The sequence below is a fragment of the Aphis gossypii genome, chromosome 3, assembly GCF_020184175.1.
Source record: "Aphis gossypii isolate Hap1 chromosome 3, ASM2018417v2, whole genome shotgun sequence".
NCBI lineage: Eukaryota > Metazoa > Arthropoda > Insecta > Hemiptera > Aphididae > Aphis > Aphis gossypii.
This window is the reverse complement of record NC_065532.1, coordinates 50,201,154-50,343,636: the sequence shown is the minus strand read 5'-3', so window position 1 is coordinate 50,343,636 and position 142,483 is coordinate 50,201,154. Positions and strand designations below refer to the sequence as shown.

The 142,483-nt window shown below is 24.5% G+C and overlaps 2 protein-coding genes across 5 annotated transcripts; one reads left to right on the top strand and one right to left on the bottom strand.

Annotated features, from left to right (window-relative positions):
- The first annotated feature begins 8,677 nt into the window (after positions 1 to 8,677).
- LOC114130393 (translation machinery-associated protein 16) lies at positions 8,678 to 12,221 on the top strand. The gene is made up of 5 exons (XM_027995371.2): positions 8,678 to 8,833; positions 8,970 to 9,049; positions 9,329 to 9,469; positions 10,639 to 10,781; positions 12,051 to 12,221. The coding sequence occupies exons 1-5, from the start codon at positions 8,831 to 8,833 to the stop codon at positions 12,164 to 12,166; spliced, it is 483 nt and encodes a 160-aa protein (XP_027851172.2). The 5' UTR covers positions 8,678 to 8,830; the 3' UTR covers positions 12,167 to 12,221.
- A 39,815-nt stretch (positions 12,222 to 52,036) lies between these two features.
- On the bottom strand, positions 52,037 to 137,103 carry LOC114130405 (uncharacterized). 4 transcript variants are annotated; one of them, XM_027995382.2, is made up of 6 exons: positions 136,793 to 137,103; positions 66,053 to 66,261; positions 65,739 to 65,874; positions 64,318 to 64,451; positions 60,381 to 60,600; positions 52,037 to 52,762 (listed from the first exon to the last, which is right to left on the bottom strand). In XM_027995382.2, the coding sequence occupies exons 1-6, from the start codon at positions 136,881 to 136,883 to the stop codon at positions 52,701 to 52,703; spliced, it is 852 nt and encodes a 283-aa protein (XP_027851183.1). In that variant the 5' UTR covers positions 136,884 to 137,103; the 3' UTR covers positions 52,037 to 52,700. The 4 variants fall into 4 exon arrangements, with proteins under 4 accessions (XP_027851183.1, XP_027851185.1, XP_027851184.1 ...); XM_027995384.2 differs by lacking the exon at positions 136,793 to 137,103 and adding an exon at positions 92,700 to 92,832; XM_027995383.2 differs by lacking the exon at positions 136,793 to 137,103 and adding an exon at positions 92,345 to 92,693.
- Positions 137,104 to 142,483: the final 5,380 nt, after the last annotated feature.

Below are 142,483 nucleotides of genomic sequence, written 5' to 3'. Positions count from 1 at the left end.
TAATATTTATGAAGTATGAATTGTTTATTGGAACTGTGACATAAAAAAGCCATAATTAGGTACTAAATTGTCGATTTTAAGAGAAATATTAAATAAACAATATACATCAATATTATGGTGCAGTTAGAGGGTCACTGGGTCCACACTTAATCCCTCTAGGTTGGTTAGTAGTTATATTAGTCGTTTCAATTTTATAAGTGTTAAGTTTAATTACAAACACATAACGTTATTTAAAACGGTATTTGTTTTAAAATTATGAAGTTGGTCCTTTTAATTTTTTCATTCAGAATGTAATTAAAAATTTTATTGGAAATCAAATATTTGTACTAAAGGTAGATGGTGTAAATATATATCTTCTAGTATAAAAAAGTAAAAGCAATGTAATATTTACAAAGATAATAGTTTAAAACACTACAACATCTTAATTATTATAAGTACAACGAATTTTAATTTTATCAGTTAATTGTTTACTAAATAAATAAATTTATTAAACATGTCGTACAAAGCTTGTTATGGAAGCTTTATATGATTGGATTCACCGTAAACTTAAAATTATGTAGATCATAATAGCTTCCTCCAATCCTTGGAGTTTAGAGAAACTGAATTTTTTAGTTGTTATTAGATTATCACTGATGTAGTTCGCAGATTTGACAATAAATACTTTAAGTAAAATTTACTAGAATTAAATACATTCAGTTAACATATTGATGTTTACATGTATTGAATGTTATAACTTATAAGATTATTACACTATTTGCCCCCTTTGCCCCCCCCTTAACTCGGCTCTGAAAATTTATCAAGTTACACACATTTTACGGACTATAGAATTTATTAATTATATATTAATTGTAAGTTGATTTTACATTTTACTGAATACATTCTTCATTTAATCATGATGGAAAATAAAATAACTTTATAATATTATTATTTGTTATTTTATTATTAACCATTGCCCTTTTTGTATATATTAGTATATTACTATTAGCTTTATTTAATTTATTAAATTATAATAATAGTAAATAACATTGAAGAATATTTGTAATATGCAATTAAACTTTATAGGATAAACATTAAACTAATATAAAAGTATTTTTATAGTTTAATCACAGTCATTTTTAAAGTTTTTTTTATCCCGAAAAACATTCTCTAAATTGTCGATGGCTATAATAAAATTGTTAATTACTTATTTTACGCGATCAAATTGCATTCTAAACTATTTTACTTATACAGCGATAAATAATAATATGAGTTTAATGTTTAATGTTAAGTCATCATCGAGACATCGACAACTAAATACATTAATAATGTGTATGGGTACCAGCTACTAACTGCCTACTATTCGAATTACTATGCTATACCTGCATCTTACAGAATTTTCGTTAGTGTTATACTTAATAATAATTATATTTATTATATGTATTTTTTTTATTGCTCGGGATTTAATTTTAATATGTCCGATTGATATAATTTGAATTTTTAAGAATAATTTTTATTATTTCTGTAATATTGATAAGTTTTAGTTAATTTAAACATTGCTATATTTTTCTGATTTTTGTAAGAGGAGTTATGCATTCATGCACTTCCTGTGGAGTGGGTGATAGTACTTATACGAAATTTGACCTGTCTGCTTCGGGGAATGATGGCTGCGTGTCATATAATAGGAATGACGACCTTGACGGATCACATCTCAGCGAATCCACTATGTCATATGCCATTTCGGTCCCAAGTCCCAATTACCTATATCTAATATGATAGGTTTTCGTTAACATTTTCCTTATAAATAAGTTGAAGTTGTTGAACTCTGAATATTATATTTAATTTAGACTCACCTAAATAATATAAACATTAAAAGTTATAAACACGTTTTAGTTATCGAATTTATTAAATTCATTATTTTTCTTTAATAAAGTAAAAAAAAAATGTATTACTAGTATGATATTGTAAATTATGTTAACGTGACAAAATGTATTGTACACGTATATAAATTATATAAGTATATAAATACACATACACGCACACACACACATATTTATATATTTAAGAGAATTTTATAAATACATATGTTTCATATATAATTCAAAGAAATTGTTGTAAAATATAATATCAAAGGAACAAGATTATTATAGTCATTACTTTGAGGTTCAGTAAAAAAATATGATGCACCAAACAATTTAAATTATAAAAACTAAAGTTATAAGAATATTTTATTTAATAATTTTAAATAGAGATTTCAGAATAGGTAAGTTGTAAATAGTATATATACCAAGAATATTCATACTAAATAGTAAATAATGTATTTAAAATTTTTATCTAGTTTATAACTGGATATAAAAATATAAATGACATGTTATTTGTTGAATATGTTATATGTAGGAATCTATTCATCAATAAATATATAACTATTATTAATAGTTTTTTTTAAATGAAACATAAATTACGATCAAAGGATTTAAAAATAAAAAATGTATTTTACATATATGTTTATTCCTAATGGGCTAAAGGAGACCTTTGACCTTTCCTTGCTACTTGGATCTTTATTTATTGTTTATAATAATTACAAATACTATATTCTGTTCCGGGAATATTTTAATCATGTCCCACACAGCATTTGCAAATCAAAACCATTGAATAAATATTAAATTTCAATTGGTTTTAAAATATTTAGAATTAAAAGTTAATACAATGTTGATTATATGTTTTATTTTTTTACGTTGTAGCCAATATATTATATATTTATAAATAAATATTTGTTTAACAATATTTCATTTTTAAAGACAATAAAAAGTTGAATAAATCTTAAAATTTAACATTTAATCAACAAAATATTAAAATGTTTATTTTTTGTTTATAATTTCTCATTTATTCAATATTTATAACTAATATTTTATTTTTATTTTCTATTTATTTTATAAAATATATTTTATTTTTAATAGCAATTTTACATTTAATGAATCTTAATATGTAATATTAAATGAATAAACTATCTTTATATATTAATTATTTAATGTTTAAAACTAATAGTTTAGTCAATAATTATATAATATATAATATAAATATAGTACATATAGTAATATAGTCATACTTATAATAAAATGTCTATATAAAAAAAAAAAAATTAATTTATTAGTACTCGAGTCCTGAGATGTTATTTTTAAAATGTATATATCTTTTTATACATTAAAATACAATGGTACTTATTCGGTAACAATATAGGTTATATTAAAAATTTAAATTACTGTTACCAAAATATATTTGAGAAGGTTACAATATTTATTATCTATTGTTCGATTATCTAATATTTAGGTAAAATGTATTTAAAACATTTGATGATTCCATCTAATAAGAAGTCAATGTTATTACTATACTATAGTCTATAATGATTTTTTTAGGTGCATGATTCTTTAAGTGAATTAATTTAACTAGTTATATGCCATCATAATTCATAATTATGTTTTATGCTAATTAGATAACGTCATTGTCTTGTTTAATGTAGATGAATATTATTTTAAAGTTGGCGGTGGAGCGCTAGCCACTAAGGGTATTAAAAATTTTGTTATAATTGCCGTTCTGCCCACTCACATGTTTTGTTCGATACTCTTATATCAAAACTACCTCATAACAATTATCCAATCATTTGTCTAATGCACACTGCTAAATACGTCCTTTTTATTCACTTTAATTTATATGTATATATGTACCTTGTTTGTACGAGTACATTAATTAACTGTTCAAAATTACTTAATTGTTTTTTTTATGCTTATTCCGTATTTAAGTTCATAATAAAATAGGACCGAATAAGTTAATTATTTTATTTTAACTTGTTAAGTTACAATAGTTAAATTAATATAGATACATTTAAGTTATATTTAAAATCCAAAGTTATTTTGCTTTTTTTAACTAGTAGGAGTTACAAGTTTAATAGAAAAAAAGGTGGGCAAGTGAGTAACGCTCTTCCGACAGTAAGTATTGAGTAGACTTAGACTATAAAGACTGTGTAAAATTTGAATACAATGATAGGTATAATTGTGTACGAAAAACGCTTCTGAACGGAGATGATTTGTCAGCCTAGGATAGTAGGATATATTTTTCACTAGGTGGTGAAAAAGGTGGTTTATGTTTTAATGACCTGAACACCCTAACAATATAAAAAAATCGATTTTTTGAAACTGATGGAAACTTACTTTTGACCTCTATAATGCACTGAGGATATTCAATTTGCCACCGGAAACCACCACCCCTGAAGTTTAAAATTGAAGCAATATTTCGACAAGTTATGGTGTATACAGACATAAAAAAAAACACACACAATATATCATTGTAGAATTAATACATTTGTCAGTTCGTTCAGCAATGGTGTAACTGAGAGTCCGCAAACAGATTTAGGTTCGTTTTTAATCATAGTTAATTATGTATAAAACACCACGGCTCTAACGTTTCTTTAAAATTGTAAACGTCAAACTAGGTTATTTGTAACTTTGCAAGTAGTTTTATTGTTGTTGAGGAATATGAAATTAATATATTTGGACAAGAATGTAATTTTCTACATAAATGTATACATTATTGTATTTATATGTTGTATTTCTATTAATTACTTTCTGCAGTTATTAAAGTTACTTAACACATCGCTTTAGGACAATGCATTCCAAATACATTATTTGTTTCATGTAACATTGTAAGAGATAGACCTACTTCAAAGATGAAACTTTTATTTTTACTTTTTAGTCATTTTTTTTAGCATTTTAAGATAATTTTATTAGTTTTTATGTAAATATATACGTATGTATACAATAGTACTCATACAAGCTTTTAGTATAAATTATAACTAAAAATATTATATCAAGAAATATTGCTTTCAGAATAGTTGCTTTAATAGTTTTTAGGTATTTTTATCCGTACCAAATTTCAATCGTTCTACACTTATAAACCAGTGCGAAAATTTCTTTGTCTATTTTCTAACTCAGAACTCAAACAATAACAACTAATTGATTAGTTAGAGATACTTTGCGATTGAATGTATTTCCAGTATAGGTTTTGTTTATTTATTATGTATGTCTAAGTATAGTATTTTGTTGTTATATTATTTTTAATTTAGTTTAGATAATTTAGAGAATTGTTAAAAACGCTAAAAGTTTAATCCATTTCAGTTTAACTTGCATTTGATTGCCTTATAAATAATTTTTTTAAATGTCATTATTACGTTTGAAACTTTGAAAGGCAATTTTGGTTATTTTTTAGAACATTTTTTGATAGTTTTTAGGACATTTATATCAAGAGTCAGAACCCAAGATATTAGCATGTTATTTAAACGGCCATAGCTTTTAGCGAGCTATTCCATTAGGCCCATTCGGACAGATTGTTTTATGTACCTACGTACCAACCGCGTGATTACGTGTCTCGCTAAATTTTTTATGGAAACTTGTTGGTACCACAACGATTTGTGTGACACGTGAAAAAATACATGCCGATATGAAATATATACGACAATGTTGGCGTGTTCATGAACCATACATTCGCGCAACGTTCCTGTTCGCTGGCCAAAATATTCGTTGATGTCGTCGTTCAAAGTTATAAAGACACATCGCATAATAATATTAATATTTATTACAAATAAATAATTATAAAATCAATGTTTTTAGTTCTTGTGAATATCAACATCATAACCCGTGTTTCTGCAGTGTCTATAACTTATTATTAATATTATTATTTATTATTATAGGCGCGGATTCAGAACATATTTACGTCAAATTTCGCTAAAAACGCTACCGGCAAAACAAAGCATTTTATCAGCTGACGAAAATAAATATTTTTTTCAATTCACCAGAGTCTACGGGGGAATGTCCCCTTGCCTCTCCCCCCTTGGATCCGTGCCTCATAGGTACTAAGTAAATAATATAATATTGTTATTTATGTTTCAATTCAATTTGTCATCGCCATTTTTACTAATACCTACATATTATTATAACCTTTCCTTAAGTTTCATATAGAATTTAATGTATTTATATAATAATTTCAGTAGGTAATCATTTTATTATAATTTTTACATCGTTATATCATAATTTTTTATGTCACCTATTTATAGTTTATTAATTATTCATATCAATATTCAATATCATATTATGACCAAATTTTACGGCTTATGAGGATATTTAAATTAAAATAAAATAAAATATTGGTTTGTAGTGTGCAAGTGTAGTGTATGTATGTATAAATGCATTAATGCCAATAGGTACTTACTTACTTATACGTATATCTACCTAATTTAAATAATTTATCTCTAGCAAACGTAACTATTACAATAATATTGCTGAGTGTTGAATCTGACGAGCAGTGGTTTATATATATTCTAGCAGCATATTCAATACAATATTACAAGCAACCGTCGATTTAAGAGCAATATTGCGATTTACTTTCTGCCAGCAAACAATATTTCAAATAACAATGAAGCAGTAGTTCAACAGTTATGTGCATAATGTGATAAGGATAACTAAACTAGTAATCTATATTCTATAATAACTATAGACTAAAGTGTACGTTAATTAATTTTCAACTCAAATTGTAGTGACTCAATTATCATAGAATGATTGACTTATGTAATCAATGTAATGTATAAGATGATGACGCTCATATTGTTAAGTGAACGTTAAAATAAAGGAATGCATTGGTTATCATAATATGACACCGGCAATGGTAGGTATGCTAAATTAATTTTACACTCTACTACTATGTTTACTGAAAATAATGTGTTGTATTGTTGCTATTCGGGGAATTGGCATTTTCAAAATTCTCTATTGGTTAGGTGATAATATCACAAATAATTTAAATAGATACTAGAAAAGTAAAAAAAATGTTAATGTGTAGTACCTATACTACAACTACAGTACTACTTACATATTATTTTGTGCAATTTTAATATTAACTTTTATTTGCTGATATTATAATAATACACCTGCAAATTCTTAAATACCTATAGTTTTATTTTTTTACTTAAATTTTTATATTTACTATCATATACATATATAATTATATTAATAATTATCTGTGATATACAAATGCGTTATAGTAGGTACCTACTTACTATAATTTGTATACACACACACTAGAACACGAATTTTTAGTAGTTTTATAACTTCGGAACTATATTTTGTAATATTTCATTATTAAAATATATTTGCTTTTCCATGGGTCGAAATTAAACAAATAAGTTTATTGTTTTTTTTTTATTATTATTATTTAATTTGTATTCATTGGTGATGTCCAGTCTGTTAAAGTGAAAAAATGCTTGCGTAAAAATAAATTATATTTGAAAAATATGTTAAAAGGCCACCGACGTTTATTAAAAAACTTTTATGAAAATTTATAATATAATATATAATTTATTAGTATAAAATCGTTTATTATTATTATTATTCAGAATAAAGCTAAACGTATTGATTTAACAATAATTAAAAAATTATTTAAAAAAAATATATATTTTTCCGTGAACATACATTTATACAACATTATTGTTCAAAATGTTTTATGTCCCACGTAGGTACCTATACAAGAAAATCGAAACTATACCATTTAAAGCGTTGATTTTTTTCTCCGAGCATTAGAAAAAATGATCGAAAACTAAGTCCAAATAGTTTGTAAAAATTGTCATAATTTGATGTATTTTTATACTAAGCACTATAGTATTAGATTATTTAGATTTTAGTAAGTATTTAAATTTGATCTATTCTTTTTGTATTTAGGTAGAAATTTTTATTAATTAATTGATGACTGCATAGTGAATACCTATATATTAGGTAGGTATATTATATATTTATAAATAATAATTTTTGAATTCATGATTTAATTTCTAATAGGTTTGTAGAAATTTCATCACTCCAACTTTTTATGAAATGTGTGTGTTTGGTCTCGTTAACTGCAAAATAAGTTGTGGTCTTAATTCTTAGGAACACGGACATTGGATGTCCGATCGGATTTTGGATGATTGAATCTATTTTGAATAACTATAAATCACATCCATGTCCATTTATTCAGCGCATAGCAGAAAAAAAGTAGGTACTGAGGTACTCACATTTGACCGAACTTATTAGTAATATTAAGGATATAATATGTAGAAGTTTATATAAATATTTGGGTAGACATTTACGGCATTTTTAGTTTTCAAGCTCCCTAAAGAGATCATATTTTTCAGCTGTTATTTGTTAATGTAAAATAGTTTTTAACAACAGCTATTTCAGATTTTTAATTATAGGTACCTACCTAACTACCTATCTAACAAACTAACAACTAATAATATTGGCACTTAATAAAGTAATAAATTCTAAAAAATAGGTAGGTATATATAATTCATAATGTATTTATACCTACTATTATTATTTATCAATATTTCAATTTTGATTTAGTCAACCATTAAAATTGTGCACAGTTATATAGTATGATGGAATTAGTTGGTGTTATGTAATCAAATTTTCCAATTTGTACAATATAATGTTGATACATACAATTAAGTCATTCATAGAATAAAATTAATTTAAATGTGTTGTATTAAAAAACAATTGGTTTGGGAGGCTAAGACCGTTACTTTAAACTTTTAGTCACTACAGTCAGTCAAATCAGTGTACTTATAGCATCTGCATTTTATTATTTTTCTGTGGTCATATTGGTTTAGTTGTTGAAAATGATACCTGTTATCATATTATAACAATTTAAGGTCGTTATCAGATACAAGTAAAATCTTAAATCACGTGTGATGTACAAAACAAACAATTAAACAACATTTATTGTGAAACTGCGAACTGATAGATCATTTCAATTTTATATTTCTACATTGCAATTAATCATGGTATATTGATTTCTACATAGACTTTTTGATATATATATATATTATTTTAACTGTGCTGTACTTTGTAATTCATACTATCAGTTTTGATTATAATTGTAAATTTAGTTAATTTAATTTAATTTTTTGTATTTTTTAGGGTAAACCAAAAACCACAATATTAAATGCCAACCATCCAAATAGTAGAAAAACAAAGCAACTGATTAAAACTAAACATAAGTAAGATACAGACATTTTAATTCATAGTTAATTGAATTGTATATATATTAATAATTTTATATTATTTTGAAATGTTTCTAATCTTTGTTTACGAGAAAAAACTATTTAAAAACATTATATTATGTGTATCACATCAAGTTTAAAATTTATAAATGTGTTTTTTATACTATACTCGTATGTTTAAAGAATAACTTTATTTACTAGATAGGTTAATATGTATTTTAAGCAAAATTATTTTTCACTTATATATTTAATTTTTAATATATTTTATGGTTTTAGGATAGCATTTCGGGACAAAAAGAAGTATGTCAACTTAGCAAAACCAAGCTTATTATGTGAAAAATTAATTTGGTTCAGAGATAATATTGATAACACAATTGAGCAATACACTCAGGATACTCTCTCATCATTAATTGAAAAGTATGTAATTATCATACATATTGTATTTATATTTAATTTGATTGTATTCTTTGTAATGAAATTAGAAACTTAAGTATACAATATTTTTTAAAATGGCATAATTATGTTAGTAGTTAATATACAATTAGAAATGAATAATTTTTACACATTTGTATCAGTAATAATTTAACTATGGTTAACTTTTAACTAATAATGTTTCCTCATTTTACAACCAAAATAGTGTGTACCTACTTAAAAATATTTGAATATTAGTTGGTACACATACCATGTTTTGAATGTAGTTTCATTAAACAAAAAATAGCTAGGTAGGCACCAAAAATTGTCTAATTAATGTAAAATTGAAGAAATTTAATTTTCATAATTTTTATTAGGTATTTAAATTTAAAAACAATTGTTTCATGGATAGGAAATCACTGTTGTATTTAAAGTTTAAATCAAATATAATTATATTTTACTTATTAGTGGTAGAATAGAGTGAACCACTTTATTCAATTTGATGTAGGTAGTGAAATACTACCCTGCTCTATTTACTAACATTCTATTCCTCCATTATTTCTGTTTATTTTTACTTCTATTTTATACATTTTTAATAATGATATGTTAGTTTTATTAATAATCAAGGAAAATATTACAGGATAATAATTAACATTGGTTATAAATTTATAATATTTAAAATTATTCATTAATAGTTAGAAAATAGTTATTAAATTAAAAAATGTGGTGTTTAATATAATATTTTTTACATCTGTATGTATTATTACATAGGTAGTATATATTTTTATTAATAGTAGTGGCACAAATATAAATAATGTATATTGCCAAAAAATGGACAATTGATTTTTGGATAAAATACTCGAATAAACACTAAACATTTATTAAAAAAAATATGTTATAGTCGTTGATAATAATTGTTCTCTCCTCAAAATAAATGTACAATACAATTTGAATCCCTAACTTATACGCATTTTGTGCTAAAATGGTTTATTTTAATCTGTTAGTGAAAAAAAAGTATTCAATTTTTATAAACTGCAATACTGCTAATTAACATATTGATTATTATTAAATAGTAATTTTAAGAAGTAAACAATTTACATCATTTTTATATATATAAAAAATTATTATTATTGAATAGTATTATTCAATATTGATAGCATAATTCATTTTTTTAGATATCTTAGTCGTTTTGACCATGAAGCCAGTATAATTAAAGCAAGACATAAAGATAAGGGCAATCGACGATTTGCTAGTCGAGAAGATGTTATTAGACATACAATAGAACGAGAAAGAGAAGAGTATAATACAGCTGGCATTGGTGAGTTGTAAAGAATATTATAATCTTTTTCCTGAATGGAGTATGTATTGGTGTCAAAAATTGTACTAAATATTTTAATGTGAACCACCCATATAATAAAAAATATTTCTTGGAAATTTTATTATTGAAAATGTAAATTTGCAAATTTATACATATTTATGTGAACAAAAATATCATACTTATATTATCATTATCAGGTCTATGTTGCAAATAAATATCTCTTTGTACTTCTATAGATATCTGCTATCTGACAAGGCTATGAGTTTTTTGTATCATATTTTAGGTTACTGTATCCCTTATATTTAGTAAATTATGTATAAAAAGGTATAATGGCATAAAAATAATTGTTTTAAATCACCAATATTTTCAGAATTTTTATTTATTCATTACATACATTGCTGATGTGCATCATTAATTTTGGATCGATTTAATAGTTATCTATTTTTTTTTAAATTAAAAATAAAAGTAAAGATATACTTATTTTTAAAATATATATTTTGAAGTACATAAGTCATTTATATTTTTAATAACTTTGTATATGTTTCAATTTATTTCATTAACTAATCAAACTTTTTTTAAGGTCTGGTTGAGATTATATTTATTTTACTTTTTAAAAATATTTAGTTATTAAATAATAATAATTTTGTCCAGAGATTAATAATAAGGTTGAACATAAAATTATACTTAAATTTCTAAGTCTTGATTTAATCTTTAAAATTCCTTGAAAAATATAATAAGTTATTTTAATATTTATATAGATAATGTATTATTTTGAAGTATGCATACATACATACATAATGCATTATATTATTACCCAAGCTAAAAATTGCTGTTTAATAAATAGTTGGCTCTAACAACCTTAATATGAACATATAAACCACTAGCTGACCCCGTGCACTTCGTTAATATAAATAATCAGGTATTTATTTACTAAATATATTTATCGAACAGTAATTTGTTTAGGTATATCAATAATAATTGTTAAAGTTAATTATTAATTTACTTTTAACTTAAATTTCAAGATATTATACCTGTTAAATAGTTTTTTTAATATAATGAATATTTAAAATATTGTTTATGTTGTATAACACTTGTATGAATATAATAATGTAAAAACTGCTGAACTCATATTTTTTAAAATGGTTTAGTTTTTGAAAATTTTATTTAGGTATATCAAACATAGGTGAAGTCATAATTTTAATAATAATAATAGTTATGATAATAATATATTACATCTAATTAATTTGATTTGTTTAAATTATTTCTTAGAAGTACCAAATATACTTGAAGCCAGTCAATTACTGTATTTGCGCACCTGGGACGGCGACATAAAATATCTACCAAATATCAAAATAATTCGTTTTCGTTGTTTAAATAGAATTTAATTAAACCATTATGAAAAATATTAAATTATAAATATAATTACCATGTTTAATTTTATTGTTGTTCATTATTATTATTCCTAAAATATTTTTCTCATTTAGTAAAATTTGTTTGACATTATGTAATAATTAGTTAAATACTATAGACATTTATTTCTGTCACCCACTCAGATTGTTTCTTACATTGAATACAGTTTAGTTTCATTTGTTTTTATTTTGTTTTATATTATACATTGAAACGACATATTAATTTGGTATCAAAAAACTAGTAACAATAACTAATTGATTTTTGTAATCTTCGAAATATTTAATCAGTACTACAATGTTGCCAAACTATAATATCATATATCTCCAAAAAATTCAAAAATGAGTTATAAAATCATATCAAATTTTTCATAAAAAAATACACATGATTTAGTGTAAATAAGTATAATACACAAAATTCAAAGAAAATATAAATGTTGAAACATAAAACCAATGTATACCCATTATCATTATTTCATTAGATTTTTGTGTTTCCTGAAAAAATTACATTTTGGAGATACATAATATTGGTTTGGCAACGATGACAAGCACCTAACTATGTAACAAGCTAGACAAGTAAGTATCTAATATTTTAAAATATAGAAACTAAGAAGAAAAATAAAAAAACTTTTCAGGGAAAACCTAATTTTTTTATTTTTTGTGAGGAGAGTGGTCTAACTTTTTTGATTACTTTTTTAATGCTTTTTAAACACATATTTGGTTGATTTTTGTTGTTTTAATTTGTGTACTCTGGAAATGAATAATGAATATTGAACTAATTCTCATACTATAGCAGATAGCTTATAAGGGTGGTTGTACTAGTTGAGGGTTTGTATTTAAAAACATTATAGAAATAGAGTAAATTGTAATTATTCCTTGTATAAACTTGAGTTGTTAAAACAAAAGCATTATTAAAGAAATAAAAAATGTTCCTTACTTTCTTTTCATTGTAAGAAACTATTTTATTATTTTAATTAAATAAGAATAAAAGCTGTCATTTACTTAAAGGAAGATGGTAGATTGGTTGAGACAAAAGAAAAGTTTTCCTGAAAAACACATATTGTTCAGTCATAACATAATATTCAAAACATCTCTGAATTAAGTCCCTATAAATAATCGTTCTTACGAATATTGTTCGTATATTATTTAAATTCCTCGAGTTATACATTTTATTTCCTTGTTATTCTTAATATAGGTACATAATATTTATATTTTTCTAATGTAGTTTTGATTTAATAATTTTGAAATCGATTAAAACTACAATTTTGTAAATCATATTTTTTTGGTAGTGTTAAAAAAATATTTAATTATCCTCATCAAAAAAATACGAGGTTGCTTAATATTTATTTTTTCACGTTAATAGCGTCCGTGAATCCACAATTAAAAATAATTCAAGTGTAATTGTTTTGAACTCGTGAATTTTTTAGGTGATGGACATTGAATGTAAATCAACTTTTCGCTCGTAAAAAAAATGTTAACAAACAAGTACTTATTGCTATGGCTTTAATTAAAAAAAAAAAACCTATGTGAAATATGTATCACATATCGCGTATGAACTATGTACTATAATAATATAGAATAACTTAATAGTTTATTTAATACTATGTTTGCTATTAAACCATTTCGACCGGAAGTTTTGTAAATACATTTAACTCATCGGGTTCCTAACGCATGTAATAAGTGACACGCAGTATATTTTGGTATAAAATAGGTACTCATGTAATATACGTATATTGATGTCATATTATGTCATTCAAAAAATTTATACATTTTTTGCCCAGCAGGATGCAAAACAATATCCCCCGATTCCGGATGCGTGAATCTATTTTCGTTTCGTTCCCCGTATATCCGATTTTTGTTCGATCGTGATTCAGATTAAACTTTTGTCGCAGAAATAATAGTAATCACCATAATCATTTTGTATAATATACATGTAGGCACCTACCTATATTTTTTAAAATATCATGTCGCACAGTCTGTGCCCCGCGAGTCGTACACCCGTGGAGTAAATCGTTTTTGTTTTAGTCCGTTGCGCTCGTGTCGGATTACAAAAATATATATACGCACACCATTATTATTATTATAGAATTCGGTAAACGTACGCGATTTCCCTTCTCGTTTTTTCCCCCTCATAACCCGGTTGAAATCCCTCCGACCTCTTTCCGTTCACCTACGCTGACACTCTTTACCAACCCAGTCCTCACCTCCCCTACAAACCCATACTAGTCGACACGTACCATTCGTGAGCGTGTAGGTACGTGACACAAAATTTAACTACCCATCCACCCCTATATATATGCACTTACTCCTCTACCCGCAACGACGACGACGATGATGATGATGACGACGGCATATATATCAGTATTGTACACACACACTCGAAATCAACCGATTCCTACGACGGCTTGCGGCGGCGGGATTGTCGAGTTGGAGACGCCTGCCGGATATACAATATATGCGTATAAATAAATATATGTAGATTTTTATAACAAACCTACTTGGCAAGAGTTTGGCCAAGACATGACGACGGTGGCACGGAGCGTCTTCACTTGCACCACCGCGCGGTGGTATCCACGCCGCTCTCCTACATAGATATAGACCGCCGTAAGTAGCTCGTGTGCTATATACGTATGGTACCTACACGTCATGCCTACCTACCCGAACCCCGTGGTGTGTGTGTGCACAGGATTTAGACGTCGCGTGTTCCTACTATGTATAGGTACACTGCAGCCCCGAGTCTAGACTACACTCTGATCGTCACCGACTTAATGGCCGAAAGTATCCGATCACGTATATACACGTATACATATATATATATATTACACACACGTAAAATGTATATAGGTATAATATATTTTGTAAAGTGGTCGCGGACGGTACGCGCGACGGTCGTCGCCGTAATAATATTAAACGAGAGTTCATAAATCACACCGCGGTTTTTGAGCGATAGCGCGGGTTACCGCGGATATATAATAGCAACTATATATAGCGCAGGACGTGCAGCCTTATTATATATCACGTATGTACTAGAGAATATTATACCTATGAATATATTATTATGATAATACGTCGCGGCCAGTCTGTATTATTGTTATAATAATATGTCGTGTCTCGTCAGTTGTCTGTCGCGGTGTAGGCATTTTATTCGTTCGCGGGGCGCGGTGTGCGGTGATTTACGATCGGCGTTTAACGAACGCATTAAATTTATTATTACAATAGGTATGTGAGACGACGGCGATGGTGACCAAAGAAACGGGGAACCGGCATTTGTCAAACGGCAGCGGTGGCAGATAGTTGAAAAAGAAATTAATAAATAGGCGCCCACCCCTATAACCGACCCCAGCGTGGTTCTCTCTGCCCCGCTACACTGCCTGAAACGTGATTTGTTATGCGCTTGTTAACCGCGTAAATCTGCAATAGTAGCATTATGTCGCAGGTGTCGCGAGCACTTTTCTACTTTGCAGTTAGACTGAGTTAATTTTCGCTATGTACGACCGATTCGCCACCCTGCGGTACCTACTTCCATACATATACGACCAATACCTAGTCGCGCAACCACTCTTGCAGTCGGTCGTTTTCGTTTTGTAAATGCTTAACCTACTACCACCACCACCACCACCACTACCACCATAAACTACCGTTTATTCACGTCATTATTATTACAATAAGGGAAATATTTTATACTGTTTTCATTTCCGGCACTAGTACAGGGTCGCGACTCAGAGGAAGGGCGACGAGGATGTGAGGTACTCGCGTGATCGTTTATTAAAAAACAATATAGCGCGCTAGACCCCGCAATATATATATTTATATACTGCATATACTTTAAACAGTTTGAACCTATATATAGGTAGGTACCACACTCTAACCTCTGGGTGCAGTATCGCGGGGAGGGGGCGCGAGGCTATTGTCACCAACTGCCGTCGAAATGAACGGTAAACGATAAATTATTAATTAAATTTTCACCTCCTGAGGGAACACCAGTGTGGCATAGCGAGTTAGGTGGCGGTGATTCAGCGAGAAAATAAAAAATTAAATAAAAACGGAATTTCTGGCGGACATTTAAAATTTATTTGGTTACGAAAATCTTACCACATTTTGGTCGTGGTGAGGGTGACGCCGTCGCGGTGTTTCCGTTTGGGGGACGCATTTACTACACAAAAACTAAAAGTTATGATTTTTTTTATTATTAATTTTCCTTCTTATATATAAAACTAACCGTCGCTTACGGCAGAGAAAGTTTTATTTGGCACTTACTCCTTATACATATATTAGATGAATTGTAGTTATTTTAGATTTTTGAAAATACGACGTGACCTCTTATATACATAATTTTTTTACAATGATTTATTGCTATCAGGTAGGACCCATTTCGACTAATTAAAAAAAAAAAAATTATTTGAATAAATGTTACTCGTTTAGACCAAATAATACTACGTAACAGTGTAACATTTCCCTTGTTATAACAGAACTCCCGAGCATAACAATAAATTATAATATTTCATACTACCAGTGGATTGCCTATATCATATTGCTTGGGTTGTACACTATAATTTTGAAATTTTTTTAATTCGACGTTATGATTCTAAATCATATTATTTCAGATTACCTATATATTTAGTTTGTGATACAAATATAGATAGGTAATAATGTAATATGCATCATGTATGTACAATAATACGCCGTGTAGGTATGTTAAAGTATTGATAGAAACACTCATGATTTAATTAATACAAAATATTTGTTATTAATCATTATTGACGTTATTCATTGTGGGGTTATTTGGGGTCCATGTCGGTGAGACAGTGAAAAATATTTTAATACCCAACTTTAATATTTTATCGTCAATCTTCAGAATACCTACCTATAATATATTTGGATCGGATGCTCCGCTAACCTTAATGATATTGTAACATATTAAGCATAGTTATACTTATACTACTTATAGCCTATAAGACAATATGTTCTTGTTTAGTTAAATTATAGCACTGTAGAAAATCTAACAGACGTGTCACCACTGACACCATTATATAAATATATGACTCGACAATGTACTTTATAATATAGTGTTTTACTAAAAATAGTCAAACAGCATGTTATACGATTATTATATCAATGTTTTCCTTAGATTTTCCAAACCAACTCTGCATACTGATTAAAATATATAACGTTATGTAAATGTAAGAAAAAACCCTTATCGTCAAAGAGTAGAAATTTGTCTTTTTCCATAAGGTTTGTGTGAATAATATACGAGATTTTGTGCATCCTACCTTGTCGTTTTCATCAGGCGAGTTGGTATTCCTCAGGGTGCATAGTAGTAGATACGTGTTGTCGGGCTGGTGGTGATTAAAAAACTCCATTTACCACTGCACAAAACTTGACGATAGGCGATGGTTGAAATAGGTGCCAGGTGGATATTTGCAGTTGCAAATCCAACACACGGAATAACACACACGCGTATACAAATATGTACTTACAAGCGACGCGAAAAACTGAAAAAGTGGTAAAGTATAGCCAAACGATCGGATTTAGTCGCAGTCCAGTGTACCCGTCATCAAAGAAGTCACAATAGAAATGAAAGTGTTAAATATGAATTTTCAATGATAAATCATTGCGTATCAAAAAAAGATTCTGCGACGATCGTCATATTATTACTAGATATTATTAAAAAAAAATAAAAACATACTTTTATCATTATAAAGTCGCTTCGCACAGAATTTAAAATACAAAGCGACGATCGAAAATCGAACGGTGGAGACGGCTGACGGATGTAAATTAATTAATTATTGTTACAATCGCGCGTCTAAATTGAGACAGGTCATGGATAGTAATATATTATTATGACCATTACCAGTTACCACTATTACCTACAAGATAGTATAATATAACAAGGTATAATTATAGTCAATTACCGCTTCTGCCGTTTTTATACCGCTGTCAATAATTATGTTTTTTTCATAGCGAATTCGCGAGTGTGTAAAGTGGTAATACTGTTGATTATCAATAAATTGTCGTTGTTTATTTTTAACAAATTATGTTAAAAACCATGTAATTTTTTTTTTATAATAAACTTTCAGTACCTATTAGAACATTTAGATTAAATGTAGTTCATAAATTCAATAGCAGTTCAACCACTTCTTTTATTCTGAACTTAGGCGTTTTGACCATTTTAATTTAGGCAAGGAGTGTAATTCGACTGTCTATTCTCCGAGATTTGGACCATAGTACCATGGTTCATGACTCAATGCAGTTAGGACGCCTGTCACTTAACCGCGTACGACTCACTGTCATAATTTTCGTTGTTTTATTGATACAATTTAGTTTTTCCTATTTGTAATAGCATACCTGCACTTTTAACATTTTACTATACCTATATAGTACTTAGCAGCTCATCACTTATAGTCACAAGTTAGAAACACGAAGACCTAGCTATTTAGAGGTAGGTACATATCTAAAACTTAAATGACGTGTCATTATATTTTTTCGAAATTAATTTATTGAATATTTAGTAATATTTACCTACCAATATTTTATTCTGGTTAATTTAGGTGTAAATTCACTCAAAACCATTCGGTTATTTGAGTTTTAAGAGGTTTTATAAAGAATAAAAGGGTTCGGATAATTTGGGTACAAAACCTTGCTTTTAGTATAACTAAATAAATTTAATTTAATACCTTGTACTAACCTTGTATTTACAATATTATGTACTTAACAAATTTATCTTTCGTTTCTATTCAGTTTCACATTTGTATAATTACAAAAATATATTTTTACATTTTATACTTTACATTTTTAACACACGACTTTGCTCACCGTTAGTGTGTTAATATTATAATGACCATTATTTATAATTGTTGATTTTAATTGTTACTTACCAAAAATAATTTAATAAAATAAAGGCAAAAAAAAAATTATATTTTTTCTTTTGCCATGACTGAGAACATAGTTTTATTATAATTCCTTCACCTATACAGCAATGTGGGTAGCAAATATAAATCGAGATTAAATAGAGATGGGTCTATACTCTATATTAAATGGAATATAAATTATTAGGTACCTAAAATATTATGATATATTAAAATTATATAATACTTTTGTATCTTTTTATTGAAATATTATAAATTATTAATAGCTCTGTATTCTATAAATTGCTGAAATTGACGTTCTAAGTCAAAGCATAATTTTAATTGTTTGCTCAGTAATAAATATTTTTATTTAAGATTTTCAATTATTCGTCTAACGTCTTAGTTAATAAATAAATTAATTAATCTCCATTAAAATATAAAAAAATTCTTCAATTTACACATTTTTTTTTTTCAATAATTTTTCTTTTGAATTATAATAGATCTTATGGGTCTTAAATTTACATTTTTTTGTGAGGACATTTATAGGATGTTTATAAGATATGTTTATAGGATGGATTCACTGATTATGAATCAGTTATTATTTCTAAATATATAATTTTCAATAATTTACATAAATCAAATATTATAATAATTATTTTAAATTTGTATAAAGCGAGTAGAGTTGGTTGAAGAATATATTGTAGGTAGTTTAGTTTGAAAAATAATTGTTTAAAATGTTTTTTATATGTTACAATTCTGTTCGGTTAGAATTTAAATGGATAACAAAAGTTACTACTTATGAATTTATTATGAATCAAGAAAGTTTAAGCTAGACAATTATTTTAAATTTATTGTTAGTGAATGATTTTTTATATTTTTGATAAACCGAAAAAATAGTTCACTAATAATAATATATTATTATCGCTCATTACACTAAGTAGGTATATAGATATTAAAGTACATAATATTAATAAATAATTATAAACGTGGCTTAGGTAGATATGTATAATGTAGGTGGTACCCATTATTAATTAATTACACTATAATATAATATAATAACAAATATATAATAACAAAATATAATAATATAATAACTATATAATGACACTTTTAGACTGCAATTTGTTATTTTGTTTATTATAGTGTTTTAAACTGACTAGAGGTTAGCTTAATATATTGATATGATATGATTCGAGTTAAGTGTTATTATTTAAGGCCTTAAGGGATGTTTTTTAGTCAAAGTCAAGAAGATATGAATTTAGGAATTACGTTCGATAATAAGTTTTCTATAACTACTATAGTTAGCGAGAAAATCATTACAAAAGAATTTATGAATTTATTAATATAATAATTGTTTTCATATTTTAATAGAAATATACTAGTATATAATACATATCAATTATTTAATTATACAATATACATCTTATACATAATTTAATTAATTTTTATAGTAGGTACATATTTATTATAGTGATGATTAGGTATTTATTTTCTATTTACAATGTTTGTGAAATAATTGTGCACTATATTTTTTATTGGATACTTTAATTACTAGCTGTAAATCAAAAATTTTCTCACGAGTAATGGATTAGTGGATACTTTAATATTATATACATAAAATAAAATAATATTTATATAGGTAATTATAATTATAGGTATTCATATTTACATAAAATGTATTTTTTTTTATTAATCTACTGTTTTCTTTTTTTAAATTTATGCTAAGGCAATAATATTGTCATCAACAATACCTAATGTTTTTGTTGACGTTTTGATGGTCCATAATCACTGCATGAAAAATTATTGTTCTAAAATGAAGTTTCATAACTAAACTTTTACAAGTTTATGCAATTTTTAATTCGCACTAATTTATAATTTAAAATTAAATTAACTATCTTACAGTTTACTACGCAAGTTAATTACACTAAATTAAATTAAACATGTTTGATAAATAATACTGTAGTTAATTAAATTTTAGACTCAAAAATCAGTAGTTCAAAAATTTGGGATTATAGGCGCTAGTGTAATATCTGTAGTGATCGATGTGCAGGATACTGCGACCGTTACAATGTAATTATTTAAACGACATGACACGTTTCTAGTTGAGCTTGAGTTGGTGATGAGAAAGATAGGTAATAGTAAATTAAAAAACTTGATGTTTTAATTATAATACAGACAGTTACCTACTGTATTGCGTTAAACAACAAAATACAAATTAAAATAGCTTAATGTTATCCAATAGTTACTAAACTGGGAATGACTATGTGTTTGTGACGATGTGACTGTGACGAAGTCCACGACGAGGAATAGTCTTACAAACGGGGATTTAGCCAGTCTAGAATTGTGACTACCTTCTGATTAATATTAGGTCCTTTACTCGTATTTATACGACTTCTCACAATGATGTATTGGACCCAGTATTATTAATAAATATGCACACCTATCGAAAGGTGGCTTGATCTCATTAATAATATACTTACTTATTTATGGAAATTGTACATAGTGTTTCCTCTGAGTGCGACAAAATGTCCCATTTGGCGGAAATAACATGTTTTTCTGGCCTTTACCCTTTTATTTAAAGCATGAGCGTAAAAGTATATTGAATAAATTTATTCCATGTATTAAATTATAATATAACACAGTATAGGCTATATTGGGTAATGGGTTTACTAAATATCTTTTAACTCCTTAGATATAGCAGTTTTATGTATTTTACTTTAGGTTCTTATAGTAATTTATATTTTTTAATAAATAATAGATACAATTCTATAATAATAATAAATCTATTTTTACATGTCTTTAATAATAGGATATTAATAATATAACAAATTTATTTTTAAATATATAAAATACTAGTTGACTCTACAAACGTTATGGTTGCAGTCTAAAAATAATTTTCTTTTTCTTAATTTAAGCACCAATTGAACCTATATTAGGTATCTATTTGAATATGACTTCGATAGCTTTTGTGGTTTTCAATACTACCGAATACTGAGTACTAAAAAATGGACACTAATTTTTATATATAGAAAGAAGATAAACTATAAACGTATTGTCATTATTTTTATTTTTTCATGGGGTAAAGATCGTAGAGCATCGCTGTACTCCATGATTAGTTTCATAATATTATGCTCATTGCTCATGATATAAACCACTAAAAAACCACTAGTTTAGTACCTTTTTTACTTATTCAAGATTTTGAGAATAAAATATTTGTTGTAGTTTACATGTATTCGTGCATCGTGCATGCATTGTTTGTATAGGCGCTGATGTATACACTATACAGTATACAATGTATATATTATACTATGCGGGGAACTGCATTGATTCAAATAAATTGTATGAAACAAACTTGTTATAAAAACTTAAATTTGTTTTCATTGTTCGTTCCTGAAACTCGGTTTGTCAAATTACTTTTGAAAAATTGTTTATTCGTAGTCGTGTTAAAAGTATTTAACTTTTTTAGTTTAATTAAAATGGTAGATGGGCGGATAGTATATTATAATAATGTTGTCCGTTGTTGTTGTTGTTCATTCTAAACTAATTTACATTAGGTATTAGAAAGTCAAAAAGTCAAATGATTTTATTAGATACTGAGATGAAACGCGATATCGGCAATTCTTATAATATAAGAGACATTAATAATATCCGCTGCAGTTTGTCGTTTGAATTATCTTTGATATTTACGATAGAAATAACGACAACGCACGGCATAACCTTTTTGATAGTGTAAAACAGTAATAAAACATTCGATTTCTCGGTTCTCCACTATAACAATACGTTTTTCTATGTGCAGAAAATAAGAAAAACGAGAGGAGAGAGAAAGAATGAGAGAGAAAAACGATTTATGCGGGCGTTCTCTCGAACTTCGCATTTCTCATTGTCTCGCAGCAGGCCGTATGTGCAGTATATCGGTAGCGTAGGTCGTGTGCGCACAAAACTACTATTTTTCTCACCCTATCGTGAGTTCCCTTCATCCCAGGCACAAGTCTTCAGCTCAACAGCATTATAGCGCTCTCCCCTCCCATATACCGTTCTTATAAATCGTCTTATCGGACTACACAAAAACGCAACAAGAAAACAATTTCTTTCGTATACTATAGCTATGGTGAGAACGAAAAAAATATATTTTAGTACACACATAAGTGTAAATTTACTATATATAATATATATTGTCCACACCTCCGCATATATACTTGTGACTATTCCATAAACGTTTATATATTTCAATGATACTACGAATTTCTGCATGAAATAATAAGAAGAAATGAAGAATTCATATGTATAAGAAATAGATGAACTTAATTCGACAACTCTGTAGTAGTGTAGTATGCTAATATAATAATATATAAGATATGTATTTACGCATGTGTTATAAGTTTGACTAGTCATTATAGTCAGTTCAAATAGTTCGGTTAAAATATTTATAAGTTATAATACTGTTATTCAAAACAATATTAAGACGATACATTTTTAGATAAATTATTTTCGAATAAAATACTCTTAGGATACCTACTGCATGTTAGTATTATTAAAGTATTTTTGGATTATTCATAAAAAAATCATGTACTTATGTACAAAATATAATATTACATATAATAGTTAATAAGGTATATTTTTGATGTAAATAAATTCATATATTAAGAGGATACCATACCCGCATATTGTATTGTCTCCGTCTTAATGTTTATGTTTAATATATCTAGTTGAAAACTGTTTTGCGCGGGATGACCTTACTCCCTCGATATTTATTTGAGAATTATCAAAATTATAAATCGTATTGGAAAGAATTTTATCTATTTCGTAGCGTTTTAATTTTTTTATAGTATAGTAACCAATCATTTTTAATAATTAAATAAAAAATACCTTAAGTTAGGTTTTAACCTTAACTGAAAACTTAAATTGTTTCATACTATCAAAAAAATTAAAACTCTATAACACAGATAAAGTTCTCCCCAATACAATTTATAATTTTATTAATTCTGATATAAATATCGAGGGAGTAAATTCATCCAGCGAAAAACAGTTTTTAACTATATTATGCGTGTATAAGACACAGAGACAACATATTATGCTGGTGTGGCGTCCTTTTAAGAGGACGCCATCCCGCATGTGTTGTCTCTGGCTTACAAATATGTAACATACCAAATTTATGCTCAGCAGATCATGTGTAGCTCCGTTAATTTAAAAATTAGAGTGAATCGACCTATTATGAAACTTGATGGTAAGAACATTATCTGTGTTTGTATATTGGTTTTTTATGATTATTCAGTTAATGAGTATTTTTAATTTACTCTGTATTATATACGCATAACTTGTTAAAAAATTGAACGATTGTAAAAAGTTAACATACGAACACAGAAAGTGTTCATATCATCAAAAGTGATAAATAATCAATTTAATTTAAAAATTAATTTATTATTGTTCACTAATTTTGAGAAGTTTTAACTTTTTTGAAATTTTTTTTTACACTATTCAATACAATTTCAAAACAATATTTTAGATTCTGAACGAAGTGATGAATGTATTAATTAAAAAAAAAAAAATTACAACCTAATCTTACCTAACCTATTCCAACCTGTTAGTTACGTCACTAATTTTTTTCTCGTACCCTTAGTAAAGTCGTTTCACTTCATACGCGCGTATTTGCAATACGCCAATACGCATCAGTTATTTTGTGTGTGTGTGTGTGTGTGTGTGTACAGCATAACTTGTCGAAATAACACTTCAATTTTAAACTTAGGGGTTGGTGTCCGATGGCAAAGTGAATACCCTTGGTACATTATAGAAGTCAAAAGTTAAAGGTTACAGTTTTCAAAAAAATGGAGAAAAACAAAAAAAAGTGACGGAATAACGCGAATTTTTACGCAAAACCAGTTTTCGTCAAAATCTCTTTTTTATGTAGGTATGGTTGTATCTCAAAAACTAATCACGTAAATACTTGAAATTTATATCAAATGTTTATACTACCTTTATCAGCTTTACATAGTTAATTTTTCAAAGTATTTTGATTTTTTGAGCTATTTATAAGACAACTGAAGATTTTCCTGAGTATTATTTTTGAAGTGTCGATAAAAAAATGTTGAATGCCCAAAAAAACTTGAAAATTTAATACAAGGTTTCTTATAAGTCATTATTATTGTAGTTGAAAAAAATCAAAAATCTTTAGTCACAATTTTTTTTATAAACGTTTAAAGTTTAATTTTTTAGCGTAACCTAACTTAACCTATGAAATATGTTAAAATTGCAAACATTTAGAAGTAATTTCGTAGTTCGAAATTCATAAAATGTTTAGTATTTATAACTAAGGTTAAACAATTCTATATAATAGCTATAGAGAACACTCGAAGCGTCATTATAGGAAAAATGTTATGAGCGTTTGAATTTTAATTTTTACGAAATTGCGTAACGATAACCATTTATTCTCAAACGATTTTAAGTATTTACCTTATTGTTCAAAAAGTATAAGTCACAGATACTTGAAAATCTTACTAGTTATTTAGATTGTTATTTCATTTAAATGATTTCATTTTTAAAGTATTTCGCTTATTTTTAAGTCTATTTATAGACATTTGAAATATTCGTTTTTATTTAGTTTTTTTTGGCTAAGTTAAAATAGTTGAAAATTTAACACAAAGTTTCTCATAAGTTAGTCTTATTATAGTGATTCAAAAATTATAAGAATACATAGGCACATTTTTTTTTTTTAGCGTTTGAAGCTCAAATATTGACAAAAATTCGTCAAAGTTATAAATAATTGCAAGTTATTTTGTAGTTAAAATTTATAAACATTTTGTATAAGTAGCTAAGAGTTAAAAATTTAATACAAGATTCTCCATAAATTTGGCTTACAATAATTATAAAAGAACTCGAACTTCGGTCAAAATTAAAAACATTTTATCCTAAGTTTAAATTTTTTACAAAATCCAAAATTCACTCGTAAAATAACGATTTACTATCAAGTAATTTTAGATTTTTGTTATGTAAAAAATTACTTGTCGTAGAAATTTGAAACATAAATCATCTTTTTCACCACCCTATTTAAAATATAATATATTCTAGATTGACAAATTATCTCCGTTTAGAATCGTTTTTATTATAAATACCATTGGATACAAATTTAACACAGTCTTTATAGTGACTTACTCTATGTCTAAGTCTACTTGATACTACTGTACGGAAAAGCGTTACTCACTTGCTCACGATTTTTTTTTTTTGAATGATTGCATAGTGCATACAAATTTCATATTCCGATGTAAAATATTTTCTCTAATATTTTACTAATAATTGTATTATATAAATATAAAAAAATATTTTACTCACATCTTAAAACAATATTTTTTTTTAAATATATAGATACCTAGTTCGTATTTTTATCATATTGATAAAATATTTTATATATAATGATAATATAATAAAATTGTTTTGTTAAGTTCGTGGTGTATTAGTACTGGATTATTTATAATATTCAATTTAATTTTAATAACAAGCAAAAATGTAAGATTTTAATAAAATAAAAACCGGAGAATACACAATGCTTTATAGTTGGTATTTATATATTATTCCTTGTCATTGTGTAGGTCACTGTAATGGATGTGTTCAATTTGAATTCAATGATAAATAATTACAAACAAAAACAATTTTGAATGGTAACGTTTTGTTAGCGTCAATTGAAAAAAAAATAATTGATTAATATTACTATTAGTACCTACTAAATTAATGGTAGAGTTTTTATTTTCAAAATATATTATATTATACCTACTTATTATAAATTATATGTATACTAATGTATAAGTATTAGGTAATAGACATTTGCAAATAGGTTATGAAGAATATTGTATTATATTTTAAAATTTTAATTATTAAAATTGAATATTTTATGAAGTTTTAACTATAAAATAATTTTCAAATTTTAACTTAATATAGTTATAAAAAATAATTCTGCGTGCCTTTGTATTTTTGATACTTTTAAATGTCTATAAAAAACCTTGTCTATAGAACAAATTTGAAACCTTGTTTTAAATGTTCATGCTTTTTTACTTATTATAAATCAGCCTATCAGCATTAAGCAGCTAGCACTTAATAGAAAATTTCGTTGAGTATAAAAATTGTTTACACTAATATTTTTTGAAATATACCAAAATAATAAGTTTGAATTTTACACTTGAATATTAAATTTTTTTCAAAGTTCAAATGCTATTAAGAAACTTTATTAGATATTATCAAATTTTTAAGATATGGTTAAATAAAAAAAAACCTTGTGCCTATGTATTCTTATAATTTTTTAATCACTATAAGATTAACTTATGAGAAACTTTAAATAACTGGTGTGTGTTGCAAGTACGTGCATATAAAGTGCAACTACTTTACTAAGGGTACGAGAAAAAAATTTGTGACGTGATTAACAGGTTGGAATAACAATTCGGGTCCATCTCAGCTGACGACATATTTAAATCAGGCTTATTGCTCGTAGACTTTTTTCGATATATTGTTAGAATTATCTGGGATGCACCACGTGGAGGTCATATATCTAGTATTCCATATATTTATAAGAATGTTCGTTAATATTTTGAAAATAAATATGACAATCTGAATCATTTATATACGTATAAAAAGAATTATAATAAACTTATTCTAATTCATCAATTAATAATAATAATAATTTTGTTCGTATTGTAACAATAACAAACGTGTCGTTCTGATCAGTCTGTCGCGTGACTAAATATTTTTGTCATACCCTCAGTAAAAAAGTTTCACTTCAAAAAGTTATAAATATTATACATATTTAAATACAAAATAATTTTCAATAGTTTGTTATAATTTGAATTTTAAATACCCAAAAATCATTGTAATTTTTATATTTTTAATTTCTGAAAGAATAGCTTATGATGAACATTTAGGTATATTTATAGTTTCTACCTATATATTTAGAGATTGAAGTATTTTGTAATATTTAACAGCTTCAAATTGGGTAAAAAAAAATTATTATCAATAATAATATACACATTTATACATTATTATTTTAATAAAACTTATACATTTAAATACTGGCACTTTTTTCCGCTCAGGATTTAAAATAGTTTAAAATGTATAATACTCTGCTGATTGTTGTACTATTTTGTTTGTGGTAATGTGGTTGATAGATATTAAAAAAATTTTTTGTAATGACTTATTGCTAGTTATATCTATGTGTATGTATAGAGTGTTTTTTTTATATTAAATAACACTCATTATTTCAAAAATTTTTAACTTTTTTCAATTTTTTTTTTCTTCAAAATTTAAGATCCATACTGTTTTAGAATTGTAGAACTTTTCCATATTTTCACCCTTATATTTATTAGGTAAACCACTATCAATTTTTGATTTTCAAATGACAGCCTATACTTAAAATTTCATAAATTAATAAAGCTATTTTTTTTTTTATTAATTATTACATTAAAATTTTCATTTTTAGTTAATCCGTTGATGAGATATAGCTCTTAAAAATTGAGTAGTATTGGATAGTTATTGTTGGTAAATGTGTTATAGCTCATTAGTATTTATAATAGTATAATATAAGTTCAATCAATTAAAATTATATGATAATTGACAATAAAATATGGTAGGTAGTAACAGGTACACAATACACATATTATCACCATTCTCCGCTACACAAATGGGGTTGACAATATCGAATTCATTACTACTGTATTCTGTATAATATGTTATACGTATGTAATATTGACCATAGTTAATTTAAATTTAGGTAATTGAAAAATAATACGAACAGAACAGTATTTAAACTCATTTTAAAATAATTGTCATTATTTTGATTATGAACGAATCATGTAGGTATTGTTCCAAATTCCAAAACAATGATCCATTGAATTTAAAATTGTTTTAAGTTGGAATTGTTTACACTAAGATTTATATTTTTTCTATAAATTAATACGAAATAGTATATCGATGCCTTGAAAATAAATTATAACAATATTTTTATATAAAATAGATACTGATAATAAAACTATTATTTTCTAAACACAAAACTTATTTATACCGTCGTAGTTAGTTTAGACATACAATAGAGTACCTCGTAAATTTCATCTATGGTACCTACTATACTGGATAAATTGAAGATATAGATATGGATAAACTGTACATTTTCTGGTAACGTCTGCCTCTTAATCATTCAGTATGTAAAATATTTTTTTTATTGACCATAACAATATTAAATCTTTATAAAAAAAAATCTATAGTAGAATTACAACACATATCATTGAATATAACTCTAACAACCTAAAATAATATTTACGTTATAAATCTAATTTATTTATTTATTTTAATTTTATTTATGCATTATTTAGGTATCTAAGTAATTTATAATATGATAAATTGTTCCTATTCCTAATTATTGTCTTAAATTATATTTAAGCTATTTCAATAATTGACTACTCAAATAAGAAGTTATAATAAACACTTTTCTTTCAATTTTTAAGCAAGATAATCATACAAATTATTGTATTTAACACAATAAAATAAATAATGATAACATATTATAATGAACTTATAATGTAAACGGTTCAGTTCCCATAGTAAGTAATTCATACTACTTATTTAGATGAATCCGTTCCAACATACGAAAATACATGAAAATTCGATGATCATATTTTTAAACCATTATCATTTATTTGTAATTAAATTGTAAACGCTCAAATTATTATTATATAGAATGAGCATTGAATGACCATTATGTGTATTAATTTAAGATTCTGAACGGAGTAATGCGAATGTGTTGATTTTACATTGATGTATGTTTTTTTTTTTTGTGTCTGTGTACAGCATAACTAGTCGAAATAATGCTTCAATTTCAAACTTCGGAGGTGGTTTCCGATGGAAAAGTGAATATCCTTGGTGCATTTTAAAAGTAAAAAGTAAACATTTTCCAACAGTTTTCAAAAAAATCGAGAAAAACAAAAAAAAAAATGACGGAAAATGGGAATTTTTACGCAAAACCAGTTTTCGACCGAATCGATTTTTTTATATGGTTGTAATTCAAAAACTTATAATTACTGTAAATACTTGAAATTTTCACCAAATGTTTTTGTTATTGTTATCTATGTAGGTACAGTTAAATTTTAAAAAAATTTTGATTTTTTTTGAGTTATTTATAGACCACTGAAATTTTCGATTTTTATGCGAATTTTTTTTTGAAGTGTCGGTAAAAAAATTTTGGATGACCAAAAAAACTTGAAATTTTAATACAATATTCCTTATGAGTTGTTCTTATTGAAGCAAAAAAAAATTAAAAATCGTTAATCACAATTTTTTTTTAAAAGCGTTTATAGTTTAAATTTTTACGAAATCTGTTTCGTAAAAAAAAAATATTTTGAGTTTTTTTGAGCTATTTATAGACAACTGAAATTTTTTACAAAGTTCCTCATTTGTTATTCTTATAGTGATTAAAAAATTATAAGAATAAATAGGCACAATTTTTTTTTATTAACATTTGTAGTTCAAATTTCGACAAAAATTCGTCAAAATCATGAATATTTGCAAATTATTTTGTAGTTCAAAATTCATAAAATTGTTTGTATCTAACGTTAAATATTCTAGACAGACAAATCATCTCCGTTCAGAATCGTTTTTCGTATACAATGATACCTATCATTGCATTCAAATTTAACCTACCCTAGTCCGAGGTCCACTCCACCCCCTAATGTACAGCAAAGCGGTACTCACTTTCCGACGTTTTTATATTAGATACATAGTTTTTTTAAAATTAAAAAATGTGTTACTTATTTATTTGTTATATATACTTATAATTTTTAGCAATTACTGGAGTTCAATTACTGGACAGTTCGCTCTATATTGACACTTAAGAGTAGAGTTAAATATTATGATAAAATGGTCTTCTATACTTTCCTATTCCAGTTTAATTATTATATATTATATAAGAATCAGTTCCTAGCTTTATTCCTAAGAAACATATCATTTCAGGAACTCCTTATTTTTGGATATTGTGTTCACCGTAAATATAAAAACCAAAATGTTTGAAGTGAAGTAAAAATACACTCGTTTGGAGAAGATTGAAATTCGAATTCAACACTAAACCCTCTGAAGGTAGGATGACGATGGCATAAATACAAATAGTTCTGCAATCTGCATTCAGATTGAGGTTTAAGATAATGTTTTTAAAATTAGTTTATGCTTTTAGAATTGCTTTATGCTTGTTTTTATTTTTTTTGTTTGTTTTGTTAAACATTTTGTTTTTGATGACTGTAAATGATTATATAAAGATCACGAAAAATTTGAGAATAAGTCACGTATAAATTTAGTTATTACGTATATTCCTATTTATACAATATACATTAGTTATGTTTATATATTCAGGCCCGTGTTTACAAAAATTTCCGAGAGGGCAACATAAAATTGATAAATATTTAAAAAAAATGTTGGTGTAAAAGTATTCAATGATATGTTATACTTTCAAAATCAGATTTTTATCCTTCGCGTTCTTCAATATATTATATAATACAACATTTTATACTTTTACATATAAAGACGAAGCATAATAATTTAGGATTTTATTTTTACTTTACTTATTATATTAACAGATGGTATGGCGAATGACTGAAACTAGGTTCTACATAGGTACTACTTATTACCTATTAATTAATATTAAGTAAGTCAAACACGATTAACTCGTAGTTGAATGGACCGGTAAAAAATTTGAGTCATCTAAGAAAGTAAGAAGTTAAAAAAACAAAATATAAAATTCTAATAATGAAATATATACTTGTTTAGCAAAATATGTTTAATATTAATAATGAGGACTAATATATTGTTTTTTCAACTTAATATACAATTCACATGTATTACTTTTACATACATTGCAACTTAGTTATTTATTTTATTTAAATAAATGTTTGAATTAGTTTTTCCAAAATACTAATTTATTATGTACAATATTTATTAGATTTACAATGTTTAATATACACAATAATCATTTATATTATAATATGATATTTTAATGAAAAGGTAAACAAAATAATGTGAGTAAAAAGATTTTTATTCATATACCTACCTATAAACTTTACTTTATCATTCAAATTGTTTTGTAGAGTTGATCTACTTTACATCATCAAAGATTGTTTCATAGAGTGTTATTTATAATTTATATTGATGTGATGTTATATTTTAAAGTTTGTGAGTGACGTTATTTACGAGATGACAATAATTTAATCAAAATTATATATACACTCATAAACTATACTCTATAATTTATTCTACAAATTATACATCTATGACGAATTAACGTCAAAGGTAACATAAGTTATGTACTTCAGCAATATCTTAAGTAATTTTGAATCTTCTTATTACTATAATAATATATTTATATTTTATATTATGTTTATCACATTTTTAAGAACGTGGTTATTATCTTGAACATCACACTTTTTCAAAGTTTTGTAAAGTTACAACATAATTTACTCAGACCTAAGTAATATAATGTTACACGTTTATATAATGTATATATGATTTTGGTTATATAAATTTGTAGTATAGACTTGTATTTGAAAGTTTTAAAATCTTAACTTAGTTTCAATAACTTCGGATGTAGGTTTTTAGATTATTACATTTCTATTTTAATTGATTAGTCAATAATTGCAGTATCTTGTTATACAAAATACATTAAATAATTATAACGTATAAAATTGAAACTTAGAAAAGTGTTTTAAAATATTCACCTGCGTATTCTATATCTATTTTATGTATTTTGTAATAATTATAATGAAATAGGTATTAAATAGGTAATTAATTTTAAAATAATGTAAAATACTAAGATGAATATTATTAAAATAATTTGTACACACCAAACCAATAAATAATGATAAATTTATTTGACTTATTTAATTCATGCGATTTTAGTAGAAATACTGACTACAAAGTAGTGTAGTGTAATGTAATATTGTAATGAAGTAGTGTGTCTATATAAGTACCTTTATACGTTGAATTTCAAAAATGAGAATAGAAAAATAAAGTACAACAAATACTTGATTATAGTTTGTATTTCCTTTGAAAGTAGTACAATATAATAAATTATATGCTATTTTATTAAATATACTTTTTATTAGATAACTTTTATAATTTATAAAATTGTATAGGTACCTAAATGAATTATACAATGAAATTTATTTTTATAATCATTTCAATTAGTAGCCACTGGTCATTGAATGTCATTGATAATTATTTAAAAGGAGTAAGTAAAATCATGGCTAACCAAAATGTATGTTTAATTAACTTAATAAGTGTATGACTTTAGTGGCTGGTATATTATTTTTTATCTGTTTACTATTCAACAATAGAAGTAAAACACTAATATTAAGCGATATACACATTTTAAATAAAAATGTATAGTTAGGAGATATTAATATAAATATATAACACACGGTGAAAATAAAATACAGCAATTGGTTCATAGATTTTAGTTAAATACCGCTGGTATAGTTTAAGAAATTAGAAACCTTTATCCTACGAACATATTTAAAGCAGATATAAAAAATAATATTCTTATCAAGACATAGTTAGTTTCAATAAAAGTATGATCGTAGATTCAGATAAAATAATTATTTGTTAATACCGTAGATTTAAATTAATAATAAATAATATATTAAACTATAATATGTTCACTAATATAAATGGGTCACTTCATTACTTCTATATAATATGGAACCCAACTAAATACGACATACGGAATTCAATTATGGGGCTCTACAAAAATTTCAAACATCAACCAAAGGACTAACGTCAGTAAATATACCCGGTAATCCCAAAAAAGACCAAAAAATGTGGTTGTTCCAGGACTTACGTTAGTAGGTAGTTAATGCTCAAATTATATTTATAATATATTGTAAATATATATACATGTATTAATAACTAAAAAATTGCCTTTACTGAACGTTTTCTTAAACTCATTATTCAAGTCATAAATCTTTCATCACTTAACTTATTGTTCTATTTGTAATAGATTGAAGATTATATTATTAAAAAAATAATAATATATCTATAATATGCTATAAATATTACATTAAAATTTGTGTTATTATTAAGTTATTTAATGATAGTTGTACTTTAGACAGTAAATCATTTTTAAATCAAACACATGTTAATTATAAATTTATAATTTTAATAATAGATTTAAACAGATTTATGTCATGTATTAGTATCTGATTGATGGTTCAACAGCTCGTGTTTTACTCTAGAAGACATTAAAATACTTAAAGTGAATTACTAGAAATTGACATGTGAAGTTATAAACAAGGTATGTAATATAATAAATATTAAAATATTTTTTTCGAATTTTTTAAATTAGTAGAATTCATGATTGAAATTAGATTAAGTTGCATACATTTAATAATTTGTGGGTAAAAGGACTTTTTAAATAGTAATAATAATAAAAAAAAATTAAAGGTAAAATAATACACTTTTAGCATGATTTTCCCTATACATACCTAAGATAACGTCTCTTGTTATAATTATTAGTGTTTTTTTTATCGCAATAGAACATTTATTTTCTAAAATTAAAAATTCGAAATGTTTTTACTTTTTATCGAATAAATTTATAAATTATATAATAATACTATACCTACTTCTAAGGTTTTAGTTTAAATAAATATATATTGTAGAGAACATCTTATTTATGCTAACAATTGGGTAATTGATCTATTTGAATAACCTGCAATTTAGTTTTCACTAAATGTTTGTGGTCTTATATTTAAGATTATTAATACATTTATAAACGGCATGGGTATACGCAGTGGGTAAATACTTTTTAGAAATAAATAATTTTTAAAGCTTCTAGTTGCACTTTTACCACTTAAACAGACTTTTCGTTTCTCGTACGTGACATTTCTCTCATAAATGGTGAGTGAAAGAATAAATGTATTTGTTTTACGAAATAGTTCACTGTAAGATTTTCCTTCGTAAAATCAGTTATTAGGTGTAAATTGGTGTAGATTCTTTTAATGAAGAGATTGGAATTATAATAGCAATATTACTTTACAAAATTAGTGTATGGTGAAAATATTAATAAAAAAAATATATAGTAAAATATTATTTTTTTAACTATTGGAAAACCATTCATTGTCAATTTTCATTGTATTTTTGGTTTTATTTTTAACAAAATAAAGAAGCTTTGAAAATAATGTATAAATACTATAAATAGACTGTCCTGTTAATCGTTGATTAATTAAATATTTTCGTTGTAAATTACAAAAAAATCACATACAAACGATAAAGTAAATGGATTTCCATCTTCAAATATTAATTCAAATATTTGTAATCAATATTCTTTGAATTAATTAATAGAAATATTTTATTATTATAATATGATGTGAATCTTATTAGTTATTTAATAGTCTGGGAAAATATTTATGTATTGAATAAAAATTTCAACATAAGATACAATAATAAAATGTCATACTTGTCTCCCTAATCATTAAAAAAATATTACTAAAATAATTTAATATAAATTCATTAATATACTATAAGTATTATAGTGTACCTTTACGCTGTATTATTTTCAATATATATTATAACAGTAGTCAGTTGCTTTTAAAAATAATTGTTATACCTATATAGGTACCTACATTAAAAATATTATGATAAATATTATATTATAAAATATTTCAACTACAAGAGTACGGCTGTAAAATCTCACGACGGTAACAATCGTAAAATAGTTTGTTTTGTATTGTTTTGTTTGTTTCTTTGCTTTTCTTTCATTGCTTTTGTGTGGATCGTTTATTCTTTTGCGAGCGGATTTCGCAGGTTAGACTTTAGAATAGGAAAAGTTTGCGCTGACCGACGACATAAAATGTATAGAAGTCGTATAACAATGATACTCGTCTGTTCTGTTGAGACATTCGAGTATGAAAAGCTGTGAAAAAAGACAAAGCCACAATATCAGCGACGTATTTTAGGTATGAAGCCACCCAGGGCTAATGGGTTTCGATGTCTCTTCGATAAAATATTCTATCAATTTGTAATTTTTACATTTTCCTTACAAGTACGTGAGTATTTAAATAAACTTATTTAATAAAAAAATAAAATAAAATTAGTTAAGTTTGTTTTACTTGCTGTACATAAAGTATCGAGTGGTTTGCTATTATAGTTCTGTTAAATTTGAATTCAATGATAGATCATTGTATACGAAAAACGATTTTGAGCGTAAATATAACAATATATATTTATACTATATTATACCATATTAAACCTTTTTATATCAACTTAACTTAACACATACAACTCAAAGTTTAATAACATAATTTTGTTAGTACTGTAAAAAAATATAAATTGATTCACATTATCTATAAATAGATAGTATTTTAAAATAAATCAAAAATATTATACAGTAGGTATATCAAAATTCGTAATAATATAAAATACATACAATCTTGAGTTTTCAAAAATAATGTTCTTAAATTATAACAAAATAATTAACTTATCGTTTTAATTATCGTTGAAATAAGTAATTACACTCAAATTTGAACCTTAAAAAATCTATAAAAAAATGATTATTTTTATATATTTTTTAAATTTCAAGATTTCAGTATGAACTACTTATAAAGAATTTTGTATTAAAATTTTAAAATTTAGTTATAGAAAAAAAATGTATGCATTTTTAATGCTAAATAGTTTGATATATTTTTTTTTCAATTGTAACAAACTTTAAATGCATAATTATAATATAAAAACTGTGCTTATATATTTTTATTATTATTATATAAGTATAAAAATACATACCTATGTGATAATGTGATATCTTGTATTTATAAATTTTCAACAATTTTGACCAAGCAAATAATTTTTAAAAATTGAAAATTTTATTGTAAATAGAAAATGATAAAATAAACATAATATGGTGGAAATTTTAAGACTTTAAATAGCTACGGGTATTTTTTTTAATTGCATAAAAATCGATTTTGTCTAAAATTTAATTTGTGTAAAAAATTCTGTTTTCCTTAATTTTTTATTTGTTTTTCCCGATTATAAAAATAATTACTAAGTTTTAAGTTTGTTCCCTTTAAAGAACTAACTAGATTCAATTTAATATCCAACACCGCCCCAATTTATAAAAACCGAAGAATATTATCGACAATTTATTGTGTACTTGTTCATAAGAAAAAGTCGAATTATTTTCATCACATCACTTCGCTGAGAATTTAAAACTAGTCCATAAAAATATTTAATGTACTTATATTAAATCATTACGATACTAATCTAACGTTGTGAAAGTCTTAGATACATAGTTTTTAGTTTTATTTAACATTTACAAAAATATTTTATGCATAATCATTATATAAAAGGAAAATAACTATGTACCTATTATAAAAAGTAAAATGTTAGGATAAGCTAAAAATAAAATTGTATGACTTATGTTATGGATTTTCCACTAAATTTATTGCTTTGAGCTTTACTGCACTTAATTATAGGCTATTTATAATAGGTAAGTCAATATGTCTTTAGCTTAATATATATAATCTTTTGTAATAATTAATTATTGGTTTATTTTTTATTAATATTTAATTTTGTAATTTTGTAATTTCAAGTTATGATTTAATTATTAAATTAAGGTATATATTTTACAATTATGTGTTTTTTCTGTCTATCGACACCTTTTAGGACAAAAAAAATACTCCAATTTTCAACTTTGGGGATAGTTTTTGGTAGAAAATTGAATTTAGTGGTAATATGATCTTTGGGTGGTCAACGGTAAAAATGCTGAGTAGTATTTTTATGATCGACAATAAATACTAGGGAAAACTGGAATTTTATGCTAAATCGGTTTTTGAAAAAATTGATTTAATTATTTTTTATAATTCCAAAATGAATAACCGTAGAAAATTTAAAATTTCACTTAATATCTATATAATTATTTTCTTTACATGGTATAACTTAAAAATATTTTGACATTTTTTGAGCTATTTATAGACGAGAATTTTTGGATTCGCTTTTAGTTTTTTTATTCCATAAATGTTAATAAAAAAATTATTAGATCTGTCAGTGGTTGAAAATTTAATACAAAACTGTACATAAATTGTTTTTATATCTGTATAAAACTATTAAAAATATAAAGACACGGCTTTTTTTTATGAATTTGAAATTAATTTTTTTTTTACAAAATTAGAGTATTTTGTATTTTTGTAGTAAAATAAAATAAAATTTTTAATTTTTATTGCGAAGGTTTAAAATACATAATACAATATTCCTTGTAAGAATTTTATACTGGAACTAAAATATTTAAAAAATATACAAACACAATTATTTTTTATAGACTTTGATGAAGTTTAAATTTAAATACAATTACGTATTTTAATTAGAAATAATGATGTTAATTATTTTGTTAAAAATCAAAAAAATAATTCTTGGAGACTTATGTATATTATATTATTAGTTTGAATTTTACTACACGCAGTGGCATTTTCGATTTCTTTTAAGATATTATCTATTTTTATACTATGAATCTACTTTTACTGTATAACAGTAATTATAGTAAGAAGACGTCACGTATGTGTAGTACGATATGGAAATTTTTCGTTCATTAGTTTAAAATTTAAATAGTGTGTATTAGTTTTGGTATAAGAGTGAATATTGACGTATTTTATAATTTAAAGGTAAGATTATTTTCTAGTGCCCCACGTAGGCTTTTATTGATATTATTATTTTTAACTAAGTTATGACCTTTTTGAAACTGTTAATTTTAAAATAATCATAACTTACTTAAGAATAATAATATCAATAAAAGGCTACGTAAGACCCTAGATAATAATTTTATCTTTAAATTGTATAATAGGTCAATTCACTATAATATCAAAACTAACCTAACCTTTAATGATACTTCGAGTTTCTCTATAGCTACTTGAAGGAAAACTTAGTGTTGTATTTTTAATCCTTAGTTATAAACACAATACATTTTATGATTTTTCGGTTTCAAAATTACTTGCAAATTTTCGCGATTTCGACAGATTTTGTAAAAATTTGAATTATAAACGCTTATAAAAAAAAATTTTGACTAACGATTTTTAATTTTTTTATAGCTACAAAAAGAACAACTCATAAGGAACTTAGTATTAAATTTTCAAGTTTTTTTGGTCATCCAAAATTTTTTTAGACACTTCAAAACAAAATTCTCATAAAAATCGAAAATTTCAATGGTCTATAAATAACTCCAAAAAAGTCAAAATTTAACTGTATATAGATAACAATAACAAAAACATTTAGTGAAAATTTCAAGTATTTACAGTGATTAGTTTTTGAATTGAAACCATATAAATAAAATGATTTCGTCGAAAACTGGTTTTGCGTTAAAATTCCTGTTTTTCTGTTACTTTTTTAGGGTTTTTCCTGACGCTTTTGAAAACTATTGGAATTTTTTTACTTTTGCCCCCCCCCTCCCAAAGTACCAAACTAGATTCACACTTTCCTATCAGAAATGGGGCAAAGTCTAAAAATCGAAGCACTTTTACTGGTCTAAAACGTGACGACAGACACACACAAAAAAAAACACACTTCATTGTAAAATCAATGCATTCATCACTACATTCAGAATCTAAAACAATTGAATAAATTTAGTGATATAACTATATAAGATGACAAATTATTTTCATTACGAAATATATAATTGAATTCAAATTTAACATACCAATAAAAGTGACACACGCGACACTAATGTATAGCATTAGCAAAAAGTTGATATCAAGTGGATATCACTTGTCTAATTTTTTAAAATATTTATGGTGTATCATTGGCTAGCTATTTTTTTATCATAAATATAATTTTAATTAAGTACGTTTGTATTTTAAATAAGAATTATTCATTATTTATTATTGTAAAGAATAATTTTTTTGTTAATTTAGATTTTAGACTAAAATTTTTACAATATATTATTACTATTTATAATAATTGTAAGTACGTTATTGAAATTATTTTAATATCTTTAAAATATTTTTGTAATATATTATAATATCTACATGCCGTGGTGGTGCAAACTTAATCATTAGTAAGACAACTAAATTTCAGTAGTACAGTACACATATTTTATTAACTAAGTACCACTGTGAGTGGAGGGGTCGTCTTTACATAAAATAACATGATTTTATGGAAAATTTAGTTACTTAAAATTTTTGTTATACATAAATAAGAATATTATTTTATTTAAATACTGTTATTATTAAAGTTTTATTCATTGTTAATAAATAAATTAAAATAATGGATATTTGAGTAGCTTTTAACTATTGAAATTAATTATTTATAATATTATATAAATATAAATAATATAATTATTTTAATAATAAAGCTAGAGTATATAGACATAGTATCCTTGCTTACTCGTGGGTAGTAAACTAATACTTAATACTGTACTCTGACTCTTACATCAATATTTACTTTGGAACAAACTGAGTTTAGAATTTGTCTATATTTTCTATTAAAAATCGTATTTTAAAATATCTATAGCTATTAGTGATTTAATTTATTTAATTTAAAAATGTTTAAAATAATTTTCACCGTTTTAAATTTTGAGTAGAGTGACGAATAAAATGATGGTTTTGAAATGTGGTGTCTATTATTTTTTTGTGCATGTCTGTCTTCACCTTTTGGCAATAAAAATGTTTCAATATTCAACTTCGAAGGTTTTTTTTTTTATAGTAAAGACTTGAATTTTTCACTAAATATTTATATTAGCATTTTCTAGACATGATATTTTGTGCTATTTATAGACATTTAAATTGTTTTTTTTTCAATTTACGTAGGATAAAATTTCGTGAAAAAAAATATAAAAATTGAATATGAAGTTTCTTAAAAGTTTTTCTTACAGCAACCTATAAAAATATCAAGGTATGGACACCTTATATATTCACTCATTAACTATTTAAGTTTAAATATTAACAAAATTAAATATTTTAATAACAAATAATAATTTGAATTTTTTTGTTATTGGATTTTCAAAAAAATACAATTCGTAGGATTTGGAATCGTCATCATTTTGTTTATTATTCATTATACACGTTAACATTTTCAAAATATTTAGATTCACTTTGAGTTATTTATACGATGATCCTGTTAAAACTGATCTACTAATATAATAAATTTATGATACGAAAGCGTTAGAGCGTTAAAAAGTTAAAGCAACTACCTAGTAGTACTAGTAATAGCATACAAAATAATATTATATACTATGATCGAATCGAAATCATATCATTTTCGAATTGTTGGCCGACTAACCCTGCTAAATAATATATTTTCGTTTTTTTTTTTTTTTGTAAATAAGTTTAATTTAAAGTAAAACCACTAGAAAACTTATTTATTATCATAATATATATAAATAGTATTTAAAAATACTACTGCTTGTCATTTATTAATTACCTTTGATCATTATTTAATATTATTTAATCATTAAAAATAGTCTCCAACTACCGATAAATTTATAATTAATTAAATTGTTATGCTTTTTAAAACACATTTGTCTACGAATACCACAAAGAGTTGATACTCTTTCCTTTTATATTTTTGTTTAATATTTTTATAAAATTCATTAATTTTTTATGTCTTTTTTATATGTTAATTTATTTTTTTAAATTATTAAAATGTATTTGACTGTCGGTGTCCTAGGCCCTTTTTTATATTGTATTAAGGTTCTTTAATGTATAGGTATGCTCTTTTTATATTTTTGTCTTTAACCTCCAACTGACCTCCAATCATATTTTATTTATATTTCCGTTTGTATATTTAATCTTTTTGTTTTGTCTTTTAATTTATCATGATTTACGGTTTAAGAGATTGCATATATTTTCAAAAAAACGTAAAAAACCATGAATAATTCTTCTTATATATTACGTGAGCTAAAGTAGCAGCTGATGCGACCGTAGCGCAATCGTTAATCGTGTGAATCTTTTCTGGACATTTTTAGGGGCGGCATTTATCTCTTTAATCTAAATTTCCTATAACGTCTTTCTGGATCTAACAGTTAGTTTTGAGAACAACCAACATCAATAGGTATCTACAATATTATTATTTGTAATACAAATTGTTTTGATTAAATGTTTTTATCTGTGGTAATATATTAATATTATTTAAATAAAAATCTTAGTTACAATTTATTTATCCATTATATTAAAATACATATCATATACCTAGTTTAATAAAAAAGTATTACTTATTCTAAAAAAATACACTTAAATACTTATTATTTTTACAATGTTCACTAGATTGTACTTACCACCATGATTTAGCTATATTAATTTATTGTCTCACAATAATAGGCTCGCCTTGTCACTGCATATATAACTAAATTTCTAACCATTAATCGCATTTAGTCAATAAATAATATTAGAAATAAAACGGCAAAATCATTATTTTATTTTGAACAATTAGGTACTTTGGATGATCTAGTAGTTGTTACCAATACCCTACTGTATCTAAATTAAATGTTCATATATTTACCTGTCTTTTGCTCCCAATCATATGGGGTCAACTACCTTTATCCTATATTTTTATAGTGATTTGTTCGGGTCCTCAACACTTTTTTACTCTTATCTGTTATTTTTGTGTCGTTTTTTCTTTTGTTAATCCATCTTTTCTTCGGAATTTCTCTCCTTCTCTTTCCTTCTACATTTATTTCCATAGCCACTCACATTGCTTTTAAGTCATCTTTCAAATAACATGATCAATCACCAATCACGATCATTTTGTCTACAATTATAAATTTATTTCTTTTTATGTCTTCCTTAGTAGTTTCACACATCCACCTTAGTATTCTCATAAACGGAAGACATAAAAATGTAAATTTTTAATGTCAAATTTATATTAATTTTAAATATAACTTATATCCAAAATGATTTTAAGTTATATTAGTTTCCTGTTCTCTCTATTTTTATGTATGCATAATATTGTATACATATAATAATTGGCTATTTTCTTTTTAATTTCAAATTAAATGTAATAATAAGTAGGTACTCGTAAATATTGTAGTGCAAATGTATATATTAACCACTTATAAGTTATGATCCATAAATTACTAAAATTACATACATTTTGAATATTATTTCGTCAATTCTAATAAACCTGCAGAACTTTAACATCAACTAATATTTGTTGAAGCACTACTTACTATCTGGAACTTTACACGCTCGCACTAAATCGATGTTTTATTTATATTCAATATTCATAAATTGTTTTTTTTTTTTTTGGAATTAAAATTGTTTATTATATCAAACCATATTATACACCGTTTAAACGTTCTCAAATAAGTTTTAACTGAAAAGTATACGATTTCGTTGTTTGACAGACCGAGTGTACAATTATTTATGTTATTCATCGGCTATAAATTGTCGAATAGGCGTTTTCGAAACGGCTGCCCGTTAATGTAATTTGCCTATACAATCCAATCTCGGCGCAAACAAACGGAAATTAATTAATTGCTTGATATCGACGCCACTGCCGCTGTGGGTTTGCGCATAAATTGCATACCCGCGTGGTTCATATAGTCGTCAGCGTTGCCACAACGAAGAATCATCAATTGCTTTTCCGCATGATATATTAGTCTAGTAATTTTAACGTACATTGTGACAAACTAGTTCACAGACAAAAATCGCATAGTTACAAATTATAAGTTATTAATTCTTAATAATTAGTCGAAAATTATGTTACGGGTGTGTCTGAAATAAACACAAGTCAGCATTGTAATAAAATTATCATCGTGGTAAATAATTATACGACTTCTAAATGTAGAAATAATTATTAATTATACGCTGCGGAAGAATTTACAATATATCGTTAAGTATTATGACGATTGTCGTACTTAAAATTCGATAACGAGCAGAACTCATAGTTAAAACCTAACCTCCTGTTTGAGGTTTCTTTAATATATTTATAGACAGTTCTAGTTCGATTTCATTTTGTTTAAAGAAATTTGGAACATTATCTCTTCAAAAAACCAACTAATAGAATAGATTTCGAATCAACTGTCAGAAAATCGCACAAGCCACTCTAAATCGAATATCTTTTTCGGTTACTTTGAATCTGAAAAAATAATTTATTTAGTTCATTCTATTAATTACGCACATGTGTGTGCCTAATTGCGTATACGTCCATTACAATATTAGACGCAGAATTACAGTGTGTCTATTACATACGACGACGACAGACTATGTACAGTTCATGGCAGTAGATTTTCGCGGTATTACGTACGCGTGTGTATAAAATGGTAACTGTGGTAGATCAGTTGGCGGTAATGTAATGGGCGTAAAGTTGCACACCCATCATCATTATATATATTATATTGCACGCATTAAAATATAAAGGTGGTCGTGAGGTGATATTATATTTGGCGCGGCGTATACAGGCATAAGTGAGCGTTTAAAGAATATATGATATACATACTCTCTTGTCGTTGTGGGTATAGGTACCTATAGTAGCCATGAGCGTGGGTGTGTGGCCAAGGGCGGGGGTTCCTAATTTAGTCGTGACCGGGGGAGCACATAAATCGACGATTAAACTTTGTCTTCCGCTGGAGACATGCAAATTATATGCAAAACGGAAACAACTCCGCCGACTGGCATTTGGCATTTATGCGAGGTGAATGTTAATAATAATGCTCGCGCCGTGTACACATTCTGAAGTCAAATTATATCTAAAGTGCGCGTTTGCATCATGTGCGTATGTGTGTGCTCGTGTTACTGGCGTTAATTGTAACCCACCGTATATATAACTGCAGTATAGCGTTCGGTCGCCGTCGTGCGGTTCCGGAACTATATATATTTATATAATATATAGAAACACACAAACACGCCGTCACCATTGCCATTCGCTGGCCAGCTAAGCGATTAACACATAGTTTACCCTCTCGACAACCCCTGTACACCAAAGCCGCCCTCTACCGATATTATACGACAAAATTTCACGTGTGCATTTTATGGTTTTTGCGGTTCATGCCACCGCCGCAACCACCGCCGCACTGTTCTATAAAGCGTATATATAATATAATATATATATAAATATATATATATATATATGTGTGTGTGTGTGTGATTATTACCGTCATCAGTGATACACCCACCACTATATACTTTCACTGCTACAACTTCGTATCATTATCGTTGTCATAATCGGGTTTTCCACTCACACACACGCACTGTGCTAAATGAAACCAAATAACGACATGTCCTCGTTTCTTGACATCTTATTTGCTAAGTTTAAATAAATTTAAACATACTAGGGGAGATTTTCAAACACGTCAAAATAAATTCGATAATCGAAAAATATAATTACATCCGTATCATGACGTATACGTAATACCCGTTATACATTATTAGCCATCGTGTAGCTAATTAATTGCCCTGAAAGCCGTCAACAAATGTCAATATTTTGTTTTACTATACCGTGTCACATGTTTTTAACAGAGCATCATATTACATTTCAAATATACAACAGTAAACACGATTATATTTTGTAAACAATAAAACACGATAAATACCATTGAAAAACAATAGCACAGATAATATATAATATCGATCAAACAATACAAATTATTGGTTGAACAAAGTGCAAAGTAAGTATTTTATTTTCCCAAACATTTGCACAAGGTGTACCGTTAATGAAGACGTTATTGAAGAATGCGGATAATATAAACAACCATCCAAACTATATCATTATCGAGTTAGTATTAAATATTTTTTCGCAGGCCTTTAATGCAAGACGTGTGCGTTTATTATTATCCGTATATAAATACGATATTGAATGATCAAATAATTGTTATAATTTAATAAAATTATATTTAAGTCAATATTTGTTTTGAAATTCTAGATTTGAGAGGATTTTTTTTTTGCGAAGAAAATTTTAATGGGCAGAAAAAAATCAATAAAGAAACTTTGTTTGTACAGAAAGTATTGGAGTCTGTTACAACTACAGAATGGAGATTTATTAAAAAAAAAAAAAAACAAGTAAATAAATACATTTAATTTAAAAAATTTATTTTATATTGTTTATTGAATTTATTTAGATAAATACAGATTAAATTGATACTCACAGAACAAAATTATTTAATTTAAATGCGTTGTATAATAATATTATGCCATATATAATACAATAAACATAAAAGAAAAAATGTACGAAGTACCTACCAATGAATTATATACTGTAGATTAAACTTATACATTGATTAATTTTTACAAATTGACAACATTTATACTATTGTGACACACAATAGCTTAAAAGAAAAAGTTTAATTAATATATATATAAAATTATGATACGTGGATACTTGGTGACCAATTATTAATGTACATACTTACGAATAATAAGTTTATTTATGACTATTATGTTAAAAGTTATGATAGGATTAAGGATTGTAATTCTACATAAAACGTTAAAATGTTTCAGTTGAAAATGTTCACATTGTTCGTAAAATCGCTCACTTATTAAAAATAATTAAACCCTATACTGACTATGGAATATATTATCGTCCATAAAAGCGGTCGATTGTGGGTTCACACATTGATTAGTCCATTAAAATTTTCTTAATTTATCATATGGTCTATCTGCTTTTGAAGTTTAAATCCACGAATAAGTAATAAAAAAATTATTCATTCGATTATAATAAATTATTGATATCCATTAAACAGTGATAAGTTAATCATACATCACTATCCCAAACAGCCAAATTTCTAAGATATTTTAACAAATTAAAAATAGTATATAATATAATATACTATTAAACAGAAGGTATTTTTTTAAAAAATTAAAATTAATTAGGTTAACGATAACGCTCTATGAACATAGATTACTGAAGAAAACATTAAGCTTAATAAAGTGTTAAGTTTTTTAATTGTAAAAAATATATTTTAGAGCTTTATAATATTTTTCTTATTTTTTATCCTTTACTATAAAATCGTATTCATAATTTTTAAAAAGTAACCTCAAACCATAATTTATAGTATATTGTAAAAACTATATCAATATAAATATTATTTATTTATTTTATATAAATTCTAGAAATTTAAAAATGAATGATATAAATTTACATAGTATTATATTATGATTTATGGTCATTTTTTAATTGTTAGACAAACTATAATACATAAAAATAATAAATTTCTTTTTATACATTGGTAATTGGTAAGTAGTTAGCTCGGTGTTTAATGGTTAAGTAAATATTATTATATTTTAAACGGTCAAAATCGTAATTTAAAATTTGGATCCACAAAAATAATCGAATATAAAAGTGGGAAACAAATTACGAAATGACAATATATTTGCATTTATATTATGACATAATGCTGATTGGAAGTATAAAAAACATGTTCACTAACTACTCGTTCGAAACTATTGGTAGGCTCGATTTATCTCAATTAACATCAATGACATTGTGATGAATTATTTATAATTCAAATGCGTTTAAACAAATACATAAATATAAAATCAAAATTATAATTTGTTTCCGGTAGAACTATAATTTGCATTTAAAAAAATTAACATTTATCATCTTTAGTTAAACATAATATTATGTATATAGCATCATCAAATTATGGAAATGTCGATTTGACGAAATCATAGTGTTGTATATAAGTGTATTCATTCTAAAAATAATCAAATATTTTTGCCTTTGTCATATATATATATTTTTTTAATTTGATATAATAATTTGTATTATTATTGTTTTAAATGTTCATTGTTCATACAATTATCACACATAATACATTTTAGTAAAATGAAAACTACCAGAAATAATATGTCTAAAAACAATTTAATATTAAAAAACTCGTAATATTATTTACGGAAATACATTTTGTGAAAGTCGATTAATTAATCGAAATTTATTTCGTATTATTAATGGAAGGATTAATAATTAATGAAACATACTATCGGAAAATAAGGACTGGAGTACTCGTGAAATAAAAGAAAATACATTTTGTGTTTACGTATAAATTGTACCATCAGTTAAGTCCATCGTTTTTTCATATCCACTGCGGATAGTAAAAATATAATAATATTATATAACGATACATATAATTATCGGTAAAAATAAATAAATAAATACAAAGCGCATAATTTTATCGTTCTCACAAAATCGTTCACGTCGATTCTTCGAAAAATTGAAACGAAAACGGACCTCGGATACGATTTTATTATGTAGATTTTAGGTGCCGTGTCCGTTTTCCATCACGCCGACAATTTTCACGAATTTATTACGTATAAATAATATTATTATAATTCTCTCGTCCTCGACCCGCGCTGGCTGCAGTTATCGTACCTTAGCCCTATTATACATACGTTACACACACGCGCACACACTTTCAGTTGTCGAAAATAAACGCAATACCTCTTTCCGGCGTTAATGTAATATTTAGTCGTGTTGTGTATAGTTGTGTACGTATGTCGGCGCGGCCGTATACAGTAATTAATTGAAGACGCGCCAGCCAGCCGCTGCCCGGGGAGTGTAATAGTGTTTTGGGTTCTGTTGCTGAGGGGAAATTGATTAAGCTTGACGGAACGGACCAAAACCCTTTTTATCATATTAATGGGTTTTCTTAAAAGCCCCCTTCTTTCCTCCGTATCACCATATACTTTCAGATGCCACTTATCGCCACTCACGTTTATCTGTTGACTGCGATCACGCGCGTTGCCTCCGAACAAGTTTTGATTATAACGACACCGCTGTTACACTTGATGTTATTAATAAACTGCGCGTGTAACCAATTAGGTAATAATGTATAGCGTTTTAGTGCATAAGTCGGGTCCATTTCCCATTATACCATTAATATAGTCGTTACGATATTGCATTATACGATGTGCCTACGTTTGAAATGTCTTCACACGACATTTCTGTGATTTTCGAGTACTTGTGTTTTAATTTGAATCCACTAGTACGTATGATTGGTAGGTAAGTTAGGAATTAAGTATTTACTTACTTAGTGATTTACGATTATTCCATTTCGAGTCGACCTAATTTTACCACACACCTAGATACGTATTTGATCAAACCATTATTATTGTAGCATCAATTGTATCTAACATTCATTTATTGTAATTAATATTTAAAAATTGTAAGTACTTACTTGCAAAAAAAAAAAAAAATAACAAGTTTGATACATTGATGTATTGTTTATTTTTGATCCCGGTCAGACAATGGGAGTTATTGATTTTCCACGGGTGGAAAAAAATCTTAAACAATTCATATAATTTCTATGAAATATAAATAATTAATGGTTTTATCTAATTATATTATACACTATAACTTAATTTTTATTTTTTTTTTGAAATATTGATACATATTATATTATTATACATTATGCATTTAATAAATAAAGGAGAAGTAAAAACATATTCTACTTTAGAGTTCCTGAGAAATCAAACATATTTATAGAATGTAAAGCTGCTCAAGATTCAAGTCGAAAGTTTAATATACTAAAACGTTAATTAGACATTAATACTTTTAAATAAATAAATAATTTTGTATGTTTTGAAAAAAAAACAGAAAACACCAATATAAATTTTCTTTTAATTATTTTAATTCGTTATATTTATAAATAGGTATTTTCCGTAATTATCTGTTATATGGATTCTTAATTCCAATTGGCTTATCGCATAATGATTCGATAATGACATTCAGTTCATCGAAAATTATTTTAGTTTATTCAGTACACGCGACGTGTCGAGAAAAAATTTATCCGCGTGGAGAATATTTACCTAGCACGACTGAAAACTAATTTTTTATTTTTCATTATATTTCAATTTCATTTTCTCATTTTATTCATAAAACTATAGGTCTACATGGTAATTATGTAATTTAAATTATATTTTGTGTGTATTAATTATAACTATAGTTAGTTACAAAGTACCAGCTAAAAGTAATATTTTTATTTTTACGTATATTTCATAATATTATGGACAATTTTTATTCCACGCGATTAAAAAAAAAAATTACACTACCAGTATCGAGTTAGGATTTCCTTAAATTTGTTGTTGTCGGATGTATACCGTGAAAATATATACAAAACATTAAAAGAGTAAAGTAAATAATACTGAAGAGATATGACCTATGGGACTTAAAATTTTAAAACTATGAATATTTTACATAATATGTGCATTGTGCAATGTAATATTTAAAAGTTAAAAGACAAGTATATTTTTAAAAAGAAGACTAATTAAAATGCAATTTAAAGGTTTTTTTTATTTAAATTGTATTCATCGAGTATGCGACTTAAATAAAACTGAATTCAAAATTAATCATTTTTAATTTAAATCACTTCACAATTGTTTAGTGTATCAATTATTGATTATTTAGAGTACATTCTTTTGATATAATATTTCTTTTAATAAAAAAGTACTCATGTTTTAATATTTTTTTTTAATCCACAATAATTGCTTATTGTTTTTACATAAAAACATACGTTTTGGCTTAAATAATTATAATATTTAGTCTTATGATGATTTTTTTTTATTGATTTGTTGATTTTTATCGAGTACTTGAATAAATTAGATTTGATTTCGTTTATAAAAATATAAATTTTTAATAGCTAATATGATTACGCAATATTTTTGTGTTCCAATTATTTTGTTTAGACAATCTAAATGTATAATTCAAATATTAACCATATTTGTCAAATTTGCAAAATATCCATTGTTATTGTACCTATCTTATATGATAAAAAGTATTTTTTATAAAACCTTGAAATTTTAAAATTTTAAAGGTAATATAAAATTGTTCAAAATATATCTTACTTCTTGGATAATGCTATGTATTAACAGTACTATAATATAATTAGATATCTTAAAATTATAATAACTAATCATAGCTATGTTAAATTTTCTAAAGACATTTAACTTAAATTGTAAAAATATACCTAATATTTTTATTTTTTATTATATGTACGTAAAGTTAAATATATATTGGTTTAACAAGTGTTAACCGTACTTAGAGTTTTCTAAATTTTGTTATTCTAATAACTATTTAAATTCAAGAAGAAATTTCAGGAAACGTTTACACTAAACTACAATTGATTTTTGTTTTGTACATAATAAGTACTATTTAAATTTTATTTTTTAAGGTGTCTATACGAGTGTGAACTGATTGAAATTGTACAATAAACAGGTCATAAAAGGAAGTTACCAATTGTTTAGTCTTCTAATTTATTTTTTCTATTAATTAAAAACAAGTATAAACTTAAGAAAATTCTTAAAATAATAATTCAGTATTTTTAATTCATTTCTAAAGAGCGGAGTTGATATATTATTTTATTTTAGCTTTTAAAAATATTTGTAGATTTATTTTTTTTAGTATTTAAGTTATTGTTTCATTAATTAATTGACAAATCAATATTAGCCATACTTGGTACTATTATTGAATTTATATTAAATAAAAATACAATATATCGTTTATAATTTATGACAGTAGGTTATAGGACACAAGGTAACCATAATAAATATGACTTTCAAAATTATTTTTATTATCTTATAAATGATTTATTTTAACTCATGTTGTTATAAAATATATTATTTTAATGAAAACATTTTCTAACGATAAATTTAAGTAAGCTGTGTGGTTCATGTAATCATGTAGCATGCTGTAGAACAAGGATTTTCAATCTGGGGGACGCGCCAATGAACATGGGCGTTTTGTTACTATGCTGATTAATATAATAATAATAATAATAATATCGTAAGCTATTAATATAATAGGAAGGGGGAGTGATATCGCCCAAGTCTACATGAGTATAAAAGGGAGCACGGACCTCTAAAGTTTGAGAACAAATACCGTACAAAGTACAATAATTTAACATTTTACTTATAATACAACTTTATTTTCTAAATTTTGATACATTTACAGAAAATAAATGTTATAATAAATACACATCAGACATCGTTGACATCACAAATACATACAAAGACATCTTAAACAAATAATTTAACATATTTTGTTAAAACAATATAATAATAATAATAATAGTATTTTATTATATTATAATAACTGAATAGTAATACAATGTCGGTTTTAAATTATTTTAAATATTATGTACATTATAAAGATAGAGTACAACTATGTTTAGGTAGGTATGTATAGTGTTTGTTTTAACATTTAAAGATATTTTTAGAAGATAAAATATCAGCAGATATATGTTATAAAACATTTATTTTGGTACACAATGAACACAAATCTTATATAGGTATACCTATTTCAAATCTAATATAATAAAATGGTCACAATTTTGAAAAAAAATTGTCAATAATCGTTGTTACCTAATAAACATTATGTATACTGCACAAACAGTTGAAAATATTGCTTGTATATTTTTATTTTATTTTGTGGCTAAACCAACTAATAGTTAAAACCATTTCAAGTTGAAATATTCATATACACATTTTAGATATTTTACATTAAATATGCAATTTAATCGATAAGATTTTAATAATAATGAATTTTTTTTTTTGTATAAAGGTAGTTAAACAAATTGAGTTATACATGGCAGAAATTTTGTTTCACTGTTTATCAAACATTTTTAGTGAAATAACCCATTAAAATATTAGAGAATTTTTATGACCGACATTTTATACTTTATCGATGTGTTATAATAATTTACACTATATTTTTACATGGAACGAATGGAACATTTTCCCCATTTTACGTTGGACTCGTTACCTTATAACCGCAAATATAATCAATACGATTATACGGAACGAAGGAGATAATGTTAATCCTGAAAAAAAAAATCAAAGATAAATTAATATTTAATATAATAAATTGTATGCATTTTTACAACATAGATTTTTATAGCACTATTATTTTATTATTTGCCATTGATTATCCAATAATACTCAAAGTTATCAAGTAATTATACAATCATTTAGTTTTGTGTACTTTTAGCTATTTTGGAATAATTGAAAATTACTATTTGTATTTGAACACAACTTTATTTTGTCAAAATTATTTTCATAATGCTATAATTGAAATCGAAATAGGTATTTAATATTTATTAATCAACATTTTTTGAAAAGTATTTTGTTTCAGGTTTTAAAATTGAAAATACATAGTTATTTTAATAACAAAAAACTATAGTGGATTCATCTACATGGATAAAGTTTAAGAAAAAACATTTTTCTAGAAATTTTAACTTTTTAAAACAGTGAGTTTGTTAATAAAAGAATAATATTTTACCTATTCAATACAAATTGTTTGGTAGAAGTAAATATTTTGTTCATAATATAGAGTGTTCAATTTAAACGAGATTTTTAATAGATATTAACATTTTATTAATGGCTTTGACAACCTGATGATTGTCACGATTGTAATCGATATTTGTGAGGGTAACTAAATATTTATAATGATGACCAAAGATTGAACAGCACCAACAAAACCATCACTAACACAGGAGTAATGATTATAAATTAGAATAATAATTAATCAAAACATTCAATTTCAAAGAATTTGCTCATAGTATAGAAAAATAAATACCTCGTTAATATTTAATTAAGTATTTTGTTTATACTAATAAATACAATATCACAAAGAAATACAATTTACCATTAAAATAATTAATAAAAACAAATATTTTTATTTTACAAAGAAACGTATTTTGAATTCAAATAATATGATAATAAAAGACAATTGATATCTTAATTTATTACGAGAATATAATATATCTATGAGAAATGTAGGGTTTAGTAGTAGGTTAATCCTCTGATAGATATATTTAAATACAAACTAATAATCATGTCTAAAAATATAATATGAAAACGCTATTTATCATAATGAATATTGATATATATTTTTGGGGGGAAGGGATATAAATAATTTAAATTAAAACAATACCTATATACTCGTTTAAATATCTAGTTATTTGTGAAATGTAACAGGGGTGAATACAATACAGAGATGGTATTTTACTTAAAATAATCATTGAAAAAATATATTATAACACCAAATTATACATATCATGTTGTTCTGTATTTAAATTTTAATATTAAATTAATATGATTTAAGGATTTAATTGCGTTATATAATTAATACGTGTAGATAACTATGAAAATAAGTAAATGATATTAAATTTTAGTATTAAATAAATATCTAGGTAATTTTTTTTTATTATTTAAGGGTTGAGATAACATTTTATTTAAAAACAATAAGATAATAACTATGTTATTAAATCAAGTACATAAATAAATATAATAATATTTCTTCATTCGTTATTTATCATAAGTTATGTTTTGAATAATTTTTAAAAAACGGATGGTTAAATTATTACATTTTTTTCTATTTGGAAATAGCACGACTTAAATAAATTTTCATATAGGTACATTCAAGTTGGAAGGGAAAAAGGATTTCAAAGGACCCATGAGGTTTTATACGAAAAAGAGATCTATTAGACTTTACGACTAAGCAATGACCAACCCACTGCCATCATTCCCTAAGGGTAAATATGGTTTACTCAGCTCTTGCTTTATTTTTTACACCAGGCACAGCCCTTCCTATCCTTTTTTGTGACCAATAATGCACTAATTATAACACTCGTCCACCTTTGTTCAGTATAAATTATATTTTATTATGTGCCTTTTATGTATGTTGAATTTTTATATATTTATATAAATGTGACTGTTAGTATTATAATACTATTCATTATCTATGTATATATATTTTAAATTAAAAACAAATTAGTGAAAAAATAATAATTTTTTCATTATATTATATTATAATACTAACGTTATATATATGTCACTGAAATAAATAAGTTTCATAATTGAAAAAAAATCAGATGAGTTCAACAATTGTTTCTAGTTTGTCTAATTAGTGAGTAGGTTTAGACGGTCTAGTGAATGGATGTATTTAATTTTAATTTAATCATAAATCATTATATATAAAAAATTATTCACTCAAGACAGTGAACCGGCTTCCATATTTCTAAAATCGTTTTCGAATTTATTTATTTTATTTATATTACTATAAGTAAAAAAACAATTTTATTTTAGTACAATAGTTAAAAAGTATATAATATTATAGTATTTTCAGACGTAAATAATAAGAAGTTAACACTTGACACATCATACTACTATCGTGTTAAGTTACTCTTTTTCCGCTTTTCTTATAATCACTAAGTGAAAGTGAAAGATGATTTTTAATTTTAATGAGAGTTGGTAGTGATTAATTTTTGAGAAAAATAAGTTGTTATTAGGGTTAGGATTTATATGTTGGATTTGTATGTTTTTTATAAACAGTCCAAGAAATAGCTATGTAAACTACAAGTTTGAATTATAGTCAATAGATTTGAAATATAGTTTTATTTTCGATATTTTGACATGTATTGCATATAAACGCTTTTTAAATGCATAATATGTAATATTTGCTTATATTAATTAAAATAAAGTATTTATAGCCCATATAATCTGACGAAGTCGTTTTCTTAACTTATCTGAGACCTATCGGGACAAATAGTAATCTGTTATTGAGTAGGTTTTCGTTAATCATCCAAGGGTGCGTAATAATTTTGATTTGATTTAATTTATTTATAATTTAAAATGCCGAAAACACTATAAAAATCAACCATATAAATATAATTTAATTTTATGTAAACGTACAAAAAATAATGAAAATAAAAGATTTTATTTAATTAATTTTTTTGTATATTTTTGATAATTTATCATTATTATTGTTATTCAATTCAATTCAACATGAATTACTCCAAGAAATCAACACTGAAAAAATCCTTGATACATATAATAGTAAAAATTCTATGAAAAAGTTTTGTCATTATAATAATATAATATTGTGAATAATACATCATTTATCTTATATATTTTAGATATTATTAGATTAGTTAAATTTTTTTTGTATACATTTGTAAGTATCTAATCATCTATTTATATTATTGTATTATATACCTGTATTGATTATAAAATAGTATTATGGGCAGTCGCATCCTAAACAAAAGTTAAAAAATTGCAAATTTTTTAAATTAAATTCTAGTGAATAGCGCTTAAAGTAAGTAAAATTGGAAGATGTCTCCGTTACAAAACAGGCTTAAAATATCTAAAGCTAGACTAAGAAAATATATTCTTAAAGGTTTATAAATAGCAAAATAGCATAAAAAGCCAAAATAAGTATAAAATGTGTAGAAAATAATAATGGAAATAGTTTATGAATATTTTAAGATTCTACGGTTATACGGTTATTTATTTTTGGATTGCAAAACTTAATGTATTTTTTTTTATTTTTTTTTTGAATATTAGTGTTTTGTATATTTTTTTAGGTTGTAAATTTAAGTTTTTTTCTATTTTTGACCTAGAGTACAAGATATTTTTAATTTTTCACCCAAAACTATTATTAACACCAATTGAAGTATTGTTTCTATGTAATAATTTTCTTCATAAACATTAAAAACAAAACACATCTTATCAATATTTTATTTGATAATATTTAATTATTATAAATTATAGTTAGTTAAACGTAGAATTTATGTAATAATAACTAAAATGAAAAAAAATGACAGAATATAAAATAAAGTAGGTATTTGTCAAATGACTACAATTTTGAATTTTTAAGATTGAATCTAATAGTTCTCTAAAAGTTGGTTTCTAATTTCCACTGTTTCAGACTTTTCGCATGTATGGGTTTCCCGAATATAAATCTTCATACTATTCATGGAATCGTCCTGACAACCATAATGTTACTACTTACTAGTGATATTTACCTCCCAAATATTTATTCAACATGTATACTGTGGTAGGTGAGAAATATTTACCTTGTTTGATAATATGCATCACTATAGGTAATATTGCAATAACGTTTAAATTAAAGTTTGAAAATAATACAACACACAAGTATAAGTACAGGTTAAAAACTTTACAGTATATACACCTGTGCCTGATTTTTTACTTATCTATTTACGAAATACATAATAGTATCATATTAGTGTTATGATACAGTTATTTATATTTTGGATATTAAGCACAGAGGGACCACGATAAGGAAATACATAAACATATTGACGAAATACGTATAATAAGCACAATAGTTTCCAGACAGTTTTATTTAAAATTATTTTAGGTAATTCTAGGTAGTCAAATATAAATATTCATAAATATATTGGGTATGGGTTGAAAATTTATTTACAAAAAATCACAATTGTAGTAAAATACAATTATTATTATACAATTCTCAAAAGCAATTTTAATTCTGTGAAATAATTATTTCTAACAACTATTTTTTTTTTTAATGTAAGTGTTTTGCGGGTACATACTATTTTTAAGATTTTTGTTACATCTCAATTATTAAAAACATAAATGTATTCATTTTTATGCGGTGATAAAAGTTTGACGTAAGTTAGAATTTCTACGTACAACGTTCGTACTTATAAACTAACGTTAGAAATATCATGATATTTGAAAACAGATGACAAATAAGAACAACAGTTACGTGCGGATGAAACTTTTATGACGTAATATTATAAAAATATTATTGTGTTATAATATATGATTATTTATTATTATTGTTGTTTCTATTCAACGAATGACCTCGTGTTTTAAGTTTTCCACTTTCTCGTGGAAGTTAAACACCTTGTATTGCATACCCCCGTGATATCTAATATTTTTCAAAATAATATTTACGAATAAACTCGCAAACTCACAAAATGGTTTAAAATTAGTTTTAGTGGGAATTATACACATCCAAAAACGCTTGATAATGATGAAGAGTTCGCACTAACTAGTTTACTTTAATCATCCAACTTACATATATTAATGGCAAAGACAAATTGTACGGGGTATAACTTGTTAACAAGTAAACTCCACAAGGGTTGGTTTGAAAAACTGCCATGACGTGTAGGCGGTTATATAATAAACACATATTACACATGCATAATATTATTATTATTATATCAGTTTTGTCGTGTTATAACCGTACACATATAGTGTATAACACTAAAGCAATAATAATAATAATCATCGTAATGTAAGTATAATAACACTTCTCCCTCATATACATCCGTCATATCGTTGACTGTGCGGCCCATCTACTTTTCGCGTACCATCATAACCTGGTCATGTCGATGTTTGATTTCCCGAGGGATCGCAGTTATCCCATTCATGTCAGCGTTCTGAAAAAGTTTCATTTCGTACGGGTTTGTCTATTGAAGAGGTGTCACCGATGTCATTTACTTTTTTTCCCCCCATTTTATTTTTTATTTTTTATTTTTTTAAATTTTTTTGTTCCAATCTCTTCGTAACAGTTAATGTCCGCCCAGGTTTACCGATGCACGGTCAGTTCCACTGAAGAACTTATTGTACCAAAATGTACCGTTAAAATAGCCACGGGTTGAACCACATTCTCTATTGTTGGCTGTCAAAACCAACAATGAGTTTTGGAAACAAGCAATTTACCCACATCGATTGTACTCTTGTTAGCCACAGTCCACACCAGTCGACCTCCGTATTATAGGCCACTATTATTTTAATGTTCGCATATGATCGGAAATGTTCGAAAGTTACATCCCGTTTATCATCAATAAAGGGTACGGAAATATGTACACATACAATATTTGGCCCCCGTCTACAATCCAGCTGTTGGACAGAAAATTAATCATAATTCACTATTTCTGAAACGTTAATTTGTTTTGTTCAAGTCAAAAAAAAAAAAATTTATTTTAATAGATTATTCTAACTATATTTCGCATTACTATCTAAATACCTATATACGATGATGATGAAAATTAATTTTCTTATTTTATCAGAACTAATTAATATTGTGTGTTAGTTTAATACAATCGGCTAAAATTATATTTTAAATAAATAATCTTAAAATATTCGATATTGTTTATTATAGCACTGTCTTTATTATACTTACTTACAGTGACTAAAATGTAGGATTTAATATTTGTAGGTTTTAAACATTATTTACCAGAAATAATGAGTTCAATATTTAAGGAAATAAAGGAATTTAAGATATTATATCAAATATAGTTTTTTATTTTATATATTTTAGATAGAAAATTAAAAACGCCATCAAATAGACAATCGCTCTAGATTGTACAGTAAGACTATAAAGCAAACCACGCCATTGAGCAGGGTCACTACATTAGAAGTGATGAATTTGAATTCGACAAATTATTGTATACCGTTAAATATAACTTAAACTGGAAACGGTCTAACGTTTTGGTAATCAAAGTTTCAACAGTTATTTTAATTTTAATACTAAAATGGTATAATTATTCCTCCATAATTATTTACAAAAGTTATCACCAAAAATTCTTTTTTTGATCAACTAAATCACAAACTAGATCTGAATTTTTTACCAAAATTCTTCCTTAAGTAGATAATTAGAGAATTTTCTATTAGAAAAAGTCTTGTAAGACAAAAATAAAAACAAATAATAGTGTAAAATCAATACATTGATCGTTCCGTTCCAAATCTAAAAATTAATTATAAAAAATGTCAGTTTATCAAAAATTAATTAAAAAAAAACAACGAAACTTGCCTCTGTTGTATAGTAGATAACGATTGATAAACCATTGTATATTAAAACAATTTTAATTAAAGACGACAAATTTTTAACGAAGGATAGTTAATATTATAATATTATATATGTATTTTTTTTTTTTAATTCAGAAGATTTAACTAATGCCTAACAAAAATATTGCATATAATAAAGTCAATATCAAAGTATAGTATAGAATAGAGTGAATAGTTTTGTAATATAATATGTTAAAGTTGTTCTAAATATTTTAAAATTTTACAGTTTATAGAAAATAATAATATACCTACATAAAACCTCTCTATGATTAATATATTTTGAGCTACGGTAAAATAGCTAAAATTATTTGATGGAAAATCCCAATTTTCGTTCAAATATCTAGTTTCGTCAAAATTGACATTAATATTGTAACTTAATATCAGTAAAATTGGCAAGTTTATGTGTAACTTACATTTTTCAAATGCTGTCGTCTAACATGTGCTGTTACATATTATATTACATGTATGAATAGTATAGTTAAAAGTCCGTAATGGTTATTTCAGCTCAATTAATTGATGTGGTTTATTTACGCTTTTATATTTATTTTTAACATAGTTTATATTTCAAATTTTAACATTAATAAATCTACTTTATCAAAATATAAATAATAATACAAAAAGTAAGTTGTACTTAAACCTAAATTTATATTATAAAGGATAGTTGAAGTAAATTAAATGTTTTATTATACCGTGTACCAAAAAATAAAATAAAAATATTTTTCATGGGGATAATTGTCATTATATTTTACATAATTTTGTATTTCCGTTGATATAAGTTTAATAACAAATATTAATTAAATTTAATATAAATATATTTACCTGCCGAATGATCATGTGGTTGTAGAATAGACGCAAGTCTTGGTTTATCTTCATCCAGCATTACTTCAGTTTCTGATCCGATCACGTGGTATATATCGCTTTGGCATTTCACCTTCAGCTTACCAGCAATTAAAACGTCATATTCAATTGACGAGACAGTCTTAAATAATTGACCAGATGGCCTAACTGATGGTATTCTGATTATGCGGCCATTTCCCAACTAAAACATTTAATTTTGTACATTTTCAATTGAACTTTAAACATTTTTCATACATGTAAATCTTATTCATATTTTTAAATTTTTCGATATTTGGTTGAAAATAATCTTATACTGATATTAATATTATTTAAGAAATTAACATTGTGTATACTGTATAGTATATTATACATTAAAAAATTATTTGTGTTAAAGTGATATTTAGATGTATTGCTCCTATATGTTGTAATAATAATGTAATTATACTACAATATAAGTATTTCAATAGATTTAAAATTAATTGAATGATTTTGCACACTCATTATAAAAAAGTTTGATTTCTATAGTTTACCAAGATATGAATATCACCGTTATAACCATAGCCAAAAATGTACATTAAAAGATTAAATTTAAATAATGTCGAAAAATATCAAAATTACAAAATATGGATTGTTATCAGCTAATTTAGGAAGAATGTGCAAAAATGTATTTAGGTTTAATTTTAAATTTTATATTTACATGAGAATTTTATCATACAAACAATTTATAAGTAATCGAAGAGGGAGATATAGTTGAGAACTAAGGGCATTATAAAAATAATTAAGAAATCAGGATTATGTAATAGATATGCTCAACAATTAAAACTATGCAGCAGCCTACACGAAGATAAAAAAAAAAGTATTATACATTTTATAGGTATTCCTTTAAAATCAGCTCATTTACACAATAAAAAAATGATAATGTTAAGTGAAAAAAATCATTTAAAGTACAATATTTAATCATTTCCATCCTAATAATATATGGTTCATACACATTTTTATAAAAAAAATATGTAACAAATAAACTTGTAAACGAAGGATTTTATTTAAACACAAGAAATATTTTATTATTATCTTTTTTTTTTTTATCTTACAATAATAATTATTTCATTCAGAATACCAGGTTTCGATAAAGACTAATACTCCGCTAGGTAATCTCACTTCCATTAATGTTGTATTTCTATAAAAAAGAATATTATTATTTCTTTTTTTATTAGCTTGTTGTCAGTGCCATAACGACGCCTATAGGTGCTCTAGGTTATTTAACATATTTCTACCCTTGTATATTTTTAACCACCTCTCACTAACACAACTTTTTTACTTGGTTTCAAATAAAATATAAATGTTCGAATGATAATTCAATTTTTTATAGTTATTGTTTTTTTAAATATGTTAACAGATCGATGTTTTTAAATTATTTTAATTCAAATTTGATCGATAAAAAATAAAAACCAATAAACGGCAATAGCGGCTTTTTAATACTTACTGAATATTTCATTCTTATAAATAATTATTTTATTGAAACCAAGATTACAGCTTATATTAGCGCAAGAGGATTCGTTTAATTTTGAATAGTGAATAAATAAATTTAAATTAATAAACTTTGTATAGAGATAAATAGCTCACCATAGAATTTTTCTAAAACTTCCTTTCATGAATTTATAAAATATATAATATGATTAAATATTGAAATATGAACTTGTATCTACCTACCAATAAATATGAATATATTTACGGACGTTGAATTTTGAATCTTGTTTTTAACGTTGACTGCACGTATCTTATATTTAATAATAGTGCAAAACAAATTTTCAAAACTATTACTATCACTCGTATCACTAAATTTGGTATTATAACGCCATATATTTTATATCCTAAACATTTTATAATATTTTTTTTACTAAATGCATACTTATATTGTGTATTATTGATGGCTAATCTATCTTGAATAACCTAAAATTGCCCTATATTTAGGATTTATATTCATATATAGTATAACTAGTATAATATTTCAAATAAAATGTATATTGTTAATATAAATAAGTAATTAGAACATAGGTTAGGTATATTTTATTTTGACTTTTGTGCCACTTATTTGCTATGTCCTTGGCCTGTACCTATCTCGCCAAGCCAAATTGATAAAATAATTTGAGTCGGTTTAAGAAATGATAAACATAGATAACTATTTAATAAAAACGAAAAAAAATATCTTCTAGAAGAATCTTAGAACTTAAATATACATATACCTACGCTTTATTTATTATAAATCGTGTAAGAATTAACTTAAAGTTAACTACGAATCTACTTTGTTCATATTACTTTTATTAGTTGTATTCTTTTTCTAAGAGATATATAGATATATCAATAATAGACTCTGAATAGGTTAATATAATATCGACAAAACTTTACCAACTGATAACTTATATTTTCTAAGATTTACGATTTTGAGCACAGCAATAAAATATAATTATACAGTTCAGTATGTATATTATATATTATTTTTTTTTTTGTATCTATCATCAACTTGTTAATCAGTACAAGTGCTTCAATCTACAACAAAAATTGATGTGTTTTTTGAAGGTAAATCATAGTAATTTTCAAAATATTCGGGGAAAAAAATTATAGTAAAACAGGGAAAATATATTTTAAGCAACGCTAGCTTTAAAAATCGATTTTTTTATATTTTGCTGTAAAAAAAAATGAAGTTTTTAACAAACACATACATATATATTAAAATTTTCCTATTATAATATAAGTTTCAAAATATTGCTTGTATTGAGAACAACTTGTGAAGAATATTTTATTACAATTTAAAATTGTATGGTTTTAACTATAAATAATTTTGTAAATAATCTTTATTTTGACCAAATATTGTCAACATTTGAATTTCAGAAGCTTTAAAACAAATTATATGATTGTACTTCGGTGTTTATTAATTGCTGCTGTAAGAATAAACTATAAAAAAAAAGTAGAATTAAACTGTCTACACAGCAGAGAAACTTTTATAGTATTTTTATTATCATAGACTTAATAATTATAATAATATATATATGAATGGAACTGAAGAGTGTAATAAGATCATATTATACTTAATATGCTATTAGGTATAATAAGAGGTAATGAATATTGTATATTTTTAATATCTGAAAATGTACTATACAAAATACGCCTATGCATATTAGTAAATATATTTTAATTAGAAAGGTTGTACTAAGATAAAATAATTTACGTGAGAAGTATAATAGAGTTAAAATGCAATTATTAATGCATCATACTCGTAATTAGATAATGGAAGTATTTTGATTTTAATAATTTATATTTATATTTATTGGTATACTTTGTAATATTATGTAAAAAAAAAAAATTATTAATTTTTTGAACTTTAAATAAATGTAACATAATCTCAAATCAGAATAGAATTAACAGTAAAGTTAAATTTTTTTTTATCTGATATTCTCAAACTGATTTAAGACCACTGGGTATTACACGTGGGAAAGAATAGGTTAAAAACTAAAAAGTACCTAATTTACATAATACGTTTTAATTAAAATATCATTCTTTTGAATACGTTTTAAAAAAACAATTAACGTACCAAAAAACGTCTGTAGTTTGTTTAATTATTTAACCATGCTGGGAATTGTGCGATAAGATGACATTCCCTTATGTCTACCTAGTCAAAGCTATATATTATAAACCTACTAAATGTTGTAATTTTCTTAAGTAAGTTAAAAATTGGACAATAACAATGAAAAAAAAACTTAAATGAAACTATCATTGTTTTTTTAATTTTGTGTTTATACAAAAGATTCATTTTAAAAGCTATATAATATAATGTAGTGTATTATAATAGTAAACTTTGACTTGGTATAAATACTATTTTTGCAACATAATTTTCATTATAATAAAATGTTATTGTACGCACCTCTTTATCATTTATGAACCAAGTGATATTTGCAGGTGGATTTGAGGGTGGTGATGAACAATTTGCTCTCAACTTCTCACCGAGAGAGTACTGAGGCTTTTCAAGATATAACTCTGGTTTGCCGTCCATTGTTCCTAAAATACAAATAATACAATACTCATGTTATATTATTTACATAATAATTAAAAAAGTATTTATTTATTTAAATTGTATTAACAAAAATAACTTGGTCTGCAATAAATAGAGTTTTAATGAAAAAAAAGAGAAAAATCTGAAGCTAAATAAATATTTTGAATTGTACTTTATAATGTCAACAAGTTAGATTGATTTTATAAGAAAATGTTTTATTCACTTATTTTTCCTGTTTTTTTTTCCTAGAAAGTATGTATGGAAAGTTTAAAGAAATAGATAAGTACACGTATATCAGTTTACAGGTCAGTGATATCACGAACAAATTAAACGTTACAATAATAAACTGGAATATTTTTATTTAATTACTATTTTGAATAATTTTGTTTTTGCATTTATTACTACATTTAATTAAACTTACTAAGTACACATTAATACAATAAAAATATATTTGAAAAAATAAACGATTGATTGATTACAGATTACTATCTAAAAATAACATTATTTATTAAATCATTAATTTGATTTAAAATTTGAAATAGGTTTAATGTTTATCTACAGTAATACCTATGAACATTTATATATTTATATACCTACATTTATGTATTAAAACTTATAAACAAAATTACTATAGTCCGTTTTATCTTTAGTTATTAAATAAAATAAATGGAATTAACACACATTAATTTACTAACCATAAAGCTATAAAAGAAAAGATACATAAAATTCTGAATCCACACAACTTGATACATTTTTACGTTGTATAATACAAAATAATAATTTAAATTAAAAAAAAAAATGTTTTTTAAGCTATTGCATAGCTTTTATCGCAGGCGTGGTGACTGAAAATATATTTTTCGTAACGAAAAAGCGTGACCGTTACCCGTTAATTGTTACCATGGTTACCGAAAATAAAATAATAATAATAATAATCGTTATCATTTATTTATTATTTTAGTTTAATATTATTCACTGTTATCTACCAACAAAACAAATGCATTTTGTCAAATCTTGAGATATGCGGTGTTGCAGTTTCAGCGACGATATACAGTATAATAATAAAAATAATATAATAATATAATAATATTATATTATATTATTATTATTTTTTTTATTAAATTTTATTAACTTCTTATTTCGTGTTAATATGTAATACTGCAATAGCTTTATCGCGGCAGTCCCCGAGTGCCACTTGACTTTTTATTGTTAAAAAAGTCTCAATATTTCTTTTAAGCTTATTATGAGATTTTTTTATGTTACCTATAAATTTTCGAGATTATATTAATACGTACGGACAACGTGCATCCAAGCAGCTACAATTTGTGTGTGAAATGTTGGCGCATCTGCACTAACTTCACATCTGTACTTGCCATCTAATTCAGGCGTCACTTGTCTCAGTACCACTTGGTTTGGTCCTGATTCGCTGACCTTAAAAAAAAATCGAAATATTTTTTTTATATTTTTGTAGTTTAATTAATTCGCCAGAAAAAAAGGTAGGTGTGTGAAAACTTGTGATGGCAACGAGCCACATGAAGTTTATCAGTTATTCCATTTGGCTGATTTTCTAAATGACTACACTATAACTAATTACATATGCTAAACTTACGTCTACATTTATGGTGGCTAAGGGGAACACTCTTGTGTGCGGTAATTCTTTAGGCACATAACGAAAAAATTCCTGTCGGCCTTTGTACCATTTGACCGTGTACAAAGCTTCTTGTTCTAAGTCATAATCACATCGGAGTATAGCAGTATTACCTTCTCTAATGGCTATTGGAACTTCAATGAATACGTCTTTGAGGCATGTCGCCATCCCTGTAACAAATTTTAAATTTAGATTTAAATTTTGTTGCATTTTAAACAAGATATATTTGAAGTCTTATTTTACATAAATATTTTATAATACGAGTTTTATATTAAATATAGTTATCGCTAAGAGATACCACTAAATATATTATGATCTTGTATATTGGGTTTTCTGAAAGTGAAGGCTATTAGCAAAGTATATTTTTAAAATTTTAAATCTTCAAGGATGCACATGGATAATATTAATTACTTTTTTTTTAAATGTAACAATGCTAGCTGTTTTTTATAAATCAAGAAAGAATATTTTTTTAAAAAAAAGTTTGCATTTAAATTTTTTCTCATCACAAGAGACAAACAAAGAGCAAGGTGATATTAATTTACGAATATATTACTCATCCATTCTAATGAATATCAATAATTTACTATAATTATTTCATAATTGCCAGACTTATAAATAAATAAATATTTTATTCATTGTATGAAATTTTAATCGTATTTATAAATATTTACATTGAGTTTCAGAAGTATCCAACAAGTATGAATAAATCGAAATAACCACAATAATAATAAGGGCTGACTGAAAACCTTAACTAACATATTTTGTAAAGGGTAAAGTTATATTAACTGAAGGTTGCTAATACTACTGTCCCCTGAGAGCATTGCGAATGTGTAAATATGTAAAATCGACAACAGTTTTGGCGAGATGCCCTAGTGTGTAGCAGTTCACCGATTGACTAGGTTGCCAATTTGAGAAGAGAACAGTGTGCTGCTTTGGGACCGAGAGTATTTTTTTTTCAAAGTCTGTTTTCAAAACTGTTGTTTAGTACTCCGTATTTATTAGAATAGTTTTCATCTATTATTATTAGTTGTTTAGTATGTTTTCAGTGAATTGGAAAGAGTGATCGTCTAGAAAATTTAAACATATTATTACATTCTCAGGCTCTCAGCTAAACTAGTTAAAATAATATAATGTTTTAAATTTGGTAACATGTTAAATTTTCATTTAAAATATTTATTTACTACAGATAAATATTGTTAATTTAAAATCTATTGCAGCTAAAGGGAGAAAAACAAATATTCTCATTAAAAAAGAAGAAAATAATGTTACAGATATAGGTATGTACAAACTGTTCAATGTTTTTCATTGTACAATTTATGCATTTTGAAAAAAAAATTGATCGAATTTTTCCAGGTTTGATAATCATTAGTCGAATAATAGAAAAACTGTATATCTCTAGAATAAGTCAATACTCTAAACATTGAAAACAAATATTATGCTATCTTTTTTTAAATCAATATCAAGGAATAATTTTTAAAATTGATAAATTTCAAGTGAATCTAGTGACAATTTTAGTAAAAATATTCAATTTAAATGTTTTTTTATAAATCAATTACGGCATAATATGTATGTTTTATTATTATAAATTTACTAGTAATTGTAAGTAGTGTTTTATTATTTTTTTTTTTACATTTTCAAACTGATGAATTATTTAATAGTTAATATTTGATTTTTACTAGACACAAATAATTATTATTTTCAAAGATTTGTAATTATTTAAATCATAACTCTTACTATAAAAATCTGTAGATAAATATTTATATCGAACACATTTTTATGTAAGTATGTGTTTCAATAATTGAATATGCTACGAGACAATGAAAATATAGAAAAAATATTCTTTTGTAGGGTACTTCGCTACTGAATAGGTCATTTCTGAAAAATTTTCGCAAGTACATTGTCTTGTTAGTTGTTAAAGACGAATATTTTAAAACAAAACGTATTACTATAAAAAAAAAACTGATGAATAAATCACTTTTTTTGTTGATAAAATCTTTTATAGCATTTTGTTGACATAAATATTTATAACTAAAATAATAATTTACTTGAGTAGTTGCTAGTATTAAAGTTTTAAAATGTTTTCATTCTATGTAAAAAAAAAAAAAAAACTTGATTAAATTTGCAAGATGAGGCTAAAAATGATATTGGAAGTATTGACCAGGAAGTTTATTATTAAGGGTCATATTATAAAGTATGATATTGATAACTTTTGGAGTAAAATAGGGATTGACAGTTTTTGCCACCGTACTAGGTTAATATTTATATATTTCATCGTATACAACAATAGTTATAGTATTATTAAATAATAAAAAAAAAAAAATGTAAATTAAATGTTACTAGTAACTAAACATATCTGATTTTGTTTAAATATATTTATGGTAGCATATATTTTATATAACGAAATATTCACGTCATCGAATAAGAATTGATTCATAAAACAACATGAAATATACATTTATACTCTTTTTTTTAAATAGTATAATGAAAAAATGTTTTATTTTCAGGCGCTAAGCTTAATAATAAATGATCAATATTTTGTTTAAAAAACAAATGATTATATATTTGTATATATATTTTTATTGTAATTGTATTGTTTGCAATTTATTACGATCTCATCAAAATTTACTGGAAAATAATTTTTATTTACAATAAGAGTATAATACTAATCATGAAAAGTATAGTGCAAAATTATTTTAATTTTATTTTCATTAAAGTAGAAAACTTATTTTAAAATTATAAGCTTCACAAAATTTTTAAAATATATATTAAAAAACAATTGTATTTTCTTTTTTAAATTTTATTCATCAGATTTTATTATTTTAATATAAATAAATTATATTATCATTATAGGTTATTAATTTATCACAACTCACAGTTTAAACATTTTAATAATTATAATATCTGATTGTCACTATTATATAACATCATAGAATGTAATCAAGTAAAATACTTTTTTTATATCAATCGACGAATGTTCTTTAGACTAAACAATGAATAAAATAATAGGTTGTTAGCTCGTCGAGCACAATACATCATGTTTCTGAAAGAACCCAGATTACATTTTTAATTAGCACTATAAAAACTTATATTCTTTTAAGATAGAAAAAAATTTAAATTATTTTTTAGTTCGATTTCTTACTCTTATAAACATTATAATACTTCAATAATATATTGTATATCAATGGATGCATCAGAGTTAGATCCGGAATTATTTAAGACAAGTACTATTCCATTAGTTAGGCCTGTAATTATTTTAGTAATACATATTATTATTATGTTTTTTAAGTCCAAGATCTTTATGTTTAAAATAATATTACCACGCAGTTGACATACTTAAGCAACGGTAATGAGTAGCACTAGTTAGATTATTTTGATGCAAGACAAAATGTCGAGTATATAATTTCAAAGCGCGTAGGCCGTAGATTTAAAAAAAAAATAGGCTAAAATTTAGTTACCCACGTCAAATATTTATGCGTCTAATTAATTTATGCATCAAATTGTTTAAATTGTTTGTATAAACAACATCTCCATTTGATGATCATTCGAATTACGGCGTTCAAATGTTATCATACTACATAGACCTAATAACATTTGGTACCCAACTAGTACAATACCTGTAATCATCTCTTTTGCTTGGGATCCAGCTTTGATACACTGATATTAAAATTATATGAATAAATATATATGTACATTGTACATTATAATCACGTTTTAATCGACAGTTTGTAAACGATTTAAAAATGAATCTAAATTTACTTCTATTTTAGTAATTGCAGAATCTATATATAAAATTGAAGCTTGAATATATATATAAGGTTTATTTCTAGGATCGATAAAAAAAGATATACATATGTAATGTAAGATAATCTAGTGAGCTGTCATCACATAAGTTCGAAATAAAATATCTCTAAAAAATTATACTTGAATTACTGTTAATTTGAAAATCCTAGTATTCACGTATTGTTAAAAAGTTTTAAGTTCGTACTATTTTTTTTTCAATCAAAAATAATCAGAACTATTCCATGGTTTTTACTGAGATTAGTGATTTTGTATACGTTTGCATTTAAAAAATAATTACAACTATATAATATTAAATCTAGTTTGAATAAAAATATAGGTTTTTAATTATATTAAATACAGTCATTATTTTATCGTTGAACACTCATTAAAATACAAATGTACCTATTAATGTTTTTGAATAGATTTTTCTTCCATAATACTCAATTTAAATAAAACAACATTAAAAAAAATATATATATATATATTTATATTACTTTCTGAAGCAAAATATTTTTCGGAGTATTTCGATACATAAAAAATCGAAATTCAGACGAGTAATTTATGAGTAATAAGTATTTTAAGTTCTAGTAAGTGAAGTAGTAAATCAAAACGTTGTGTGGTATCCGTAGGTACATATATATTATATATTTATATAATACATAAATATTTCAACATCTACATTTCGTTCATTAAATGCTTAGATGCTTACAACTCATGAACATTATTCATTAAAATTTCGATTTTTATACATCAAAATACTCAGAAAAATATTTTGCATCAGAATATGAAATTAAAAAATATATGTTGTCATACAATGTTAATATTGTGCTATTTCAGTTAGAAATGATGTACCTGATAAAATATTTTCATTAATGTGAATCAATTTTGAAATAATGGGTTATAACCAAAACCGAAGAAAGGAGCGTAAATCCCCTTTAAGTAGTGATAGGAGGATTACGCCCAAAGGGTAGGTGTCAGGACTTTTATTATTACGTTTATTAGTGAAGTATAAACTAATTGTGTACTAAAATTCAACTTAAAGAAATCTAGTTTCGAACTTTTTGTTAATATGACTGGAATATGATATACTATTCTTGCTTAAGAACGTTTTTCATAATAAATATCATTATTTAATTCAAATTTATTAAGCAAATCAACTACTTTGAACTACTTAATAACGCGATAAATTTGAAACCTAATGTAAAACAGAGTGTTTTTATATCATATTCGTATAGTTCTCATTGTTTTGTATAGAAATGTTCTAAAAATGTATAAATGACATTTTATAAATAGAAAATTTGACATAAATGGAAAATCTTTCACATAAATGCTATAACCTAAAAGAAGTCTTGGTTTACTTTATAAGATTTTTGTAAGTTTATAACTTAATAACTTAATCTAATTAAATTTCAAAACAAACTATGGTTTGATCAATTTAGTTCTGCCATCACGCAATTATAAATCATTAATTTCCTAACATTAACTATGAAATAATAAAATATTTAAATATTTTAGTTATTGTAATGGAATACCGTTTGCAACGCACACGCACGTCGATGTACCGAAATTGCCTATATAACGCGCCAGTCAACGGATGTCAAAGTATATAATACAATAATAATTTACGAATGTATAATACAAATATAATAGATAACAATGAATAATTATGATAATAAGTGGACATAAAATAAATACCAAAAGTTCCACAAAATTACTCGCATAATTAAATTAATATATTTTCTACTTTTTTTAATATAGAATAATGCTGTAGGTATATTATTGTTTTGATAGTTTAACTTTGGTTACAACCCAAACATTTTGTTTAAAATTCATTGCTTTTCTTTAATAAAATTACATTAGCCAAATTATAACAATTATACACATTAATTCAAATATAATATTTTCTTATATTTATTTCAATAATTATTGTGATTTTATATATTTTTTTATATACCAATTAATAAATTATAAATATCGACCATTGTCTAATTATAAATATGGTGATAGTTTAATATATTATATTTTTTAAAGGTATATTTAAATGTATATTTTTTAAAAATTATCGATAAAAAAAAATTGTTTTTGAAGTTTTTATAATAATTGTCTATAGTTAAAAAACTTAAAACTATAAACGCATTAAAATAGGTATATAGTCTTTAGGTTTAACTTTAATATATTATCTTTGTAATTAAATATATTAGGAGTATAGGTAGTTAATTTCTATCATAACAAAATTCCAAGATTTATTTTAAAATTGTCTTATTTATTACGTCAACGACTATTATTATTTATGATATATAATTTGATTGATTAGATTACATTTTCTAACCAATAATGTATAGAATATTTACTATACATAACGTCTTCGAAAAATTATGATGTTCATGCAAATAAACACATTTTTAAATCACCGAAAACGAATACCCTGACCCATATTCATCACATTAAAATGCTGGTATGGTATTAAAAAGTTTGCCTGGTAAGAGTTCTTTCATGAAAAATGATAAAACCGAAGGCGGTGAACGCTGACACTAAAAAGTCTTCAAACGGCAATTCGGCTGTTGATAAGTTGACAATTTCTTAATTAGCCTCTACAGATGATTTATGACATTGGTTTTCATATTTATACATATTGACATTAAGTATAGTTTTTTTGGACTCAAACAAAATGTTACAAACAATTTTTTCAACATATTTTTTTCATTTTTAAAACTAAAGAAAACTTTAAGCGATTTCTCTCTAAAACAGTGTACGAGATATTATAGTATAAGTATACATATATATTATAATATAAAATGCTGTGGACAGAAAGCGATATGATCTATAAACAATGTTTATAACATTGTCATAAGCTTTTGTGTTCAAACGTCTTGTTAACTGTTGGTATAAATTGAGTTAGACATTTACTACATTAGTATTATATACGCCTTTGTTTTAATAACGTACTCAAATAGTCAAATATGTTGTATAAATCAAATAGTGTACCAACTCTATCGTTTGTTTTAAGACTATTGACTAAGTTTCGTAAACATAATTCAGTTATCGTATCGCTGACTTAACTCGTGTTTTGAAATAGTCAAGAAGGTATATCTTAATTTGAATGAAAATCCTTTTGAAGATATTAACAATAAAACCGTTTTATTAGGTGACAAAATTAATTTAGTAAAATGTCTAGCAATTTATTAGTTATTACTTATAGAGGATTTAATTTGTTTTCATTTTTTATCGTTACCCTTATCTGAATAATATTTATAAAACGTTAGTGCATACAATTATTGTAATTTCGAAGTCCCGCATATGTAATAATAATAGTAATATAATATTTAGAAATAGTTAATTAATAGTTATAGGCGAACAGAATTTTGTATAATATAATATTATATAAAATAAAAAAAATTCCTATTGTCTTTTAGGAACAATGATGTGCATGCATGTTGGTAATTTTTTTAAATTTTTACAATAAATCCTAAGTTAATTTTGAAAATCAAATGTATTTCAATCTTTATTTATATATATTTATTTTATGGAGCTCCTCTCATATCCGAAAGGTAACTTATTCTTTATCCTAAAATAAATAATTATGTATCTATTAATAATTAGTAATTATATGTAATGTACATGCACATTGTACATGCATCTAGTGCGTGTGGCATTATTGTTTTAAGGAATTTATTTAGGTTCTGTCATGGTTAACGACAACATTAGTAATTATCTACACAAATTAGCCATGTTTTAAATATTTAATTAATGAGATTTTTTAAATCTTAAAACGGAGTTTAAACATTTCAAAAACATAACCCAACGGAGACAGTTTTAATACATAATATGTTCAATCAATTAATTAATTTGTATACATTCAATAGCATTTTCCAAAACACATAGTTAACCAAAAGACAAGAAAAATTATAACATCCAATTAATATGCGAAGAATTTTGAATCAAAGTACTTAATCTATTCGGAGATTACGATTGTATAACTGTTTTAACTATATTACTTATATGGTCTCGGTATAAATAAAGGAAATTCAAGCTATAAAAAAAATCTATTCATTGAACAGGTTTTCCGACACTAACATTATTGAATTAATGGTATACCTACTGTTTATTTATTTGTGCACTGAAATAACAAACCGTAGAAATTCATTTTAAAGAGTATAGTGAACAAAGTTACCACAAACTCCAAAAGTTCCATCTCTTTATCATCAGAAAATCAAAGGTGAGAAACACTTTGCAATAAAGTAAGAGTAAGTTAACTATGTTATATTGTAACTCAAGTAATTCACTTGAAAATATACACCGATTTAAATATCTAAATAAAAACATCCTCATATAGCTACTCAATGGGTTTTTCTAATTTATTAAACGAGCAATGTTTTAATTGCAGTATGTTGTTTATAAAGTGTACATCTAGTTCAGATTTAACGTATGAATACAATTCACACCTCTACTCAAAGAACAATTAAGAGTATCAACATAAATTTGTTGTATAAAACTTATAACTAATTGAAATAGTACACAATACTATTATAGATGAGAGTAATTGAGTTTATAAAACTCAATCCAATATAAATACTTTTTTATAAAAATTGAAAACAACGCATAGTTAACAACGAAACACAAATATTATACCCAGTTACTTATTTGAAAATCAACATAAAATAGTACTAAAATACCTGAATAGCCAAACATAATATGTATATACATAAACTATAACTCTACATACCAATAAAATTTGAATACAAACGCTCAGTCGTTCAATATATACCGCATTGAATTCAATTTTTAATAATAAGTGAACTCTTATTCATAATAAATTATTAAATTCACTTGTAAAACATCTATAGTATTAATTAATAACCCTTTAACATTCACTAGTCGATTACATTTTTTCAAACACATTCACCATATTATCTTTAAAATAATAATCATACACCGCCCCTAATTTTTTAATTGCATTCATTATTTTATTTTGCTAAAAAATATGATATTTTATATTATACGTAATATATGAATAGTATATATCCTTCCAGTTTTAACACATAGAGTATTTTTTAATTGTTATCACCAAACTTTGTATTGTATTATCTTAACTTTAATAGAGATTCAGTAATACTATTCAAAGTATTTTGTGTAACTATGTCTCATAGTTTGATGCATATAAATTATATAATTTTAGACTGGTATTCATAGTGTGCATCTATATAGGACAAAATTCGAGCATGATTAGAAACTTTTTAATGAGTATATAATAATTATAGAACTATACCACAACATCTTTGATGCATAACATTAATAGATAACAATTAACATCAATGCTTATTTACACAAATCGCCAATATAAAATATATTTTATAAAATAAAATACATACATTGTACAATCTATATTGATTGAATGTATTTTTCAAGATTTAATTGTAGGTATTATAGATATATAGATAATAACAATATTGACAAATTTGAATAAATCAAAATAACAATTATATATATTCATACATACCTATATATAATTAATTGCTAAATGTTTTCTTTTTAAAAAAAGTTAAGTAACATATTTTACAGCTATGATTCAAACTGAGAATAACATTATCGCTATTAATATTGTGCAATTTATACAACGATAATTGTTTTAAAAATAAATTTTTTTATTAATTTAATTTTTTCGATTAATTAGGTTATTGAAATGCAATCAAAGAAAATTAAATTTTTTTTAAAAAATATTGGTTAAACAATAGTCGTATAATGAAAAATGATCAAGCCAAAAATGATTATAACATATAAAATAAAAATAAATTATATGTTGATTTATAACACTTGTAGAATGTAGATGATATATCAGACACCAGTTGGCTTAAATATAAGAACATTGAGAAAATGGTTTTATAGTTTTTGAAATTATGTGGATTTTAAGGCTTTATATAAGTGATTTTTTGTCAAGAGACCATTTTGTTGTTAATACATTTCCAATACGATCAAAACCCATTATTTTTTATGTTTGCTATAAAAGCCAATACAGGGGCGCTAAACTATTTAGTTGTATATTTTAAAAATTAAGGATGCTATACATAATCCATATTTTTAGTGAATTTTTTTTCAATTTTACATCAAATATTGCTATGAGTATAGAATGTACGTTCGCCATTACAGACCTTACAATTTATATACATACTCGTAAATAATAGTATATCCCTACTAACAGTGATTATTGACTATTGAATAGCTTTCATATATTTTATCTATATTGCAGTAATATATAGTTTTGCCTTCTATTTACTAATTAAATTTTTTAAATCTACTTATTTTTTTTAAATTATTTAAGACATACAAACATCATACATATTTAATAATATTATATTGTAATAGGCAATGAATAGCTTTTGTACAAAAAAAAAAACCTATAGTAACCGAACAACTGGTTTTAAAATTATAATCAATGGTAGACGATTTTAAAATTTCAAGACTATTCTAACGTTAAGTAAAATGGTTTTATATATCACTGGAAACTTAACAGTTTAAATTTTTTGAACAAAAGTCAATTTTAAACATTTTATTAAACAAAATATAACATTTGATTTTAAAGGATTTGTATTTATTGGATTCGTACTATGATATCTATGTATGTTTAAATTATTATGATTCTTTTACATCATATCGACATAAAGACAAACAGGTAGGCTCGATTGGAGTTAATTAAAATAAGTATGTGCCGTATCCGGAGTCGGGCACGATACAACTAATTACATATATAAATATGAATATTATAAACTATAATACTATGATACGATTATTCGAGAAATATGAACGTTATAATATATGTATTTGTGTATAGTACATATACAACACCTACTTATCGACATGACCATAATATCATTTACATATTTTATATTGTAAACCATACATTCGCGGAAGCACGGAGCTTTCATACAGGTATGGCGACGGGTGTGCTTACAGCGGCAGGCTGAATATTAAATGCTCGCCGCTTCCATAATATGGAATATAAACATCAAAGTTTGAATTCTATGTACAGAAGAATATCATGGTTTATGTGGATAGTATTAGGTCGGCGCTTATGCACGGCACTTGCAACACGTACTATATAAATATCGTGTTATACAACTTGTACACCATATTAATTGCACGCACATCGATCGATCGGCTGCGCGTTCGCGCGGGAGAAAAATATTTTATGAGATTATATTTATATATATATATACGTATATATGTTTGTTATTTGCACAGATATAGCAGTTAACACCAGCGTGTACTCGATGAAAAATTTAATGGGATGCTACTTTGTACTACGAGACTGGACAATAATTATTGGCTAGCATACGATATTTGATATTAATTGTTGAGGTGAGTAAAAATAAAAATTAAATGAGTCATTACCGGAGAAAAATTAATTAAAACCAAACTTGATGGACTTATGAACAATTTAATTATGTCTAATTTCAGAATTGAAGCTTAGCGATAAATTTATTGATTTTATAATTATGTAGTTTTTTTGCCTATCATCACATTTTGGTATTATATTGAGATCGTGTAAATTTTCAAATCGAATTTTTAGTTAAAAATTCATACTTTTGAAGTTTGAACATTTAATACGTGATTTTCTATGTTTTTATTGTTATATTAAAAAAAAAAAAGTTGTGTGTGATTCCACAAACACTTTTTGAGTGTTAAAAGTTTAAAATTTTACGAAATATATATTTAAACGTAAAATAAAGATTTTCGATCAAGTATTTACATTCTATTATAAATCAAACACAAATAACCGATAGATAGATTGATAGGTACTTGTTATTTTTAGCAAAAGATTAATATAGATATAGTTTCTTGCACATAATATAATTTTTTAAAACATTGACTAATTTTGAGCTTTTTATAAATATTTGTAATGTAGATACATATAAACTCTACATCTTTTTTTATAAATATTTGATCTTTAAATTCGCCAAAATCACAAAAATCAGCAAATAATTTTGTATTTAAAAAAGTTAAAAACATTTAATATTTATAGCTAAGAATTGAAAATTTAATACAGGATATATCATAAGTAGTTAATGCTATAATCAAAAATCTTCATAGTTTTAAATTAAAATCCGCCGTGAAAAATTAATGTTGCTTAACTTGTTAAAGATCTTGTATTATATTTTAAAACCTTAAAAAACATGGAAAAATAATAATGAATTTTTAACTAAAACATAGTTTGTAAATTCTTACGGTTTTAATGAATTTCGTTAAAAATTTGAAAAAATCATACAGTTACACAAAAATTTATTCATAAACACAATATAAATGGCAATATCTATTAAAATTATTAAAATTAATTAAATTTAAAAGTAATAATTAACTTTTCTCTAACTTATAAATGTCTTGTCTATGAATACTAATGAAAGCACTGGGAGCGATGGTTTTTGGAGAAATTTATTATTATTTATTTATTTATATTTTTTCCTGACACCAAATTTCCATTTCTACAAACTCGTTCTGTACTTTTATCTTTGCCGTTTATATTTCATTACAAAACTGTAGGTACTATCTAATTTACAGCACCACTATATTATTATAAAGGACAGTTATTCAATTGGAGACTAGTGTTTTCTCATGTTTCGCTGACTTTTAGACACGTATGCAAATTAACAACTTCACTAGTTACTAGTATTATAGGAATCCGTAAGAATAATGTGGGTTTAAAACTAACATACTTGTAATTTGTAACTCACTAATAACTATTAATAAGCTCTATCGTAACATATGTTAGTCATAAAGTGGTAAAAACTCACACGTTCCTAGAATTTCTGATTAGATAAAAAAAAATTAGCACTAACCCTAATACTTCGAGTCTGCTTAGTAAAAAAAAAATAAAACTGTAAATTGTGGTTTTATATTTAAAAAATAAATTATAATATAATAAAATTTATTCGTAATTATTGAATTTATTATAGGTCAGTTAATTGTATATAATATTATATTCATAAAAATATACTCGTAAAATATTTTTATATTATTATGTTTTTGAACGTGAGGTGAAAACGTTAAATTCACGCTTCGTAAATTAATAATAATAATAAAAAAAAAATAATAGATAGTATTTTAAAAAACCCATCAATTAATATTTACTACTATTTCAAGACTGTTCAAAGAGATAAAACACATATAGATAATCGTAAAAGCGAATGACCTGTGAAATTAACTGTGAGATACGTTGACGTGATAGGATCTTCGATTTTTGACAGAGCATAAGAACCTATTGGCGTTACTACCAATATATTTTTATGTATTGGGTTTCTTGTTTTTTTTTTTTTTTTTTTTATCGAAACTTTTGAACTCGAATACTTTTAAATGCTTACTGTAACTACAATAAACCGCAATAATTTTTTTTTAAATATTAAGATACGATAAAATTGCATTATGAAAAAATTATAACTTTGAAATAATAATTGTAACTATTAGAAGTAGACTATAGAGACGATTTTATAATTTACAATAGTATACAAAATATAAAGACATACCTATTTAATCAAATATATTATAATACGTTAACAAAAAATAATGTTTAATTTTGAAATAAAATAAACAGTTCATATAAACTTAATTTTGTGTATAAATTAGATAATTTGATCACAAAAACTGAGATGTAAATTATTAGTTATATTAGTTTAGGTATTACCTGATACCTATATAATATTCAAGAATTTTAGTTTTTATGAAAAGATATTTTAGATTTAATAATACAAATTATTCACTGTAAAATATTGTTTCAATAACTAAAAAAAACCTTAAGCAATAAATTCTATATAAAATTATTAAATATCATTTAAAAAAAATCTGAAATCACAAAAAACAAAGTAGGTTCCTATTGTTTTAGATTATACCCACGTGTTGAAATTCCAAATTTAATAACAAATGTTTTACACGCAGTTACTTACTAAATATAAATAAACCATACAAATTTCCATGTACATATAAACGTTTGCGTTTGATGCATAATAATATTTTATATAAATAGTTTTTTGGTCAATGAAGGTAAAATATCTATTAAAACATTATTAGATGGGTTAGGGTCTGTGTTTTTGTTTTTGTAATTTAGTTTTAGTTTGTTCTATTTGGCTCTACAATTTTTTTAATTTTTTTCCGTGTCAATTCAATGTTTTTACATCATAGCTTTTTATTATTATTAATTATGTGCAATGTGCATGCAATATTAATTCGAGATAAGTTTTCATACGAATATAATGATAGATTTTAGATAAAATATATAGAAGTATAGATAGTTACATTTTCTTAGTCCATTAGGACTAAGTTATTACTACTACTTCTACTATAATAGTACAACGGCATCTCTGGATTCTATTACCCTCAATACCTGACCCGGTATTTTAAGACCTAGATTATAGTTACTGTGGGTAAATATATACTAGGATACTTTGTTATCCCCTGGAGATAAATATATCACAGTATAATTTTACCGATGAAATTTATAAATTGGGACAATCTATATGTATATTTATAATCTATACAGTTTTACATTGTATAATCAGTACATTTTATGACATACCATAATAAATAAAACAGCAAAGAAGTATTAACATTTATTAGGCTCTATTTAGCTCTATTTAGGCTCTTAATAGTGTCACCCAACTTTAAACTTTTAAGTATTATTGTTTGTTTTTATTTTTATCTTAGTAAGTATCTAGTACAATGTCTTTTTAGTCATTTATGCACATTACCGGGAAGTATAATGGATAATTTTAGTTACTAAGGCAGTTTAAATTAGTATGAAATTTAGAGTAATAAAATAATTCTACTAATCGACGAAGGATATACACATTTTTAGATCGTTATGAAGATTTGTGATTTTTTTGGTAAATTTATGCTCTGTATCTCTATAATGAGTATAATAGTATATAGAGTATAATATCTATTCAATTAAGGAGATGGTAAGCGGGGATTTAATGATTGTGTCTAATACACATTTATTATTGGATTATAGACGTATTTTATTTTCAACGTATAGATCAATATAACGAAGCGATAATAATTCTGAAAACAGATTTTAATTTGTCGCCAAATCTACTTGAAATTGTCTTTCTCATATTTTTATATATTCCCAAAATCCTTAAAAAAATCAAAAATATGGGAAGTCGATATCATGAAGACTGGACGAAATATTCAAATCGGTTTTCAGAATTCTTATTAATTCGTTATATCAATGATACATTCAAAATAGAATTCGTCGATAACCCCTTGTTGCATGACATATGTTTAAAAAAAAACGAAAAATTACCGCTTACAATACCCTTAATTAGATTTGTTAAATTTCAATATTTATAAAAGTGAGTTATCTAAAACTTTTTCTATGAAAGAACCTATCGTTTAAAAAAACCCAGATGATTTTCAATCATCACAGACATTAATCTTATGAGTGTCGTCTACTTGTGTGTATCTTTACAGTTTTATATTCATTAATCATTATTAACTATAGTATACAATTTACAATACTACAATACTTATATTAACTTATGTTATTATTTCGTTATTAAATAAAAATAATTTTTCAGTATTATTTTACATTTAATTATGCCTTGAAAAGTGATAGTAAAATACAGTAAGTTCATTTATTATAAAAATATAGTTAATGTATAAATCATATCCCATAATTTGTATACAATACAAATATATATATGTGATCCAATGTGAAATAAACGCTTTCCTAACTGTTAAATTTATTTCACAATAAATCAACTCGACTTAAAATTGGTTTCAAGTTTGGTTAGGTATATGTATATAAAATATACACTTCAAAATTTATAAATATAGTCAAATCTAACATTTAGACAGTGGTTGAGTAGTTTACAGTTCGAAAGTGTTCTTTTGATATTTCAACTATACTTTTTTATTTATCAGTGACGTAATATAGTAAAATTGCCTAAAGGTATTTGAAGATTTTCTTGAACTGATAAAATATGATTTTTATAACCTTTGATCAATGTTGGTTTTTTACGTATTTGTCCTTCCACTTGTAAATTTGACTATAACACGTCTTCCACTTCAGTGGCATGGTGACATGTGGCCTTCACCCATATCAGAGATTATTAGTCATCCAGACTAGTACCTATCTACTTTTTTACATGTTTGCACTTTAACCAAACATTTTATCTCGATAACTTTTATACTAGTGACAATAGAAATATTATCTTAAATAAACTATGCTCATAATTTAATTTAAAAATATTATTATGGTTTACTAAATAATCGTATTGGATTAGAAGTAGTAATACAGCATTATCTATTGCTTTATTTCATATTTATATCATGCAATGTATGAAAATAATTTTTATTTTATATTATTGTTATTAAATATTAGGGACCTATATAGTATATACCTATTATAATATGCTAATATATTTACTACAATGTTACATACGTTAAATATCGTTATAATACAATATCAATATTATTTGAGTAATTAAATGCATCATAATCAATTTAATATAGGTAGTTATTTTAAAACTATAACATCAAATAATTTAATTTGATCCTAAAATGTCGTTTAAACATTATTATTTCTATTCCATATAAAGTATGTTCATGATTTAATTCATTTCGTCATTGCTGTCAAATTGATTAAGCTCATCGTTGTAGATGTAAACGTTCATTACATAAATGGACTTTAATCTGGATATTAATATTGGCCAATCACATTATATCTACCTTAAGTATAATAAAGTAAATAAAGAATAATTTAAAATGTATTAAACTTTAGAACTAGTAATATAGATTTATAAATTACTATTATAAATACTGAATGGTAAATACATTATCATTTCAATAATTTACTTTTATTAAATTATAAATGTCTTCCAAATCTATTATCAAACAACTATTATTTTGGAACATAAAGTTAATTAACTAAAAAACTACGATTTAAATTCTTATTTCAGTATGTCAAAATTTTTAGAAAAATTGCCTAATAATTTACAGTAGATATTTACCTTTTTCTCACACAACACTTGTGATTTGAAAAATAGAAGTTTGTATCTCAAGCGGCCCAAACTAATTCATAACTTTAAAAATCAAAATTCGAATTACTGCATTCTTAGAAAAAAAAAGGAATTGAATATTTTTGGTGAATTACCATTTATAAAAGTCTTAAAAAAATTTGAATGTAATATAATGAGTAGTATTTATTATTTTATTAAAAAAAATTGAATAAATAAAAAATCGATTAATTAATTAATACGAGTGTATTGATCACTGTTATTCTGTTATTTCTGTTATTTTCTTTTTTAAATATTGATTTAAATTATTTATTTTTATAATTGATTGTTATATAAATCAATCCATTTAAAACACATACCTAGTATACGAGTATTTAAAAAAAGTTAAATCACTGAAAAACATTGTTTTCATAATTTATAAAAAAATTGAGTCTACATTTTAGTAAATGAATGTTTAATCTACATAGCATATTAGGTATGTGGTTTTTAAAAACTACAGTTATTATAATAACATTTTGGACAGCACTTTAAAAGGTTACGAAAAGGGTACGAAACAACTAAATCGTTGCCAAAATGGTCCCTTATTAAGGAAAAAGAAAAAAAATTAGCGACCCCCCGGGAAAAGCAATAAAAATGGAGAAAGCCACCAGGTATACATTAGTAACGAAAATAAAACATATTTATCGGTTCGTTACTTCCATACGGTTGAGTTGAACATTTTTGAATATTTAATGTGTATTTATGACGGAATAAAAATATATAACATACCTAGTCATTTATTAATCTGTATTCCGCGATCAAAATTGTATTATATTTACGTGAATATTTTTTTTTTATAATAAATTCTCAATAAAAATGTGTAAAATATTTTCTTTTTTTCTTAAAATGATTTATCGTCATTTAATTCTATCTCTAATTTATAGTCTTATTCTTAATATGATTTGTGAGTACATAATATATGATAAGCATTTTTATTTCACTAGTTGTTTTAATTTTATATCTTATTAATTTTTATTTATTTTAATAGCCGGTTGAATGTATTATAAATTAAACACTATTCATGTACATTCATGTACAATTAATTAAAATTGAAAATAATAAAAAAAAAATTTATTCTCATATTATGTTAATGATACACATAAAAATGAAAAAAATTATGAAAAATATTGTTTTTGAATCATTTATTTAGAAGATAATGTTAATATAAATAAAAATTTATTAACATGCGATATAACAATAGGTATGTTGACTTAAAAATAATGTAAAGCATACATCGAGAATTTTTTTAATGTGTTGTTGTATATACTTAGTATACTACATATTTAAATTTATAATAATTATAATATATTAAGTCATAATATTTTTATTAAACATTATTAGCTTCCTACGTGACTGTATTGGACACATTTATTCTTATATCTACTTATAAACAAGTATATTTTATACTAGTGATCTCCAACCAAACATTTTATCATTGATTTTGTTTCAATGTTTTTCGTTTTAATAGTCAATATTATTTTGATTATATTATAAATAATTAAAGTTTATTATATGTGACTTGGTTAGTGAGAAATCGAAACGATAAATAAAAACTTTGAACCAAAAGCTATCAGAACATGCCAAAAACTCGGTCAAGTGAAATCGTGTCAATTTATATGCATTGGGCCGACAAGTCTTTGATAAGTTTTTCAAAATAATGGTTTCAAAAACATTGTACATCGATCTATCTGAGTCATGAAGTTTATCTGGTGGGTAAATAATGCAGTTATTAAAGTTAATCGGTTTCAGTTATTTCTTGTACTCGTCAAATGTTGAGATTTTTTTAAATAATAATATATAAGTAGATGATAGGTATAAACTTATCTAACATTTAATCGAAGTACATCAAAATGTAATATATTAAAGACAAAGGTTAAAAATCAGAATGTTTAAAATTATAACGAGCCTTATAAGCTAGTTGTATTGATGAAAAACGCAAAGCTAGATTAATTCCAAGAGAGTTGATTAAAAATTAAATTGTAAAATCCAGAAAAACGTGTTATAGACATAATTGAATCTTTTTCGTTTTGTATACCATAGAAAATCTAATCGAACTAGATTATCAGACATTTGGAAACTAATCAAGAGATTCGAGACTAAGTGAGCTAATACATTAAATGCGACCACTACTGCAGGTATAAATAACATACGTATTTGCCCGTGTTCATTTTGTGAGAGACACTGAATGATACATTTCCCCAACAGTCAGTTCTAAGAATACGTATTATAGTGCTGATGGCAATCATCAAAGAAAATATAAATCCGTTAAGGCGGGACGTTAATTTAAAATTGAATACACACTTCACCAATTCGATTTTCACCTTAATGCAAGCGATTGTGATTTGTACGTTACCTATATTATGTTTGTAAATACGATATTTATCAGACTGTAAGTACAAACTATTATTTTAAATGTGCTATTCAACACTATAATATTAATTGGTAATCGGGATACTCAACATTTTCAACTTAGGGTTGACTATCGAAAAAAATTAATAAAAAAGTTGTCAATATTATTGTGATCTAAATTTTGAAGACCATAATACACTACTTCAAAGCGTAAAGACATAGGTTAATACTTTATGATTGTATATTTTACGATGCAAGTGTATCGTATGGCTGTTGTTGTCAGTAAAACCAAATATCTCTGGTGTTGGGTTGACCACATTGTTTAATTTTTAATTGTATTATTGTTTTCCACCTGTCTTTTACACTGATGTGGGGCACTTGAAATACAGGACTTTTCATTGGCACCGAATTCACCATAATTTTTATCATGAAATCAATATAATTTATCTTTGAATTGTATATGTTGCCTGACAGGTGTCAGTTTTGAATAACAATAATTCAAAAAAATAAAACGTACCTACACAAAAAAAAAAAGTAGAAAGTAGAACTTTTAATTTTTGTAAAATTTCATAATGCCTATATCAATAAAAATATATTCAACTATTATTTCTAACTAAGATAACGAAAATTATTGCATTCATAAAGGTACACACAAATATATTTTAACTCAAAATATAAATATCATAATATGATAAATAATATGATATATTATAAATTATAAACTCCCCAGATGAAAAAAAATATGTTTTTGATTGAAATATTAATTCTACCACTATTTATTGAAGTTCTTTATAAATATTATTCTATGAATGTTTAATATCCTCAAAACTAAAAATATTTAACCTATTTAAATTTACTTAAAAATATATTTAACTAATCTTTAAGTTTTTGTACAGAAAATGGATTTTTATTCGTCATTAAAATACCTTATTGTTTTAAATTGATATAATAATTTTAATAATGTATACGTAACTTTATCATTTAAATTCATTTTAAATACAATTTTATAACCAAGCAATTTAAATTATAAGATGAATTATAGATTTTTTAAACGTATTACATATAATGCAATTTGTTAATACTTTATTTATATTTAGGTATATCACATGTACAAATATGCGAGTTTCTCTATTTGATTTTCATACATGTTTGAATAATTATTTTTTATAATATTTTAAAAATCAACATTTAAATTCATTTTTTCGTTTAGAAATATTCCTATAATAAGTATACTATTTGTGCAATAATATTATAGCGGTAACATTAACTGTATTCATGTAAAGTTACCCTATTAGGATATCCATCGTGTGCACACGGTTTGTAATTAAATAAAAAGTAGTTATAACCCATTGGTTTACGCGCTAGGTTTATTTAGTATAGTGTTTGTATGCATAACGTGTGCTTGATACATTTTTTTTACTCGATATTCAATGATGCAAAAAATAAACATTTTACAAAGCTATTGGTTTTAAAAGGTATTATAATGATGGGAATTTTAAGGGATCGAGCCATGAAATGTATTATGAAACAAAAGTGGATTTCTAAAATAGAATTTGAATCATTAAAACCTATTGAATAGTGAACTATATTAATCAAATGCCACAATAATAATATATACGTGCTGATATCAATACATTTTTCTATTATCTAGTTGATAAAAAATATGATTAGTTTTTTTTTTTTTGGTCATACATCAAATACGAATAAATCTTCGCGTTAAAAATGTGTGTTTTTTCTACAATAATAAAGCCTATAATATAAAACAAAACAATATAATATAATATCCAATAAGTGACTAGGTGAGTATCATTAGAATTGCTATTAATTACAGTATATCTATGAATCTTTTTCGATGAAACACCAGTTCATACAGAAAAAAAACGGTTGTTATGTAACATGATATTTAGATAAATTTGGAATGAATATTTAATATCAATGTGCTTTTTTAGTAAAGACTGTTTCGAGGTTATTAATCAGTGATTCAATTATGAAAAATATATAAATATATATAAATAGAAATTATAGAAATATATTGTAAAATATTTACTATTATTAAATAATTTTGAATTTTCCATACCACAAGGTAAAAAAATGAATACAATATATATGTATTTTTCATAATAATCTATATAATAATCATAAATGTTATGTTTTTAATAACGTTATATATTGTAATACAATTATTTTACTTTACACATCAATTACACGTTTATTATTTTTAACTGTTTTTAAAATGTAATTATTGATACATTATTTGGTTTAATGGTATTTTTTTTTTTTTAGTTTTCCATTTAATTTTTTTAAATATGTTTACATTATAACGTTATAAAAATGTTATGAAGCCCTAGTATAAATAAGCAATAACATACAAAGTAAGTAAATATATTATATATGTTTTGAAAAGTCATTGTGTGTAAAAAATAAAATAAGTAAAATCGTTATTCTCCCTTTAAATATCTAATTTCGTCTAAATTTAAATGTCAATAAAAAAAATATGCTAATATATTTTTAATATTTTAAAATGATTGCTATGATAATAACTTATGAAGGATTTGTGTAACATTTTTAAGGTTTTCGACTGAATAAAAAATGCTTATTAAAATTAATAGAAAAAACACATTTGATATATTACGAATCACTAACATCAAGGTAAGTATCAAATATTTTGTGAAGATAAACATAATAGTAATAATTATAAAACTTATTATATACCTAGTATATTTTTTAAAATTAAAATTATAATATAAACTCATATTTCAACATTAATTTAGGAAACACTTAAATTGTTTTTGAATTAAATATAAATTTTATAACATTTTCTCTTTGGAGATCTACTGATAATTACAATGACAATCTTACCTTAGAATTTAATTATTTTCCGAGTTAAATTTACGTGTAATTTCCGATGAATTACATATACTTGGTAAGGCTTTGAAAACAATTATTTTTTTTATATATTCATAAAAGATAAAATCAAATTGTATTTTAAGGTTTTAAACAGCCTATACATTATAATATGTATAACCTATAAAATTAACCACATAAAAATATCAATATTTATGTTTCAGTTTTACGCATTTATAAAAATACGTTTTCTAAAGAAATAATTGATATTTTTTTCTAAATAAAAAAAAACAAAAGATTTTATTTTATTTAACCTATCATATGCTTTTATTTACCACACAATAAATTAATTTCACTCGTGTATATGCAAGCAATTTTAAAATTCATATTATATACCACTATTTAAATAATAATATTTATATAGGTAGTTCGTAATGGAAGATACGAATAATGTACCTTACCTAGCTTACCCGATAGCTGTAAAAATAAAGTATAAGATAGCGTAGTAAAATCGGTGTATAATAATTAAGAAAATTATAATTTCTAAGCATAAATCAATTTGAACAATTAACAAATTTCGACTTTTAAACTGGTAAATATACTTGTCGTTCGTAAGTAACCTAACTATTTATATTTTCATTTTAATTCCTAAATGTTACTATCACTTATATAATACAAGCATATTAATTGGTGTTGTACATACAGTTTTAATTAAATTAAAGGGGTCTAGTTCATTTCATGAACAAAATTAGAACATAGAAAGTTTTTACCAATATAATATTATGTTAATTTAACAATTTAAATACAATTTCAAATGTTAGAAAAAAATAAGTTATTCATTTATTATAAGAAATAATTGATTACAAGTGATTTATATGCACATACTTTAGATACTGTATAGATGTACAATATACATATACAAACATTTAAATAAATATAAGCTTAAATTAACAAAATAAAGTGAAGTTCTCTTGTCAGTTCCAAAACATTCGATAATATTTTTCATGTGCGCAAAACGTATTAAATCCAACATGCCATCCAAATTAATACGTAATATACATATACTAATATATAATATATTCATATGTGTAGTACACTATCTAATAATACTGTTTTTAATTTTATTGAGTGTATATACTATATAATTCTAACTGTCATGCGTATAGATTAAAAATTATGTTTTTGTTTCCAAAGTAAAGATAGATATTCTCTTGGTATTAAATGTCGTAAAAAAAAAAAAAAAAACAATTTCAATGAAAAAAACCTCTTTAATGTTATACTGATGTTATACAAAATAACAAACAATTATTTTTTTTAAATCAAGTGAATTGAATTTATTTAATATGAGTACATTTTAATTTTACATATATAATTTTTAATTTTAATTTTTATATTATTATTTCATTGCCTTATCGTGAATAAAAGTATATAATATAGGTATATGGTATATAATAAGTTTATATGTAGATTTTAGATTTTGAGCGGAGAAATAGTATTTTACAACGATGTGTCTGGATTTGCGTTTTTTCTATGTGTGTCTGTACACGATAAACAGTCAATAAAATGTTTCAACTTTCAACTTTGAAGGTGATTTTGAATTTTTTTTATAATCGGGAAAAATGAATAAAAATGAAGGAAAAAATGGGAAATCTTATGCTAAACCAGATTTTGACTAAATCTATTTCTTTACTTATTATTATTTTATTTTTTTGAGCTTTTTAGAGACAATGAAATTTTTAACTTTTTTTAATAATTAACAAAAAATAAAAAAAAAATTATAAATTGATAAAAATTCTTGAAAATGTAATACAAGATTCTTAATAAGCGGTTCATTTTCCAATTAAAAAACATCGAAAGTTTATAGCAACAATATTTTTTATAAGTAAGCATTTAATTTACCTAAGATTCGAGAATAATACAAGATTCTTATTTCTTACTATATTTTGCAAGGGGGTAAACCACTAGTGGAAGTAGATGTATCTATAAATATTAGAAAATACTTGGGAAGTATATGGAAATACACGGAAGTAAAATTATTATGTTTTTAACTGTAATTAGAGTGACAAAGACAGTAAATAAAAGACGTATGCCTACTACCTATACTATCCTATTTAAAAATAAACATGATAAACGGATTCTTTACGGCTATCCATGCTCTCATAATAATAATATTAGGTAAGTGATTTGTTTATTGTCTTATTAAATAATTTTAGCTTGAATAATTATAAACAACAACACTATATATTTAAAATATATATATATTTCTAAAAATAATTGTATTATGCCAGGTTTTAAATAAATGTGCCTATCTAGTATTATTTACATGACCATCTCCAGACCAAACAGTCGTGTCCGGGTATCCGTAACGGATAGTCCGTTGTATGTACATTATACAGTATATAATATATAAGTTCATTTTTGGCCCAGTTTTTTAAATTAGTTTATTTTAATTGGTAAGTTTTTAAGATTTATACACTCTATTTTAGGTTTTATAAATAAAATATTTCAACTATAATACCTCAGTAGAATATAATTATATTATGTAATAAGTAGGTTTTAGATTTAAGTAGTTGTAAAGCAATGGAACTTCAATTGAGCATATTTAAAAATAATTTTAAAACAGTATGGTACAATAGTCAACTATACCTAAACGTGTTAGGTAAAATAATAATAATAAAAAAAAAATATATTGAAAATTTTAAATTTTTTCGAAATTTTTATTATAATAATTATTTAAAATAAAAATAAAAAATACATGTTTAATAATTTTGAGAGGCCTATTTTCAGTACTATATTTACCTGTTTTTGTTTATTAATATCGAGATTAATATGTAGGTACACTGCTTTATTACACTTTGTGGTAACTGGTAATAGGTACAGTTTATTTTACAGTCTAATTAAAAGAAAATTCTACCGGAAAATCAAATTAATTTTTTATGACCCGTTGAAGTACAATTTTTTATAACATTTGGTATTTACCCCCATGATAACTATTTCTTCTCAAACGATTTTTGTTTTTTGATTTTATTAAAAAAAGAATGACCGTAGATACTTACATTTTTTACAAAATGTTTAAACTATAAATTTCCATACATGGCATAATTTTCAAAATATTTTAACTCTCTTTATTAATAGGCATGAGGAATTTTTAATTATTTAAGTTTTATTCTATAAATATCGATAAAAAATTATTTTCTGGATCAAAATTCTTGAAAGTTTAACACATGTATGTATTTTTATAGGAATTCATATAAAAATATTGAAAATATATACCTAGAAATAATTTTTTAAAATGCATTTAAAGTTAGTATTTTAACTAAATTCGTCAAAATTAAAAAAATATATATAATTATTTTGTAGTTGGAAATTCAAAAAAACTTTCTGTGTTATACCTAAATTTTTAAAATTTAATACAATATGCATCAGAACTAATTCATATTGAAACCATACAACTTAAAAATAATATATATATTGAGTTATTTTTTTTTAGACATTTAAATTTAAATTTGGATGAAATTACTTATTTAAACGATAAATAACAAAATAATTATTTATTATAATTTTTTTATAGTTTAAAAACATTATTCATTTTCACGAGATCTTAAAATGTTGACGTATACTATATTATTAAAAATTTTAATTCACACAATGACATTTTTGATTTATTTTAAGATATTATCTATTAATATTATGAACCTATTTTTATTTTATTTTTTTACGGTATTCATAAAAATATATAGGTAATTCAATTTCGAGTTAAGAAAATTTAAATAATTGAATATAAATAGATTATATTAAAATAAAATTATATATATACGTATATTATTATAATTATATATATATATATAATATATGTATTACTGTGTAATTCAAATTTCTAAAGGTAAATAAATAAAGAACACTTCGATTTGTTGTAATAATAAAAAAAGTGGTCTAGTGGACTGTATTCAAAAACTTTCCACGACAAAACAGAAATTTATCCTTTTAAAAAATATAAATAAATACACTTATTGTATCAAGAGGATGTAGGCATCCTCCTACAGTCCTACTACATAAAATGAACGGTATAATTCACATAAATCAATTAATATTATATACCTAGGTATTATCACACGCACGTCTCATATAGGCCATAACACAAATAATGATATAACAAATAAACATACCGATAGTGATACAGAATTATATAAATTAGAGATAATAATACCGCGTATCAATAATAATAATAATAATATGTTACCGTGTTAGTTAACCGCTTGGTTACCGCATGCTGGCATAACCTAGACGAACGCTTTCGACCGTTTCGTATCCCGCGATCCACACGTTGACAGAAAAACATCACGGCTTCCGCTCTGCCAAGCTAATGTTCTTAGACACTAGGTAATACATTATTATACGAGCGAAAAGTCCGAATCACTTCACACCCGCCGCATCGACAATAATATGGTTTATGAAACTATGCATTTGATGTTAAGAACGTGTGTACCTAATCGGAACACGACGCCCGCGAGTATGACGTGATGAACTACACGTCAGCACTCGCGCGTGCATTTAATACCAACGCTAAACAAATAATATCTTAAAAACGCACTCACCATGCCACTGAAAGAGCCCAACAAATGACCCAGCACACTGGTCACGGGGTGTATCGAAGCACACAAAAGAAAAAAAAATGGCGAATACGAAAACGGCGACGGAATCGGCACGACGTTTCGAAGAATACTAAAGTCTAAAGATAGTCCCGCTATCGTAGTAGGCCTATAATAGTGCTCGCGCCACGGCCGAACGCAAAAAAAGCCGGTTTTCGGTCGTTGTAGCGGGGAGTGGGGTTCTTCTAGGAATTTCTACTACGCTCGCCTTCGAAGCTGGTACCGAACAATAACACAATATTTTCAGGAAAACATTATAATATCATTCTACTGTAATATCACAGAATAGATTAAATTTAATCTATTCTGTGGTAATATTAAAAGTAAAATAAACTGATTTTATAGCTTTATCAAAAAAAACATCATGTGCTACTTATATTTGAAGATATTATAGTCTGACAGACCGTTCCCGGTCAGAATTGTTTTTCGTACACAACGCTATTATCATTAAATTCAAATTTAACCCACCCATCATATTGACCCACTCGAACCCGATAAACAGCAAAGCGAAATACCCACGTGTCTATCTTTTGTTTAGCCTTTGGTAGCCTAGCTGTGATAAATTTGGCCACGGAATGTGGATTCCAAGTCATTAGTCTTATGTTAAAAATTACATGGAAGTACTTGATATTGCAGAGTACACCATGTTGAGTACACCACTGCTATATTTTTTTATTAAAATAAAATAACTACATAAATCTGGTAGTATTTTGTTAAGTAGATGTATGTTTTTTATGTATTGCTAGAAAGGGTTCGCGTCGTAATTCAAAAAGATAAAGAAAAAATCTGTAGAATAATTATGTGGGTCATTATATCAAATGTATATTATTTGAGTATTTGTAATTTAAAACGTATTTATATTAATAACCGATGGTGGTGTTGGGAAAGCTAAATAAAAATGGGTAGTCCCCCTTTCCCGGCGTCGTCATTTTTTAAAAAATGGGTACATAATATTATCTACTTTATAATGTATTGTTTAATATTAGAGTATTTCGCTAGAGGAAAGAACTGCTACTGATGATTTATTTTAACGAAACACTAGTATTAAATGTTTAAACTGTATTAAAAATCTATTGTTTTCTGAATAAATTCATTTCTAAATTTATTTTAGTTATTTAAATTTAATATAATCTGGAAGTGTAGTGTACACTGTACATACACATAGTTTTCTCATGAAAGAGAACAATGTTTGAACAACCACACATTTCTTACTGAAACTTAAGTTGTCAAATTTAAAATATTTTTATAGAATTCGGAGTTAATGTAAAAAGATTAAACAAACGAACAATCAAAATTTATATAATTAATTTTTAATACAATCTGAAAATGTGACAATCGCATTTCACAACTGGGATAAATTGGGAACACTACAATTATTAATATTAATTTACCATTAAAATAATAATTAACATTAGGTTTATTTTTTTTTAAATCATTAATATAATATTATATATTATTGCAATAAATATTCTATTCTAATTAAACTATTTACAAAGGGTTTTCAGATAAATTATAAATATTACTAAATAAATAAATTGATACTATGTTTTTTTTTTTATGTTGATTTTTGTTAATCTATGATTATTGTTTTAATTTAGACCTTGAAAATCTGGTTATTTGATACGAATAGGTTTATTTGTATATGTTTGATTCTCTGAGTATTCTTAGATAATGTGTTAAGCGGTTATATATTTTATTATTTTAGAGAAAGAACTATTGTTTATTTGGAACAAGCATTTTATTGAATAATAAAAAATAGTAGTATCATTGGTTAAATATATATATTTATATTATTATTATTATTTTTTTTATTGTTACTGCCTAGCTACTTGGAATGGTAACTTCAAGCGTCTTGTTACCTATTTAGATACTTTGCATATAGTAAAATGTACAATTTTTTTATATTTTAATCCTCTTTTCTTTATTTTTGAGGTAGATAAAATCCTAATTAATTTACCATATCATGTTTATTTTTTGATCTATGAAAGATTTACTATCATTTATCTGTGTAATGGTAATTTTTTGATACAGCATTATTTTATATCACTTATCAGTCATATTATTATCAGTTATACTTACATGTAATAGCATTCAGACAAGTTCGATATTCATTTGGGTTGAGTTAATTTCAGTTTAGATGTCTCGAGTTATTTAATTAACCTTAATAGTATTTAAGTACTGAGTGTGTCACTTTGAATGTATGTGTTAATAATTAATGTATATATATATATTGTATATATAATATATTGAAATGCACAATTATTAATGCATAAGGTATTTTGTTTGTAATAATATTAGAGTAGGTAGGTATTGCAAATAACAAGGCATATCTACATGATGGCAGAAGTATGTAGTGTACTGACCGATATATCCTAAAATATTAATTATTAAATACAATATGTTATGTTACATTAATTTTATTATTCTATTATTCCTAATTATGTGTTATTATAATGTTATAATATATTGAATAATAAGTAGGTAAATAGAAAACTATTTATTTTTTATTGCGTTTTTTAACATTCACAATATTTTTAATATTATATGCTTTATAATATAAACTAACTACCTACCTATATTGCTACATATATATATATCGATTAAATGTAGCTATATAAATAAAAAACAATGTTTTTTTTTTTCATAGAAAAGCTTGTTCACATTACTTAGCCAAAAATGTATTGTTGATATCAATTCAATTCATTCTCTATAATTTAAATTAATTATTATAGCCGTTGTTAAAAACAGTATTATTTATTTTCTTATTTTAATAGTTGTTCGTGAGTATGTATAATTTATACACATCTATATAATTACCGTTTTAAAATCAAGTATAGCATAAAATTTCTCAACATAATGTTTTACACAAAATGAATATCGTGCATTAACAAATTTATTATTCGTTTAAACAGAATAATAATGCTTTTATATTAATTACAGATGTGCTAACTCTTTTTTGTACATAGATATAATTATACGAATTACTTACAGACTATCACTTAAGTTTCGTTTGATATTAATAGTTTATTTCATTATCAATACCAAAATTACTTTTTTTTTTAAATTTAAATATTTATTGTTCGTGTAAGTTATAAATTTAAATTGGTTAAAATAAAACAGAAAAACATTTTTTTCGGATTAAACATTATTTATTATAATTGCATAAACACACGCTATTATAAAAAAAAAATAAGATTCAGGAATGTTTATAGCATAATTAAAGTTTTACACAATATACTGTACAGTGTATATTATAAGACAAACCTTGGAGATAATTCATTTCATTTTGATGGCTTAACATTTATATATAAATAAATATATAAACGCATAAAAAGAATATTATGTATATTATAATTATGCATTTAATAAGTTAAAATTATAATTATTTATTTGTATATTTTTATTGAATTTAAATCTTTATGCAAAATTATTTGTGAAATAAATGTATGATATAAATTGTTTTGATCTAACATTTGGGTTTTGTGTAAAAATACAAGAATTATCAAGCTTAATTCAGTAAAAAAAACAATATTACTTTTATATGAGATAAAAAAAATGTTGTAAAGAAATATTATAAGAATTATGAATAAGAATAAAATTATTTTATTTTAACAAAAAATGTTTAATTAATGATAGTTATAATATTTTCATCAAATTAATCACTATTGAAAATTAAGAAATAACTTTGATAACAAATATCGATAAATTTTATTTAATAATTAATTTAAGTGTTTTTAATAATAATAAAACAACACGGTATATGAAAGAATTACAAATAAAATGACAGTACAAATGAACAACATAATATTATTATAATAAAAAAAAAATAACAATTTAAATTAGGAATTTTTGGTAATAAAAAATTTAAAAGGATATACAATTCTAAAGAGGAATCGAGATTTTAAAACTAAAATATTATTATCAGGTGAGGTATACCCAAGAGAGCAAAAAATGTTTAAAGTAAGATTCTGAAGTATAATAGATAAATATTACAATGTCAAAAGCGATCGTTACTTAAAATAAATATTTTAGAAATCCTAAATACAAAATTAAATAGATAGTAATTTAACTACACTTTTTACAAGAATTATTATTATTTCTGTTAAATAATTATAACATATTATTAATTAAAGTATTAAACTATTAAATTAGTGTTGTAATATCAAGTATAAAAAAAACCACAATTATAAGATTAATACTTGAAATCCATAGTAATAAACCATTTTAAAGTTAATAAATGTCCATCTATTTTATAATTACCTAAATATCAATAATTACTGTTAAATATTTTTATCTGCTTATAACCTTTATATAATGCATATAATATTGCCATACATAATACATCAAATTGTTAATTGATTATAATAAATAATTATTTAATTTGTTATGTTAATGTCAACAATGCAGCTGTTCAATATTTTATTTTCTTAATGATTAAATTAAGTGAATTATATATTAATGTTAAAGGGTAAAATATTATTTAAATTATAAATAATAAATGAAGGTACTATGTAGTAAGGTATGTGTTCAAAATATACGTACGTTTTATACAACGTCAATAACGGTAAAAAGAGCGTATATTTAAATTTTTTTTTTTTAGATTATTGTAATTTACAATAAACAAACATACTTTGTAGTTGACCACTCGTAGTTTATTTTTTCAACCAGATTATTGCAGTTTATAATGGTAAAATATAATTAATGTAAAAAACATATTGAGGAAAAACAAATCAATATTAAATAGTATGATTACCTATATTATTTGATAACATTCGTTCATTATTAGTTAAAATAGTTTGTCTCATACTTATTGTATTTATAATATTAATTTATAAAATAAAATAATATTCTCTTATTCGATAATGTTTAATTATTATTTTTTTTTTTATCAATTTTCGTCTAAAGAAATTTATCATTAAAAATAATGTAGATGTAGACACACATTATAAATTATTATTTATTATTATTATAACTTATTTTTTAGAATTATCTTAATAAGCAATTAATATTCAAAATATTGGCGGTAGAGTTTAAAATAAACGTGTAAACGTAAAATGTTAGTTTGCTAAGTGGGATATCAATTTTTACTGTATCAATATTTATTATATCATTAGTTGACTAGTTATTTTAACTATAATTAATTTTCATAAATAAATATAAATGTTTATGTATGCCTATAGTTATAATTTAATTTGATAGAAGTCCAAAAAAATCTCAAAAGCCAATATGTATTAAATATTTATTTTAACATCTATAGTATTATTACTATGAATGATATACAGTTAGAAAAATAAATGTATGATAATTATCTACTATCATAACAATACAAGATTGCTGTATAGCATAGGTATTTTATTTTCCATAAAACCTATTAAATTTAAATGGTAATCATAATCGAATTTTCAATGTATGATGTATGTGGTATCGAATCACTGTATAATATTTCAAACAGAAATAATTTCATATTGATCATTTACTTATAAGTGTAATATGTTTATTTTATTGTTGAAGAATATATAAAAAAATTTATTTGACCTTTAACTAACTATAGGCACAAACGAGAAATTGAATAAACATTGAAAACAGTGTAGGTGCATGAGTAATTTGGAATTTTCTTTAGAAACACATTTTCAATTCAGTTAATGGACTGAAAAAACGTAGCTTATGTTTATGGCTTTTTCGTATTTTCTAGAGAATTCAAATCAAAGGAACAGACATGCAATTTTTAACTGATTAAATGCCTATTGTATGTATAGGTATCTAATAAGAGTGGAATGTATTATATTAAAACTCAACGCCTTATTAAATTGAATGTAAATGATTAAGCAAATTAATTTTAAATGCAATAAAAAAATGTAATCAATAAACAAAAGACAATCTGTTAAATACGAAATCACTGATGAACATTAGACATGAATAATATATTCGTTTAAAATTTCATTAATAAGGATCTTTTATTAGGTGCCTTTATGTCTATTAATTTAGCGAGTTGATAAATAACTTTTATTAAAAATAGTATCTGTTTAAGTACAGCACTTTTATAAAAAATATTATACTCATTTAACTTAAAAGTGATATATTATAATTTTAAGAACATAACTATAATTTTATGTTGGTTATAAATATAAATTATTACAATAAATTCATATTACCTATATGTTCATAGAAAATATATGTTAGAATTTATTTTTATTTTGTCACTCACTACAAGCATTCTGTGGAATAATAACTCACAAAACGATGAAATTTAAAAAAATCATTAGCCTATTAACTTATTTAATTAATGGCTCAATATTATTGTTTTGTTTTGTATTGTAAATATACGTAATTATACAAACATTTTTAAATGTTTAAACTGAAATAGATTGTTATTCACTCATTTGTGTAGTTAACACCTATTAGAATTGTCCATCTAAATAAACAGTTATACAAATTTAATGCAAGATTTTATTAAAATGTATACAATTAATTATTATCATTAATTTGTTTGGAAACAAAATATTATCTAAATAATATTATATTAAATATAACGGCGCATTATATATGCAATATTGCTACACCCATGTGTAAGACATTTTTTTTTAATCACAGAATTATTTATTATAACATACATAGTCTGATAACATACATACCTTAACATTATATAACACCAAGCCAATATAGTCATTAACCTTTCAGCTTCAATACACATCTTCTAGGCAATTTCAATCGGTGCCTATGTAGTATATGATCTAGAGACCTAATTAGCACTAAATATTAAACTCCCTATTCTATTTCCCATACATATAAATATAATTCATATTACCTCATTTCTAGGAGGTGTTGCTGAAGGATACTTTTTAAAACCTATTTTATATAATATAGGTAAGATAGACGATCATAAATATTTGAAATGAATAAAAAAAAAATAGTAATACAAAATCCAAAAAAAAAATATGTTATAAATATTAAACCAAATAATGCCTCAAATGTTTAATAAAAAATAAAATAATTAAATATAAAGCTGGTTAATTTAATACTTGAATATTGTTTTTAAAGAAATAATAGAATTCACAATATCACAATCACATTTATATGAAAGCAATTAAATTAAAAAATAGTTTTAATTCAAACCATTATTTTAATAAGACCAACCATATTTTAGATTCTGAACGAAGTGATGAATGTATTGATTTTACAATGATGTGTGTTTTTTTTTTTTTTTTTTTTTTTTTTTTTTTTTTTTTTTTTTTTTTTTTGTGTCTGTGTACAGCATAACTAGTCGAAATAATGCTCCAATTTCAAACAATGGGGGTGGTTTCCGATGTAAAAGTGAATATCCTTGGTGCATTATAGAGGTAAAAAGTTAACATTTTCCAACAGTTTTCAAAAAAATCGAGAAAAAAAAAAAAAATGACGGAAAAACGGCAATTTTTACGCAAAACCAGTTTTCGACCAAATTGATTTTTTTTTATGGTTGTAATTCAAAAACTAATCACTGAAAACACTTGAAATTTTCACCAAATGTTAATGTCAGTGGTATCCGTATATAGTTAAATTTTCAAAAAATTTTGACTTTTTTTGAGTTATTTATAGACCACTGAAATTTTCGATTTTTTTGAGAAATTTTTTTTAAAGTGTCGATAAAAAATTTTTGGATGACCAAAAAGTTTTGAAAATTTAATACGAGGTTCCTTATGAGTTGTTTTTAATGTAGCAAAAAAAAATTAAAAATCGTTAGTCATAATTTTTTTTTATAAGCGTTTATATTTCAAATTTTTACGAAATCTGTCGAAAACGCGAAAATTTGCAAGTATTTTTGAAGTTGAAAAATCATAAAATTTTTTCCTTTTATAACTAAGATTTGAAAATTTGGTACAAGGTTCTCCATACATTTTTCTTCAAATATCTGTAAAAAAACTCTACCGGATTCAGACAAAAAATTTTTATGAGTGTTTGAAATTTAAATTTTTACAAAAACCGCGTTAAATAACAGTTTAGCCTCAAACGATTTTTGATATTTGTTATTATTCAAAAAGTATAAGTCGTAGATACTTGAAAATTTTACCAGTTATTAAGATTCGCGTTTTCTTTACGTGATTTAAATTTTCAAAAAATTTTGACTTTTTTTGAGCTATTTATAGACAACTGAAATTTTCAATTTTTCTGAAAAAATATTTTTGAAGTGTCGATAAAATTTTTTTGGCCCTATCAAAATACTTGAAAATTTAATACAAAGTTCCTCATATGTTATTCTTATAGTGATTAAAAAATTATAAGAATACATAGGCACAATTTTTTTTTATTAGCATTTGAAGTTCAAATTTTGACGAAAATTCGTCAAAATTATGAATATTTGCGAAATATTTGAAGTTGAAAAATCATAAAATTTTTTTTGTTTATAACTAAGGATTAAAAATACAACACTAAGTTTTCCATAAGTTTACCTTCAAGTATCTATAGAGAAAACTCGAAGCATCATTATAGGAAAAATTTTAAGTGCGTTTGAATTTTAAATTTTAACGAAATAGCGTAACGATAACGATTTATCCTCAAACGATTTTAAATATTTGTTATTATTCAAAAAGTATAAGTCGTAGATACTTGAAAATTTTACCAGTTATTAAGATTCGCGTTTTCTTTACGTGATTTAATTTTCAAAATATTTTTTAGTATAAGCTGGTTTTTTTAAACCACCTTTTTCACCAATCACTAGAAATTATATCCTAGGCTAACAAATCATCTTCGTTCAGAATCGTTTTTCGTATACAATGATAACTATCATTGGATTCAAATTTAACACTCCTATAATATATAATAATGATCCATACGGCACCTAATGTACAGCAGAGCGGTACTCACTTGCCCACTTTTTAGTATTTTTTTTTTCAAATTTAATTTTTTATCATTTATCTACAAATATAAAGTTAGAAAATATATGAAATTATGGTTACTTTAGAAATAATTATGTAGTTATAAGATTTAACTGACATTTAAAAAAACACAGTTCATGGTATTATATCAATGCAACTGGCCAGTAATTAGACTCGCGTGTAGAAAACCTGAATTTTCTTAAAAAAATATTGTTATTTCTTCGATGAATACCTTTTTTATCCAAAATTACCATAAGTTATTTAATCTCAATTTTTTTTTAAATACGATTTTTTAGTTTACTTTTATTATTTCTTTAGTTCATTTAAGCTTAATTTTGTGTATAGTCTATTTAATCGTGGATTTTTACTGAATCATGAATAACTTTTTTTTTATTTAAGAAAACAATATACTCTACTTATTTTTAAACCTTTCTTATACACAACATTATATTTTTCGTTTAATTATACATTGTACAATGTACATTAAAACTATTATTAATAAAATATATTAGTATATTTAAGAATTCCATGTTATTGATACTTGGACGTAAAATAAATTAAAGGCCTTTTTCTATCTTCGTAGACTCTTCTTTGTGAACTAAAAAAATTCTTATAAACAAAAGACAATTTAACGATAGTTAAAATGCTTAAACTAAAATTACTTAAAGAATTAGGTATTTACGCATGTACACAATGCACAATATAAATAATATGAAAAACGATAAAATTGCTGGAAATAAAGGGATATTAAACAAATAAACTTATTTCAACGTTTTATAATTGCACTTATTTGGACTGTAGAAGTTCTATCTACCTGTATAAAACAATTATTTGACATAATATGCTTAAATTGGTCATTGAAATCGCGTTCACGTGACCTAGAATTTTATCTAAATGAGTTTAAACGTCCCATTTTCATTTCTTCTTAAATACTGTAATTTTATATTTATATTTGTTTATACTAATCATGATGTATAAAACTAATGTAGTAGAAAAACAGTTAAAAGTATTTACAAGGTATTAAAATATGATTTTATATATATTGAGATAAGGAAAATAGTAATTTAATAAGATGTTATACATAATAACAACGAACCGGTCTTTAAATTTAGTAAAAATACAATCGCATGACGGAATGTATTTCTTATTTTTTGTATATCTGTCGTCCACCATTTCAAATTGTTTTTGTTATAAGATAAATGTTTTATACGACATGTTAATTATATATATATATATATATAATTTTATAAAATTCATATAAACTTATATGAGTACATGTGTATATATAGTATATACTTACAACTTCCGCATGCGATGTTCATTCTCTACTGTGCGTTCAATAACTTTGGGAGTTTATTATTGTATGTATTATTATTTGTAAATAGAGTTTTAATCTGCAATAATTATTATTATTATTTTATAACTGACATATGCTATTAACTAAATAGTACAAATACTTTTAAATGAAATAAATACAAAACAGCTAAAACACATATTATATAACATTACTTATTAACAGACGATGTAGTTTTTAATTTAAACTGGCATTTGTGGTAATTCGAATCATTAAAATAGAAGCATAAGATAATAGAAAATAAAATGTATAGGATGCTCTTCTGTTTATTAATTATTACTTCATCAAATTAGTAGATGTGAAGAACGCAATAACAGAGATAGTCTTTGGTAGCTCGTTATGCTTATAAGTACCTAAGCTTATAATGGCCCCGGTAAGTTATCTATACCTACTCGTATAATTGAGATATATGAAGTATAATGTATGAAAGGATTTTAGATGTACGTCTAATGGACGTGACTGGTAGGTGTATGTAATTTTATATTTTATTGGGATTTGCTATTTCTAAATATAAGGTATTTTTTTACTGTATCGATAAATACTATTTATCAGTAGTATTATAATGTGTTATGTACCTGCGTTGTAGTGGTATCTGGTGACTGTTCGGTAGACTGTGTCCTAGTTACAAGCTGGGGTCACTTTAAGGTAGTGTATATGGAATAAAAGTATATGCTTTTTATATATTGTTTAGTCGTATTTGTTTTGAACTACTCAGCGATTTTTATTTTAATATATCTACCTATATTTTGTTATTTGAATAATCAGTAGGTACAAAATTATTAAAATATAAAACCAGATAAAATGCTATTATTTTCCACAGAATAATATTATACCTATAATATTGTAGTATTAAATTTAAAAGCAGTATTATCTTATCTTTTGAATTTCATAAAAACCGATTACAATCATAACGCCACTTTTTATTTTTTATTTTAAATGTTGATTATTATTGTAATGTTTTCGTTTATTCTAATATTTACTGAGAAAATCAAAAATTATGATCGACTAAAACATGTTAATTTTTTTTCTAATATTTGAAGTTTACAGTTAGATAAGTATAAAAAAAAAACATCATTGTAAAACCTTTATATTCTGAGATTTGTGAATCAAATTTACATAGTTTATCTTATCAAAATAAATTTAGAAAATTAATATAAACATAATATTGTTTCTGTATTTCATTCAAAACTAAATAAGTATACAGAACGTCATAAACAAAAAACAAAAAAATAATATCAAATAAAAAAAAAAAAAACTTTGTATGTTTATTACATAAAGGCATAAAACGAGATTTTGTTGAGATTAGTAAAATCTTGTATTAAAAATGAAGTCAACATGCATCAAATGATCTGCCCTACTTATAACAAATTGTGTCATCTAAATATCATTATAAAATGAACACACAATGGCTGTTAATGTAGCTTTCCACTTTGGGTAATTGCCCTTGTAATGTTAATGCTGTGTTGACAACTGAGAAGGTAATAAGCACAGTGTCAGTATCCTATAAGAGGTACACAATATTCTGCTTTATACTACAATTAGTGTTTTGTTATGCAATATAAATAATATAGAAATCTGTTCAAAATATTACGAATTTCTTTACAGTGTATTCAATAGTTTACATATAAACCGGAATATATAACATTTAGAAATCTTGTGATCTTAATTCTTAACTACTATATTTACACATTTATGAAAAATACAGTAATTATTATTCCATTAATAATTTGTAAATAATGTTTACTTTGACAAACCATACACGTATTATTTTTTTTTTAATAAGTAAAATGGGATTTACAACATCCACAATTTATTGATCGTTTGAAAGTATGTTTATAAAAAAATCCAAAAAATAAACATAATAATGACAAAAAAACAACATTAATTAATCTGATTCGATTTGTAGAGTAGGTACTGTATTTTCACGCAAACCAATAAAAATACGATTAATATTTATGTGATGAAGTGAATAGATATATACTATAAATCAAAGATCGAATGAAATACAACATGTAAAGTAAAAAAATCAACACCATTAAAATATCAATGAGAATGGTGGTTGGATCGGAACGTTTGCGGGTAGTCGTAAATCATCGGCGCCATATAAAATATTCTTCGACTAGTACCGGTGATCGTCTACGCCGTGCAAACGAGTAAAAGAAATTTAGTTTACGTGAATGTGTGTGAAACTCGCATCGAGTCTGGACACATTATTCATAATACTCTAAAATGTTATTTATTAGTCTGAAAGGGTAAAGTATTTTGCTTGTACATTAACATTTGCGTACGCCATTTATGTAAATTCGCCTCGTGGTTTATATTTTACGACGTTTCGATTATATAAATGTATACCTAAACATAAAAAACCCCATTATTATTATATATTTCCAGTGTGAATACGATTGCTTTCCTATTTTTTATTTGCAATTTAAATATTCAATACTATGATTTAGAATTATTGATATTATAAAATTGATATTTACATTTATTTTTATATTTATTGATACTAAAACAATTTATAGTTTACTTGTATGTAGAGTGTTAATTGTTAAAAGATACCATGCAATAGGCGTTTTCATCTTAAATATTCCAACAATTTGCAATAAACTATAGTTGCCTTGAAAGATAAAACATTTGAATTGCAAACATGGTAATTTTAATCAAGTTTAAAATTCTGTGGTAAGTTAATATAAAAACCAAATTTGACTTGAATAATTTCTTCGATTTACTTAATTTAGTTTTTTTATAAAACTAAACTGAAATATATTTTAAAATTGAGTTTGCGGTAAATATAATTTATTTATTGTGAATTTAGTTAAATTTTTAATTCGAGACTTAAAATTAAAATTTTAATATTCAATTTCAGACTAGAATTGAGATTGAATATGAATTATATTAATATATATATAACATTATTAAAAATGTTAATCATATCTTTTTATAAAATTTGATGAACAGTCGTTTTGATAACAATAAGCTGCAAGCAATTTAAGAGGCTAAGCGAATTATTAGCACTTTAAAAATGACGACAGGGAAATCTTCAGATAAGTCACTAACCACGAGTCCGGGCTTCATAAAGTCGGAGCATCGTGGATTTTCTAAAATATTATATATTTTTTTTGTGATTTGTAAATTTTGAGATAGGAGAAAAGAAAAATAACAAGTAAAATTAAGGGTATTAGCTTGTGTAAAATGGCAGATAATTGTTTATTAATTTGAATTTGGTGTCGAGAAAGTCGGTTTATAACAATATATAACTCGGAGTAAGTTAAAATAAATTTATCAATCGATAAATAATAAAACAATAATAATAATAATTAAATAATTGCCGTTAACTTTGTTGTTACTTAAATATCGATGAATTTTTCATTCACGCATAAGTACGATCATATTATATTGAAAGCTTAATTTAATTTTTATTAGTTTATTAGTACTTATCTTGGTGCCGTCAATGCAGGTTAGCAGTATATTATTATTAATTCAAAATTAACTGAAACTATCAACGAGTGTGAATGACGATTTTGGTTACTGAGTAAAAACATGTTTTGGAGTTTAGACAAAAAAAAAAAATACTTTCCTACAGTAAATTCTATGTTTAATTAACATTCTATAGAGATTTTGCAAGAAACTTGTTGAGCTTTTTATTTCGACCTCCTATAAAATGTAAACCAAAAAACAAAATATACAAATTGGATTTACGCAAAAAAAAACTTAGTTGTTTTTTAATAGTTAAATAATTAAATTTCTTCATTTAAATCTATGCAGCCAGTATTTTTAATTAGGATAAACGTTAAACATGAAAAATTGAATGGTTAGTTTTATTATAGTTAAATTTTATATTGCTAAATATATATTTATCAATTTATCATGTAAAACATATTATGTAAACTATAAAGATAATATTATGTATTATAGAAATAACAGACATCTAAATTGGAAACGAGTATTTCCTAATTATAATTTCAAACCATGAGAGGTAATAATGCCTAACTAAATTCTATAATTCTATTATTTTATTATTTAATAATTAACTGAAACCATCATTATTATTTATTATACCTACTCTCAAGCTTTCAGTTGATAATATCAACCTACATTTTATAAAGTTAGTTATCCAATTTAAGATACCAATAAAAAAAAAAAAATACCCAAAATCATCAAGGATCGCTGAAAAATGTACCTATCTATCTTTTTCAATATTGTTCGATCTACAACTTCGTAACCATTTATTTATGTGAATAGTTGCTTATATTTCTCAAAAATTCTCCATTCTTCTAAATACCCAGTCAAAGTTTGAATATTAATATTTGTAATATAAAAATTTAAACAGTTTCTAGCAAAATCCACACATGATAATGTCGTTAATAATTGTAAATAAAATTGTTAATATAATAAAATTTAATGTAAACTCAATTTGGATGATTCGCAATTAAAAATAAAAATTATATTGCCCAACCAAATAAATTAAAATGTTAATTCTAACAGTGAAATGTTTAAGTTAAAGGAAATTATTAAAACTGACACATTACCTCAGACTTTCATAGTTCAAGACGTAGGGACGAAACGCTCAATAAAGTAAACACCTAAGACAATATGACTTGAATTTTATTATATTAATATATAAATGGTGAATAGGATTTTAAACGACATAGTCAGCTAGAAAAGATGAACTTTTAATAATATTTACTATACACTCCGCTGAAAACTTATATTAAACACAATAGTTGTGACAGGTCGGTCGGTGGGTCATCGAAGTTCGTGCTCGCACGTCACCCGCCAATTCACCGCCGGTCGAAAAAAAATCACAAAATGTATTCGAATATTCTCTACCAACCGAGTACTGATCACGATAAATTTTATACAATGTATAGTATTATCAAATGTCATCTATATTTCAGCAATTATAAAAATATTAGAAGTAAAGACCAAAAATGACGGTTTTAGATAAAAAATATTAGATATATTTAATCATACAGTCAAAATTAAGAAATTATAACTTTTCATTTATTCCATGGAAAAAATAATTGCATAATTAGCTTTAATTTCTTTAAGCCATATTTATTTATTGTAATGAATAAATATATTATAATTATATAATACATTGAATGTATAAAAATATGATTATAATGAATACATTTTTTAAATTTTTATAAAATTAATCACTTTAAGCTCATCCAATCAAATTATTAATCTAAATTTTAAGTAAAAGCATTCAAAAATGATCTGGATTTTCATCTAATAACTCTTTAGCAAAACTTTTTTTTTACATTCAACTTTTAAAAGTTTAAGTTATACTTTTAAAATTTGTAATATGCTTCAATGAACCATATTGATATCTAATCTATTAAGCTTAAAAAATGCTTAATTTGTTAATATTCTTAAGAACTAATTTATTTTATTTATTTTAAAATTCTTTCAAATGAACTTTTAAAAATATTGATATTGTTATCACTTAAATAATACTTCAATAGTATATCAATTATAGTACCGGTTAATATGATTACCTTTGAGTAGATGATACTTATATAAATAAGTTAACTATAAAAAACAGTTATGTGAAATAATATCAAGAATATAATTATAGTTGTATGATTAGCTATGCGTTCGTTGAATTTTAACCTTTATGATCACATTAAATGAGGAACCAACTATTTAAATTAAATATTATTATAAATTACTTAATTGTGTAATACATCATTACTATTAGATTAATAATTAAATGAGGAATACAAGTTTTAGTTATAAATTTATTGAGAAAAATAATAGGTATAACTAAAAATACACACGCAACATTGTAATATTTCTAACAACTATTTAACACGCCACTTCGCATTTGTTAATCTCATAAGATTTTAAATGGATTTAATCAAATAAAATAAAGCTATGTAGTTAATTCGTGGAATTTGGTTCTAATTACTTATTATGAATTATAAAGTACTGACTAATTTTTTAATTTTTAATTTGTAATACACATTAACTGGATATTGTATACTGCATTCGTTAATTTTTTGTTTTTCCCATTAACATCATAATCAATTTAAAATGTTAATGATTAAAATTATACTGATACTTATAATAACAAATTTGATAGTAGTTATCAATGTGACAATATTATCATCATTTTTTATACTGTTATAAGATACGCCAATTTAAAAAACTAAGTACTGAAATAATGATATACAAAAATAGTACAAATTATTTGAAAATAAAATAAAATTCCTTGCAATTTTTAAATTATTTATACAAACATATACACGTAAAAAAATATATTACCTATTATTAAATGTATATGTAATATGTAGTATTATATATTGAATAAAGTTCTTTATCTATAATAAATATTTAGTTAAGGTACTTTTTTCTTAGTTGGGTATCATATTATAAGTTTATTGTATAAACTAAAATTCTATTTTATAAAAGTAATAGAATTTTTAGAAATAAAATAAAGAAAATGTGTATTGTTGAGAATTGACCTGAAAGTACAATTGAGTTAAAATTGTATACTTCCTTGTATAAAACTCTTCGAATTATTATTGACGTAATACTGTTCAATTTAAATGAAATTAAAAATAAAATATTACTTTATCACCTAATGGATCCTTTAAATATTTTTTTTGTTTAGCTACACATTCCAATCGAAGAAATTTGACATATAAATGGCTTTTGATTCATATTTTATATATTATAAAAAAGGACAGATTTCAATTCAAAGTGCATTATTGTTTGGGTGCTCGAAGTCAATGCGTTCCAAGTATACGCATGCATAATTCGTTTCATGTGACAGGTATTTCAAAGGTGAAACTTTTATTTTGCATTTTTTAGCATTTTCAAGTCATATTATTAGTTTTTAGTGCATATATTAATACATTATATGAACTTAAAGTAAAAATTCAAAATAATAAATACCAATTGTTCAATAATTGGAAATAAGGAAAAGTAAATTGCAAATGAATTTATTTCCTGTAAATATACTGTTTATTTATTCATCATACTTATGACTAATTTTGATAATTATTTTTATTTTTTAGCTATACGAAGTAATAAAAATGTCAAAGGTTAAATCGCAATTTTTCTATCTTTTGCGTAGTTGTTTGTCTATAAAAAAATTATTTTTAAGGACATAAATTCCTTGAAAAGGCAGTTTTGGTTATTTTTCAGGACTATTTTTTCAAATTTTTTTAGGACATTTAAAATCGGGTGAAAATTATAAGGTACCTATTTAGTTAAATTATTATAAAAATATTTATGCAATAATTATATTATATTTTTATTTAGTTTAATACCTATATAAATAAAAACTATATTCAACAAATATTTACAAAATGTTGTTTCATTTAATGCAGTTATTTTAATAATACAACCGAAACATCGGTTTCTCAATGGATATATTTTAAATAGTTGCCTACGTACAATATCGTACTGTAAGCGCGCATATACATTATGGAGATTACATTTTAAATGTAACAAAAAACTTTAATTTTACACTTAGGTTTGAATGAACTCACGAAGATGACTCGGTGGAGACGACGAGGAAAACGGCAGCAAAAACGAATTCATTCGGAATCGTCTATAGCATCGGCGCGAAAACAGCACAATAATTATATCACTCTACTCGTCTGACACGCTGTTCATGCGCAATTCGCGAAATGCATAGCTCGTAACGATGATGATGTATATATATATTATAATATCATAATAACGTAACGCATTGTTTTTCGATAGTCGCGCGAACCCGAAACCGAAAAAAATACAATTTATATTTATCGTAAAACGATAAAAGACTTAATCGTTCCGTATAAAGATACGAGGTACACCAAACGCGACCGTCTGCAGCGTCGATTATTATACATATATATAATGTTATTATCACAGCAGAAGTATAACGTACATTATAATATACGATATTGTGCGTACACAGATTGTGTAATATAAAATAATAATATTATTATTCTACACGACATCGGGACAGTGTACGCACCCGGCGGACAGAAGTGTCAAAGTCAGACACGATTGTAAATATATTCTAATTTCGGCCGACAAACCGTCTCTCGGTCGGGCACTACAATACGATCACGTGTAACACAAGCATATACACACTCCGGGTATATGCGTATATATATAACATTAATGCGAAGGATGATGGCGCCAACACGTACGCGAACGAACACACTACGACACGCACAACACATAATATACGTTCCCACGTACTGGTGACACACACACATTTATATATATATGTATGTATAATATAATATGTGTATAGCACATATCATTATTATATTCCGAACGCGCCATTATTGTTTAAGAGTTTCGCACATGCACGGCGCGCCGTCGTTAATGGTTTTAACGATTTGGATGCAAATTAGTGAAAAGAAAACCGCCGAAGGGTGTTCGGCGGCGTGGCAGCGCTCAGTAATTTTACGAGTATCTCGCGCGCACGCGGCCGACGGCCCGGACCGGCCTGCGATTTATGCGAATTTCAACGATATTTTCCGTTTTCCGAATAATTATTATTGTTTTAGTCGTTTTAGCAGACCGCGGGCAAATCCGATGCCGGAAAGTTACGACAGGCCAACGCGCGGGCGGACTCGTCGTGTGATGTATATATATATACATACTTACATACATATATTGTTTTATTTTCGCCCCATGCCCTCCCCCCCACAAACGGCGATACCGAGGTTCGCGCGGCGAGCGAGGGCAGTATCATAATTGAGTTACGGGTACACAGCCCCAGTGCCGCTGCTATGAATATGTTAATCAAATTACCTACGACGAGTTTCGTACGGTGCTCAGTGGTTTATGTATTATTATACTCTACACAGACGCGTATTTATATTTATTATGTGCTTGTATATATTATACAGTACGAGTTTATAGACACAGCGAGAAAGATAACTTTTTGTGTCGACATAACTTTGGCTCTTATCGCAGGACAAGAGGCGTCGGTTGGCATTTTTGACGTGTGATCGTATCCCGTCGCTACTTATTATTATCATTAAGGGATAAGGACGTCAAAATAGGTACCTTTCTCAGAACGAGGCGGCGTGATGTTTTATCGTAATAAAAACGTTATATTATTAATATATGACATTATTATTTTTATTCGTTTATTATTATTATTATTATTATTATTTATTTATTTATTATTTACGAGAATGTGTCGTCCGTGGGTCGAGAATTAGAATTTCAGAAATTCCTTTTATTAATAATCACAATTCTTCAACATTTATTCAGTGTAAACCATTGCATACAAAAAACAAATTTAAGCGGTTAAATTAAGTGGTCACTTTTTCTTAGAATATATTTTTATACTATTGCAAATAATTTATTTTTTAATTACATTTGTAGTTACATTTGTGATTTTTTTATTGTTGATAAAAACATCGCATTTATCAATCTTTTATAGTTGTATCTATTTATTAAACATGTGCGTTTGCTTTACTCTGTTATCTTTGAAACTACAAAAGCTCTTGAAAACATATTGTTATATTGAAGTAAGTCGGTGTCTGCATTGGTTTTTGTTTTGGTTAGTTGCCATCCATAAAAAAAAAATTCTTTTCGGAAATGCAACGTACCGGGTAAGTTATAGTAAAATTATATTATTGTTATTACCTATTATTATTATTAATAATAATAAGTGTAATATACTAATATCTATGTACCTTAGAATGGGTAATAAATAATAGTATACATAATGGGTAAAAGTTTAAATTGTTTAAAGCCTCTTCGATTAATAATTTTGAATTATAACAGATTTTACAACATACTAACTTAAATGGTTAAATTTCGTTCCTCATAAGTTCCTATACATTTTTATAAACATTGAAATGTTCATATTTTGACAAAATTCTTCTACATTTTCAAATTATTGTATGATTTATAATTCATTGAGCTATAGGATATAAAAATATAATACTAGGTTTCTTATTATTCCTTGATAAATGACAATTTTCATCATTTTGTAATTATTTCAGTCATAAGCTGTAGAGACTAAAGATATGGTATTTTTAGAAATTTAGTATGTTATTATTCTTTATCGGAAAAATATTTTCAAAATTGTTAGATATTTAATTCATTAATTTAATTAGTTTACTCAGATTATAATATCAATAATAAAAATCACTGGGGATTTTCTTCATTTGACCATACTCATTTCAACATACTACTAAAATCCACTCTCAAGTTGATGGTTCTAGAAATTTCCTTGATCCAAAGGATAGTGACAAAAAAATAAATTTTAAAAACAAATACACTCATCATTGTACAATCAGTACATTCATCGCTCCACTTAAAATCTTAAAACAATGTTACTATTCCGAGATACACTAAAGCTTGTGCTGTTAGTGTGATATGAATTTCAGCTACTGTAAATTAATTTCATAATACACGGATGCAGCAAATATACATTATATTAGAGTATAATATTATACTCACATACTAATAGGTACCTACGTGATAACTCCGTGTTGCAATAAATTAGCTATTGTCAACAACAATATTTACCTACATTCAGGCTAATATTATATTACAAAATAAACTCCGTTATTAATCTGGTTTTTATTATGTGATGGGCATAACTTAAAACCCATACTCATTAGTCTATAGTCTTATTAAAATTATTCATGTATTCGAATTCAAAAATGTTAAATGAAAACAGATATGCTGAAATGTTTATTTTAAAATTCTGAAATAGGTATACTGTATAAACATAATTTATATTCAAATGTTCTCCTCGTTATTTTTATTTTAGCAGTAATTACTAACACTTTAAACATTCAACGTTCATGTCTATATATACAAAATTCTTTCTTTAATCCCAATGTCAATCAATATCCATTCACTCAACCACTATTATGTATATATTAATATATGTATCAAATCTAAAAATAATCGTATTTTGTTTCAACATAATATGAAACATAATCAAAATATTTCTATTGTCATGTAAAAATATACAATATAATATACGATAATATTTTTTATAAAACTTTTTAACAATTAAAAATTAAAAATACATAATTATTAAAAATAAATTTAAGGTAGTAAATAAAAATTATGTAATGATAAAAATGACAAATATTATTCATAAAATTAATATAAAAGTCACTAATTAAATATAATTTTAATTTAGTCTAGTTTATACTCATTGCAGTCTTAAAGTTCTGAAATTTATGTATTTTTATAAATTGTAATATTATTTTAATGATTTTTAAATTTAACAATATAGTATATTATAATATTTACTTGTTTATTCAGTTGCACGCAATTTATTCAATATATTGTCTGATGCTCAACTTTATATTCCATTAATACTCAATTATAGTATACAAGTTTTGAACAAATTAACTTTAAAAAATATACCAAGATTATAATACTTTTTCTTAAAAAAAATTAACGTACTTTTTTACGACTTTTTTTAAATTATAGTTATTTATGTTTTAGTAAAACTTTGTAACGTTAATATAAACCAATGAAAAAATTGCATAATGTGTGTTATTTATAAAAATATTATGTTTAAGTACGATTATCTACCTATATATTTAAATAGTTTATAACATGTCTTATTAACTACATCGTATGAAGAATTAAGGGATAATAGAAACTGAAATATTGTCTACTTATACTTATCATTTTCGTGATATTTCTGTACCAAAATATCATGTAGTACTTTTTGTGAAATCTACAATTTAATAATTCACCATCAATAAATTTAATTAGATAATTATATTTATATATTTATATAATTATAAGTACACTATAATATATTCACATGAATTTTAATATTTCGAAATAATTTGTTTTTAGATAGAAAGATAAAAATGTGGCATCTATTAATATTATATTTAATATTTATATTAGTTATACTAGTATGTTTGTATTTTTGTCAATATACTTAATCTCAAGTTTGTATAAAACTAATGAATAAAGTAGAGATTAAATATTATGTTACGTATTTTCACTATAAAATATTGACAGTTATTTTAATTGTAACGATATTATGTGAGCTGATTCTATTCTAGTAAAAAGTAGTTACTCTACCAGAGTTCGTATTTGGCATTTTAAATAAAACAACACAACTAAAATTATAAATATTTATTTGTTTATAGTTTGTTTACCATGATAATTATTTATTAATTAATTGTTTTATTATTTATCTATTTTTCGTTATTATAACGTGCTTTTGTTAGTTTTTACAAAATTACTAAAGCCTGACATTTTGTGGAAAGGAATGCTTATAGATGTTTACACTAAATTACACACGAATTTAAAAAGAAAATATTTTCTTCAGGCAATAAGTTATGGGATCTTATGTTATGTTATGTTATGTTATGTTATGTTATGTTATGTTATACATGATATCAAATTTATATTTTATCTATATGATTGTTTTGAATACATATCATAAAAGATGTATTTATCTATTTTTCCTTTTAATGTAATATTTTAAGCGTACCATACACTAAAACTAGCGTCTAATAAGTTTATGAAGTATGAAATTGTAAAATATTTCAATACAAATAAAAAAGAAAGAAAACTGGATATATAACTGAATGGCAAAAGTTATGCAAATACCGAACACATGTTCCATAGTTGGAATAATTATGTTCAAAAGTACTGAGATCAGATAGGACATCTTCAAGTGGACGTGTAACATTTGATAAAAGTATACACTGTATACATATAGTCTAATTATGAAATGGGTAAGTGGTACTTATGGTTAATAAGAGTTAAAAATATAAAAACTAAGAAGAAATTATGTTAGCAGAGTCAATGGAAAAACTATAATTATTATATTATTCACGTGCACTACAAAAGAAATTTGATGACTTTGTCTCAAGTTATATATTTTCAGAAATTATAGAAGGAAAAGTGTAGATTTTTTTTTATTCATTATGATATGCGCTAGTTAATATGATTTTGAACTATATTTACATTTAACTCAGTGTTCAGAAGGGTTAAAGAAATAAGATACCTGCAGTTAGAAACGTTCATATATGAGGGTTTGGTATATAAGATTATATTATGATATCATTTTTATTAGAAGTTAAATTTAAATAACTGACACTTAACATTAGTCTCATGAATTATACTATAATAACCTGTAAGAATCTTATACATTTTAACGATTTTAAAAATTTCAGATATAAAGGTTGATCTCCATTAGAATATTAAGGTAATCCATTATTTGTGGAAAATGATTTATTGTGATCTAGGAAAAATATAAAACAAAAGGGTGCTATAAAATAGTATACTTAATTAAAAGAAAAAATCTAATGAAATCTATAAATATACTCATTAATTTAAAGCTTTTTAAATCCATTTATCGTAATATTAAAGAATATTAACAAAATTACAAATGTTCGATTTTTTATAATGAATAAAACTTATTAAAAAAAAATAATAATAATAAATACAATTATTTCTCATTGAAGTAACTGTACATCATATCACTAGTGCAAATACATTTATGTATTCTAACTCATACTCATTAATTAGCAGAAATATTATTTTTATTTGTTTGATCATTTTGGATACAACTACCTACTCATTGTCCATTGTCTATATTTTTAAATACCCATAAGAAATTACTGATGTAGGTAACATTATTGGCTTTTAGTTATAATCATCAACTGTACTAATTTTTGTTCTGCTATTGGTTTTTCGTTTTTAAAATTTAATTTAAAAATTTATAAATCTACTGATTTTCTTACATTTTTGATACATTGTAATTGGCACGTACGTTTAACACGGATTCGTTGTTTAATGAATTGATACACCCCCATGGGACGTTTAGAGTTCTCACTAGAAAAGTTTTATCAGATGAAATTAGATGAAAAATAATCAGACACCATAATATCTTGAAAGGTACTAGGTTGAAACTATATGTAGCTTTCATTTAATTGACAATTGCGTATTTGAGTGAGGCAATATGAGAATACTACTTTATAAATTACGAAATGCAGTCAATAAAACTACTCATTTTTGTTTAAAATGAATCCTATTTCACAATAAGTCATAAATCACAATCATTGAGTTATTCAAACTTCAATATTTTAGTTGAATTTCAACACTTATTACATCTAAAAATCTTTAAAATCGTCTAAATAAATAATAATAATCATCAATAATTAAAAGGTTTAGTTTTTGTTTTTAATAATAAAAAACCCCCGCTTTTATAACCTATAGGCTATAAGTGCTACTAATAACTGGTATCTGATTATCTCAACTTCTCATAAATAAATAGTTAAATAGCTAAGTATAATTAATATCGTTCCAGATAATACTAGACGCTTTTCCCCTTATTGTTTAAGAAAATATGCGAGAGACCAGAGACAAACTTATCAAGTTTCATTTGTAGTACACCTGGATAATATTATTTTAGTTTTTTTCATTAACTTTACTAACTTATTTTCCTGTTACTTTGTTCCTACTTATAACCCTCCTATATCATCAGCGCCACTTAGCATCCTTACATAATTATTTAAAGTAAATAATAAGGTAGCTTATGCATTTCCGTCAAGTACTCAAATGTTAGGTATACTTACACTTAAAAATGTCATATTTACTTTTAACTTTATAGAAAATACATTTTACTATGAATTGATGGCATATAAAAAAAACACTTTGTTTGCCAAACTGTCGCTATTCAGTCATGTTTTCAGTTTTCTTTATTTCCTGTCGTTCATTGGATAAGTCATGAGTGAGGTATGTTTCTTAATCAGAAAAATTGTTCCATAACTCTAGTTCTTAAGCTTTATGATCCATCAGATGTAAAAATGTATACCTACTCTATCACCATAATACTTCATTTTCCCAAACTTTTGAATAATATCTTAGTTACTCCTATTATTAAGATAGGTCTAAAACACATACTTAATAAATTTAATAATTATAGCTTAGATTTTAAAGCATATGCTTCTTTTTTTAAATGTAAGACAGAAATTTAGTAAATTCGTTTCCCGTCATTTTGATACCAAATAAACCAATTTATTTTTGCTTTTTTATATGTTTATTATATGCTATTGTAATAAAAAAATGATCTAATAATTGACGTAAAAACCCAAAATGCGAATATTTGGTTATTATTGTTTTCGATATCGGCTTGTTTATTATACATTTATATAATATATTAAAAGTTTAGATTGTCAATTTACATATAGCTTGCAGTACATATACGATCAGTATGCCTTTAACATCGATATCGACCGTTTCAAAATTTAAGATTTAGTGTTGTGATTTGAAACCTTTTGTATGAAGTATTCACCGATATTAGAAATATATATATATATATATTAAATACAATGAAACAAATTAAACTAAATGATTTAAATAGTTTATCATTTTTAAATTGAAAAAAAACGAGTTGATATAAATACATTTTTTCTTAATTTACTCATAGATGTAATTATATTATTTAACATATCTAAATAAATTCCTAGGCTAAATTTTCAATTGACATCGTCACCATGCTTATCATAGTTTCATACAAACCACGGAAATTTTTTTAAAAAACACTTACTAAAAACTTCACTAAAAATAAAAAAAATAAAATAATACTTATAACAGTAAATAACCGAAAATTCCTTATTTTTTATTAAAAAATATACCTATGTGATAAATATTATTATTATTATTACCAGCATATAAAAATAAAAAACCAAGTATATCTTACTTCCTTAATTAAATAATTTATAAATATATTTTTATACTATTTTATAACAATGAACATACAATTAACAGTCAATGTTCAAGTAATTGTTGCATTATAAAATTAGTTTAAAGTTTGCTTTTTTGTAAGTTTAAATCTTAAGTACTCATTCATTGTTATAATTGTATAGTTGTATATAAAATAATATTAGACTAAAATCATATTGTACAATCACACACTTTTTTTTATTAATTATTTTATTAGTCACCTAAATCAAATCCTTTCTTCAAGTAAATTGTAGATTAAACATTTGTTTAATAAGTAATTATTATGTATAATGCTTTCTTTTTTTATTAACATATTATAAACAATTGATAATTACGATAAAAATATCTGAGACTTGCATCAAATACAATAGTTAAAAACAAAAAAAAAATTAAAAAAAAAACATTCATTAAAGAACAGATGAACAAGCTTGAATAATGCAACTTGATTTCGTTGAATCATTAAGTTTTGAATGTTTGCCAAACCAATAATAATAAAAAAAACAAAACGAAACAACACTAATCAGAAAATGAGTTAATAAAAAGTGACTAGACAAACTTGGAAAAAAATACATTTATGGGAGACAACTCAGATAATCTCTCCATAGACTACCAATATACTAATATGAAGTAGTAATTATAATATACCATAGTAATTCTCGTGTCCCTTATATATAGTATATACGGACTGCAATTCATAAGTACCTATTTGATTTATTAACTGAGCAGTAATTCGCCAACCTTTCTTTCAGGTATCTATTATTAAAATGACTCTATTATATATATATATCTACTTATATGAATTCGTAATAATTACCTTAAACTACTTATAAACACGGTAAGTCATTATTAAATCCTAATCTAATCTTTTTTATCACATTTGATTTATTTTATCCAACTATTCAAAAAGTTTTTTAATTGAAAAAATTGATTCGTTAATGTTTATGAGACATTATTATTATAGTTTTTTATTTCAGCAAACTTAAACATAATATTGCATGCTCTTCCAAGTTTTGAAGATATGAAAAAATTTTTGTACGGCCACAATTAAGTAAAAGTACTCCGATGAAAATTGTATGGTTGAGTCAGTGATAAAGAAACAATTAAGGTCGTAAGTATTTTTTATATTTGACCATTAAAATTTATAAAAACGTTTTGTTATAAAAATGAATAGGAAATTTAAGTAATGAATTAAAATAAATACAATAAAATCTCATTAACAGACTCGATAAAAAAATTAAAATTTTTGTTAAACAAACTTCTTATTAAAATTTTAATATATAGATACTAATTAAATTAAAAATTCTTCAACTAAAATAAATATTCTGTAAAAAAATATTTAAGGTATTAAATAACATAGACCAATAATATATAATAAAGATACATGTTAAAACTGAAATATTTAATTTTTAATGAATAAAATATATTGTGTTCCTAATGAAACTGTTACTACTATAGTTATTTATAAAATTGATTAATTGAAAAATCAAGAAAATATTTTCTATTTAAAATGATATGCTGTTATCAACATTCGATTTTCAACAAACTTGATTTCAAATTAATAAGTCTCATTGGCCTCACATCTAACAGACATTACAATGACAACTTAGGTAGAAATAGTTACGCTGGTCCCAAAACAGGTATTTGTGTTATTACGTAAGCTATTAAACATTGAACAAATATTAAATAATATAATGCAAAATATAGACGTTTTATGAAACATAAAATGATCAATAATTTTATTATAAGAGTATAATAATGTAGACATCAATTAAATTTACATTTAAACTACTAAATGATTTTTTACCAAAATCATTAAATTAAAGAAATTAGTTTAGTATCTATACATAAACATATCATTATATTGTAAACAAAAAAAAAAATAGAAATACAACCCACTTGTCTTAGATTTTCAACTATTTGAAAAGTATCATTATAAAGTTTTTAAATTCGTTGAAAAAGACCACCATTCAAATCAAATAAAATTGTTTACATATAGCTTATCCAATTTTTTTTTTAAACCAATTCCTACCACATACATTATTTAAATTGCTCTTTTTAGAATATTTCGTTGTCTATTATTATAAAAATGTCAAAAAATAAAATAAAAATAGTGTTAGTTTAAATAATTAATGCCTTAAATTACGGTCGGGTCAATAAACATGCCTATAATTTTTGGATTTCATATTATATTTGTATACCTATAAAATATATTCATAATGGCGCATCATTAATTTAAAATGTCAAGTGTATAGTTTTTAATTACTGCCATCGTATTATTTGTATACCACGCCACTATGGTATTGTATGTAATTTTCTCTGAAAATACCACTGCATTGTCTTCTCTATATTCCATTAACAGAATCCGTTTTGTATCAGTAATCCGAGTTATAGACTGTGTTCGCTCGTTGTTTTACCCCTCGTAATATTAGCTAATTCAAAGCACTTAAACTTCACAGATAACTTATATAAGTGACCAGATTAAAAGTCGTGCGTGTTACTGATTCAGAAATTTTCAATAGGGTGCGTTTAGACATTTGTAGACAAATGTCCGAGTTAATTTTAAAATTGTTTTATTATATATTTTATATTTAATTAAATACGAGAAAATACACAATAACAATAATACGCATCAACTACTATGGAATATAATGGAATAACAAGGAGGACTCGGTGAAATGCTTATGGATTCACTTCGACAAAAAATTAGCTTACTAACAAAAAAGTGAACTGAAGATAAACAAAAATAAAAATCTCATACTCCTTGTCGGATAACAGCTCAACCGTACAAATGAAATGTCTTATATCTTTACTGATATATACGAAAACATAAAGACTATTCTTAGTATGGGTTACTGCATACCGAACAAAAATTATGAAACCACAAACTCTCCAAAATAAACTTCTGAGAATAACACTAAAAGCCCCCTGGTTCATGTGAAATAAATAACTTCACAACGACACTAGATTACCCTACCTGCCAACATAGATAACAAATCAATTTTAAAACTTCCACAAAAGACTACCTAAATAAAACTAAAAGAGCTATAAATTTAGAACGATAAGTGACACACTTCAAAATTGGCGTATATACCTCCAAACCCAGTGTAAAATCTTCCTCAAGATATCATCCTAAAAAACCATGAAATAAACTATGTTTTATGGTTAATAATTATTTTAATATAATAAGTTAAATAATAAAAATAAATTAAACACATACTTAAAAAACACTCAAAAGATAAATGTGTATAACACAATTTTTTATTTTGAAATAATTGTTTTTTGTTAAGTTATTAAATCATGCCCCCCTCCCGTTTTTGTTGCCAATGTTTGTATACCTATTACAGTATTTTACCTAACCTAACCTAGCATTTTATATATTATATATATATGTATAATATAGATCTTGCCCTCCCGGTGAAAATTTCTGCGGACGCCTTTGATTGTAATCGTAAGTAAGTAATAAAAACGATTTATAAATACACATATATAAAATTGTTAAATATTCTATTTTAAGTAATTGTAATCGCATCAGCAATGTATAGGTATTATCAAGCAATACCCCGCAGCTACTATCTTAAAAATTATTCATCTGGTTTCACTGTCATCTTCATCATGGAAATTTCCATTGAAAATATAATTTAAAGGTAGGTCGTAGAAAATCGTGTTAAATCGGATACTTTTACACGTATAATAGAGGAGGCTTTTTCAATTCCACGGGGGACCACAATTGTTCATAATTAAAACTGTATAAGTCAAACAGCTTTTTTTGTTATGTTGTATTTAAATTAAATTCATAAGCTTCGTAATAATAAAGTCTACATCAAAGATATTCAAAAAAAAAAAACATTCCTTTTAAATAATATTTTAAACAGAAAATAATAATTAACAATTTTTGTGAAAAACGTTTACATTAAAGATTTAGTGGTAAATTTTTTTTATTATGAACCTATTCATGTTAGATTAACGTAGGAAATCCGGAACTTCGCAGTATACACAATAATAAAATAAAATAACGAAAGTAGGTGGATTCAATCCAATAAGATTATAAAATGTCAACCTAAAAAATAAAACATAATTATTATGAACAAACCAGTGTACGTCTACTACACTCAATTAATCGAGTCATATACTTATTACAACTTCTATTTAAACAGAATAAAACCAAAATTCGTAAAACCACGAGAATTATAAGAAAAATGTTGCTTAAATTCATGACATTTTCAATTTTTACGTACAATACGTGAGAATTTAATTCTAGGTTTATAAGTTTGGTTTTCTTACTGGAATTACGTGTTAGTTTTTTTTTTATGAAATACCTTATTTTGTTTGAAATTCAAAAAATCAATATTTAAATGAGAAATAATGATTTTAGATAATACCTATATTGTTACAAGTCAAAAATATTAATTGTACTTAGAGGCTTAATTACTTAAAACTTTTTGCATTATTTATATTATTAATTTCTATACACATTTGGTGTTCTTGAATTCGTGATATATAAACTAATACTCGTTTAAGCATATTATAAGTTATTTATAAATATATAATAATGTTACATACCTATTTATATCCCACTTGAAACTATTATTTTTTCTGTTTTTGTTCGATGACTTTTCACTTTTAGTATTATGATTGATTAAGTATTATAATCAATCATATAACTAGAATTACAAAATTTCTAGTTTATTTTTCGTTTCATTTTTTTTTTTTTACAGAAATTTAATGCTAATTAAATTAAATTTGTAGAATTTTTTGATAAGTGGTAGAAGTAAAAGTATTTGTCTTCTTTGCTAATAATCGTTTTTGCATACAATAATTTATTTTTTAATTCAAATTTAACGCATCTTTTATAATAACCTACTCGCATTGACTATGTACCAACACTTGAATCTCATGAAGCGATTTTCCTAATTTTTTAATCTAAATTGTGTAATAAAAAAACTCACCAACTTAATATTCCATAACAGTACTTTAACAGTACGATAAATGTTAACCGTCTGTGGTTTGTTAAGAGATACCTGTACATTAATATTGGTTTTAATTATTGCCGATACCATAGTAAATATTATTTTACGCAATAAATAATGGTCTTATCTAACCAAAAGTTAATTTTTTTTTTATTTAAGTGCGGAGGCGATGACTTGAATGGTATTATTTGCCGATGTTTTAATGATTTTCACGCGTCAATGGTCTTACTTTGTGCAAAACGGAAAGTTTACCAACAGAAAATCGTTTTCACATTGGTTTTCATTTCACTAAACACAAGTACAATTCAATTACCAAAATAAACTTACTTTACACACACGGGGTTTTTCGTTTCTGCATACGATCATGCAGCTGGCGGCGGATGTTCGTTCAATTCGAACGCAATCCGGAAACGTTTTAGTCACTAGGTATTATATACACCCATCTCCTCGAAATCCGATCTTAAAACGATAGTGCGTACACGAGGCAAGGAACAGAGTAGGCACCGCACGAAACAAGTTTTCCCGTCTCGAAAACTTTGACCCGTTTAAATTTTCAGACCTTGGCCATTTAAGATTTTCCGCAACGAAACTCAACACAAAACAATGAAACTTTCACTGTTCATTATATTTTCAAAAAATACAAAGCTTCATGTTATTCGACGAAAGTGGTGTTCACATTAAGTGATAAAAATGAAAAACTACCCGTGAAATTTTCAATTATACATTTTATGGTTAAAAGTGGTATGTATATTTTTGAATATACCCCAAATGATTCATTCGCGAATGGTGGAGTAATATCATTACTTTCCTTAATAAAACTTTCTTAAATCTTTCTATAAAAGAAGAGAATATTTAATTTTAGCCTAAAACAAAATCTAGAAGATTGAAATAATAAGATACTAACAGAACGAACGAATCAATTTGTTTGTTGTAAAAACAATATTAATTATATTTATAATATTTGTATTTAAGTTTAAGGTATAAGGTATACGTTTTAATGAATAACTACATATACATTATGTTTGTAAGCTTAACTTTTATATAAACAGTATATTATTAAACTTCGATGATTTAATTTTTTTTTTTTAATGTAATTAATTTAAAATTAAAATAAAACATTAATATAAATGAAACAAAACTTAATATGAATTAAGAACAAATTCTGTAGGTTCTAAATTACTTTTTTAAAACTTGGCATTCATTTTTTAACATCTTTTTACACAAGTTTATTTATTTAAAAATGTTTTATTATTACTAACATAGTAAAAAAAACTTTAAGGATTGTATATAATATAAAGTTAACATTTTAAATGATTACTTGAATAAACAATATTATATTACAACATACATGCATAATAAATAAACATTTAAAGCTTAACTTTATTGTTTGTTTGTTTTTAAATAAAAACTAACCTACATCTTTCATTTTGATTCACAATTTAGCTAGTATACATTTTGTATTCCATATTAATATTAAATATTTATGTATATTTTTTTTTTTAGAAATAATATCCAATTTATTATAATTGATTTATGAAATATTCTTTTTAAATATGCTTACTATTTTCTGCAATTTTCAAAAAAATAACAGAGTATCTCATGCAATTATGACACAATTTTTAATTGTTCGATTACATTTTAAACCATTAAACTATTATTCTAAAGCCACATTTTTATGTTTTAGTTGATTAAAATTTAATCCCTTAAATACATTTTCGTAAATCCATTTTACCGTTTTATTTACAATTAATAAAAGACACTGAAACCTTTGTTTAATTTACATTTTATTGTTAAAATAAAAATAAATACTACTATATTTTATTATATAATTTTATATTTTCTGAACATATTTATACAAATTTATGTAAATAATAAATAAAAATAAGTTTCAAGACTAATATCTAAAAATAAATAATAAGAATAATACGTTCTTAAAATTTTCGTTTTAAAAATATAACAAATAATACATTTATTTGTTTTGGATATTTCAGCTATGCTCTTTATTTGTAGTTATAAGTTTTAATTTCTTCATATTTTGTTTAATAATTTTTAAGGACGTGTTTAATATGCAGTATAATATTCCTGTGTGGTTATGTTTTATTTTATTTAATATTTAAGGCATTTACCTACCAGTTATAAATCAATAGTCAGTAATTATATTATATTTAAGTATGTATCTATTTATACGTATACATTATTTTACTTAGGTTATTTTTTATAAAATTAGTTGATAGAGTTGAAGTTTTTTAATAATATTAATATGGTTTTAAATGTTTCTGATGCAAGTCCGAAAATTTTGTAAAATCTATCCGATAGTTTCTTTTTGATGTATACATATAGTATGTTAATTTTTTAAATTTATTTATCTTTAAAACATAAAATTAAAATAACTTCATTTATTTGAAAATAAGTATTTCAAACATTTATTTTCCCTTTTCTTAGTTGATTATCTAATATTTCTCAATATTTGTTACTTGGAACATATTAATACATTATTGTACTAATTAATTATATTTGTTATGTTGCATTAGACCATTAGAAAATATATAGCACTGATAATAAATTTAAAAATGTATTCTTATAAATTTCATTATTACTTTAGAAGATATAATATGTAATAAGTATAAAATATTAACAAAAACAAAAAAAAGTAATAATAAAAAAGCTTATCCTTGTTTTAAGTATATTATTATAATAACTTATAAAATTTAAAACCTTAAAAACTTAAAAACTTACTTCAAATTGATTTTATTTCATTTTTCTGAAAGTATGAATTTATAATATTGTTTGATTGAAAAAAAAAATGCATTTAAATAAAATAATTATTTATGCGTCCTCATTTAAAATCGATGATGAAATATATTAAATACTACTATATTAGACGACTATAATTTATATTATACTTATAAAAAGTGTTACAACATATTTTAAAATCAAAACTTTTGCTAAAATTAAACTCGTTATTTATAAGTCAACGATAAGACTAAGTTGGTTTTATGGTGGCCAACTAAGTTGTTGTGTCAAACTAACCAAATTAAAAACAGTAGAGGTTTTTCAATCAATATCAATACGTCAATAACTATTGATTCTTGATATATCTCTAACCACTCTCTCAATAAAAACTTACATTATTAAACCGTTGACTATTGAGTAAAAGCTCGCCTCAGACAATTTCATTACATAATGAATTACGTACATAAGCTATAACATGTCACCACCACTTAAATCCACTAATATTACATCGATATTCTATTACAATTCTTAACTCTCTCTCCAATTCACCACTAACCAATACTAAAGACGAAAGTGTAGTAATTTTTCGATTCTACGTCTTAAAAAAGAAAAAAGAAATAATAAATATACATCATACATCATACATAATATAAGATAATATTTGGGTACCTACTGAATGTCGAATCATTGTTGTTATCTGTATACAAGTATATTTAGACTTAAGATATATTTGTCAACCAAATTTCTAATTTAGTTACTATTATCTACATATTATATTATAAAGAGTTTACTAGAAAACTTTTAAAACTTTTATCTGCCCTTTGAACTGTAATAGCTTTTAGTTTTTTTTTTTTTTTTTTAAATTAATATTGTTTCGAATAACGTGAAATTGTATCTAATTCTAAAAGTATAAATTAAACAATTTCTTTATTTACTCAAAATATAAAAATGGTAGTAATTACTTTAAGGTTTTGTTTTTGTAGTCTCAAGATTAAAAAAAATGTCTATGCATTATACATAATATTTTGAAATAATCCATCAGACACATGCGTTTAAACTATAGTTAACTATATCATTTTTTCAATATTACGTTTAAAATGTTAAAATAATACTTAATTACTTAACAATGGAGTGTGTTTGATGAGGATTTACAGATAAATTGAAAATTCAATAATAAAGTGAATTCCCTTAATCTACCAATTAAATTTAACGGATGTTCATTATATTCATGTCTTTATTTCGGCAAATGGTAGATTTATCTATGTGGAAAAAATAATTACATTTAAAATAACACAAATATAATCCATATTTCAAGGGGTACTTAAATACTACAATTAAAAAATTCAAGTTAAAAAATACCTATACTTTGCCTCTAAAAAAATATATATATTTTTATGAAAATATTGTGCTATCAATCCATCATATAAAAGACAGGTGGGACAACGCCAGTGTAAAATTTAGAAATCACATAAATTCAGTGAGCTTTGATACTGTTGTAAGGTTTATGTGGCATACAAACCATGGGATAATACGTTAGATTGATATGATTAATGGTCAATGGGAGGCCCACAAGCATCTATATAAATATATTGTATTGAAAATTGGGTTCACTACATTAAGTTACCATAAAGAGAGAAATGTACAATATAAAATAGCATATCAATAATAATAATGACTTAACATAGAATTTGCAAATACTATTGACGTTGTTTGACAACAAATGTCAATACATGACAGTTTGGAGTTCGAAATTTGAAATTATTTAATATTAATTGGTAAGTTTATTTCAAAACATTATTTATTTTAAAATATTTTTTTTTATTTGCAATTTCTATAAAGAATCTAACCAATTCTTTGTTATTCATTAATTAGGTATTTTAGATATTTTATGAACGAATGATGTTTTTTCTTAAAAATATATGTTAAATCTATCGTATAAATGAAATTTATAATAGTCGAAAAATCATGGGCAAGATATGGCTTAGATTTCTAAATCCATTACCCTCACGAAGCATATTTCTAAATATTATAACCAATGATAAGTATAATATTATATTATTAACAGTTTATTATTTATTAGAAAAAATATTGAATGTACTATATATTATTCTCATTAGCCACCACACCCAAATTTATTGATTCTATGCTAGAAATAATATAGCGAATTTAAGTTCAGCAGTTTACCTACCTTACATATTTTTCATTATTTTTAATATAAGAATTAATTGACTAACCTAACACGTCTTATTGGTAGGTATCAAAAAAATAGCCCCAACAAAACACAGGCTATTTTATGACCTTAACCTTTAGTTTTGATAATAGGGTATTCAATATTACACTAAAATTAACAAAACTAAAAGTTAACTACTAAATGAAAATTTGCTGTGTTACGCACTTGTAATATAGAGACAAAAAGACAAAAATACGGGTGTAGCATAGGCGTCTTAAGAGCTTTAATAAAATGATGAGTGAATTATTTTTAAACTCTTAAAAAATGCAATAATTTATTACATTCAAATTGTCTGTTCTGAAAATATTTATCGAAAAACAATACAGTTTAATAATTATATTATTTCAACCTAAATCGAAACATGCTTAAACAATTAAACTTAAGCTCTTATAATTCAGAATATAATTAAAATATTAATTGATTGTTACTTATAACTTATAAATGAACACATTTCATACTTTAACGATAGAAAATGTAACAAATATTCTTGTTATTTTTCAGATATTATAAACGCAATGCTATTTTTACGGTTATCATTTTTATCAGTCATAGCATGATAAGTAGTTTGGATATTATGTAAATATTTTTTAAAAATATTTGTAAACTATAGTAGTAGACATATTAGGATGGTATAGTTGTTTTAAAAGCATATGATTATAAAAACATTATTCAGAATACAATCATACACCACTTCGTATAGCAACTATAACATTTGTATTAAAGTGGTTAAATAAAATATATATACTATATGATGCGTAATATCTACTAATACGTTGAATTTATTTACAGGAGCACAAATAAAAATATGACAAAATAATGGAATAAACATAGATAGAAAAACACTATAGTGTATGTTGATAAAAATGGGGTATGACGGGGTTAAGTAAAAATATTGTGCGAAGTAACGTAAAGAAAATGTAACAAAATAATTTCAGTTTAGTACAATCATGAATAGAAGTGAGCACAGAATGATTGATTGATTGATTATTATTTCAATATCAAGTCGATAGAAAAAAAATCACGAAGATTGATGTAAAATGATGGTTAGGTTAGGTAATGTAAGGTGTATACTTTTTTTTGAATGAGAACGTGTAAAAATATTCAACATTTTTAAGTAAAAGAAAAATGCAATGAGATTTATAAAAAATATTATGAAATATCAAACTAATCGAAAATTATGTCAACATTATAGAAAGAAAAATAAATTTGTTTAACATTTGAAACAAATGTCTAATATACAATTCTACACTTAACAAATAGACATTGTACAAAAATATAAAATAAATTTCTATTCTTAAATTGATGTATTTAATATGATAAATATTCACAATATTTAATTGATAGATTATTATAAATATGTAAAATAATAAAAGTAGAAACTAGTAAAAATTTGTATTTTGTACAATTTTGGATAGCTGTGTCAAATGTGTATACGTAGTACATACTCTGATAATTCGAATTTCTTTAGTTTTACTCATTCAATTAATTAAATTTTTTTTTTATTATTCATTTTGAGTTATTAACTATAATCATTTAACAAAATTGCTCATAACTCATAAGTTGTTATTATAAATATGTTAATAGTTGTTATAATAAAACATTTATTGTTTTTCAATTATGGTTTTTTTCATATACACTTGAAGTTAAAATTTTGGCAAGCATTTTCAAATTCAAGAAAAATTTTAAATAATTATTTAGTGAAAAATTTATAAAATGTTCAATTTTTTACTTTTAGAGCTGAATTATATTTTATATACACAATAACATTTTAAAATATAATATTTTTGACAAAAATTAATTCAACCTAAAATATTACTAATAGTAAAATGAATTACCATAATAGCAATATAAATATATCATAAAGTATACTTAGAATATAGGCTGACAGATTGTCTTCACTCAGAATCGTTTATCATATGATATGATTTATCATTGAATTTAAAATTTAACATATACATTACAGTGACTTTCTCAGCGACAAGGTACACTCGACACCTAGTCGAGCAGTATTCTACTTCCCTCTCTTTTTTATTGGTAAATCTTGTATCTTTATTTTTAACTAAGTGCAGAAAGGATTTTTTTTTTTTTTTTAATTGTCCCCTTTTTATTTCTATTGCTGATTCACATAATCAACAACTTAATAGTTCAACAAGTTTTAATAAGTCTTGTATACCTAGTAGCTATTATGAATTATTTTTGAATCTTATTACAAAAACAAAACTTTGAATGTACTTTTTATCTAAATTAAATGCAATAATTAACCTAATATCTTTTATCGAAGTATATTATCTACATTTCTAAAAATATACGATTTTATTTCTGTACTCATAAATAAATACTAACCTTATTCACCTGTAAATATTAGCTAAGCGAGTTTATACAATGAAAAAATATCGTATTTGACAATATGAAGGATGAATAAATGTTTACAAAAATTATTAAATTTATAAAATTATATCTATAAATAATGTTGATGTCGTTTTTAAAACCATTAAAATGTATACTTTGTTACCATAAATAACATATGTGAAAAATTAATTTATAATTATTTTCTCAAAAAAAAATTAATCAAAAAAATTTTAGGTAAATATTATGTGTCTTGGATGTAAAAAATATTATAAGTTTTTTGATTACATTTAGGCAACTAAATAAAATATGTACGTAATTTTATATACTTTTAGAACTATAACTCGTCTCGCCGGCCTTTAGGTAATACCAAAAGCTTAGTTTCTTGGCGGATAAAATCGACGAAGACCCATAAATTGTTATTCTCAAAATGTAATAGCTGTCATCTTCAGCACCTTAGTGTTAGCGACAAAATAACGTTTCTCTTAATATTATTTTGAAACTCGGTATTGTGTAGTTGGTAACCCAAAACGGTAACATTCTATATGATCGTAATATATATAATATGTAATGTATATGTATATATAATATGAATACTGCCAACACAGTAAGTATAATCGTCATTCGTCGAAATGGCTCTACTATTGTGTATCGTGTCTTGTTTTAGAAATTTACAAATTATCACCACTCGGGATGTGGATTTTTTTATATTAACTATCCATAAATATAGAAAACTTTTTGTATTATATGTATCAGTAAAAATCTTCCAGAATAACATGCAAATTTTTATGCTAAGACTTAAATTTTATAACAAAAGACATACCTATCTGAATAGAGCGCAATGCTGCAATACGAATTGTAAAGTAATAGAGGCAAGACGAGAGAAGCAAAAACGCTCTATCCATGATTTATCCACAGTTTAGAGACAATTTTTTAATTTCAATTCCTCTTAAACTATTTGTCGGATTTCAATTAAATATAAACTGAGTTTTAAATATAGTTAAGAATTATAACAATGATGAAAAGTTTATTGCATATTTGCATGTTTAAATAACCAACGTATTATAAATTATAATATAAAAATATTTTTTTTTTTGTATATATACTTTTATAACAGCTATAAATAAAGTGACAACAATACTGTATTATAGGTCCTATCACTTTTATTATAACTATATGTACCTACACATATTCACCAAAAATAAATAATTATTGTTAATAAATATTTTATTTAATTAGGTAATAACCATATTTCTTGTTAGTTATAAAAACACAAAGAAATGTATTTGAACAAAATTACATTATTTTAGACACATTGAAAAAAGACAATTTGCAAAAATTGATAGGTTGTTAAACTTTTATAATCGAATCTATGACAATGTATCATAACCAGAAATGAACTATAATTACATAATCATGGTAAAAAATCAACAACAAAATGTCTTACTAATAAAAATTTACCTCATTTGAATTAATAAGTACATGGATCTCTTATCTGTAATAAATTTAAAATAGAATACATTTTAAGTTATATTAACATATTATTTGATCCTATACTCTATACTAGAATAAAAATATTACGTACTAGGATTGTTTTTCCAACTTCCAAATCACATCTATGGACTATTCAAAATTAACAATATAGTAGTAATTTAGTTTAAAGTATTTTCAAGTATTTTTTTTTCCCCATTAAGTACTATTGCAAACGAATTATTATTCGTTAATTAACGAACAATTATTGTATTTTTATACATTATAGGACTAAATATAGTTTTTACTTGATAATATTACTTTGTTCCGTTATATTTAAATGTACTTAAATATTGATTTATGGATTGTTTGTGTATAAAATATCAAATAATCCTTAAAAATAACGAAATAAATATTTAAAACGAAAATATGTATTTTTATTTTTAAATAAGCTGCACAATATAATAATATCTTCTCTAAGAAAAAAAATTCTATGTCAATAACTATTACTAATAGGTATGAGTACATTACTGTATTTCAATTCATTACTTACTACTGTAAAAATTCAATCTCTCTAAAATAATATTCATATTTGTATCTATACGGGCATATTATTATAATAGGTAGGTACATTTGTATTAGAAATTAGAATACTAATTTTACTTATTTTATTTAAAAATCCGAGTACTTCAATTATACTGTTAGTATTATACGTGATTACGGATTTTTCTTATACTTTTGATTATGATTAAATATTTAAATGTAAAACACTAAATAATACATACATTTTTCTTCATTAGGTTGATACTAAATATGTTACTATAGCTTCATAATTTAGATGTTGAAAAGGGTATAGAAATATTTTACGGACGTCGCACGTTAAGTTTTGAGCGGGTCTCAGGTAATTATATTATATTTACAAAAAGCTATTATTTAAAAGATGAATCTGAACAACCTTTGATATAAACTACAGTAATTGAGGATATAGCATTTTTAAATTATTAAAATACAATAAGTTATTATTCTGTAACTTATTGTTCGAATTTGTAAATTACATTTAAATTGTTTTAGTATTAACAACTACCTAAATGTTTGTTTAGGTTATAGATTATCTCATACATTTAAATGTATTTAACTTCCATTTGTGTTGAAAATTATAAGAAAAAGGTAAATTTAGACAGGAGATAAATCATTTATTTTGTAAAACTATTGAAGAGAATAGTTTATATTAATAATAAGACAAAAAAATGTTGTTCAAAGTTACCTCTTTTTGTTTGAAATCTGCTAAGTGGTTTATGAAACTTATACAAATACAATTGTTGGCAATTTATTATTACGCTTTGAAGTACCTATCTTATACTTCCACATATATTATATATTTATATCGTTGGCACAACAAAAAACGTTCAGAAGTTTGATATTTGATTATATCGATGAATACAGAACAAAACTATGGATATGACGAAAATCACTAATGACAAAGTACTATAACAATTGTGAAAATATTGTGGAAGTCGTTAGTAGTATGAATAAGCAAAAGATAAGATATATCTATGTCAGGCAACAAGAAAAAAATAAAATAAGAATATAGCATGTTAATACTTTATCGAAAAGTTAAAAGGAAACGATCCCTTAGCTTAGTTATCAACAAAAGAATTTTTATAATTCATAAAATTTTAAAAAAATAACATATATATTTTAATATAAAATCGTCGATATAAAGTTTGTTATACCAGTTAAACTGTTTTACATAAATTAACAAATCGTACCTTAAAATATTCGCAAAAAACACACAAAACTTATATCTAGTATCTAGATATACAATTAAAAATAATAAATAACAATACCTACTTATAAACTAAAAAAATTTACTGAAAATAAACATCAACCTAACCATTATGACACTCTTTTATAGTTTTCTTTTTTTCTCTAACTAAATTTGGTATACATAATAAAAACAAAAAGTTTGTTTTTATAAACAAAAACCAAGATAAATAAATATACATATTTTTGGGTATACCTATTTGAAAGTGTAAATAAATTTTAAATAAACTCAAAATGACGGACTGATATATTATAATTTATGTCCAGTTTGAAAGGTTTTTCATTTATGCAATTTCTAAAGAAATGTAAATATTAAATCCAAAAATATTCTTAAATATTAAACCTATTCAAATGACTATGTAGTAAGTGTATTATATAAAAGTTCGCATTTTATAAAGAATGTTTAAACATATTCATATATCTGAACTACATTGGTTCTAAGTTATGAGGTTTGATGCAAAAGTTATCAAAACGCCATGGTTCAACTCTAAAATAAAAAATATATTAGAGGTATAGTCATTTCACTCAATAGAAAAATTCAAATTATGAGAAAAACTTAAATATACCTTAACGTGTAACGTGTACACGACAATACTTAAGTCACTTTAAACTTATTCTTAGAAAAATGTTGTAAATATAACATGTATATAAATATTTAACTCAAAATTTAAATGTCATAAATGTTTAATAAGTAAAATGAACTCGCACTGTAAATATAATACACAAAATATTTTGTACAATATTTTTATTACATGAAAACTAAGATGGTACATTGATATCAAATTGAAACAATTAGATTTATCATATATTTATATACACTCTATATAACACGACTATATTCACTAATTTTAAATATTAAAATTATTATTTATTGCAATTTATTCATTTTTTTATAGCCCACACCACTTTGTATCTATAAAACATTCTGTATGTGTATAATATACTATACAGTTTATCCGCAATAGCTAATATCGTAATACATGCAATAAAATCGGTCTTAGAATTCAAACAGCATCGATATATTTGCTTACTTACCCATTGGCTATTTTTAATGTAAAATCCTCATATTAAACCACGAAAAGAAAAATCTATTCAATAATTTTTTAGCTTTTGATCTACGTAAACAAGCAAACCGATTTTTGATATTTGTAATCCCTTTGATTAAAACTTTAAATTATGTATTGATGTTACCTTATTGAGCTTAAATTTATTGAAAACTAACCTTGTATTTATTTTGTTTATTTATAATTTACATATAAAAATATAAAATAAACTTTCTAAGTATGAAAATTTTTTTTTAATTAAAAATTATTTAGATCTTAGATCTATAGGTAATTTTAAATATTTAATACTTACCTTGAATACTACAAATTTAAATAATAAACTATGACAGTGCCTAATTAATTAGTTTGAATAAATAAAAATATGTATTATCCAATATCCATTCACAAGGTTAGGTATTAATATTATTATTAAAAAGTTAATATTCAGAATGATTATTACTAGAATTCTCTTTAAATAATTTAATTATTAAAGTTATACTTATAATTATACTGGTATCAACAATAAAATCTGAAAATACATTTAACATTTCAAATTTTTGAGTAAAATTTATATGATTCTCACTCCTAGAAATTCCCAAATTTTAAAATATCAAAGATATAAAAAAAGCTGATTTATTTTAAATGTTTATTATTATCAGTTATAAAAGTTTTTTAGATTAAATTCTTATTTAGTATCTACTTATAATATTAATTATTTTTTCTAATAAAAAGTCAGAGAATTATAATGGTACCAATTAATTCTACTAACATAGCATCGATTGTGCTAGTACAGGTACACAAGATGCATATCTCAATAAAAACCTATTTTTTTGTTTTTATATTTTTAATAATATAAGTGCTTTTAAGTAAAAATTTACTGAAAAACTTATATATTTAAATGAAATATATCATTATTTAGCCTTATTATGAGTAAACCATAATTTGTTTTTACAATTTTAATATGATTCCTGTGAATTCCCTATCCCTATAAATACCTTTGTCTACAAAAAATTAAATTAATTCAAATAAGCCAATGTTATATCATCATACTGATGTACCTACCTTATATGTTTAACATATTCGCCATTAGGTACCTAGTAAGTTATAATACCTATATATCTTTAAGAACTCGCCATATACATTCAAATGAATATTTATATCGTATATTATAATATTATATGAGTAACCTTAACGTGAATTATTTGTAATGAGTAGAGACAAAAATATACTAATACAACTCATACTTTCAACACTTTGGTTCCCTTTAAATTATGCAGCACACCAATAACTAACAAGTTATATTGTGCTGGTATGGTAATTAATTATTACAAATATCAACGATATATCATACTCAGTGACATTAGAACTATGTGCTTTCGAACAGACAAGCGTGACGAAACATTAACACTGCCGTTCAATATAATATTATATTATGTTATTTGGTACATATGAACTAGAGTAGCTATAATACTTAATGATCTCAATTTATTATCGAAACAAAATCACGCTATAGCTACTTACCGATTACGAACGGCATTAAAGCTACGGTGCACCACCAACACCACCACGTTGTGATCGCCAGTCTACCGCAGCACGCGGTCGTCTTCGTCATCGTCGTCCAGTGGGCATCGAAAAAAACCGAAAAAAAAATAATAAATGTGGATTCAAAGATATTGGAAGTTACAACCAACGGGCGAGAAAAAGTCGTTCAAATCTCGGCGGCGATCAGTTAGTCGGATGTGCGTAAATCACGACCATGTGTACCGGACCGATTTGGTTAACGAGACGTGGGTCAGGCATGAGCTCTTACACGACACTGCCAGCCGAAAGCTACTACTACTGCTGTCGACGATGACGACGACGACGGCGACGGCAACGGCAACGACGATGGGGAACTATGGGTGCGAATTGCCTGCATCCTCACAACCCCGACACATTGCCTCTGAGTCCCCTCAAGGGGTAACCGTACATACAGGGTGATTTTAGCCCCCTCCGATTATCATAATAATATTAGATATTATTATTTAATAGATTCTATTAATGCAAATTAATGTTTTATTATTAAAATGTTGATGTATAAACGTATAAATATGTTTAATATAATTATTTTTACGATTTTATTTTCCAACACGATGCCGAATAAACGTAATACTTTACACAGTCGTAAGTATGTTGGGCGATTAAATATAACAATAATGAAATGCTATTGGGTCTGCATACGACTAAGCATAGCGTGTAGTTTAATAATTTAATAAATCATTTTCAGGACAAGGCATAAAATACAGAAATAGCAATAATTTAAGCAAATATTTATAGGTACATAAAAATCGAATTTCAAACAAGTTTATTAGTTATAGATATTTAAAAATAAATAGGTGTTTTATAAATATAGTTTTTAGTGCCATAAAATTAAGTAAAAACAAAATAATAAATATTTTTTAATTATAGTTAAAACACTTTTAATTGATTATGATAAAACACACCATTCAATTCAAAGAAAGTAATCATTCATAAACGTTCTTGGTTTATGAGCTTTAAGAAAAAAATTCAGATAATACTTTTTACGAAAACATTGTAAAATTATATATGTTTATACTTTATAGATACAATTCATAAACAAATAAATAACTTCTTTATTTATGTAATAAGATGTTTAATTCAAAATTCAAAACCAGTGGGTTCAACTGTAATTAAAAAATAATAACTTGTATAATTTTATTGCAACTAGATAGTATGTAACCAAATTCTTAAATTAACTTTCAAATGTTATAGGTTAAAATTTTTAATGAAATAGAATAATAAGTTATATCCATAGTTTTAACTTAATATTTTGTATTTTTAATCGTGGTAAAATAAATAAAAATGGCAATAAGGATAAAATAATTTCACCCAATCTTCTATATTTTATACATTTTATAAAAAATCATAACTTGAAATTAGTTTTTTTTTTTTGCAACTAACTATTGACTTTTATATTATCAGATTTAAATTTAAAAAACGAAAAACAAAAAACTTGTAGACATTGAACATTTTAAAATTTTAAAATGTTCACGTTTCTATAAACAGTACCTATAAACCATTAAACTACGTGCCTGCATAAGCATTAGTGTTTCAAGTGATTTTAAAAATAACGAGCAATGAAAAAGAAATATTACAACCCTGTACCAAAAATATGTCATGTCTTTTCAAAAGTTCGAACACTCCATGTATGCTGTACAGTGTTCTGTATGTACATATGTATCATAGTGGTATTCCATAGGGATGCACACATTTTGCCACAAACAATCTCTCGTAAAGGCGAAACACTACTATATAGTAAGGATACAGTAGGAAGGCACCTTCCACGACAACACCTGTCAGATCGGAGAAACCAAATTACGGCTTCTTGTCTTATCATACGTCATGGTGTTGGTCCTTTCTTGTATTTAACTACAAAATACAAATTTTAACTTAATGTTTATGGCTTCACGATATGTGGCTCCGTAAGTCTTTGAATCATGAAAATAACTATTAATTATGATTGGTTAATATTAATTATTGTAAAATATATTATAATTATTATTTTGACTTAATATGTATTATGATTTATAAGTTATAACTGGGACTAGAGCTTTAATGGAAAATTAATTTTTTAGTTGTGCTCAGGAAAAATATATTCTAAGTATATAAATCAATTCATGTAAATAAAAAAAACTTATATACTTATAATTTACTAATAACCAATATGTATATGTAATATTCCAACCACAGCCAACAGCCAATGCAGTAGCAGCATTGTATTTATAATAAAAAATAAAATAAAACTTATTTTGCAATTTAAGTCATTTATTAATATTTTGAGTGGGTACTAGATAATTTTTTTATTTTTAAGACATTTAAAATATTATCTAAAGGAATTATATTAGGTTTAATGCAAAGCTCACAATTGAACAAGTATAAAATAGTAGAACGTAGAATTTAACTTAATCTCAACTTTTCAAATTTTTTTATATTTAAAATGAATAATATAGTCCCAAGAGCTGTAATTATATTATTCGATGATAAAAACCATCACCGAAAAGTCTTTCTCATCTATTTTTTAGCTTTAGATTTATCAAACTTCCTTAAATATCTATCAAATTTATTTTTTGTCAATTAATTAAAGTCAATTTTAGAGCGCTTTTTTTTACTTCCTAAACTCCAAACTAGGGGCATGCACAGAGAGTAGTTTTAGAGTTCAAACCACCCCAAATTGACTTTTTTAATTTTTTAATCTTATTTTTTTAAAAAAAATAAAAACATACTATATTACCTAGTACCTAACAGTTAAATATAATTTTGTTCATCAGTATTAGACTAAAAAAAAAAAATAAAGTGAAAAACTATCTAATTCATACTTGTAAGCTGTATACTATAAAGTTAAAAAACTAACCCCCCTCCCCCGCAAAAAAAAACAAAAACTAAATCCTGGGCACGTTTCTGAAATAGTTTTTCAATAATTGGTTTGCTTCGCTGGAAATTTGATATGGTATTAACAAATTAATTGAAATTTAATTTATGTAATTCTATGTATAAAAAATGAATATATGGTTAGTATTGAACGTTATTTACTATTAATTTTCAAAACATGAGTGAATTACAACTGTGAATAAAAACACTATTTGTTTTATATTTTTAAATAATACCACAAGACAATTTTAACAAAAAAAAGTATTGTACAAATAACACTAAAAAAATTTAAGTGCTCATTTATTTTAAAAACTAATCATTTTAAAATGCATAACAATATATTTTAACTATTTTTATGACACTTTAATATATTCTATTTAAACCTGAATAGGTATAAATCAAATCTATAAAGAATTCAATCACACTGACGGATTTGATAATGGTTTCTGATCAATTTCAAGCATGATTACATTTATACGTAATTATGTATATGAATGAAGAACTACAAAAAATTCGATTAATGGTAGGAAGATTTTTTTATTATAAATATTCTACTGTAAAAAAAAAAAAATTTAAAAAGTGTCAAGTGTTGTCAGTTTTAGATTAGACTACAATTTTATAATTCAGTTGATGGAAAATAATATAATATGATTACGCGTAATATTTCAGAGGAAATTTATCGTAATCAAATGAGGTATTCCATTTAATTAAATTAATATACCGTATACATGAAGTCATAAACACAGTATAAGAGTAATTATTTCAAATTTTTTCGGCTGATAAAATTATTTTTTTAATATTTTCAATTTGAAACAATGTTGTTTTTTAAACTTTATTTAGAAAAATTATTATTAATTCTATAATTTATTAATGATCTAAAATAATTTTATATGTACCTACATACCAACATGATAAAAATATCTATAAATATATGGTTTTGGTTTATAAATGCAACGCATTATAGTCATTATAGATAGTATTAAATAAAATAAAAAATATAAAACGTGTTTTCACTAAGGAAACGAAAGCAAACAGTTTTCCGACTGTTTACTAATACGACATATCATATATGTTCATAACCAAACCGATCCCGAAAGAGATTTATATTTAAAAATATTTTATTGGGGATATCAGAAAACAATAAACCGTTGAAAAAGTTGGTTAGTGACAGAAGCAAACATTTTAGTAAACATTAAACAGTTTTGACAACAATTTATCGCACAAAACGATTTTTAGTAAACCATTTGTTCTCGATAACTTCGCAAAAACGTACTAATAAGATGTATACTATAATAATAATATAGTAAGGTACGTATAAAAATTTCCAATACCTTTTACGTACATATTTTAATACATTAAAATAAATAATTATTATTCTAATGTATAATTTACTAACTGTAGACTTTAGTGAGTACTATTAACCATATTAACACATAATATGGTTGATTGAATGGTTTAAATGTCTATACTATATTAATAGACTACCTATATTATAGGTACTTGGGATTCAAAAAGTACAGGTAACAAGACAAATTTTACGAAGTTCATAATCACATATCATAACATGATCTTGAAACTTGATAAATTATTAAATGCAAAGATAATGTTTTATTTTTGTTTTTAAAGACCACTATCACTTCAATGAAGATAATGTATGACTGTACTAGTGCATGTCACGTATTTTGTGAGCAAATATTTTATTTATGCTTATATAACATGAAAAGAACACACAAGCACACGAATATACCATCGAATGTTCATGGCAGCAGTATTATGTCAAAGTCATATATAAGTTAGTTTAAAAGCTACTGCAGCTATTCAAGATCCTCGAGATGAGGAATGTTAAGAAAATAAAACGATAAGCTCGACAATAAAATATAATTCAAGCTATTTTTTTCCCAAGATAAAACTCAATGTTGACAATGCATCAGAAGTTTTTAGAATTGTTAAGTCTAAATTTTAAAAAGTAAAAAGGTAGGCAAGTTAGCACCGCTCTACTGTATAATAGGGACCTATCGAGTGGGTCACTTTTATGAATGTGTTGAACTCGAATTCAATATAACAATATAATATATCATTGTACACGAAAAACAATTCTGAACGGAGACGGTCTATCAATCAACATATTATATCACCTAGTTTATATTTTGATATGTTTTTTGAAACCTTTAGCTATTAAAGACATTTATTTTATTTTTAGTATTACTAAAGGTTGATATAAAATATTACATTTATTTTATCATTAGTAATTAATCATTATAAAACATAATAGTTTTCATTTAATTGTTTATAACTTTATACGAATATTAATTATACGGTTTTCACTCTTATCTTTGAAAGTAAAGACTTGATCAAATTCACATAATGTTGAATTTTGCAAACCGTTAAATGAAAGCAAATGTCATCATCTTACTACGCCAACCTACACCAACTGCCAAGAACTACAAATGACACAAAAGTTATCACACACGTCCCTGACGTCATTTAAACTAAAACTCTTACTCCATTCATCCAATTATTTCTGTGTCATCATTATAAAATCTATAGAAGTTTAAAAACAATTAAAAATAAATGAAAAAAGCCACGGAGTGTTTAGAGAATTTTTAATTTTAACCTCCCAAAAGTACTACCTAACTAGAATACTAGATCCAATTTTCTACAAGAAATCTCCATTTAAATGGATGATTAGATCATTTTTTCTAGTAGGAAAAGTCATATCTAAAATAACCAAACACATCATTGTAAACTCAACTAAGAATTTTAAAGGTACTATAATTGGGTTAA

What these genes read in the sequence shown, in the direction of transcription:
- LOC114130405 (XM_027995382.2), bottom strand. Translation starts at nt 136,883, where the DNA reads ATGACGAAGACGACCGCGTGCTGCGGTAGACTGGCGATCACAACGTGG. An exon ending in GGTTCATAAATGATAAAGAG is followed by an intron (nt 60,601 to 64,317) that starts GTGCGTACAATA and finishes TAAATGTTTTAG; the next exon opens with TTGGGAAATGGCCGCATAAT. An exon ending in ACCACATGATCATTCGGCAG is followed by an intron (nt 52,763 to 60,380) that starts GTAAATATATTT and finishes TTTTTTTTTCAG; the next exon opens with GATTAACATTATCTCCTTCG.
- LOC114130393 (XM_027995371.2), top strand. An exon ending in CTCTCATCATTAATTGAAAA is followed by an intron (nt 9,470 to 10,638) that starts GTATGTAATTAT and finishes TCATTTTTTTAG; the next exon opens with ATATCTTAGTCGTTTTGACC. An exon ending in GTATAATACAGCTGGCATTG is followed by an intron (nt 10,782 to 12,050) that starts GTGAGTTGTAAA and finishes ATTATTTCTTAG; the next exon opens with AAGTACCAAATATACTTGAA.